The sequence below is a fragment of the Zingiber officinale genome, chromosome 2B, assembly GCF_018446385.1.
Source record: "Zingiber officinale cultivar Zhangliang chromosome 2B, Zo_v1.1, whole genome shotgun sequence".
NCBI lineage: Eukaryota > Viridiplantae > Streptophyta > Magnoliopsida > Zingiberales > Zingiberaceae > Zingiber > Zingiber officinale.
This window is the reverse complement of record NC_055989.1, coordinates 97,202,329-97,346,507: the sequence shown is the minus strand read 5'-3', so window position 1 is coordinate 97,346,507 and position 144,179 is coordinate 97,202,329. Positions and strand designations below refer to the sequence as shown.

The 144,179-nt window shown below is 38.6% G+C and overlaps 2 protein-coding genes and 1 pseudogene across 2 annotated transcripts; all 3 read left to right on the top strand.

Annotated features, from left to right (window-relative positions):
• Positions 1-43,516: 43,516 nt before the first annotated feature.
• On the top strand, positions 43,517-45,303 carry LOC122046460 (probable cytokinin riboside 5'-monophosphate phosphoribohydrolase LOG6). The gene is made up of 7 exons (XM_042607173.1): positions 43,517-43,755; positions 43,801-43,938; positions 44,032-44,129; positions 44,223-44,253; positions 44,331-44,430; positions 44,508-44,578; positions 44,683-45,303. The coding sequence occupies exons 1-7, from the start codon at positions 43,687-43,689 to the stop codon at positions 44,887-44,889; spliced, it is 714 nt and encodes a 237-aa protein (XP_042463107.1). The 5' UTR covers positions 43,517-43,686; the 3' UTR covers positions 44,890-45,303.
• A 7,138-nt stretch (positions 45,304-52,441) lies between these two features.
• On the top strand, positions 52,442-108,651 carry LOC122048478 (annotated as a pseudogene).
• A 24,294-nt stretch (positions 108,652-132,945) lies between these two features.
• LOC122048477 (pentatricopeptide repeat-containing protein At1g50270-like) lies at positions 132,946-133,320 on the top strand. The gene has a single exon (XM_042610042.1). The coding sequence runs from the start codon at positions 132,946-132,948 to the stop codon at positions 133,318-133,320; it is 375 nt and encodes a 124-aa protein (XP_042465976.1).
• The last annotated feature ends 10,859 nt before the right edge of the window (positions 133,321-144,179 follow it).

Here is a 144,179-nt window from a genome sequence, read left to right as displayed (position 1 = left end):
TGTTTTGGTCATTCTTTTTGATGAGGGTAGAAAAAGTAATCAAGAATCAAGACAAATGAACTTCTATTAATGAGTGATCATGGTTGGTGATCTCTTAATAATATTCAGTATTGTTATGCATCCTGTATTAGAAATAGATGCTACTTAGTAGTTTGATATGTGTTGTGCTTCTTTTTCATTTTATATCTTTTGATGATGAAAGATAGGTATATATCCTTCCAATTGTTGTATATTGAAAAAAAAATATAAAAACAGTATTATCTAGTATCATAGTTTTGATTACTTAAGATTGATTGATGACTACTTTTGGCTATTGGAACTCACATCTTTAACTAACTTATTTTTTTCTTGTTTTGTACCATATTGTAGATGAAATTATCTTGATTTGTAATATTTGTTTGTTTGAACTTAGATCACGTACTATGGCCTTTAGCTTTGATAGAATCAATTTAGAATTTACAAAGATTTCTCCGGGGAAGTTCACTTCCATTCATTATTCTATGATTCTCTTATGGTTGATTGAAAATTATAGATGACCTCTTAATTGATTTGTTCCAAGAGTATAGTTTTAAGTTGGTCTATTATGTTTCATATAGCAATTGGGTTGTGAGACTTTTTGTTGTCACTTTGATAAGATATTTTGGTGTCAAAAATTTAGCTTGCTAACTAGTTACTTGGACTGAATCGATTTTCTTAACATATGCAAAAGTCTCATTAATAATATGTCAATTGTGTTGGTGCAATATTCCCTAGGTCAAGGTTGACCTGGTTGACTGAGCTTGAATTGGTTCAAGCTCGAGTCTTGATGTTTAGGTTTCAATGTTTGACAATACATGTAGACAACACATGGAGATTGCAGGTGTGATTGTTCATGTGGGGAGATTGTGAAGGAGAGTCAAGTAGGTCAAGGTTGACTGGATACTTGACTGGAAAGTCCTAGTGAGTAAAGCTAGGCAGAAGGAAAGTTCTGGTGAGTGAATCCAGGCAGATGGGAAATCCTAGTGAGTGAAGCTAGGTGAAAGTCCCGGTGAGTAAAGCCGGCCAGTTGGAAAATCCTAGTGGTTGAAGCTAGGTGAAAGACCTAGTGAGTGAAGCTAGACAGTATGGAAAGTCCTGGTGAGTGAAGCTAGGCAAATTAGAAGTCCTAGTGAGTGAAGCTAGGCAGAAGGAAAATCCTAGTGAGTGAAGCTAGGTGAAAGTCATGGTGAGTGAAGCCAGACACAGGAAATTTAGATGGATCAAATTTGATCAGACATCTAGTGTTGGGAAGTCCAAGTAGGTTAAAGGGATTAACTGGATACTTGGCACGGGAAATCTAGGTGGATCAAAGTTAATCGGACACCTGGTGGAGATAAGTCCAAGTGGGTCAAGTATGACCGGACACTTGGCACTAGGAGAAAAGTCCAAGGGAGTCCTAGCAGGTCAAGGGTGACCGGATGCTAAGCATGATGTACCAACAGGTCATGGTTGGCCAGATGTTGATGTCGGGAACTTTGGACTTGTTTTTGGGCAAAAACAGGAGCTGAATCGATCAGCCGATCGATTGACTCATGCACAATCGATCGGCTAATCGATTGGGTGAGTCCCCGCGACAAGCCTCCTCTCAATCGATCAATGGATCGATTGGGGAGAAGTGTCGCGCGAATAGAAAGCCTCCCAATCGATCAGCCGATCGATCCAGACAATTCCCCAGAGCACAGAGGCGCTCTGGATTGATCGGCCGATCGATCCAAAGTCTCCCCAATTGATTGGGAGCAATCCGATCGATTGGGATTCAACCGTTGGCATTCAGCTCCGATCTTCACAGCCATTCTAGATCTTCTCCACAGAGTTCTCACCGCCAGATCTTGAAGGTTCTTGGAGGCATTTCCAAGTCAAGAGGCGGATCTACAGCAAGAGGAAGAAGCTAGGGTTAGGGTTTCTTGTGTAAACCGTGTAAGCTTTCCCTTGTATTTGCTTCACTTTGTTTCTTGTTGTATTGAGAGTATTGTAGGACTTCTCCGCCTTTGGTAGTTACCGAAAAGGAGCGTTTTCATAGTGGAGGGTGCGTGAGTGTGTGAATCCTTGGATTAGTCACCTCTTCTTGAGGTGGATACCAAGTAAATCCCTAGTGTTAGCGTTGTGTATTTGTTTCTTTGTATTTTCCGCTGCATTTTATCGCAAGAAGCAAGCAACAACGAGCACGAGATCGCGCGGAGCTATTCACCCCCCTTTAGCTACATTTCGATCCCAACAAATTGTTCAACTATAATTTTTTATCCTTATATTTTATTGTTGCTATTCAAATATTATACCTTCTAAAAACAATGTGGAGAATGACACAGTCATGAAATAAATTATGTTATGAAACATCGTAATCTTGTACTATATTTGAATAATAATACTAAGAGATTATTTTTATGTATAATTATAATAGAATTAAGTTTGCCCTATTCCTTTTTTTTCTAAACAACAGGAATCTCTTTAATTGTTATTTAAAGAATATTTATCTCTTCTTGCAAAAGACTAAAGATAATGAAATAATCTGAAGCAAGAGGCATACAAAGGAGGATCACTTGAGCTATCTTACTATAGGAAATCATCTAGGATACTTGAAAAAACTAGAGAACTTAACTTTTTGTTGGATGATATGAAGAACATTACTCTTCTTAGCCAATATAATCACAAACTTGAATGGTTTGTTGTGGTTCTTGAAGAGAAAGATTCATAATATTAATTTATTGTTGTTGTAGTGGTTTACATAATTGTTTTCTTAGATATTGCCAATTGTTACTTTGTCAAAATTATTATGCTCTTTTAGTGTATTATTGTTATAAAACTCAATAACACTGTTGTTGTTGTTATTGTAATCTAATAATATGACAACTATAATTTGATGCTTTTTACAGTACAAGAGTTGTTTTTCATTAGATTATTATTGTTGTTGAAATATTATAGTTTGTATATTATAAATTGATATCTGTATGTTATAAAAAGATCTTGTACTTGTATTTGGAAATATTATTATAAGATTTTATCAGACGATTTTTTCTATAAAATGGTAATGAATTTGACATATTAAGAAATGAAATTGTGTTGCTTGCTTTGAAAAAAAACGTTGTTCTCAATATAGTGTATCACATCGATGGTTAAGGCATGGAATAGTCGAGAGAACTAGATGAGTCTATATGTCATGATTTTATATTATTTTGAGTTATCTAGGTTCATCAACCAATTTTGGGATAAAATCGACTAATGGACCTAGGGCATTCTATAAATCATAAATTTAATTTTGTCCGACATAAGGGAGTCCCATGAATTCATTTATGGTATCAAATAGTGACTATACCATTTAAGCACCTATCACCAAAACATGTAAAATGAAAAAGAAATACAACACATATATGACTACTAAGTGGAATCTGTTTCTAATACAAGATGCATAACAATACTGAAAATTATTAAGAGATCATCAACCATGGTCGAACATTTATAGAAGTTCATCTGCCTTGATTCTTGAATACTTTTTCTGCTCTCATTAGAAGGAATGATCTAAAAATAACTAAAATAAGATAACTCTCAACAATCCTCATGAAATCCAAAATTTAATTAGACAGAACACCGAAGCATTTTTTAACTCATTAAATTTAATGCAACTATCTCAAACATAAATTACTAGTATCACTTATCTAAGCATAGGATTAGACCACAACCATCTCATTTCTTTTCTCACTTGGATGACACGATGGTGGTGTAGAGGGGCATCAGGGTGGTGTGTGCACCGAGGAGGGTCGATTACTGCATCTCCAACATGCCAGCTGTTGTTCACGATCCATCTCGATGATAAGGGGAACTACGAGGATGAGAAAGATGGTGTCAACGATCCATAAGGTCTTTCCGGTGCTACGAAAGATCTTCTTGGTCGTGGTGGCAGCCTTGGTAGCAGTCCTACCTCATACGACGATCGCAGACTCCGAGACAGAGCTTGACAAGTGGGAAAGCAAGTCATTAGTCTGCCTCGAAAGTGAACACTTCGATAGAGACAAAGGAGATCAAGTTTTTTTGTTGGAAAAAATAAAGCGGTTCGAAGTTTTTTTGGATGAATAGAAAAAAGGAAGAGGGGTATTATGGGAAAGAAAATGGGAAGCGATACGTGATTTGGTCAATCCAAAAATTGGGGTACACATTTTGGGTAATATGCAAAACCAAGTGCGCAGTTTGGGAAATCGTCGAATTTTAAATATAATGTGTTTATTAATTTTTATTTCATAATCAAGGTATCCAATTCTTACGATTCGACTAATCTTGGAGGTGACCAGCTTGATCCCATAGAAATTTTTTACCAACCACTAGTGTATATTGGAAGGCACATATGGGTCTTGACAGATGGTCCAACGCCATGATTTTTTTTTACTAATTTCTCAAAGGGCACACTTAAAGGTTTTGAATGCACAAAAGGTGGACCAAGATTTTATTCTTCCCAAAAGGCACACTTAATTCTTATTTTACCCCTCCTGCCAACAATTGATTATTCTCTTTCCTCTCTTCTATTTTGTTTTATTCTTTTGTGATGTTAATTTTTAAACACCAGCACGGCTGTGGTGTTGATTTTTAAAAATTAGTATCATAACTTAACACAACAACACCATAATTTAAACACTAGTACAATCAATAAGATTTTTTTAAAAAATAGTAAAAAAAAAAAGATATATTTGGACTCCATAGTACTGTAGAAACTCATAGAAATTGAAATGAGTCTAATTGAAGCTTTCTAGATCCAACAACGGGCTTTGACTGAAATTCATTGATGGAACTAGAATATTTATATTTCTGAAAAGTTGACATGTAATGGAAAGGGCAATGTAGTCAAGGTATTTATAGCGTTCATTTCAGGTTCTGATATCTTTATGATAAATTATATATATGTGTCAATTGTCTTAAAATAATAAACTTTAAAAATTTTCTATCAAAATCTATTAATAGACCTAGAGAGTTCTGATAGAACTTATTCTAAATGCTATAGGTTTTTAAAGTGTCTCATAGTCTATATATCTTTAGAAATATCAGTTTGAAGTCATTAACAACAATGATCATAAATAAAAAAGAAATAGAAGAAAGAAAGATGTTACATATAGAAGGGAGAGAAAAGAGAAAAGAGGGTAATACATGCAAAGAAGAGAAGAAAAATAAAAGTCAATTGTCGGCAGGATGGGCAAAATGGGAATTCGGTGCACCTTTAGGAAGAATGAAACTTTGGTTTGCCTTCTAGGCATTTAGAAACCTTAGTGCGCTCATTATAAATTTTTGAAATTCCTCAAGTGTAATCTACCATAGATGAAATTTGAATTCTTATTGTCTAGGAAGCCCGTGTCTCATCTCTTACCACCCCAAGAGTGTGTTCATTAAAATTTTTTGATCAAAGTGATTGATGTTATAGTTAAAATTGTCACGTGAATATTTTTTTAAAAAAAATTAAAAGTTTATATTATAATTCTAACTCAAAATATTATATAACCTAAAAGCAACCTTCTTTAGAATTTTACTTCTCTTGTGTCAATGGAAAATGAAGACGTGGAGAGCTGAAACATGTCGGGATTTTGGTGGACGCATACTATTTTTGATGTAAAAAAATTGAATCTCACATGAATTGATGACTTAGAGTTCATCCTATTATGTATCTCTTATCTGAATTCATCTTCCTTTATATTTATGGAACCGATTCTAAGAAATTGATGAGGAGGTGAATCAACTTTTATGGAGAGGCTGAAACACGCTTTCTAGATAATATAGTCTATTTTTGGAACTATCGTCTTTGACAGGCAATATAATTAATAATGATGATGGCTGCAAGGACGTAATTGAGTTGTGTTCGTATCTTTGTGTAATTAATTGTGTGTCGGGTGACAAAACGGATTGGTGCCGCGTAATCCAGTGTCTGTCATCATCCGAATCTAAATTTTCAATAGAAGCTGATTTAACCGTAAAAAGTAAGTAGACAGTGACCAAACAGCTCACTTTTACAAAATTTTAATAACTACCAACGGCCACATCCACAAAATTAAAATAATTAATTGGAATCGATAAAGATGAAAGGAAAAGTGGAAACCAAACGACATGATTAGTGTGACTTGACCTTTGCTTTCATAAAGTAACCCCTCTGTATTTTTGTATGTGACTTCACCGTCCAATCTATAATTTCATATTTATAATATTCTTTTATGTTTTGTTTTAAAACAGTTTATTTAGGATTTAACCTTTTAATGTTTTTTCATTTTCATCCTTTTTCATACTTGAGATCGCATTGACAGGTATATATTTTTTTAATTTTAAAAATAAAAATTCTCTCTCTCTCTCTCAATAAATATATATATATATATATATATATATATATATATATATATATATATATATATATATATATATATATAATTTAGTTTTTGAATTTTTTTGAATGCAAAGTTATTAATTAAATTTTAATATTTAACAGCGTAAATAAGATTTTATTAAATAACAAGTTAAAAAGTTTCCAAGCTTCAACAAAAATTTCTTTTAAAATATCATTCTCAAGGAATTTTAATCTGTATGTTGTATAAAAATTAAAATTATTTTGAGGGGTCCGATAATTTTTTTTTTTTTGTATTCATATAAAAAATTATAAAATCGATGATATAAAAATAATTTTATTAACATATATAACACATAAATTAAATTTATATTTAAAAATTTTAAAATTTAGAGAGATAGACATAGGAGAGGGCCAGCTCTATGCATATTTTTTTTATTACACTTTAAAAAAATTCATAATATTTTAAAATTTATATTTATATACTTTTTAATTTAATTTTTTTTCAATCACATACATTACTTTAAATATATATATATATATAAATTACAAAAAATAATTTAATTTTTTTATTGAACATGTTTTTATTAACATTTACTTAAAAAATATTTAAAAATCTAAAAAAAAAGGGCGTGGGGCCTTGTTCGTCGGTCCCATTTTTATCACCCTAGGACCGACTCTGATTAAAATAAAAGAATAATAAAATCTAATTTATGTGGTATACATTTAATTTAATTATATTTAATGTTCGACTATCACCTATCCAAATTTAATAAACGAATAAATAAATATTAATGTTGATTAATTAGAATGAAGATGAGTCCAAATTAAAAAAAAAAAGCTATATAAGAAATTATCCTCAGACATTAAAAAATAATATCTAAGTATCATATTTTATTAAGAATCATGCTAAGTTAAATACTATTATTAATAAAAATAATCTATCAAAACTAATTCTAAACCCTAAATTTTCCATTAAAAAATATTTTAACAAAAGATAATTATATTCACTGAGACACTTCATTCATTTTAAATCCTACGAAGGAAGGTAAAATATAAGATGTCGACTGTCAAATTTACTATAAGAGGAAGATTTTCTTTTCCCGAAAACATACACCTATTAGTAATTGATCTCTTCCCTAGTATAGTAAGAAGGTATTTGGTTGAGCTTATAAGCTCTCTAAAAGAGCTTATAAGCTGTTTTGGAGCTTATAAGCTGTTTTTAAAAAAGTATAGAAGACCCTACTTTTTAAAAAAAGATCTTATTTTAATAATTTTTTCTCTAAAATATCATTATATAATTTCATAAATCCGCATCTTATCCTCCATAACTTTTTATAAGCCTAATATCTTTTTATCTCCGCCGACTTCTCTTCCAGCGCTATGTCATCTTCTCCGCAAACGTCTCTTTCCAATTTTCTCTCCCTCGGTACAAAAATTCTCAAAACCCTCTATTAATAAAAAGCTCAAAACCCTCTATTAATAGTATTATACATTTTTTGGTAATTTTATTAATAAAAAGATCTTATAATATCAAACACATCAATACCTTTAAGTTGATTGTAATAAGTTTACCCAAACACTTTAACAACTTATTTTTAAAATAAAATCTAACAACTTATAAGCTCCTAAAATAATGTACGAGCTTATAAGCTGTTTTTAATAAATTTAGTCAAACACCCTAGTGTATCATACTTTAATTAATTGGGTAAATTATTCATTAAAAAAAATACGAAGAATATGAATGTCGTAATTTTTTTATTTATTCATTTAAAAAAAATAAAAAAATCTATTTGATATTTAAAAGATTAGCACGTCCAATGGATAAAGAGCTTCTATTTCCCGTTCTTATTAAGGAAAAAAAAAAGTAAAAAGAGTGAAAGTATCACCAGCGAAGGAGGATAAATATACGAAATCACTAACTATAAAGGATACGAAATCACCCATGCCTGCGAGGGATCATGTTTTTTAGAGACCAATGCGGAAAAGTAAAATGATGATTATGTTTTAAAAAATAAGGTATATACTTTTAAAAAATTACAACAAATAAAATTAACATAATTTAAAATTAAAATGAATATTTTCTTTAATAAATAAATAAAAATAAGATTAAAAAATTAAAAATCATGGGCTCCAATTTTATTAGGCCCTAGACATAGGGCATGCCTTATGTCTAGGGCCTAATTTTATTAGCCGACTCTGGTTTTAACCAAAGCCATTCTATAATCAAATAATTCTATAATAGAATGTAAAAAAGTATTTTTGAGTTTAAATTATAAATAGAGTGATATTTTAATGATTATTTTTTAAAAAAAATCTTTTTACAAGAGTGTCTTTTGGTAAACTTATCTAAATTGAACTTTTAAAGAGATGTGAGTAGCAAGACATAGATATGCATGAAATATTTGAGAGCTTTGAAAGAAATACTATGCCTCCATGCAACCAATCGTCTAAGAATAATGTGGCTTTTATAATAAATGGTTTCGAGTAGAGGTGCAAACGAATTGAATTGATTTGTGAGTTTTTCAAATCGGTTCAATAAATATTCGATTTGTATTCGTAATTATCAAATTCGAGTTGAACTTGAAGTTGTTTGAATATTTTTTCGAGTCGAATTCGAATCTATACGATTTTGTTCGATTGTTCATGAGACACTCGTGAGTCGAACTCGAATCGAATTTTAATTATTTTTACATAATTTTAACTTCAATAATCTCAAATCAAGGTTCGAACAATTCGAATCGAACTCGAGCTCAAATTTTATTTCAAATTAAGTTCGAGCCAAAACTATTTATATTTTTGAGTTTCGAATATCATATATATTTTTGAGTTCGAGTTCAAATATTAATATTTTCATATTATTCGTTTCATTTGTACCCTAGTCTCGAGGTAGTGTAATACATGAAGCACCTCAATTATGACCTTGATTGCCACGAAGAGATGGCAAATTAAAAAGATGAATATATATAAAAGAAAATTGGAAAGGTTAAGATAAGGAATGATAAGAAAATTGTCTTTGAATTGCCTGGTGGGATGAATGCAGAGGATGAATATTTCTTTTTGAATTAATAAGTGATAATTAATTTTTCATTATATAGGTTGGTGGAATCGACATTTAAGATTTTAATGTTTAATAATATATTTAATGAAGCTTAGTTAAGATTGACATAATCAAGTGAGAAGTTTAATTAAGTCAAGATTAATTAGATAACTAGCAAGTGGTGAGTAATCTACTGAGTGACTGTAAATGATGAGTAGCCTACCGAGTATCTACAATGATGAATAGTCTACCTAGTGACTAGCAAGTCTAAGCAGGTTAAGGTAACCTGATGCTTGGCAAAAGAAAAGCCCTAGGGGGAGGCAACCCTAAGTCTTGGAGGGGTGAACTCTAAGTAAAAGTCCTAATGAGTGAAGATAGATTCTAATGAGTGAAGTTAGGTGGTGAAAATCCTGATAAGTGAAGTTAGGCTCTAGTTAGTGAAGCTAGGTGGTAAAAGTCTTGATAAGTGAAGTCAGTCAATGGAAAATCCTATAGGGAAGTAACCCTAGGTAATAAGAAGCCTTAGAGGAGTGAATTTCAAGCACGTGTGACTGAATGGTTTCCGGTCGACCACACGCGGTAGACCGAACTAGCCGATTTTGATAAACCTAAGTATAGTTTTACCAATACTACTTTACACTACTATTATTTACTGTTGTGGTAATTTAGTATTGCAGGAAAAGTCTTAGTGGATCAGACGATCAAACACTGAGCAGAGAAAGTCCAAACATGTCTGAAGAACCAGATATTTGATAAGTGAGTGAGGTAAGTTTATGGAGAGAGTGCAGTAAGGTCGTGTCTTAGTAGGGACAAACCTTAAAAGTTGATACAACTAAAGAAATCGATGGAGGTTTCTAAGTTGAGATCATGATAATTAGTACTATCTATATCTATTCTAACTTTGTTTTATAGGGTAAATATTATTTTTGTTTACTAACACTATTTTACAGAAAATGATGTTCCATCAACTGATAAAGGTATTTAGTCGACGAATCCATGGAATATCGAAACGGTGAGATTTGATCCAGAATAGAAAAGGAATTTCCAGTTTAGTCAACGAATAAAGGTGATCAGTTTATTTCCAGAATTAAAACAAGATTTGAATTAGAGTACAAATGGAAAAAAGATGGTTAGTCAACGGAAAGATCTTGATTCGTCGACAGAATAATAAGATTTCCATGATCGAATGGATCAGATTACCACAAACAAGGAAGGAATAGAGGATTCATCGATGGATAGAAAGATCAGTCGACGGATAGGTTCAGTCGACAGAACCTTTTATCAGTTGACGGAACGAGACTTATAAAAAAAGCCTCGAGCTTCAAGCCAGGAACAATTTTCATCTTCTAATTTTCTACTACGCTCATTCAGTGTTTCTACAAGATATGACTACTACAATGTCGTGAGGCTTACGCTTCATCTTGTATTCATTTGTTTTCGGTATACTTTATTTAATTTACATATTGTATTCATTGTAATATCATTTGATCATTTAATAGATTGCCTAATGAAAGCAATTGATGATTACAAGTCTTGAAGCAGGAATCGCCGAAAGCTCTGAACCAAGTAAAAATAAGCTTGTCTCCTATCTTTCTATTTACTTTATTCCATTGCACACTTGAGTTTTTAATGAAAGAAAAGAAGAGTTTTAAAAATGTCGAGATTCACCCTCTCTCTCTCGATCTCTTATGATCCAACAATATATACGTCAATTGTCCACTTTGTTACAATTAAAGTTTTACATTGAAAATATATAAAAAAATATCATGAAGTTATAAAATAGAAGATATCTCTATTGTTATGGGTTCAAAGTGAACAACAATATATACGTCAATTGTCCACTTTGAACCCAGATCCAAGTGAGTGAAGCTAAGTGGAGGAAGTCCTGGTGAGTGAAGATAGACCCTAGTGAGTGAAGCTAGGTGAAGAAAGTGCTGTTGAGTGAAGCCAGACAATGGAAGTCCTAGTGAGTGAAGCTAGACAACCCTAGGGAGGAAACCTTAAGTTTAATTATACTGTTTCATTTATTGTGCTAACTTAGTGTTGCAGGAGAAGCCCAGACTGGTCAACGGGCTGATCGGATGTCTGACACGAAGTCCAGTTAGGTCGACGGGCTAACCTGATAGCTGACACAAAGTCCAGACAGGTCGACGGGCTGACTGGACGTCTGGCAGGTAAGTTAAGATAAGTCACTGGAGGGGAGTGATTGTGAGGACACACTCCCGGGAAGGGAACTTAGGCGCCGATCTAACTTAGAATCATTTCAGAACTCTAAGTTGAGATCTTGATTATATTACGATCTCAGTGAGACGGAATCTAATTAATACTCTGTTTGATTATTATAATTGTGCTAACATTTTGTTTTATAGGATAATATAATTTTCATTGTGCTTCGGACTAACGTTTTCTTACAGGGAGTTGAAGCTGCTGGAAAATAGGGTCTGAGCGCCCAGAATGCAAATTCTATCACTTCGTTGCTTCGCCACATGGAGCTCTCTGGTTGGTTGGGCTACGTAAGAGTCCAGGCACCCGGAGCCTCTATATAAGGAGGGTGAGCCCTGGAGCAAAATACAACCCACAACTACGTCTTTCAACGCTTGCGATACAACGCTGCTCCTACAACACTGCGAAGCTTCTCCGACAACGTGCTGCTTTCTTTTTCCTTAATTGTTGTCGGTATTTTATTTATTTAGCATTCCTGTACTCTAATTTTGTAATTACTTTTTCGAACTGCTAGTGGATTGTCCAACGAAAGCACTCGACGAGTGCGAGCTTTAGAGTAGGAGTCGACCAAGGTTCCGAACCAAGTAAATTGGTTCTTGTTAGCATTGCTTTAATTCTTTTCCGCTGCGTACTCTCTACAAACGTTTTTCGATCGATATTCACCTCCCCCCCCTTCTATCGACTTTCACGATCCAACATTTACTTGGTTACAACAGGGGAGGTTGTTAATCCAAGGAAGTAAAGCATACTAATTTCTCCTTCAGGCAGAGAAGCCTCTTTACAACAATGACAGCACAGAACCAGAGACCAAACAGAAAACTAAAAGCGTACAAGTGTTGTTTCACAGTTTCTTATTGTTTCTTAACTTCTGAGAGTAGGGCTGTTTATATAACCTTGCTCGGGGCGACTGGAAGTGTTCTAGGCACCTGAATGAGATAAATTATTTCCCTGACGCAACGTTCAAACGTTATGTTAAAATGGCTAAGAATCGGTTTCCAGGCACCCCAGACTGGTTCGGGAGCCCCGTCCTAGTCTAGGAGCCCCGAAGGTTGAAAGTCAACATTTTGTTGACTTTCTCTCTGGGCCTTCAGCTTCGGCTCCGCTTGCTTCGGTCCGAGTCTTCTGCTCCGGCTCCGCTCGCTTGGGTGATTTCAGCCATCCAGAATGGGGCTCACCCGAACCGAACTTCCGACCTTCTCGAGCAAACTTTTGCTTCGACTTCTCATACCTCGGAATCACTGCTTGCTTCCTTCTCGTCCGCCAACGTACTCTTCCACAACTTTTCATCCCTCGGGCAGCTGCGTCTTTTGCTTCTCAAGCAATCTTCCACTCCAGTTTTTCGTCCCTCAGAAACACCGCATACTCCCTTCTCGTCCACCGGTGTACTCTTCCGCATTATCTCGTTCCTTAGAAGCACCGAGCTCGTCGGCTCTCTCTCGTGCTGTCCTTTTCGCTAGTTGCGTCTTTCACTCGACTTCCTGTACTCCTAAGTTCTTGCACACTTAGACATAGGGTTAAACACAACATGACCTAACTTAATTTGTTTGATCACATCAAAACTATATTGGGGTACCTCGAAGCACAGCGGGAGGCGGGCCGAATTTGTTTCAAGGAAACTGCGACTATCGCAGGCCTTAGTCCATTCGCTCACTCGGCCTCTCTACCTGGTTGGCCGCTCGCTCACTCGGTTGCCCGCTCGACTTCTTTGCCCAACCGACCACTTGCTTGCTTCGATCATGTTGCTGCACGCTCACTTGGTCGCTCAGTTTTTTCTTAGCCGGCTGAATACTCACTTGGCAGCTCTCCGGCTCAGCCGCTCACTCGCTCAGCTGCTTGCCTATTCGGCCGAATACTCGCTCTGCTGCTCTCCCGCTCGACCGCTCGCCTGCTTGACCGCTCGCCCGCTCGCTCGCTCGCTCGACTGCTCGGTCGCTCGGTTGCTCGGCCACTCGGTCGCTCGGTCGCTCGACCGCTCGCTCGCTCGCTCGCTCGGTTGCTCGGCCGCTCGGTTGCTCGGCCGCTCGGTTGCTCGGCCGCTCGGTCGCTCGATCGCTCGACCGCTCGCTCGCTCGGTAACTCGGCCACACATTCGCTCGGCCTCTCGGACTGCTTAGCTTCTCAACCCGCTCGGCTGAACCACCACGTCAACTACTCTACTTTACCTGATCGACCGCTTTGTTCGGTCGGACTCTCTATTCGACCGCTCTGCCCGCTCAATCTCTCTGTCTGCTCGACCAGTCTACACTATGCACTTGACAGAAACCAACCCCTATTGATAACCTGAGATTATCAGGTCATGTCATTTCAACAGATAAGTTGAATTAATTTTATGTATTTAAATTCGACTAATTTTCTAGAATTTCCAACAGATTGTTTGTCTAACCATTTAGATTCATGTCTGTACGTTAGTTAGATCATACCGTAGGATAGTGTATAAAGTGTTCTATTTGATAAGATTTGTTATTGTTTTATTTGTTTCTCGTTACATTATTTGTGTACCCTGACGCCCATAAGGCATGTTATGGTAGTGTGGTTCATCCTCATTCAATAATTTATTTGTATATCTTGATTGCCCACAAGACAGGTCATGGTAGCGTAGTTAGCCCGTAATTAGTAGCTAGATAATTGCTTACACATTTTGACTGCCTACGAGACAGGTCATGGTAGTATACATAGTTCACCCACAATCAGTAATTTATCTGTGTATATTGACTTCCCACAAGATGGGTCATGGTAGCATGATTCATCCGTAATAAATAGCTAGATAGCTATTTACATATCCTCACTATCTATAAGACAGGTCGTCATAGCTTAGTTCGCTCACAGTTAGTAGTTTTATCTATTTGTCTTAAGTTCTCATGAGACAAAATGTGATGGCGTGGTTCACTTATGGATAGTGTCAGCCTACGTGATTTGATTTAACCCATTTATACCTTTATGGTTTCATGTTGAGTCATACTTGTAATCGACGTTATCGAGCTGGATTAAAATTGGACTATATGAATGCTTTTAAATTTTCTTACTTGATCCCCATGTACATTAAGTATGTGTTGAGGTAATTAATTGTGAGATTTATCTATTGATATTTTCTGTTTGTTTTATCTTTATACTTTATTAATATTATGCACTTTGTTTCTTTTATCTTTATACTTTATTAATATTATGCACTTTCTTTCTTATGCCCACGGAATAATTTGTACTCACTGCTTACTTCCTTTGAATTCCAAGTTAATTAGTAGAGGACATGTTATAATGATTACCCTTGTGTCGCTCATAGATACGGTCCCACTTGATGTTCAATTTATTGGGTTTCCCTTTTCCGTTGTTACGGAGCTTTTCTCTATTGTTTCTCATTAACTGAAATCAAATAGACAAGTGCTTGATACACTTTAGAAAGATCTTCTCGTTCGTGCAGAAGGCAGTTTTTTAGGCAGTGCAACGATATTTTGGTAACATGGTTCATTTATTTAATTGTTCTTATAGTATACTTTATTTATATTTGGTTAGTGTACCTTACTTATTATTCATAATTCTACCAGATTTATAATTGTACAAAGGTCGTGCTTTAGAAATTAAAGAAGAAAAAACAGTATGTCAATAGACCATGGAGTAGGAATTTGGGTTCTGAACCATGTTAAACACTTGCGTCACTTAATTTTTTATTTTCATCACTTGTATCCTTTATTTCCACTACGTATTTAATTTAACTCTGATACGATATATTTAAAAAATTATTATTCACTTCCCCCTAACAATTTCAACGATCTTACAATTGATAAGACCTTAAACTCTCTAAATAGGCTTAACTACCTTTCAAGGCTAAAAGTTCTATGATACCCACAACTGAAATTAGAGAGGGTTACAAGATACTCAGTTAAAAGGGTTTAAACTTGCTCATGTGCAGGAAAGGCTCTAAGGATTATGGCTACTTTGATTCTCTACATCCTGAAAACTTTCTTGGTTCCTTGTTTGGGAAACTTAAAATAAGTTACTTTAACCTAATTTGAAACCAATTTTAGAAAAAGGTTTAGCTAAAGTTTAGTTAAAGAAGTCTTGGCTTGATCACTTTAGGAAATATTCTATCTAAAGATTGTGGCTACTTTAAAAAACTCTAATTATGACTAATCACAACTTGAGAATTTCATTAGTACACTTTCTTGGGCAACTGCAACTAAGCAACTAGACTCTAATCTAAGCAAAGATCTAATTACCTTAGTCACACGTTAGAAAGTCAGGTATAAATTGACAAATTTTAGTTCTTATCCTTCAATTAAAATTAACCTCATTTCTTCACACATATACTATTTGTTTTCTATTAGCTACATAACTTACACTTTTCAAATTTTGTGGTCCTACAAGAAGGTTAAATTATTGCTCATCCTCCTCTTTTCGATGATAATGACTTTACCTATATTGGAAGGGAAAGATGAAGTATTATCTGATGAATGATATAGATAATTGATTCCTTATCAAAAAGAGATTTACAGTAGATAAGATATTAAAAAAAAAAGTTGCAAATGTCAATGCCACAATAACAATCCAAAGTGGTCTAACCAAGAACAGCTTAGCAAGGTCAGACTATTTAATCCAAATGAGTTGTGGTAAAAGTTGATCTAATTTTACGAGAGAGCTAGTGATGCTTGAATAGCAAAGAAGCACCGTCTTCTAAGTCAACTTCAAAATCTCCAAATGAAGGCAGGAGAGATCGTGAGTGAACTGCATAGAAAATTCAAAGACATCTTAAATGGAGTCCACTCAATAGGTCTACAGATTGAAAACTGCAACCTAATCAGTTATGTACTTAGATTTTTTTTCCAAAAAACTTTATGGGGGCTTATGGTGGATGCTTATAAAGTGTCTAAAGATCTATCTTTAATTAAAATTGATGAATTATTTTGTAAATTTAAGTTTCATGAAGTCTAATCTTGATTTTCATGAGAAAGGTGTACCTTTGATGGTAAGACAAACTGAAGTTATCAAGTCAAAATCTAAGTGAAAGTCAAAGTTAAGGGTCAAATCTGAGTCTGAGCTAGAGTTCAAATTAGAAACGACGGAGTGAACATCAACTTGAAAATTACTAACACCATGAGAAGGATGAAGAGGGAGAAGAATCTCACTAGAAAGGCAGTGAAAAGAGAATTATAAAAGAAAGACCAACAACAATGAACCAAAATAATCATTAGATGCTATGTGTGTAACCAAAAGGGACATTTCAAGTTTCGTCTCTTAAACAAAAACAAAGAGGAAGAACAACCTAAAAGGAACAAGAAAAAAAAGACCTTAAAGGTTACTTGAGATGCATTATTATAAGAGGAAGAAGAGTTGAATAACTTTCCAAGTTAATGACTTCATGAAGAAACATGAAGTTGTTGGGTTTGAGTACTAGTCAGAATCAGACTCAAGAGTGAGACTCAGATCAAGAACAAGATGAAATCAACGACTTAGATGAGTTAGTTGATGAGGTAAACCTTGAAACTAAAAAAATTATACTTTACTATTACATATTTAACTAAGACACTAGCTTAGTCAAAGTCCAGGGTTAAGTCACTTCTTAAAAAGGTAAAAGACTGATAATCACTTTACTTCTTCAATTAGTGAAGTTTAGGAAGGAATTTCAACAAGTCAACATACTTAGGAAGAAAATTTCTTTTTGAAAACTCAAGTTGAAGACTTGAAAAAGACCTTAAAAAATTTCACATTGGGCTCGAACTATATAGATATGATACTTGGATCTGAAAATGCAGTCTATAATAAATTGGACTTGGATTTAACTTAGGTTCAAAACATTTATCATACATGTATTTAGTAAATAGAAAATCCCATAATAATATTAGATGTAATAAGATTTGATCACTAGTCATGTCTTGTTAACAAAGTAAAACTTAATAATTTTTGGATACCTAAATAACAAATATAGTATGTGAACTATGTGAACACACATAGATATAGAAACATAGATATTTAAAGAAAAATCTTATAGTGACAATATAGGGGGAGCCAAGAACAACTTAGGTACAAAACTATATTTAGACCTAGAACTAATATGTCCAACTTAGTCAATACTTGTATAATACCTAGAAAAATAAATTTAGGAGAGGTAAGAACAAATAAAAATTTAATTTAATGATGAAATTAATTATAGAGTAGGATTACTACTTAACTTTATTTATATATACCACTTATTTTTGCTTCTATTTTTGAAAATGAAACTTGCCTAGGATCTACTATAAACTATACGGACCTATATATCTAGCGGTCTTCGCATCCCGTAAATACTTAGGACTATCTATTTGTATATTAATCACATAGATGAGTGTGAGATGCTAGAAATCCTCTCTTGATTTCAAATGTTGATTACAGTGCATCAACATTAATCAAGATTTGTAACAACATTGATCACTTCAATGACCAACAACTATGTTGAAGGCTTATGCTTGATAAGCATTGAGTCCGAAACTCTTAGTTAAACATTTCAAAATAGTTTCAAAAACTAATGATATTCATAGATTTTTTTTTTGGATAATTAGACTTTTTAATTATATGACTGATTGACTTTGACTTTTGATTACTTTATGCATGTTTTATTTACATTTCAGTTGTGTTACTTATTTACGCTTAAATGAATTAAAGTTTCATACCTACTGAGTTCATTTATCATATTCATAATTTATAGTCATATCTTTAATTTTTTATTTATCTTACTTCACATTTCTTATGCATTCGAATTAAATTTATGAAATATGAAGTCAACATGTCTTAATTTTAACTACGGGAGTGCATATATACAATGTTTAAGGGAGAGCCTTAAATGTTATAGAAGTAAGAATAATTTCATTCAAAAAGGAGTTCATTTTCTAATGTTGATTTTCTTTAATCCTAAAAAAATCAATTTTTTAAAATTAATTTCAACATTTTTCTTTGAAAAATGTTTTCAAAATTAATTCCAATATTATTTGGGAAAAAAACTTTGGAAAATATTTTAAAATTGACAATAAAATTATTTTAGAATTTTTTGAAATTTTTTTTTGAAAATACTTTTATTTTTTGAAAATTAATTTTGAAAATAATCTTTAAAAAATTCGAAAAATAATTTTGAAAAGCCTTTGAATTTTTTTGAATAATAATTTTAAAAATAATTTGAAAATTTTCAAAAATGCTTGAAAAAATCTACTTTGAATTTTTCTAAAATGGTTTGAAAAGTCTACTTTAAAATTTTTTAAAACTGCTTTAAAAAAAATCTACTTTAAAAATTTGGAAAATGCTTTAAAAAATCTACTTTAAAAATTTTCAAAAATGCTATGAAAAATCTACTTTAATTTTTTTTTTAAAAATTCTTTTAAAAATTGATTTTTTTAAATGCTTCGACAATACTTATTTTGAAATTTCCAAAACTATTTTTTAAAATGCCTTTGAAAGTGTAAAAAATTGATTTTTAAAGTTGAAATATGTATCAAAAGGGAGTTGCAAGTAAGTTTTTTTTTCTTTATTATTACTTTTTCCCCATTTTAATGTGGGTTGAAGGGGGAGAAGTTATGAATGTAAAGTTAAAGTCTAAAGTTATATAATACATTTTGAAAATAAAAGTTATATTTGGATAAGAAAAGGAGAGAATTATAAATTATTTTGAAAGTAGATGAGTCAATGAACCAAGTATCATAGAGAAAGTTTTGATGGGTCAAAGATCAGACAAGCAAAATAAGAAGTCTTAGATAACTAGGGAAGATAAATCTAAAAGAGGATCTTTTGGCAAAAAAAACTACGAGGGAGAGTCTCTATGCATGGGACGAGGGTAGCTCGGTATAGCTAGGTGCTAACCCAACCTAAAAGCAAACAGGAATTTCAAAGTGAAGGTCTAAAGATAGTTAACTAAAGTTCTTTTTTGGTTAACTGGTATGTAAATGAAGTTATTAACCAAACTTGTCTTGGAGGATTAGTGTTGGTTACTCACTCATACTTGTCTTTTTATATATATATATAAACTTTGCGATGAGCATGAATACACTTACTTGTGCCATCACCTACATGATATACTCTTGAAGGTGGGTTCAATTTAGCTTGTGTAAGTACTCTCACTCTGCGGGGCTGACCACGAATCTATGCAAAGCTTGAAAAAAGGGGTATGCCTGCTATAGCGAGAGGAAGTAGGACGCGACCCAAGGCTCGGGCTACGTATCATAATGGAGACATTTAGGGGTTCCTTGGAAGGAGGAGGTGCTAAATTCTCTACGTTCCGACCAAGAGAGGTGGTAAGAGGAGTATCCAAGACTGCATGAACAGAAGGATAATGACACTCTTCATCGCCAGAAGCCGAATGGACTATTCCTTCATACCACACTTGGTTAACTGGGTGGGGCCTCATCATCAAATGTTTATTCAAACTTATTCATTTAATTTAATAAATTATTTAAACTTATTTATTTAATTACAAAATTTGCTCCAACATTTAATGTATTTACTTGCCCAAAAATAGTAAATCAAAAAATGGAGTAGGTATTGTTGTACATAGTTTGTTAAAGAATAAAGTTATAGAAGTAGTTAGAAAAGAGGATTAAATTATATTCCTGAAGATAATAGTGGTGAAAGAAATTATAAACATAATTAGCGTATATACACAATAGGATTAGATGAAACTATCAAATCAATATTTTGGAATAACTTAGATGAAGTATCATAAAATATTCCGTCAAATGAAATAATTTTAATAGGCGGTGATCTAAATGGACATATCAGAATAAAAAATGAGAAATATGAGAGGAAACATGGAAGTTATGGATTTGGAATGAGAAGTGAAGAAGCAAAAGTATTAGATTTTGCGATAGCATATGACCTTATATTAGCTAATATATTTTTTAAGAAAAGAGAAGAACACTTAGTTACATTCAAAAGTGGGAATAATAAATCACAAATTGACTTTCTTATGGTTATGAAGAAGGATAAAAATATTTGTAAAGATTACAAGGTCATCCCTAGAGAAAGCTTAACTACCCAACATAGATTAATAGTGTTGGATATATTAGTGCAGCAGGGCTGACAAGAGGGGGTGAATTACCTACAAGAAAAGATAACTTCTTCTCGTTCTTTTAATTTAATTAGTAGCACAATAAAAATAACAATAATAAAAGAAATAATAACTTAAAAAGAGTAGGTAAAATGCCAGAGTTTTACTTGGTGACAACCTACATGGTTGTTAATCTAAAGCGTTGAAAAACACTAGAAAATCTTCTTCGTTGGAGGCGGAGAAGCCTTTTACACATGTTGACAGCTCAAGAATGACTAGGAAAGTTAATACAGAAGTTATTGAATATTTCCTAGCTCCAGGGACTTTCTTATAGCTCCTGGAAATCCTATCCGTGGGTGGAAGACACCTTCAAAAGGGTTCAAGGTGCCTTCAAGTGGATAAAATTTTATTCACAACTTAATGGAAACAAATGGTTATTTGAGGCTGGTATTGTTCATTGAAGGCGTCTTCGTACTATTTATAGAAGGCGTCTTCCAAGCCTTTGAAGGTGCCTTCATATTGCTAATGGAAGACGCCTTTCAAGCCTTTAAAGGTGCCTTCCAAGCCTTTGAAGGCGCCTTCATACCGTTCATCCGAAAATGGTTAACTTCCCTTGTTAACTATTTTTTGCTCCGCTCGCTTGGGTGATGCTCCAGTCGTCCGAAATTGAGCTCACCCGAACCCAACTTTGGCCTTCTTCTCGAGCAGCCTTCCTCCTCGGCTTCTCGTCCCTCGGACCGCCGTACACGTCCTTCTCGTTCTCCGATGTACTCTTTCATAGCATCTAGTACTCCTTTGGATACACTGAGTCCATCGACTTTCTTCTCGTATCATCCTTCTCGCTAGCTACGTCTTCTGCTCGACTTCTTGTGTTTCTAAGCTCTTGCACACTTAGACACAAGGATAGACACAACATGACCTAATTGAACTTGGTTGACCACATCAAAACTATCCCGGAGTACTTACAATCTACCCTTTTTGATGTGCATCAACCCAAGTTCAAGTTTGGGTTAAAAATATAATAACATAACTAAAGTAGATAACAAATTGTTTGCAAAAAAAATTCTAAATCCAAAAAAAATCTTAACTCCCCCTGAACTTGTATGTAATTTATCCCCCTTTGATCACATAAAAGAATAGGGAAATGTACAATAAAGTGTTAAATAAATATTTTTAGAGGTACATTACAAACATTACTAGTAGGCTAATATTTTTTAGAAATAATTTTTAAACATATTCTATTTTTAATAATTAAGCTTCCATTTTGACACAAATAATATAAAATTACTTTTCTATTTTGAAAATCTTGAAAATATTTGTCAAATCTAAACGAATAAGCTAGATTAGTGGAAAAATTTACATGAAGAAATACTTTGTATTTGAAAAAAATAAATTATTTCAGTATAGAAACTAATTTTTAAAAATAAATCTTTAAAAATATTTTTTCAACTCTAAAAATTCTATTATTTTCCCAGGATGCATGAGAAATATTGTTTAATGAGAGAAAAATAAAATTTTTAAAATTTCTATTTTCTTAAATTTTTAATACTAATAATTATTTTTTCAAAAAATAATTTGTAATAAATCAGACATTATTTGAAAAAAATTCAAAAATATTTTTAATGATAGAGAATATTATGTTTTAGCATAGAAAAATAAGATTTTTAAAATTTAAGTATGCGAAATAAATTTAAATTTTAAAGTATTATTTTTTTTAATAATTTTTTTTAAAAATAACTCAACAGTAAATAAAATTTGAAAAAAAATCTATTTGTAAATTAAATCATCAGATAGTATAGAAAAAATTTCAACTCGAAATACAAAAAGAAAAAATTTTAAAAAAATTCCAATTGAGACAATTTCTATCCTAATAATTAAAAAAATTGGAGTTTAATAAAAAAAAAATTGGAATCCAATATAAGTTCCTGTGTACTGGATTTACTAAAAATTTGAGAGGTACATAATTTTTTAAAAAAATTTTAATTTGTCCCTAGTGTTTTCTAATATACTAGTTAATTCTACCATTATTTTTTAATTTTAATTTTGAAAGGTCTTCAAATTTAAGCATGCATAGTCATTTTTAAGTGTTTCTATTTGTGCTTTCAATTTTTCATTTTTTATTTTTAGATTATCAAACATGTGTAAGGGGCATGACTTTGCTAAGTTTAATTTTAACCTAGCATTATTTTTTTTTTGTAATTATACTATGTTCTTTGAACGCATTTTAATAAATTCAAAAGATTGCTTAGGCGATAGTGCACGTACCTCACTTATCTCGTATTCTGATGCTCCTCCTTTGTTGTTGCTTTCTTCAGAGGATCCTCCCTCTTCGTCGATGCTCATCTCTGAAGAACTTTCAAGGTCCCTCTGGTGATTTGCCATCAGGTCTAGTCTAGTGTAGGCTTCGATCTCGAACTCAGAGGATGACGATTCATCCCATGTTGCCTTCAGATTTTTGTGCTTCAATCTTGCTGGTCTTTTACCCTTGTCCTTGTTCTTTAGTTCAGAGCAGTCATCCTTGATGTGCCCTTCTCCTTGGCAGTTGTAACATTGTATCTTCCTTTTTTTTTTTTCTTCTGAAAATGCTTTTTCGCTGCGACTTATTAAATTTATTAGATTTAATAAACTTACTAAATTTTCTTACTAATAACGCTGCTTCATCTTCATCGATTGATGCTTCAGAGTCTGGATCATTTATTCTTGCCTTTAGGGTAATTGCCTGACTTGACTCCTTTGATTCTGCACACCTAGATTTGTGAATTTCTAAAGTAGAAAATAAACTTTCTAATGTGCTTACCTCTAGATCTTTAGGAATATAATAGGAGTCGACAATTGAGGACCATTCGAATATCCTTGGAAAAGCATTTAATGCGTACCATAGAGAATCTTGGTTTATTACCTTTTCTCTGAGATTTGTGAGTCTGGTGATCAGCTCCTTTAATTTAGCATGTAGTTATGCTACTGATTCTCCTTTTAGCTAGAGGTTCATCAGTTGATTTTAGAGAAGATCCCGTCTAAAGAGTTTTGCTTTAAACGCTCCTTCATGTAGCTCCAAGAACTTTTCCCAAAGTTCCTTTACTGATGCGTAGGCTCCGATCCTACTGATTTCTTGAGGTGGCAGTATGATTAGTAGGTAGAATTCAGCTCATCCATTCGCCATAAAGTTTGCTTGCTCTTTTTTTTATATCCACAGGTACTCTTCTTTTTGTTTATCTTTTTGATCTTTTGGAGTTTCAAAATCATATTTAATTATTAATAAAACTTCAAAGTCAGTTTTAAAAAATACCTCTATGCGTGTTTTCTATAACGCAAATTCTCCCTCGAACTTCGGCGGGTAGATACTCGGTCCGACCATCATCTCAGTGCTTCAGTCGGTGGTTAGTCCTTCTGAGACGTTGACTCTGATACCACTTGTTAGTGTAGTGGGACCGACAAGAGGGGGTAAATTGTCTATAAGAAAAAAAATAACTCCTTCTCATTCTTTTCATTTGATTAGTAGCACAATAAAAATAACAATAATAAAAAAAATAACAACTTAAAAAGAGTAGGTAAAAGGCCAGAGTTTTACTTGGTTATAACCTAGGTAGTTGTTAATCCAATGTGTTGAAAAACACTAGAAAATCTCCTTCATTGAAGGCAGAGAAGCCTTTTACACACGTTGACAGCTCAAGAATGGCTAGGAAAGTTAATACAGAAGTTGTTGAATATTTCCTAACTCCAGGGACCTTCGGATAGCTCCTAGAAAATATTATTCGTGGATGGAAGGCACCTTCAAAAGGGTTCAAGGCGCCTTCAAGTGGATAAAATTTTATCCACAACTCAATGGCAACAAATGGTCATTTGAGCTGGTACTGTTCACTAAAGGTGCATTCAAGCCTTTGAAGGCGCCTTTGTACTATTCATAGAAGGTGCATTCCAAGCCTTTGAAGGCGCCTTTGTACTGTTCATGGAAGGCGCCTTCCAAGCCTTTGAAGGCACATTCATACTGTTCATCCAAAAATGATTAACTTCCCTTGTTAACCATTTTTTTCTCTGCTCGCTTGGGTGATGCTCTAACTTTCTCCTAGAGCAGCCTTCCTCCCCGACTTCTCATCTCTCAGATCACCGCGCACATCCTTCTCATCTGTCGGTGTACTCTTTCGCAGCATCTTGTCCTTTGAATACACCGAGCTTGTTAACTCCCTTCCGTGCCATCCTTCTCTCTAGTTGCGTCTTCCGCTTGACTTCTTATGTTCCTAAGCTCCTGTTTACTTAGACAAAAGGATCAAACACAACATGACCTAACTAAACTTGGTTAACCACATCAAAATTACCCCGAGGCACTTACAGGATATACACCTCAGGCATAATATTAATAGAAAATAAATATATACGACTTCTAGAATTAAGTGGTGGAAATTAAATGAAGAGAAGCAAAATATATTTAAGGAGAAGGTAGAAGTACAAGTATTAGGTGAAATATATGGTGACTCTAATACAACATGGGATAAGATGATATCAAAGTTGAAAATAGTAGCTAAGAATGTACACAGTGAGTCAAAGGGACATGCACCACTAAATAAGGAATCTTGGTAGTGGAATGAGAAAGTACAATAGGAAGTGAAGGAAAAACAAATAACCTATAAGGAATTATATATTTGTAAGAACAAATAAAATTTGAAAAAATATATAATAACCAATAAAGAGGCTAAGAAAGTAGTGAATGAAGCAAAGAATGAAACTTTTTAACAATTATATCAAAAAATTAGATACAAAAGAAGGGGAAAGAGATATTTATAGAATAGCTAAAGTGAGAGAAAGGAAGACAAGAAATTTTATCCAAATAAAATGTAATTAAGATTAATGTAATAGAGTACTAGTAAATGATGGAGAAATAAAAGAGTAGTAGAAAAGGTATTTTCATCAATTTTTTAATGAAGGTTTAGGTGACCAAAGGTAATTTAAGCAGGTCAAATGAATATAGAAATTAAATTTTTTTTTGTAAAATTTAAACTTCAGAAGTAGAATAAGTTTTAAATGGAATTTACAATGGAAAAGTTGTTGGATCAGATGATATTTCGATAGAGCTATGGAAGCACCTAGAGATAGAGTCGACCCTAGGCCAGGGCTACTAGGGCTCCTGCCTAGGGTCCATAAATACCAGGGGCCTATTTTTATATATATATATATAGCTGACTCCTTGTCATCGATCCCTGCTAGCATCCTCCTTGACCTTGGAGACAAGATGTACAAGAAGAAAAAGAACGTTGCTCGTGAGGTAAGCCTATCCTGATCCATTTCCCCACTTAGCCGGGAAGAGGATTGTTGATTGTTCGTGAATAATGAATGGATTTGGTTATATTGACATGATTCAAGACCGTAGATCGAAGGTATCATCCCGCAGATCGAATGTATCATCAAACAACTGGCACTTTATGAGAAACATGATAAGATTTTGGCTGTGATCAACCTACTGACTTTGAAATTTTCTTGCCTACCACAGGTGAACCTTAGGAAGGTCAGTTCACTATTATTTAGGCAATCATGACATTCTATTTCTATGGAATCAGAAATGCATTCCTTCGGACTTGAAAAGTTTACTAATTGATGCTGCGTGAACACACTGTTGGTGCGGTTAGCACTAACGGTCTAACTCAGGTTTTGATGAATGACAAATTAGGTTAAGTTAGGTTTGTCATTGTTTAATACTCTGATCGAGTGTGCAAGAAAAGTCCAGACAGGTCGACAGGTTGACCGGATGTCTGGCACGAAGCCCAGCTAGGTCAACGGGCCGATCGGAGAGCTGACAAGAAGTCCAAGCGGGTCGACGAGTTGACCAGATGCTTGGCACGAAGTCCAGCTAGGTCGACGGGCTGACCGGATAGCTGGCGAGAAGTCCAGACGGGTCGAAGGGCTGACCGGACGTCTGGCAGGTGAGTAAAGGTAAGTCACTGGAAGGGAGTGACTGTGAGGACGCATTCCCGGGAAGGGAACCTAGGCGCCGATCCGACTTAGAACCATTTTAGAACTCTAAGTCGAGATCTTAACTAGATTCTGGTCTTAGAAAGACGGAATCTAAGTCATACTCTAAACTGTGCTAATACTTTGTTTTGCAGGATATACATTGCCTCAGACTAACCTTGTCTTGCAGGAAAAGGAGCTTCTGGAGAAAGGGGGTCCGGGCGCCCGGAGGCAAGTTTTATCCAAGACGCGGCATCGACACGTGGAGCTCGCTGGTTGGGACTGCTACGTCACACTAGGGCGCCCGGAAGGGATCTAGGTGCCCCGAGCATCCTATAAAAGGAGGGTCAGAGGTGGAGCTCAACACAACTTAGAAAAAAAAAACAACCTGCTCACTTGTGCTCTTGCGACGCTGCGAAGATACTCCGACCACGCGCTACTTTTGTTGTTCCTCTTTTGTTGTCGGTATTATTTTTAATTTACTTAGCATTCTTGTACTCAATTTGTATTCAGACCTTCGAATTGCTAGTGAATTGCCCACCGAAAGCACCATTGCGTGCGGGCCTTGGAGTAGGAGTCGCCAAAGGCTCCGAACCAAGTAAAATTGGTGTGTTAGCGTTGCATTTACTTTTCCGCTGTGCTCACTCTTTTCGAAATTTTTAAATCGATATTCACCCCCTCTATCGAAATTCACGATCCAACAAGTGGTATCAGAGCAGGTACCGCTCTGATTTGGTATAACCACCAATCAGACAAAGGGGGGATCTGTTTTAAATTTTCATTTCTTTTTCGTATTTGGTTTTAAGTTTTTCGTATAATTCCAAACTGGTATTATTACCTTTTTGGAAAATTTTCTGTTGCAATTAAACCTAAATTGGTGCAACACCAATTTAGTTCTTTTTTCATTATATCTTAATTCTTCCCGCACTACTAATCCAAGACCAAGTCTTGGGATATTTTGTCTAGTTGTTTACTTGTGTGCAGGATGTCTCAGATCGAAGGTTTTAGTACGGTGCGTCCTCCTCTATTCAACGGGGACGATTTTTCGTACTAGAAGAAAGGATGGAAGTCTATCTAAAGACAGACTTTGATCAATGGCTTAGCGTCACAAAAGTCTACAAACCGCCAGTTGACAACTCCGAAAATTTGCTTGATCTAGAACAATGGACAGCAGACATAAAAAAGAAGGTGTCAACGGAGAACAAGGCGATCAATACATTACAATGCGGATTAACAAGAGAAGAACTGAACCGGGTCGGACCGCATCAGAACGCTAAAGAGCTATGGGATAAATTGATCGAGCTGCACGAAGGAACTAGCGACGCTAAGGTAACAAAAAGAGATTTATTATTAAATAAAATATTTAATATAAAAATTCAGGAAGGAGAAATAACGAGTTAGCTGCATGCGAGGATCAAGGATATCCTCAACGAGCTCCACACGATAGGCCACCAGATGGACAACACAGACCTAATCAGGTACGCGTTAAACGTATTTCCACGCAATAGTTTGTGGGCATCCATCGTGGATGCCTACAAAATTTCTAAGAATTTAACTAAACTTAAATTAGATGAATTATTTTGTGAATTGGAGTTACATGAGCAAACTAACGCCGGAGCCGAGAAATGTGTTGCTTTATATGCAGGTTCCTCCAAGAAGAACAAGCCTGAACCTGAAGAAGACTCTTACCAGAGCTCTGAAGATGAAGAGCACTTGGTGAACCTAGTAAGGAAGATGTTCACCAGGAGGAAGAGAAGCTTCAGCAAGAAGGATCTACAAAAGATCAGTTCTCCAGCCGATTCGAGGAACGTAACATGCTTCGGATGCAACAAAAAGGGGCACTACAAGAACGAGTGTCCAAGACTAAAGATCGACAAAACAAAGTCGACCAAAAAGAAGGCCCTTAAAGCGAAGTGGGACGACTCCTCCTTAGACGAATCGGAGGCTGAAGATCAAAAGCACCAGAGCCACCTCGCGCTGATGGCCCGCGAAGCAGAGTCGGAAGACGAATCGGAAGACAGGTCCGAACCCGAATCAAGCCACGAGTCTATACTCGTTTCCGAAGGTTCCAAAGAGGTATACCTAACCTTAAATCAGAAATTTTTTAAAATTATTTCTTGCTTGAATAGTAAATTAATTAAATTAGAAAGTGAAAACAAAATACTCCTTGAGGAAAATCAAATCCTCAAGGAACAAACTGTAAATAATAATCCAACTCAAGATCTAACACTTGAGGAGGAAAATTTATCACTAAAATTAGAAATTAATAACTTAAAAGAAATGTTAGAAAAATTTACAACAAGATCTAAAAACTTAGATCTAATTTTAAATAATCAAAAAGCATGCTATAATAAAACCGGACTCGGATATAAGTCAAACTCAAATAAAACTTTTAAATCATTAACAACCCAACACAAACCAACGAGTAAAGCCTGGGTTCCGAAAGCGTGTTTGATCATGCAAGTAGGACTTAACCAATATTACATACCTAAAGATAAAATATATTATCTAAAGTCAAATAAACCAAATAAAAAACCAGTATACAAACCTAAACAAAAAAAATTCAAAATCTAAATATTTTAAAACTCACCAAAACTTGGACTATCACCAAGTAAATTATAACTATAAAAGAAATAGACATAAACCTAGAACTAAAAATTAAATTAACGACCAATAATTCAGGGGAGGCTCCAGAATAGCTGGCACCTCCAAAACTAACCTACCCGACAGGGTAACCCTAACCAACCTACCCGACAGGGTAACTAGGACTAGTAAAAAAGGGTTTAAGTTTAACTTGAAAAAAATAGTACTGGTGAAGTTTTGGATGATAGTACGTTAGGGAAGCTTAGTTTAGGAAGATATGGCTTCGACCTGGTGCATTTGACTAAGTGAAACTGACCGAAGCTATCCTTTATGGATCCTAACCAGTTAGACTAAGGTTTTGTACTAAGTCCAGTGGATAGGACTATTTGGAAAACCTCAAAGGCATGGTTACTTTAATGATGTCCAAGTGACTCACCATAGCCCAGAAGTTTATCCAGAGAATGCCTATTTGTTGAACCCAAAGCTAAATCTGAATCTAACACAAGTTAAAAACAAACCCCAAAATTGAACCTAATTCATCTCACAAAATTATAGGATTCCCTGATTGAAAATATAGATCGGGTGAGATGACTAAGAACCTAAATGAAATTAATTAAATTCAAGTAAATTAAATTAAATTAATTAAAATTAAATTAAATTAATTTAATTTAAATTAAAATTAAATTAAAATTAATCAATTAAATTAAATTAACATTTTAAAATTAAAATTATTTTTTTTTAAAAATATTACTTTAAAATTAAATTCTTTCTAACTTAAAAATTTTTACTTTAAAATTAATTTTTTTAACTTAAAATTTTATCTTAAAAATTAAACTTAAAATTTTTAAAAAATTAAGCTTAAATTTTTTAAAAATTAAGCTTAAATTTTTTAACTTAAAAATTTATTTTTAAAATTAAACTTAAATTTTTTTACTTAAAAATTTATTTTAAAACTTAAATTTTTTTAACTTAAAAATTTATTTTAAAAATTAAGCTTAAATTTTTTAACTTAAAAATTTATTTTAAAAATTAAACTTAATTTTTTTTAACTTAAAATTTTATTTTAAAAATTAAACTTAAATTTTTTAAACTTATTAAAAATTAAGCTTAAATTTTTAACTTAAAAATTCATTTTAAAAATTAAACTTAAATTTTTTTAACTTACAAATTTATTTTAAAAATTAAACTTAATTTTTTTTTAACTTAAAAATTCATTTAAAAAAATTAAACTTAAATTTTTAAAAAAATTTATTTTAAAAATTAAGCTTAAATTTTTTAACTTAAAAAATTATTTTAACTTAAAAATTTATTTTAAAAACTTAAAATTTTTTAACTTAAAAATTTATTTTAAAAACTTAAAATTTTTAACTTAAAAATTTATTTTAAAAATTAAACTTAATTTTTTTTTTTAACTTAAAAATTTATTTTAAAAATTAAACTTAAAATTTTTTTATCTTAAAAATTTATTTTAAAAATTAAACTTAAATTTTTTTTTAACTTAAAATTTTATTTTAAAAATTAAACTTAAATTTTTTTTTTAACTTAAAAATTTATTTACCTTAAACTTAAAAAAAAAAAAAAATTCTTATTCAACTTGCTCTTATCAAATCTAAAGAATGACTATAAGTCCAAAATTTAGACTTACTCCAAAATTCCTACCTATTGTAGGAAACTAAGTGAATCTTGGATAGTGGATGCTCCAAACATATGGCTGAAGATCACACCAAATTCACTCAACTTACCTACAAAAGCCTAGAAATTGTTGCCTTTGGAAACAACGACAAACTCAAGGTAATTGGTATATGTAATATTGAACTAAAAATTAACTTTATTATCACAAATGTTTTACTTGTTGAAAATTTCAAGTATAATCTCCTAAGCATTAGTCAATTGTGTGATACTAGATATAAGGTTAGGTTTTTATCTATAGAATGTCTAATCAAACACCTAGACAACCCTAACATAAGCCTAAAAGAGTTTAGAAAAGACAACATCTATGCAATCAATCTAACCACTTCTTCAATTAAGTGTTACTTAACACAAAAAGAAGAAATCTGGTTATGACATAGAAGAATGTCACACACGAATTTCAGAAACATAAGCAGACTAAATGTATTAGTTAGAGGACTACAAAAATTACCTAACTTAGATTCAATGATATGTAATGCTTGTCAATAAGGTAAACAAACAAAATCTACCCACAAATCAACTAATCAATCACAAACCAATTCAATATTAGAACTTTTACACTTAGACCTATTTGACTCCCACGGAGTCAAATCAATAAATGGAAACTTATATTGTTTAGTAATAATAGATGACTATTCTAGGTTCACTTGGGTCAAATTCTTAAAAAATAAAAATAAAACCTTTGAAATATTTACAAATTTTTGTAAACAAATTGAGAATGAAAAAGATATTAAAATTAAAAGGATTAGAAGTGACAATGGGGGAGAATTTAAAAACCACAATTTTAGTAAATTTTGTCTTGAAAACGGATATCATCACGAATTTTCATGTCCGAAAACCCCCCAACAAAATGGAATTGTAGAAAGAAAAAATAGAACCCTACTTGAAGCTTCCAGAACAATGCTAAATGAGAATAATCTACCTAAGTATTTTTGGGCAGAAGCTGTTAGTACAACTTGCTATGTGTAAAATAGAACAACACTAAATAAAACTCACAATAAAACCCCTTTTGAAATTTACTATAATAAACAACCCAATATAAAATATTTTAGAGTATTTGGGTGCCTAGTCTTCATCCTAAACACAAGAGAACATTTAGGAAAATTCACTTCTAAAGTAGAAAATGGAATCTTTGTAGGCTACTCCCTAAATAGTAGGGGCTACAGAGTTTATAATAAGGTTACCTTAAGAATTGAAGAGACTACCAATGTGAAATTTAAAGAATCCAATCAAAACCTAGAACAAACTCAACCATAACCAATTGAATTTATTCAAGAAAACAATTCTGAAGGAACCAACCAACCTCGAAATCATGAAGAAGAAGATCAACCTCAAGAGATTCAACACCCTAGAACTATAAGAGTCAACCCTAATCATCCAACTGATCAAATAATTAGTGACCCAGACCTAAGGGTTCAAACTAGATCATCCTTTATAAATCTAAGCCAAATATCTTTAATCTCAAAAATTGAACCCAAACCATAACGGAATCCCTACTTGACCTAGACTGGGTCATAGCCATGCAAGAAGAGCTAGCTCAATTTGAAGGAAATGAAGTTTGGGATTTAGTGCCACCACCCAAAGATAAAAAGATCTAATAGAAAAAAATGGGTATTTAGAAATAAATTAAGTGAAAATGGGGAAATCACAAGAAATAAAGCTAGATTAGTGGCTAAAGGGTTCAGTCAAGTAGAGGGACTTAACTACGATGAAACTTATGCCCCAGTGGCTAGACTAGAGTCCATTAGAATGCTACTTAGTTATGCAACCCACAAAGGATTCAGACTCTACCAAATGGGCATTAAGTCAGTCTTCCTAAATGGACTAATAAAAGAAGAAGTCTACGTAGGACAACCACCTGGGTTTGAAAATCTAGAACACCTTGACCATGTCTATAAATTAAAAAAGGCCTTATATGGACTTAAGCAAACACCTAGGGTATGGTATGAAAGACTTACATCGTACCTAATTTCTAAAGGGTTCAACCAAGGTCAAATTGACCCAACCTTATTTGTTAAGTCGATACAAAAAGATATTTTCATAACCCAAATCTACGTAGATGACATAATTTTTGGGTCAACAAATTCAAAATTTTTAAATGAATTTACAAGCCTAATGGAACACGAGTTTGAAATGAGTCTAGTAGGTAAATTAACCTATTTTTTAGGATTACAAATCAAACAAAGGAATGAGGGAAATTACATTTATCAACAAAAATATACTAAAGAATTACTCAAGAGATTTGGAATGGAAAATACTAAAGAAATAAAAACACCCATGGTAGTAAACACAATCTTAGATGATGATCCCAATGGAAAGTCAGTTGATTTAAAATACTATAGGAGTGTCATAGGTAGCCTACTATACCTAACTGCAAGTCGACCAGATATCTTATTTGCAGTTAGTATGAGTGCTAGATACCAAACCTGTGCTAAAGAATCTCATTTGACTCAAGTCAAAATACTCTTTAGATACCTTAAAGGAACAACAAATGTAGGAATTTGGTATCCTAGAACCAATAATTTTAAACTCATAGGGTATTCTGACTCAGACTATGCCGGATGTAAATTGGACCGCAAAAGCACAAGTGGTGGATGTCAACTATTGGGTTCATCACTTGTCAGCTGGTTCAGTAGAAAGCAACACTGTGTTACCTTATCTACAACTGAGTCAGAATACATAGCCATAGGAGAATGTGTTGCACAATTATTGTGGATGATGCACACTTTAAAAGATTTTATTTTGAACCTTACAAATGTAAAAGTGTTAATTGATAATATCAGTTCAATTAATTTAACAAAAAATCCAGTGCATCATTCCAGAACCAAACATATTGAAATTAGGCATCACTTTATCAGGGATCATGTTACTAAAGAAGACATTATATTGAACTCAAATATATTGAGTCCAAGTCTAATTTAGCTAACATATTCACAAAACCACTCCCTGAAAGTAAATTTAGCAACCTGCGTAGAAAATTAGGGATGCGTTTAATAGGCTAGGATTTTCAAAACTGTTTTAAAAAATGATTGTTTTAAATTCTAGGTCAAAATTGTTTTACTTTTCAAAACTTTCCTACTTTTAGAATTTCAAAACAATTTTAGTCTTAGATTAGAAAAACTCCCTTAGAAATCATGTTCTCCTAGGACTAGTACTTGAGCATCTCACCAACACCCTGTTGGATTTTTCGGGCCGCAAAAACCGCATTTTCGCGTCGCGGAAACCCCGAATCACCCTAGCCATTGGATCTCGTGCGAAGAAAACTTTCCGAAAACACGAGTACAAGTTTTAAATTATGATCTACAGTAGATCTACAAAGGAAAAATATTTTACCTTCGAAGCGTGCCCTCGCAAATCCCGCTCGTCCAATGGTACGCCGGATCTCGAAGTTGTCAACGTAGACAACTCTCTAGTGATATCCACACGAACAAGGTGTGTTCTCTAACACACAAGGATGGAGAAGAGAGCACCCAAGTGTGCTAGCACTTTCTAGGGCTCTCGGGTAGGATTTAAAAAGGGGAGAAAGGAGAGAAAGAAAAGGGATCTCACATAATCCACTAGGTACCCTCCTTTGTGACCTTCACTTCACCCTTTTTTCATGGAACACAACTCACACACCTTCTCACTTTCTTGAAACCCACGGCAACATCAAGAGAAAGGAGGAAGAGAGCTAGGAGGAAGGAGAAGCATTCAACACCACTTGAATGACACAAAATGAAACCTCCTACACCATTAGTGTGGCCGGCCACACACATGTAACCTCCCCATTTAATGTGGCCGGCCACATTAAATGGAATGGGAGGTGTAACCTCCATGAGGTGGCACACCTCATGAGGTGGAGATGATGTGGCTGCCATGTAGGATGAGTCATCCTCCATGAAGTGGCAATTCATTAAGTCAAACTTGATGTTTCAACTTCCCATTTTGGTCAAGTCAAAATTGACCAAATCTCTTCCATGTTGAGTTGAATTCATTCTTTGATTCAAGCCAATTTCAATATAATGAATCTCAATTCATTAATATAAATTGACTTAATGAATCAAATTTAAATTAGACTCATTCAACAATTGAATCTAATTGAGTCTAACTCAATAAGTCTAATTTGAATTAATCCGAATCCAATCTTTGGTGCATCATATGAACCTAATCCAATTGGTTCATCCTATGAACCTAATCTCCATCCACTTGTTCTTTGTGTGTGACCCAATAGGTTCTTGTAACGTTGGCAATGTTTCTAAACTCCTTTAAAAACATAAGCAATGAGCGGCATCTAGCAATACATCATTACTACCCAAGTTACAAGAAATGTTGAGATCCAACATCACCTTGTGACTGTAACGACCCAATTTTCCTTATTTTAAGTTCTAAAAGTTCATAAAAATATTTGGAAATACTTTTAAAATATTCTAGAGATTTTTAGGAATTTTTAGAGCATTTTTATGTAAATTTTGGAGGTCGTTTAGTAGGGTCACAAAAAGAAAGAAGTTTTGAAAAAAAAAAACGTTGAAGGGGAGACTCGAACCCAAGACCTTGACCCGAACCGAATCTCAGCCGAACCCAGCCCAACCAGCTGAGCTACAAGGTTTTTGTTAACCTTATAAGGAAAGAATTAAGTTTATAGCATAGTTAAGCGATATTTTAGAAACCGAAAATAAACTTTGAAAATAAAAAGGTGCGCGGATAAGGATTCGAAGCCTAGACCCTTGGTTTGGTTGAGAGCCGACTAACCAACTGGGCTGCACGTGTTTTATTAACCTAGTATGGAGAGAAATAGATTTAAGCATAGTTGGAATCGAATTAAAACTAAGTTATAAAGGGTTAAGTGATTTTTCCGTGACCTAAACCTAAGCTTTTCCTCTCTTTTTCTCTCCCGACGGCGCGATTCTTCTCTCAGGCGAAAACCGCAGCCAAGGCTAGGGTTTCCTCCTCTCGACGTCGGCGAGGCGTTTTCCGGCCGGTCTCCACGCGTGGGTGACCATTCCGGCAAGGGGAGCTCGGGAAACACAAGAAAAAGGGAGAAATCGGAGCTCCACCGAAACCCTAGAGCGTTTCCTTCGGATTGTAAGTCCAAGAACCGGAGGTAAGTGCTTCTCACCTGCGGTAGGAGTAGCTTTCGGGGTGTTTATTTGCATTTTCTTGTTGATGTGTAATGAACAAGAGCAGCCCTTCACCCTAGCCTATTGTCCAGATTCCAACCTTTGCTAGCATTTCGGTTTGAGTTTTGATTCAAGTCCTTTTCGTTGTTTTTTTTTGTGCACGGACAGAATTTTGGTGTCTTCCTTGATTGTTACAGCATGCTTAATTAGATGTATTTACCTTACATTTCAAGCATGTCTAAGTAGCTATGCTTCTTTCCAGTCACGGCATGATTAAAGAATGGTTAAGATTCAAAAATAATTAGTTTCACAAGCTTGTCATTTGGAACCTGTTACTGCCGTGAGCCTGATCTAACTTATTTCCTAAGACCATGTAGGCTTTAAATTTCTGATTTAGTTTGTTTTGAATATATCCAGATATATATATTAGTGGCATATGGTTTTAGAATCACTTGCATAATGTATATATGTGAGAAGTACAAGCGAAGTAAGACTAAGGTCACAAATTGATCTTGAATTCCAGAATTTGGAATCAAAGCACACTAAGTGCTTAAATAAATGCCAAGGCATTTTATTACAAGAAGTATTTAAGAAGGATATAAAGAAAAGTATTTTACTTTAAAAGGGCATGTACCGGACACAAGGTCCAAGGGATGGGCTCCAAGTTGCCCCTAGACATAAGGTCTAGAAGTGTCTTAATGGTTTTGGGATTAGCTACCTCAATTCTCATTAAGAAAGGCGCGCAAAGTGGTACAATGCCGGACCCAAGTAAAGTTGAATATTATTTTAAAGTATAAAAGTATTAATTTGGAAACAAACAGAACAAGTTCTTTTATCTAAGTTGCAAATTCTAGCAAGTTAAATTGTTGTTTCCTTTAGAGATGCATGATGTAGTTCTATTTGCTATTTTCATGTTGAGCATGTACTCCCTGTTTCCAGTTATGTTTATGCATTCCTTATCGGATTTTGTGAGTAGAAAGCACTTACTAAGCTTTTGGCTTATAGATACTATTTTTTTTTCCTCCTACCGCAGATATAGATAAAAATAAAGGAAAAGCTAAAGTGGTGTAGAAGAAGGCGGCAAGGAGACGTTGATGATATGTGTGTGTGTGGCTGTTTATGGAAGCTTGGGATCTTGCTAGAAGAGTTTGGAAATGTTACTTGCTAGTGCTCTTTTGATTTCTGCCATAATAAAATTACATTGCCATGCTAAGAATTTTGTTAGATGCTCAGTATGTTTTGGGTGCATGCTAGCATTCTGTGAGAGTCTTGTTTTATGAAAGGAGTTGCATATGAAGTTCGGATTTGTTTAAAATGCTCAGTAGTCTTATGTGAATGCTAATATTCTATATGAGTTTGCTTTGATGGAAACTGTCACATGAATTAACTTCTGCTGTAGTGAGATCATTTAAATTGCAGTGAGTAGATATATGAACAGCTAGTAATTTTCTATGCTCAGTATTCTTTTGTTACTGCTGGAATTTTAATCTGCCATGAGTTCAGTTAAGGTTTCACTGTTGTTGAGTTAATGTTTCCTTGTTAATGCCTGTGGTTACTATGCTCAGTATTCTTCGTTTCCTATTATTGACCTGTGCTCAGTATCAGTATTCTTCGTTTCACTGTTATTGGCAGTTAATGTTCCCATGAGTTCTTTTGTTTCCTTGTTAATGTTTCCTATGCTCAGTATTCTTCGTTTGTGACACCTGTGGTGATGAATGCAGCATGACAAGGGTCTTGCTGATTTTGGGAATTTTTCTTGGTAACTGCTTTGCATGCTAGTATTGTTATATGAGTTTTTGTCTTATTGAAGCATTGCATGTGATGTTCGGTTGTATGAAACTGATGAACAGTAGTTTTAATTTGTAGAATGAATAACTATATTCTGTTAATGAATGCAAGGAAAAAAAAAAGGAAAATATATATATATATATATATATATATGTATCAAGAAAATTTTATGCTGCTATTTAGAGACATATTCTGATATGTGATATGTTTCCATTAGTTTAAAGTATCTCTGGTCTTAAAGTAAGTAGTATCAGTTATGTGTAGTTAGTAGAATCCGTAGCGGTCACCCTCAGAGTAGTAGTAAGGAGGGTGGTTGTTACAGTGACTACTAATTGTGACTCCTCACAAAATATGACAAGTGTCCTTCTATCCTAGACATCTAGATTGATTAATGTGAGGCATAGACCGTATCATCCTCTAATCAATCTAAATCTTGAACTCCAAGTAGACTCACTAAATCAAATGATCTCAATATCCTATATTGACTCATTTGGGCATGGCCATGCACTTCGTGGTCTCACTCTATCAAGAATACCGATGTCTCTCCCGTCATATAGGAGGGATAGATCCCATCTACATCACTCACATCCCTCCGCATAACTTGTTACATACCAGTAGTCGTCTTTATAGTCCACCCAGTTACGGATGACGTTTGACGAAACCAAAGTACATAACTCCTTATGTAGGGAACCATGGTGACTTCAGGTCTAAGGACTAGTAGTCATACTAATAGCCACATGAGAAAGTATATGACACTCATATAATGATCCATGATACTTTCTCATGGCGGGTCATTCAGTATACATTCTCTAATGTATACCCATGTGTCAACTTGATATCTCTATATCCATGACTTGTGAGATCAAGTCATCGAGTTGACCTACATGCTAGTCTTATTGCATTAACATTGTCCCTGAATGTTAATACTCGACTAGGAATGATTTAGAATAGTGTTCCCTATATCATCTCATTATCGATTCAACCAATCGATTGATATAGGTAAGAACCTTCTACTCAAGGACGTTATTATACTTATTTTATTTGGCACCAATACAAGTAAGTATAATAAACAAACAAATGCCTTTATTTATATAGAATATGATACAACAAGTCCAAAATATAATCATCAAATGATTGGCTCTAGGGCTCTAGCTAACACACCCTAGGTTCACCTTGCTTGTGATTGACAAACATAGAAAGGAGTGAGATGCATAGGCCAGTTGCCTGGACTTAAGATGCTTGTGTCAGTGCATCGATATAAGTCTGGACATTAAATACAAAACAAACATTGATCAAGTTAAGTTATTCAGTTTAGTCAAACACTAACTGATTACAATGCACTTAACTTGACTAACTAAGTGAAAGCTACTATCTTCTAATAGTTACCAAGTACATAATTGGTTAGATAGCTATTTTGAATGTCAGGTTTAGGGGGAGGATTAAATCATCTATTTTTAACACCAAAAATTTCAGTTTTTGAAAATTGAATCTTTTGCAAACTTAGTTTTAATTAGTTTTGAAAAGTAGATTTTTCAAACCTTGATCTTGAAATTTTGGTTTTGAAAACTCATTTTTGAAAATTGTTTCAAAGTTGAAACTTATTTTAAAAATTTAAATCTTGGTCTTGAAATTTTGGTTTTGAAAACTCATGTTTGAAAATTGTTTCAAAATTGAAACTTATTTTGAAAATTTAAACCTTGATTTTGAAACTGTGGCCTTGAAAACTCTTGTGAGTAAAGTGTTCCAAGTTGAAACTTACTTTGAAAATTAAATTTCTTGAAACTTAAACACTTATGTTTGAAAATTATACTATCTAAACTTAACTTCCCGAAACTCATACTTGAAAATTAGCTTTAAAATACTTTCTCTTTGAGTTTGCAAATTCATTTAATTTTGAAAAAATTATCTTTAAAATATTACTCAAAATATACTAAGTTAGTTATTTTTCAAAACTCAGTTAGGTTACAAAAGTTAAATTACTATGTGTTAAAATTTAAAACTCCCCCAAGTTACCTTGACACCATCTCTTACAACTTTTACTCTGTCTGAATTCTATATTGGTTACTTGACTTATGTCCTTATTTGATGAATTCAAAAGGGGAGGGATAGGTGGTTAAGTTAGAGCAAACAAAATGCCAAATTTAAAAACTAACTTAAACCTTAAAAATCATGCTGGTTTTGTTACTTGCATTTTTTTTTACTAACTTAACCAAGTTGTCATTCCATCAAAAAGGGAGAGATTGTTGGTGCGGTTAACACTAACGGTGTAACTCAGGTTTTGATGAATGACAAATTAGGTTAAGTTAGGTTTGTTGTTGTCTAACACTCTGATCGAGTGTGCAGGAAAAGTCCAGACAGGTCAACGGGCTGACCGGATGTCTGGCACGAAGCCCAGCTAGATTAACGGGCCGACCGGATAGCTGGCGAGAAGTCCAAGCGGGTTGACGGGTTGACCAAATGCTTGGCACGAAGTCCAGCTAGGTCGACGGGCTGACCGGATAGCTGGTGAGAAGTCCAGACTGGTCGAAGGGCTGACCGGGCGTCTAGCAGGTGAGTAAAGGTAAGTCACTAGAAGGGAGTGACTGTGAGGACGCATTCCCGGGAAGGGAACTTAGGCGCCGATCTGACTTAGAGCCATTTTGGAACTCTAAGTCGAGATCTTGACTAGATTCCGGTCTCGGAAAGACGGAATCTAAGTCATACTCTAAACTGTGCTAACACTTTGTTTTGTAGGATATACATTGCCTCGGACTAACCTTGTCTTGCAAGAAAAGGAGCTTCTGGAGAAAGGGGGTCCGGGCGCCCGGAGGGGATTCGGGCGCCCGGAGGCAAGTTTTATCGAAGACGCGACGTCGACACGTGGAGCTCGCTGGTTGGGACTTCTACGTCACACCAGGGCGCCTGGAAGGGATCCAGACGCCCCGAGCATCCTATAAAAGGAGGGTCAGAGGCAGAGCTCAACACAACTCAGAAAAAAAACAACCTGCTCACTTGTGCTCTTGCGACGCTGCGAAGATACTCCGACCACGCGCTACTTTTGTTGTCGGTATTATTTTTAATTTACTTAGCATTATTGTACCCAATTTGTATTCAGACCTTCGAATTGCTAGTGAATTGCCCACTGAAAGCACCCTTGCGTGCGGGCCTTAGAGTAGGAGTCGCCAAAGGCTTCGAACCAAGTAAAATTGGTGTGTGTTAGCGTTGCATTTACTTTTCCGCTGTGCTCACTCTTTTCGAAATTTTTAAATCGATATTCACCACCCCCTCTATCGAAATCCACGATCCAACACACACATTCTAGTTTTTACTTGTAGGATGGGTTAATAGGACTTGCAACAACTACTGTTGGTTTGGGAACAGATGGTGCTCGACATCTGAGAGTAAGACTTGCATGTTATATTTTCAAAGTTAAAGTTTCTTAACTGGTGTATTTTATACAAATTTGTTGCTAACATATTTTTTTATAATATCAAAGCAAATTGTACTACTAGTACTTAAATGTTCTACTAACCAAAATAATAGAGTTTAATATTAGAGTATCCACATCTGTTTTTCTATCTAAAAATTCTATCCTAAATTTTGGATAGGGTAGCTAAAAAACCTTTGCATCAGCTATCCTATCCATTCCCTAAATTTTACATTTATAAATTGTACTTCTCTAAATTTAGGAAATAGATTTCATTCCCTAAATATTATAAAAGAGAGAGAAAAAATAAGGAAGCTGGTATATGGTGTAGTAAAAAGTGGATATCTAAATTTAATAAAGTAATTTTTTATCCTAAATTATACATTTTGGATAAGGAAGCTGGTGTGGATGCTCTTGTGCTTATGAAACATTGTTTCTATTGCAAAGGTGATTAATTATGAATATATTTGTCTTGTTTACCTCACATAATTTTTTTGGTCTTCTCCATTAATGATTTGTAGCAATAATTACTTTATTATATCATCGTGCAGGTTTTCAGAGAAGATTTTATCATATTCTTCAAAGGGATATTTGATAAAGTTTGTAGGGGTTTTCGTAAGTTCTGATCCTAGTGTGAAATTTATATCCATAGTTTTAAAATTGATATTTCATCTTATTTCTATATTAAAATTGTAGAAATTTATGCGTAAATTAAAAAAAAAGAATAACCGTCCTAAGATAAAATTTCTTGTTTCCTTATCCCATTTATAGAAATAAAATTTTATAGATTAAAATAATTATTACTTAGGTTGATGGTAGAATAAAATTGGGGTATAATTAATAGTTTCGCTCAGGGCCTTTAAATAACAAGAACCGGTTCTGCTTAGAGAAACAAGGTAGTAAATGACTTACAAAATTATTTAACATGATATAGAAAATGAAAAAAATATCTGTTCAATGGAGGGTAAGTACTTTAGTTCCTTTATATAAAAATAAGAGAGACATATAAAATTATACAAACTATAGAAGTATTAAATTAATGAGTCATATAATAGAACTTTGGAAAAAAGTAATAGAAAAAAGATTAAGGAATGAGATCACAGTGACAGAAAATTAATTTGGGTTCATGCTTGAAAGATCGACAATAGAAGCTATACATTTTCTTAGACAACTAATTGAAAAATATTAGGAGCAAAATAGATCTACACGTGGTATTCATTGATTTAAAAAAGTTTATGATAGAGTCCTAATAGAAATTATATGAAGAATTTTAGAAAAGAGAAGTGTTAGTGTAATATATATTGAACTAATTAAGGATATGTACGAGGATATAATGATCAGAGTAAAGACTTCAGGCGGAGTAACTGAAGTATTTCTAATAAAGATAGGGTTACTTCAAGGATCATCTCTATCTTTTTATACTAATTATAGATGAACTCATTGCACATATTTAAGACACAATACCGTGGTATATGTTGTTTGCAGATGATATTATTTTAGTAGATGAAATACGTGAATAAGTAAATGCTAAACTAGAATCTTGATGGAAAACACTAGAAGGGAAAAGTTTTAGACTTAGTGGAATAAAGTCAGAATATATAGAATTTAAGTTTAGTAATATTATATGTAATGAGATAATTTTTAAGATAGGAAATGATGAGTTGTCCCGAACCGAGATATTTAAATATTTATGATCATTTTTATAAAATGATGGAGGATTGTGAGAGATGTATTACATAGAATATAAACAAAATGGTCGAAATGGAGGAGAGTGTCGAGTATTTTATGTGACCGTAAAATATCTCTAAAATTTAAAGGAAAGTTTTACAAAATCGTAGTTAGACCTGTTATATTATATGGAATTGAATATTAGGCTATGACTCGAGCACATGAGCAGAAGATGAGAGTTGTAGAGATGAGGATGTTAATGTGGATGTATGGACATACGAAGATAGATAAAATAAAAAATGATAATATTAGAAAGAAAGTCATAGTTATATCAATTGAGAAAAAATTTCGAAAAATAAGTTTAAGATAGTACGGACATGTATTTAGATAGATAATAAATACTTTGGTTAGACGATGTAAACATATGATAAACATGGATATTAAAAAAAAGAAAAATAAAAGAATTTAGTTGGTAATAATAAAATAAAATAAATTTTATTTAACTATAGATAATAATATAATAAAAAATAAAATTAATGATATAAAAAAAATTCATAGTCGACCCTAGAACCTGTGCTTCCCTAAACAGAAAATTGTTTCATGGTTGCTCCAAAAATCCATCGCTACCCAGCCAGATAACACTCCTGTCCTCCATCAACATAGCAGCCCCATCAATGTACTGTAAGCAAACCACTGCTGTTGTGGTCCTATCATCAACAAGTCAACTTTTTTTTACGGCATCACAGCGAAAGAAAAAAAAAAAGAGAGAGAGAGTGAGAGAGAGGCAGAGTGCAGTCACAAAAATTGTACTCTCTGGATTAGGACCGATGAAAATAGACTCTCACAATGATGCCTTCATTCAGCCCTGATGAGCAAGCCAGATAAACAGCAAGGGATAAAAGGGGGGGATGAAGGACCGAAGGAGAAGAGTTCATGCTGCAATCATCTCTAACACAAGCTGCGGGTTGGTCGAGCAGACAACAACAGATCGAAATAGGGGAGGTATAAGACTCAACTTCTTCTCTACTCTCTGTTCGTCAATTTAAGGCGATGGAAGCATGCCAAGAGAATGCACCCGGAACAGAAAGCGTAAGGAGGTTTCAGAGGATTTGTGTTTTCTGCGGGAGCAGGTCAGGAAACAGGACTTGTTTCAGCGAAGCAGCTCTCGATCTTGGCAAGAAAATGGTGAGGAACCGCCTGAAATGCGTGTGATATTCTTTCTAGTTCGCAGTTCTTCCTCCTCCAAGTCTGAACTACTCGAACGCCTTGTCCTTTCAGGTAGAGCGGAAGATAGACCTCGTGTATGGCGGTGGAAGCGTCGGCCTTATGGGTTTGATATCCAAAACTGTCTCTGACGGTGGCCGCAACGTTCTTGGGTACGTAACACTATGAAAGCTTTTCATTCATCATGCCCCTTAATTTTTTTCTCGGTTCTACTTCTACCCTACTGAAAGTTTGTCAATTCCCAGAGTCATTCCTCCGGCCATCTTCCCAAACGAGGTGCGAGCTCCAAACCATCTAATTCCTTTCGTCTTTTGAGTTCTGAACAAGCCAAAGTAAGTAGGAAATTTCTGTAGCTGTTAGGAGAAACCATCGGCGAGGTGAGAACCGTCGAGGACATGCACGAGAGGAAATCAGAAATGGCAAAAAATGCCGACGCATTCATCGCCCTCCCAGGTGAATCCATTTCAGCGATTTCTTCAAAGTTGTAACCAAAAAAGTTTTAACTTTAAACACGGACAACATCCCTATAGGAGGGTACGGAACCATGGAGGAACTCCTCGAGGTCATTGCTTGGTTTCAGCTCGGATTCCATGACAAACCAGTGAGAGCTCGCCACACTTTTTTTCTTTATTCATGTTAATTCTGAAACAATGTTCCTCGTCCTGCGCACCACCATCATGAGATCGATATGATGCTCGTGAACAGGTGGGGATCCTGAACGTGGACGGGTACTACGACAGCTTGCTCTCACTGTTCGAGAACGCAGTGGCGCATGGGTTCATAGAGGAGTCAGCCAGGCGCATTGTGGTGTCAGCAGAGAGCGCAGAAGAGCTGATCAGGAAGATGGAGGCGGATATGGGTGAAAGGGTGAGGGTGAAGGACGCAAGCAAGAAGAGGAAAAGGAACAATTAACTTAACTCAAATGCATTCGTTGGAAGTGCCTTTTGCTTGCATTATTGAGTGGGAGACAATGAGTAACTGTCAGAATGGAAGAACAAATTAGAATGGCATGATGTTTCCACTTTGATGAGAGAGGGAGGATTGCAGTGCACAATGGCAAAGCAAAGCAACGCAATGAGGTGGACCAGTACAGTAGAGAAGAGTGTGCTGCCGCAAGTGCCCATCTTAATTTAACAACTTTCTGTGCTCATATCATCATGTTGTCTGTCTTTCTTGTGAGAATTAATAAGAAATTCGTATGCGTTGTGTGATCCTTAAATGAGGATACCTGCCCAAACGCTGCCTTATCTGCTTATTATCTACCTGTCGCTATCTCCAACAATGGTGGTTGTGAGCAATTTGGAGGTCCAGCTGATCTAATCATGAAAATGAAGGTTACGACTTTATAGACTCTTTTTGATTCTCTGTTTTTTTTTTCTTTTTATATTTTCTTATGTTCAAAATGTTAGACCATCTTTGTGGCGGAGATATTGGGAAAGTTACTAAATTGAAATTGAAATTTAATTTCAACTTATTTCTCGAGAGGCTTGAGTGGATAATTTCAAGTTGCTAGGTAAATTCCTAGTTCAGCCTAGCTGCTCTGAGCACTTTTGGGTCCATCTGAGTAAAGGTTGTTGTGTTACAAAGTTGCCCGACCACCAACTAGGCCAAGTAGTAAGGGGCTTGAGGAACGATGAAGATTGCTCGGGGAACGATGAACATTATGAAGAATTAAGTCCACATGAATGAGCTTAATCAGATTAAGTCCATATGGATGGTGATACAGAGAGGGAGGGTTATTTTCGATTAATCTGATTAAGTACACTGTGTAAGGTTTTAAGGGGGAAGGGAACATTGTTGAGAGGGGTGGAGCTTCGTTGGCTTCTGCCCGTTGCTACCGCGAACACAGTCCGTTGCTCACTAGATCGACCTCGCCACCTCCGAGCGCCTCTTTCCACTGGTCGCCACCTCCTCCCTTCTCCTCGCCGACACAGACCGCTCCCTTTCTCTTCTCTTCTCTCCCTCTCCTCCGAGCCTTCTCTCCAACGCCTCACGCATAGGAGGTCTCCTTCGTTGGCTTCGCTGCCACCACGTCCAAGGATCGAGAAGGAGGGGACAACTTCTTCTTGGCTTCGTACACCTCCACCCTGAGGACCAGTGACGTCGGTCTCTACACACTCGTCGTCACTCGTGTTGCTGCCAACGTCCAGGCCGAAGCTATCCTTCCTCTGTTCTCCCTCTCTCTCTCCTCTCCTCCTCTCGCTGGAGCCGCCTTCGAGCCATCCCTCTTCTTCCGACGACCACGCTACTGCGAACGTCGCCGACTCCTTGTCGTTATCTCCTGGACCGAAAATGTAGCTAGAGGGGGGGTGAATAGCTCGGCGCGATCTCGTGCTCTTCGTTGCTTGTTTCTTCGATGATGTGCATCGGAAATATAAGAAAACAAACACAACGCTAACACAAGGGATTTACTTGGTATCTACCTCAAGAAGAGGTGACTAATCCAAGGATCTACACACTCACACAACCTCCACTATGAAATCACTCCTTTACGGTAACTACCGAAGGCGGAGAAGCCTTACAACACTCGCAATACAACAAGAAATAAAGAGAAGCAAATACAAGGGAAAAACTTACAAAATTTACACAAGAAACCCTAACCCTAGCTTCTTCTTCTTGTTGTAACTCGCCTCTTGACTTGGACGTGCCTCCAAGATCCTTCAAGAACTGGCGTGAGAGTGGAGAAGAAAGCTATGGAGAAATCGCCTGTGTCGCTCGTGGAGTGGATTCAAAGAAGTGCTGAGAAAAACGCTCTCCAACGTCTTTATCTGCGCCAACGGTCGAATCCCAATCAATTGGGCTGCTCCCAATCGATTGGGGAGACTTTGGATCGATCAATCGATCGATTCAGAGCGCCTCTGTGTTCTTGGGAAATGCCTGGATCGATCGGTCGATCGATCCAGGGCTTATTGCGTAAAATCGCATCTCCCAATCGATCAGCCGATCGATTGGAGGCTCCCAATCGATCAGCTGATTGATTGGGAGACGTTCTGTGCGAACGACGATTTCCCCCAATCGATCCATTGATCGATTGGGAGGATTTCCTTCCGCGAGACTCACCCAATCGATCAACCGATCGATTGGGCATGAGCCAATCGATCGGTTGATTTATCCAACCCATGTGAGACTTGCCAAATCAAGTCCAAACGTCCCTTAAACCAACATACGGTCAACCATAACCTGTTGGTACATCATGCCTAGCAGCCGGCCACCTTTGACCTGCTAGGACTCTCTCACCAAGTGTCCGGTCAATCCCTTTGACTCACTTGGACTTTCTCCTCATGCCAAGTGTCTAGTCAACCTTGACCCTCTTGGACTTACCAATACCAGGTGTCTGATCAAACTTGATCCACCTGGATTTTCCTATGCCTAGATTCACTCACTAGGACTTCCCATCTGCCTGGCTTCACTCACCAGGACTTTCACCTAGCTTCACTCACTAGGATTTCCCAACTGCCTGGCTTCACTCATCAGGACTTTCACAACTGCCTGGCTCCACTCACTAGGACTTTCACCTAGCTTCACTCACTAGGATTTTCCTGACTGCCTGGCTTCACTCACCAGGACTTTCACCTAACTTCACTTACTAGAATTTTCCTGACTGCCTGTCTTCACTCACCAGGACTTTCACAATCTCTCCATATGAACAATTGCACCTGCAATCTTCATGTATTGTTTCAATGTATTGTCAAACATCGAAACCCAAACATCAAGACTCGAGCTCGAACTAATTCAAGCTCAGTCAATCAGGTCAACCTTGACCTAGGGAATATTAATGCACCAACAATCTCCCCCTTTTTGATGTTTGACAATACCTTCTTTAAGTTAGGCTAATCCCATAGCCTCAAACTTCTTCATGCCAATATAAGAATGATGATTTCCTTCATTCTCCCCTTTCCTAGAGGGCAAACTCCCTTTTTAGGTAATGAAGGCCTAACTTAACCACAATTCTCCCCCTATTGGCACACATCAAAAACTCTCTCCCTGAAGAGTTCCCCAACGTTGTGTACAACTTCACTCATTGTTCACAACCCAATAACGAAGGTCCCATACCCTTCAATATTCTCAACGCTCATCCTTGAGCATATACCACCTGGTATACTCATTTACGATGCAAATGAAGGTCTCATACCCTTCATTTTCATCACATGCTCATCTTTGAGCATATACCACTTGAACAATGAAGATATCCACTCTCCCTTGTATTCAAATGCCCAACCTTGAGCATTTACGCGAAAGAAGGTTAAGCACCTTCCAAGGTGTATGAAAATATAGATTTTCATTTCCTTAAAGAGTAACTCTCCCTAAAGACATGCACGTAACTTCTGTCATTGCACCAACAATGACTTGGAATCCCTAAACATATAGGAAACCCAAATTTAGAAGTTTTGAGAATCAAAAATTCAATATTGAAACCAAACTTCAACCTAAACCTCTACTTAGTTTTCCTTAACCAATCTGATCCTGTCTGAGAAGCTGGACAAGACAGAGATCCGGAAGAAAGAAACCACCGTACGTACTGATGAAGAATAATGTCGTGTCGATGGAGAATAACTTCTGCAGAATACCGATCCGAGAAATCCAAAGCGGATCGGGAAAGAATAAAGTCGCCGGATATTTTCCTCGTATGAGGACCCGATGACGAAGAAGAACGCCTACTCTGAATAGAAGGAACTCTGATCCGAAGCTTCCAAGATTTCCTGCGCACAAGAGACCAGCCAACACTATCGTCAGTGACCTAAGACCGGGGTGGGAATCCCTGGCTAGGCCCTCCGACGCTCAAGTCAGTGATCTCTCTCGGTGTGGAAGAAGGAGGAAGAAGATGGTGAACAATAGCTAGAAAAATTAGGGTTATGAATGTGCGCAATAATGTGAACTTACCTGGCCAACGGAGAGGATTCCCCTTTTTATACCACTTCATATAACCTCCGTAGTCATGAAGTGAACCCCAGTTTGTTAGAGTTCGTTATGAGATGATGTCAGCGGCGTACTTGCGGTAGATGACTTTTAAGAAATCTTTTTTGTACCCCAGATGTACCTTCTTTGTCGTTTAGTACCTACAAAATAATCTGGAAGCATATTTCCAGCCAAAATATATTACACCTGTCATACATTTACATATTACAGATATCCTCATTAATTATCTTCTTTGAAATATTCATTTATGATCCTTTCTCATGCAGCTTCTATTTGCACCCTTTTTATGTTAATAAGCTGCATTTTATCCAGTATCTTTCCAAGGTATTGATTGACCGGCCTGTACTGGCTCTCCCCTTTAAAGGATATCCCCGACCGATATTAGCCTACCTTCGTCCTGAAGTTATGTCCCGGCCAATATTAGCCTACCTCCTTTACAGCATATATATCTTCCTCCTGGGAAGCATATTTCGGTCAATACAGGCTTACCTACTATCGGGGTATGTCCCGACCGATATTAGCCTACCTTCATCCTGAAGGTATGTCCCGGCCAATATTAGCCTACCTCCTTTACAGCATATATATCTTCCTCCTGGGAAGCGTATTTCGGTCGATATAGGCTTACCTCCTATCGGGGTATGTCCCGACCGATATTAGCCTACCTTCATCCTGAAGGTATGTCCCGGCCGATATTAGCCTACTCCCTTTAAAGTATATATATTTTCCTCCTGGGAGACGTATTTTGGTCGATATAGGCTTACCTCCTATCGAGGTATGTCCCGACCGATATTAGCCTACCTTCATCCTGAAAGTATGTCCCGGCCGATATTAGCCTACTCCCTTTAAAGTATATATATCTTCCTCCTGGTTGACGTATTTCGGTCGATATAGGCTTACCTCCTATCGGGGTATGTCCCGACCGATATTAGCCTATCTTCATCTTGAAGGTATGTCCCGACCGATATTTGCCTACCTTCATCCTGAAGGTATATCCAGACCGATATTAGCCTATCTCTTTTGCTTTTCCTTCCTCCTTTTCTTTCCTCATCGGGAGACCCACAAAACCTAACCCATATCACTAGCCTTCCCTTCAAGTCTAGTCGAAGGAGATGTAGACGACTGACTAGACATAAGTATGGTCTTGTCTTTTCCTACCCGTGACTCTGCTCCAGATATTGAAATGACCTCACAGATTTTGTGTACCACTGTTTCTCTAAACTAAGTATAGTGATCCTGTGAGCCTTTTGCTTCTTTAAATAGGCTTACAACCTTCTCTTCATCCACCACCCATTTCAGTTCTTTTCCTTCCTTGTCATCTCTTATTGCTAAGGTTATGGTCTTGGATCCTCCCCTTTGGGGGCGACTTTTGTTGGACCAGGTGAGATCTATATATGAGTTTATTGGAATTTTTGCTCCAACTACCTCTAAGGTTCGAGGGATTGTCTTAAGAGATGAAGCCTCACCATTCATATTTTTCATCCAAAGATGCCGATGCTCTGAAGGGCTCAAGAAACTTCAGAGAGATTTTTGTTACTCATAGAGGGGCAGCCAAATGACCCAAGGGTGCTGTGTGAAGGGCACATCACATGTTACCCTTGGGCTATACCTGGTTGCTTCACTTGCCGAGCTCAGACGGCTTGAGAGGAGAAGTGGTTTTAACATTTACTTTTCCATGATGGAATGAATAAATGTTTCCCTGTCTCGTTACCTCTGAGCCTTTATGCTTTTGTTGCTTTCTTCATCCTAGGCAGCATATTGCCACTTATGAGCCTTGACAAGCTTGGACGAAGTGAGCTATCTCCATCTCCGCTCCGTGGCAAGTTTGAATCCAGTGGGATTGAAATTTTCTGAACATTCTAAGAGTTTATGTTTGTAATATTTGTTATCTAGCTGAGGTTTTACTTTTCTGAGGGAAAATGTAATGTTGTGTATCCTGATCAGATTCTAAGTGTAAAAATAAACTTTTGTATCGAATTAAGTAGTTCTATTGAATCCTTCTGTAATTTACCAGATTAATTGTGATGTGGCATTCATCGTTCCTTGGTGTATCTTGTGTGCCATTTCTTATAGCTAAGGCTATCTTAACTGTTGGAACATCTTCACATTATAACTAATGTTATACCAGCCAATATTGTCTTATTGATCACAGTCAACACTATACTTATCTAGCATAATCATAGTTATATCAGTATAAAATTACTTTGATAAATATTAGTTTGTATCTTATAAGGATATTAATTTAAAATTGGTTATTCCCCTAAATCTCTAACCTTAAATGTTTTTGTCTTTAGCCTGGGTTTAGTCAAAAGTTCAAACCTTTTTATTTTATTATACCTAGTTATTCACGTCTTCTTTCGAAGCTTCCTAGCTAGTGATTGGGTTCTTCTTCGGGTGAGAGAGTGTTAGAAACGTACCCCGAGACGCTACCAACCCCAACGTGATCCGACCTATCACATCCGATATGAATGTTTTTATGATGGTATGACACATACTTTTTCTGACCGCCACGTCACGTAGGTCTTTTGCCTTTCTATTGCGATCCTCAGCGTTTGCTGAGATACCAGTGTCTTGATCTGATGACAATTGTGTGCCTTTCAAACCCTAAACCCTTCGTCTCCTTTTAAACCTTGTCATTTCTTTTTTCTTCTCTAGAGTTCTTTTCTTGTTGCTGCCTTCAACCATATCTCGGGCTCACCGTTTCTCGACGATCTCTTTTCTTGTCTTCAGTAAGTAATCTGTTGCTTCACTAGCCTATACTTTTGTCCATGGCTGCGGAAGCAATTGCTCCTTGGTATGTCCATATGTCTTCTTCCTTTGATAAGAATGCTAGATTATTCATCCGTCGCCAATATGAAATTCCTAGGGAATATAACATCATAATCCCAGCACCGACTGATCGACCTCATCGTCCCCCTGATAACTGCGTGACTTTTTTCAGGGACCAGTTGATAGGGGGATTAAGGTTCCCCATTCCTTCTTTCTTGATTGAAATAAGTCGGTACTTTGATATTCCTTTGCAGCAGTTCGCCCCTAATGTATTTCGTTATCTATGCGGTACTTACATGTTGTTTCGTCTATGGGATATTCCTCCTACTCCTCAAAATTTCTTCATGTTTTCTTATCCCAAGTGCTCGGAACCTGGTGTCTTCTTATTCCATTCGCGAACTAAAATGATCCTTTTTGGAGATATGCCGTCGTCTCTCAAAGCCTGGAAATCTCGTTTTTTCTTTTTAAGGTTTCTAGGACCTATTCCTTGGTCTCATGCTTGGAAATCTTTCTTGCCCCCCTTGCCCGACGTCAAGGAGTTTCATCTTCATCCTTCTTTCCCTATTTATTGTGAGAAATTGCTAAATCATCGACTTTCTATTCTTAAGTGGCTACGAATTGATCTCCTGTACTTGTTTGGCTTAAGCCCTGTCCGACCTGATACTCGAGTTCCTTTAGGTAACACCTTATTTCTTTCTTCTTGTTTTTAACTAACTAAACTATTTCCCTTCTCTATGTAGTGGATAACTTCTATGACGCTTTGATCGACGACGAACTACGCATGGAAGAGGACATACTTCGCGCCAAGGAAGCCGAACTTCTAGCTGCTATTGTTCTTCCACCCCCAATTGAAGAACCAGCTCCTTTAGTTGAAGTACCCAGTTCTTCGGGCGCTCTTAAAACTCTTGAAGCTCCTGGAGATCCCTCTGCAGAGATACTTCCCAATCCTGTACCCACTGTTACTTCCCCAGCAGCTGCTGCTGTTTCTTCATCGGCTACTCTCCCTGTTATCGAACTCACATCTACTGATAGCCCCAGTAAATTGATAACAGAAATTTCCACGGGCAAGCGTCCAGGGCGTAAACTAACCAGGGCTCCTCCTTCAAAAAGGAGGCTCATTCTTCCTGCTGATGAGTTGGTTTCAGAAGGCTTTGCTTCGGCTGACCTTCCTTCTGATGAGCCGACGCTGGCGGAGCTTTATCCTTCTCTTAATTTTCTTGCCTCGCCTTTCTCCAGTGCCAGCGCCTCTGGGGATGTTTCCTTTACTTTTCCTCTATCTATACCAACTTCTGGATCTTTACCTTCCTCGTCTTCTTTTTACCTAGTCTTTGCTCCCCCCTCCATTCCTACCTCTTCCTTCTCGGCTGGTTCCTCTGTCATTCCTGTTCTCCCCATATTATTAGGGGGTTCTTTTGCCAGCTCTTGGGATGAAGTTCGTCCCCTTTTTGAAGAGCTCTCTATTCCTGAGGCAATTGATCGCTTCTCTCATAAGAAGAATCAGGTAGATGCTTGTTAACGCCCATTTTCTATTTCTTAACTATTATCTTATGATTTTTTATTATACTTCCAGCGATGGATAGAAAATATGAGTTTTTCTCGACTATTGCACAACCTATACACTGAGAATAAGAGGCTGAGATCTGAAAATGATAAGCTAAAACAAGAGGTTGCTGAGTTATCTTCTGCTACGTTTTCTGCTGCCGCTAAGAAACAGCTTGAGGCTCAGATTGAAAGTCTTGAAGCACAATTTAAACTGGCTACGGACCTCAACTAAGAACTGACTTCAAAACTTGGCGAGCTAAAAGATAATTATGAAGCAGAATTGACTGAGAAGCTCAAAGCTCTGCAACTGAAAGAGGATGAGGTAGCATCTCTGACCACCTTCCTTGATTCAGCTAAAGCTGAGGTTTCTGCTAAAGAAGATGAATTAAAGACCTCTCAGATGGCGTTGGTAGTCTACAAGGGGAACGAGGATGTTCGTTACAAGGAACGGGCCATTGCCATGATTGAGTTTCCTGAATTCAACAGACCGATCGTGAGGTCCATCCTATCTGCCTTTATTGCAGGAGCTCAAGGGGCAATTCAGCAATTAAGAGAAGAGAGTTACTTATCTCGTGACCCTCCTCCCAATTTCTTAAATCGACGCAGATTGATTGAGAACAAACCCCCTGATCTATACCCTAAGTTGACTCTGACTTGAATTCAAACTCTTGTAAAGAAGCGGGCTAAAACTTTGTAATGACGATTTCACATAATGCTGCTTATTCTCCTTTTGTTATCAACTTCACTCTTTCTCATGATAGTTATCTATTTTATATAAGTGTGTCCAATGTTGCTCGGCTTGCCACCATATGATCTCTCCCAACAGATTATCATGTCTTAGATCATTTCCTTATGCCCGGACGATATATATCAAGATTGATAAATATCGCCCGATATTCCATAACGCAGTTATGTCTCGCCCGATTTGACACAGCTCTATCATGGTGTCCTTAATATTGGTCGATTTATTTTATTCGACCGATTTACCCCTACGTCTTCATATGTCCTTTCCACGTATTAATCTAGTCTCATAGGGTTTTATTATAGTGTATATTATTTGACTCATTATGATAAGCTTTTGGTCAATACATTTGGGTGACCTTTGTCTCGGCCGATTTATCAGAACCGCCCGATTCATATCTATGAATCTTACTTAGTAGTTTTCGACCAGGTTCTATCTGCTAACAAATACCTTACGCTTAATTTTTTCCTCCTTTTATTATGCCAATAATCTGAACTTTAATGTAGAGTTTCTCAAAAATTATTTTCGGGGAATCTCTACACACTTTTCGAGGAAGATCATTCAACTTTACTTCTTTCTTTTGTTTTTATCCTTTTAAGGTTATTCCTTATTTATGACGATTGGGGTTCTGAATACCTTTTCCTCTTCTTCTTTCCTTCCACTATCTCTTTTGGGGGTTTTAGCACAGGGTCAAAAGAAACATAAGGGTTTTATGAAGTTTTCTTCCGCTTTTCTCGTCTCTGTTCTTCTTCCCTGATTCCTCTTCCTTTGATCGTTTCTTCATATGGCGGCTTCTCCTCCTGCATGGTTTCTCTCATGTTCTTCCGATCTCATAGATACAGAAGAAGTGGACTTACTAGCAACCTATGGTTTTCCTTCTTATATCGTCCGTCCCGCTCCTCATGAGGGTCCACATCTCCCTCCCTTAGGATGTATCTCTATCTTCAGAGATCAAGTCCTACAAGGTTTTCGATTTCCTCTTCATTCTTTCTTCTGTGATGTTAGTCTTTATTTCAATATTCCACTAAACCAATTTGTCCCTCAATCCTTTTCTATTCTTGTTAGTTTTATCGGGGTATCTAAACTGTTAGATTTTCCCCTATCTCCCCGTCTCTTTCATCATTTCTTTATTCCCCGACGGGTAGATGTTGGTGTTTTCAAGTTCCAGTCTCGTCCCGAGGCCATTTTGTTCAACCGCATTCCTCCTCAGGGGGAATGGTATCGTAAATTTTTCTATATGCGTCTCCCTTCTCCTCCTCCATTTCCCATTCACTGGATATATGACTTATCTCCGCCTCCTAGCACTCATAATCTCCTAAACGATCCTTCCATTACTCTTGCTTTATCTAAATTGAGGGGAGCAAAATTTAGTCTGCCGCATCTAATTGAGGAGGGTTTGATGTTTCCCTTTGGGATAGGCAATATTGACACTCCTTTGGATAGCTCTTTCGGTAGGTATAATCATTTCCTTTCGCCTTTGCTGATTAGCATATCTTTTTGATAATGGTGTTTATCCTTTGTATTTCAGCTGATGCTCTTCTTCCAGCTTTTATGTACAAGAATCCTGCTATGACTAAGTCTTTTGTAAATAATCTTAGAGAAGAATGGTTGCGCGCTCGCCGATCCAATCCTAATTCCTCCATGTTGGGTTTACTATCTGAGGAAGAACAACGGGCAGAAGTTGTTGCAACCATGGAAGAGGAAGAAGAAGAACCTTTTGTTACCTTAGTTAAAAAGCCAAATCTCACTAAGGACTCTCCCTTCGGTGGTTTCTTTGGTACTTTTATGCAATCTCCCCTTATCCCGGCGCCCATTTCTCTCGAGAGAGGTAAAGCACCGATAACTCCTACCCATATTATCTTTAATCCTGCTCTTAGGATGATGAGACCCGGCCTACTTATCCCTTCTTCTTCTATTATTTCAGCTCCTCCTGCTTCTGCTTCTGAGATGACCATTATTCCTCCTATGTCCTCTGCATCTTTGGCATTGGCCTTGCCTCCCTTGGCTTCTAGGCCTCGAGCCAAACGGACACCTTGCCGGAGATCCTCTCCAAGTGTTAGTCCTTCAGCCGTTAGTGTTCCCACAACTGCCACAGCACCTCCTACACTATTACCTTCTATTCCATCTAGTTCTTCCCCTGTTTCTCTTGTTTCTACTATCCCTTTCCCTTCTATTGCATCCTCTTCTTCTTCGCCTCCTGCTTCTTCCGTTCCCAGTCCTTTATTTAGATAGGCTGCGGGTTTACCTTCTCAATTGGGCCAACCCTCTAGTCCGTCTAGCTATGGTTCTCTGCAACTACAAGGTTTATTAGCCGAATCTTGGATGCAGGGTTGTGAACAACTGAGAGGCCTTAGTCTCCCACACCTAGCTGATCGCCATAGTCGTTAGACAGTGGCTGTAAGTATTTCTAGTTATAGGTTATTAACTTTGTACCCTCATTCCTAACTATATTATCCTTTTGTTTAGTTCCTTGACTCAAGTTTACACATCGACCAGCTACTTACAACTAAGGATCAGGAGAACCAAAAATTAAAAGCTCAATTGGAAACGTTGAGGGCTACTTCTCCTGCTTCTAATATCGGCTAGGGTCAATTGCAAGAGAAAGTGGCCCTACAAGATCGACAGTTGGGGACCTTGAAGCAAGAATTGGAGGAATGTCAGCAATTATTGAAAGATAAAGAGCTTGCCAGAAGAACTTTAGAGTTACAGGTGGATCGGCTACATTCTGGTCTTCGACTAGAGATTGCTTTAAAAGAGAAAGCTCTCTCAGATGCTTCTCAAAAAAGTCTTATTTTAGAGAAAGTAGAGAAGCTTCATAATGCCTGTCTTTCTGACCAAGTTCAGGACTTAGCCTCTCATGATTTCATTCTCCTACAGGAACAAGAGCAGAGGAGAGCTCAAGATGTTAAATTATCACTGCTCCAGAAGGAATTGGAACAGCTTAAATTAGAGAAGGATGTTTTAAAAGAACAAAACACAAAACTGTAAGATGATTTCCAAAATTATAAGGAGCAAGAAAAGAGTCGGTGGGAAGAGTGGCGGCAGGCTTATTTAAAGTCTTCAGCATTTGCTCAAGAATTTATCCGTAGGATAGTGGGTGCTCCGAATCATTCCGTATTGGGAGTTCTTCAACAACTAAGAGAGGGTGGTTATCTACCCAAGGAACCTCCCCTTTCTTTCATAAATCGTCGCATGCTTAACGAAGAACTGTCCGCAGATTTGAAAGGTCCTTTTCCAAATGTTTAAGGAAATTACTCATAAAAGGCATGTAATATAAGAACTGATAATGAAAAGTAGTATAATTAAAACTTGGTAATCAAGTACTTGTAGTATATAAGAAATTCTTGATACTTACTTGCTTCTTTATTATGCTGGTTTGAGAATACCCCTTCTGAAATGCTGGTGAGTATTAAATATAAACCTTATTCGGGAATTCCTTGCTCCTCTCGTGAAGTTAAGCCTTGTCCTGATGAATCCTTCTGCAGACAACATCTGGTGTACTTCATAATTCCAAAAGAATGTGTACTTTCAATTGATTTCTAGATAAAGAATTGTATAAAATTCCTGAGTTCTGAGCTGAATATATTACTCCAGGCAAATTTCAAATAAAGACCTCTAGATGGATAGGCTTCCAAACGAATAATGTATCATATGCATAGCATCCCTTTTTGAATCCTGTCTTCATGTCTGTATGACCCCAATCGATTTAGGCTTTGAAATTATAAGGCTTTTCTCTTGATTGTGTTCTGTGATGGTTTATAGTATCTGGTCCTTCCTATGAACACCCGTCCGAGTTATTTCATGGGATTTCCCGATCGACTCATGTTTTCTGATGGTTTAGAGTCTCCGGTTCCTCTTATGAAGACCCGTCCGAGTTACTTCATAAGGTTTCCCGATCGACTTATGTTCTCTGATGGTTTAGAGTCTCCGGTTCTTCTTATGAAGACCCGTCCGAGTTACTTCATAAGATTTCCTGATCGACTTGTGTTCTCTGATGGTTTAGAGTCTCCGGTTCCTCTTATGAAGACCCGTCCGAGTTACTTCATAAGATTTACCGATCGACTTATGCTCTATGATGGTTTAGAGTCTCCGGTTCCTCTTATGAAGACCCGTCCGAGTTACTTCATAAGATTTCCCGATCGACTTATGATCTTTAATGGTTTAGAGTCTCCGGTTCCTCTTATGAAGACCCGTCCGAGTTACTTCATAGGATTTCCCGATCGACTTATGCTCTCTGATGGTTTAGAGTCTCCGGTTCCTCTTATGAAGACCCATCCGAGTTACTTCATAAGATTTCCCGATCGACTTATGATCTTTGATGGTTTAGAGTCTCCGGTTCCTCTTATGAAGACCCGTCCGAGTTACTTCATAGGATTTCCCGATCGACTTGTGTTCTCTGATGGTTTAGAGTCTCCGGTTCCTCTTATGAAGACCCGTCCGAGTTACTTCATAAGATTTCCCGATCGACTTATGATCTCTGATGGTTTAGAGTCTCCGGTTCCTCTTATGAAGACCCGTCCGAGTTACTTCATAGGATTTCCCGATCGACTTGTGTTCTCTGATGGTCTAGAGTCTCCGGTTCCTCTTATGAAGACCCGTCCGAGTTACTTCATAGGATTTCCCGATCGACTTGTGTTCTCTGATGGTCTAGAGTCTCCGGTTCCTCTTATGAAGACCCGTCCGAGTTACTTCATAGGATTTCCCGATCGACTTGTGTTCTCTGATGGTTTAGAGTCTCCGGTTCCTCTTATGAAGACCCGTCCGAGTTACTTCATAGGATTTCCCGATCGACTTGTGTTCTCTGATGGTTTAGAGTCTCCGGTTCCTCTTATGAAGACCCGTCCGAGTTACTTCATAGGATTTCCCGATCGACTTGTGTTCTCTGATGGTTTAGAGTCTCCGGTTCCTCTTATGAAGACCCGTCCGAGTTAATTCATAGGATTTCCCGATCGACTTGTGTTCTCTGATGGTTTAGAGTCTCCGGTTCCTCTTATGAAGACCCTTCTGAGTTACTTCATAAGATTTTCAGATCGACTTATGATCTTTGATGGTTTAGAGTCTCCGGTTCCTCTTATTAAGACCCTTCCGAGTTACTTCATAAGATTTCTCGATCGACTTATGATCTTTGATGGTTTAGAGTCTCCGGTTCCTCTTATAAAGACCCGTCCGAGTTACTTCATAAAATTTCCCGATCGACTTATGCTCTCTGATGGTTTAGAGTCTCCGGTTCCTCTTATGAAGACCCGTCCGAGTTACTTCATAAGATTTCCCGATCGACTTGTGTTCTCTGATGGTTTAGAGTCTCCGGTTCCTCTTATGAAGACCCGTTCGAGTCACTTCATAAGATTTCCCGGTCGACTTATGCTCTCTGATGGTTTAGAGTCTCCGGTTCCTCTTATGAAGACCCGTCCGAGTTACTTCATAAGATTTCCCGATCGACTTGTGTTCTCTGATGGTTTAGAGTCTCTGGTTCCTCTTATGAAGACCCGTTCGAGTCACTTCATAAGATTTCCCGATCGACTTAATTCTATGTAAAAATATGATATTTGTACTAACCTTGTGATGACTTTTAAAGTTTCTTGGCTTTTCTTGAGGGGAGCTGAGTAGGCTTTTAGGATTTTCCCCTATTGACTGCTTGTCATAGGAAATGAAGGTTCTCTCGATATTTATCAATCTGTATGAACCATTTTTATTTCCTACGATGATTTTTTGTCTTACCTGGCTTTTATTGAAAAGGAGTAAAGTACATAAACTGCAGGTATACTTGTCCTCAGGTCACCAGGGACTTCAAATAATTGTGATTTGTTTCTTCACACACATCCTTAAATAATATGATCTATTCAGGTCCGATAAGGTTGTAAATGGTTAGCACTCCGGGGGCGCTCCAAAATTCTCCCTTCAGCATCCTGGAGATAATGTGAGCATGATGCGAGCTTTTCTACCACTTTGTAAGGTCCTCCCCATTGTGGCGCCAACTTACTGACATCTCCGACAGGTTTAATTCGCTTCCACACCAAATCCCCTACTTGGAAAAATCTGGGGATGACTCTTTTGTTATAGTTCTATCTCATCCGCTGTCGATATGATACAAGACGAGTAGCAGCTTTATCTCTAACTTCTTCTATCAAGTCTAGCTCCATGAGTCATCGACCCTCATTGTCTCCATCATATAATTGTCTTCTGTCGGATTCTACTCCCACCTCGATGGGAATTACTGCTTCTCCTCCGTAAACTAATTGAAAAGGAGTGATGCCTGTAGCTTCTCGAGGCGTTGTACGTATGCCCAAAGAACACTCGGTAATTCATCTACCCAGCTGCCTCCGACATGATCCAATTTGGTCTTTAAACCTCTTATGATTTCCCTATTGGTTACTTCTGCTTGACCATTACTTTATGGGTAAGCCACAGAGGTGAAGGCCTGAGTAATGCCGTAGCTATTGCACCAGTCTAAAATCCTATCCCCTTGGAATTGCCTTTCATTATCAGAGACCAATTTATGAGGAATGCCAAATCTGCAGATTATATTTTTCCATAAAAATTTAATAACTGCATCTTCAGTAATTCGAGCAAGTGGTTCTGCCTCCACCCATTTAGAAAAATAATCCACCGCTACCAACAAGAACCTTCTTTGCGCAGCTGCCATAGGAAACGGACCTACTATGTCCATGCCCCACTGATCAAAGGGACATGCGACTATAGAGGTTCTCAATAACTGCGTAGGATGATGTGAGATATTCTGATGTTTTTGACAAGAAATACAAGTTCTTACCAACTTGTTAGCATCTTCATGTAGAGTAGGCCAGAAATATCCTACTAATAGAATTTTGCGAGCCAAAGATCTCCCTCCTATATGACTACCACATGAACCTTGATGGACTTCTTGTAGAATAAACTGTATATCTTCTGTGCCAATACACTTGAGCAAAGGTCTAGAAAAAACTCTTTTATATAACTGCTCTCCTACCATAGTGTATTGAGCAGCTCTTTTCTTGAATACCCTTGCCTGTTCTATATCACAGGGGAGAATGCCTTGCTGCAAATACAATATGATTTAAGCTCTCCAATCACCTCGAATTTCGGCTTCAGTCTGTCTTTCAATACAAGATATTAACAGGGTCTGTTCCACGGGCCGATCTAAACTCCATGGCACTATAGCAAAGGTCAGCTTAGCTAATTCATCAGCTACCTGATTCTCAGTTCGAGGAATTTTTTGTATACTCACCTCTTGAAATTGAGACTTCAACTTATCGAATGCTTCAGCATATAACTTAAGCCTGTCATTATTGATTTTGAAATTACCTGATAATTGTTGAGATGTTAATTGAGAATCAGAATAGATAAGGACTCGAGCTGCCCCTATATGCCGAGCGGCTTGTAAGCCGGCTATTAGAGCTTCATATTCTGCCTCATTGTTGGTAGCTCTATAATTCAACCTGATAGAGAGTTGAAGTTTGTCTTCCCTGGGAGATATAAGAAGAACACCAATTCCACTGCCTTGTCTAGTTGAAGAGCCATCTACATAAACTTTCCAGGTGTCTTCTTCCTCGGGACCTTGAACTTCTATGATGAAGTCTGCTAGAGCTTGCGCCTTGATGGCCGAGCGAGATTTATATTGGATGTCATATTCCCCAAGTTCAGTTGTCCATTTGATTAGCCGTCCTGATGCTTCCGGGTTGAGTAACACTCGTCCAAGAGTACTGTTAGTTAATATAATAATCTCATGTGCTAAGAAATATGGGCGTAACCTCCGAGCAGTCAATACTAGGGCATAAGCTAATTTTTCTAGTGTAGTGTATCTACACTCAGCTCCTTTTAATAAATGGCTAGAAAAATATACAGGTTGTTGCTCCTTTCCTTCTTGTCTGACTAGTACAGAGCCTACGACGTTTTCATTAGCCGACAAGTATACCCACAGAGTCTCTCCTACTATAGGTTTAGCCAACACAGGGAGAGTGGCCAAATAATCTTTCAATTCTTGGAAATCCTTATCACAATCCTCATTCCACTGAAATTTATTGGCCTTTCTGAGTGTTTTAAAGAAATGAAAACTACGATCAGCCGATCTAGAAATAAATCTAGACAAGGCTGTGATTCGGCCTGTCAGTCTTTGAGCTTCCCTCATGTTGCACGGTGGCTCCATGTTCTGCAGTGCCTTGACCTTGCTCGGGTTGGCCTTTATCCCCTGTTCAGACACCATATATCCCAGGAATTTTCCTCCCTTCGTGCCGAACAAGCATTTGCTCAAATTTAACTTGAGCCCATATTGTCTTAAGGTCTCGCAAGTTTCCTCTACAGCCCTACACAGATCAGCAGCTTGAAGAGACTTAATTAAGATGTCATCAACATATACTTCCATATTTCTACCAATCTTCTTCTGGAAAACCTTATTCATAAGCCTTTGATAAGTTGCTCCTGCATTTTTTAGTCCGAAGGGCATAACATTATAACAATAAGTACCTTCAGATGTTATAAAACTGACCTTTTCCTGATCCTCTTTAGCCAAGGGAACTTGATGGTAGCCTTGATAAGTGTCCAACATAGAAATATATTCGCATCCAGCGGTGGAGTCGACAAGCTGATCAATCCTGGGTAATGGATAATAGTCTTTCGGGCAAGTTTTGTTGAGATCCCGAAAGTCAATGCACACTCGCCATTTATTTCCTGGTTTAGAGACTAACACTACATTGGCCAACCAGCTTGGAAATTGTACTTCCCTAATGTATCCTGCCTCCATAAGCTTGGTTATTTCTTCTTTGATGATCTGATTTTGTTCCGCTCTAAAACTTCTTTTTCTTTGCATGACCGGGTGGGCATCTGGGAAGATATGCAAGGAATGTTCCATGACGGTAGGAGAAACGCCCGAGACTTCTTTGGGAGTCCAGGCAAATACATCATTATTCTTCTTCAGGCATTGTACTAATTCGGCCTTCAGAGTAGGATCAAGATTAGCCGCAATATACGTAGTAGCTTCAGGCCGACCGGCCTGGATCTGAACTTCTTCCCTCTCTTCATAAACCAGGACGGGCTGCTTTTCCCGAATGGCGTTAACCTCCATTCTTTGAATCTTTCGGGCGGTGTTAGCTTCAGCTCGAATTATCTCTATGTAACATTTTTGAGCTGTCTTCTGATCGCCCCGTACCTCTCCAACTTGATCATCCACAGGAAATTTGATCTTCTAACAAAAAGTAGAAACGACCGCCCTAAACTCGTTTAAGGCAGGTCGACCCAATATCACATTAGAAGAGGATGGAGCGTCTACAACCATAAAATAAGATCTCCTGGTTCTCATCAGAGGCTCTTCTCCCAGCGAAATGGCCAACTTTATTTGACCTAAAGGTTGTACTTCATTGCCTGTGAATCCATACAGAGGAGTAACGATTTGTTGAAGTTCACTTGGATCAATTTGTAGTTGATCGAAAGCCTTCTTGAATATAATATTAACGGAACTGCCCGTGTCTATGAAGGTACGAGCAATGGCGTAGTTGGCTATCACAGCTTTGATGATCAGGGCATCATCATGAGATATTTTTACCCCCTTAAGATCTCTGGGTCTGAAACTTATTTCAGGACCGGCTGCTCGTTCCATGCTGCACCCTACTGCATGAATCTCCAATCTTCGGGCATGTGCTTTTCTATCTCTATTAGAATCCCCATCAGTGGGTCTGCCTGCAATCATGTTGATATTGCCTCGAGCAGCATTGCTTCTGTTTTCTTCCTGCCGAGTCGTCGCAGCTTCAGCAGGTGCTTTTTCTGATACTTGGCCGGTACCGACCGAGATTGGTATTGCCTCTTGCCGAGGTTTGACCGGGCGATATTCCAGTTTGAGTGGGCTTTGCTACCTGGGGTACTGCCGTCGATAATAATTCTGCCTCTGATAACGCTCCCGATCAGCTCGTTTATTTCTCAAAACAAAACAGTCTTCAGTATGATGACTGCTAGTTTTATGATAAGTGCACCATCTCCTCGGTGCTTCTGGTTGTATCTCCACGTGTTGTACAGCTTGTGGATGATACTCTGGTTGTCGATGGGGTGGATGAGTTACTCTAGGCCCTCTTGGTGGAGGCATGGGGGCCGGAGCTTTCTCCTTGACCTGGGTAGGGGAAGAGGTAGTATCTTCCTTCCTACGAGCAGCTTGAGCTTCTTCTACATTAATAAACTCAATAGCCCGCTCAATCAAGGAATCAAAATTAACAGGGGGATTTCTTACCAAATCTTTAAAGAAATCATTATCATTTAAACCTTGAGAGAAAGCGCTTACTAATATTTCGGTAGTAGCATTAGGTACATCAATAGCTACCTGATTGAACCTTTTGATGTAGGCTCGGATAGACTCTTTAGATGCCTGTTTAATTGAAAACAAACTCCAAGGGGTCTTATGATACCTCCTGTTGCTGGAGAAATGGTGTAGAAAGACTTTCTTGAAGTCCTTAAATTTTCGAATAGACTTCTCTGGCAACCTTTTGAACCAACGTTGTGCCGCTCCTCCGAGGGTAGTGAGAAACATCCTACACTTCACCCCGTCAGAAAATTGTTGTAATAATGCCACGTTTTCAAATTTCAACAGATGATCTTCTGGATCTGTTGTTCCAATATATTCCCCGATCTGAAGATTTTGATACCGCTTAGGAAGCGGATCCTCTAGTACACTTTGAGAGAATAGGGATATGACTTTCTCTAGTGAGCTATCACTAGTTATCATTTTGATCTTATGTTTTTCTTTATCGGGTGCTTCACCAGAGGATTCTTGGAACACAGGCCTTCTACCTCCCTGCTCTATAGGTGTGCGAAGAAAGGCTCGCGGACGTCTCGTCGGAGAAACAGCAGCTGGAGGAAAATACGCATGTTCCTCTTCTTCTAGCTCCTTTCCTTTCCGATGCTCGGTAGTTGATATTGCCGGATTATGAGCTGTCGGCAGAGTAGCTCCATTGTGGGCTTGAAGTTGTTGTTGCAAGGCTTTCTGTACATGAGAGTTGATGAGAGAATCCAAATCCTCACGACTGATAGTAAGTAGGTTTGATTTCTCGGTCTCTTCCATCATGTAGCCTCAGATTCAGGTGAATTTCCCACAGACGGTGCCAAATTTGATCCTGTCTGAGAAGCTGGACAAGACGGAGATCCGGAAGAAAGAAACCCACCGTACGTACTGATGAAGAATAATGTCGTGTCGATGGAGAATAACTTCTGCAGAATACCGATCCGAGAAATCCAAAGCGGATCGGGAAAGAATAAAGTTGCTGGATATTTTCCTCGTATGAGGACCCGATGACGAAGAAGAACGCCTACTCTGAATAGAAGGAACTCTGATCCGAAGCTTCCAAGATTTCCTGCGCACAAGAGACCAACCAACACTATCGTCACTGACCTAAGACCGGGGTGGGAATCCCTGGCTAGGCCCTCCGACGCTCAAGTCAGTGATCTCTCTCGGTGTGGAAGAAGGAGGAAGAAGATGGTGAACAGTAGCTGGAAAAATTAGGGTTATGAATGTGCGCAATAATGTGAACTTACCTGGCCAACGGAGAGGATTCCCCTTTTTATACCACTTCATATAACCTCCGTAGTCATGAAGTGGACCTCGGTTTGTTAGAGTTCGTTATGAGATGACGTCAGCGGCGTACTTGCGGTAGATGACTTTTAAGGAATCTTTTTTGTACCCCAGATGTACCTTCTTTATCGTTTAGTACCTGCAAAATAATCTGGAAGCATATTTCCCGCCAAAATATATAACACCTGTCATGCATTTACATATTACAGATATCCTCATTAATTATCTTCTTTGAAATATTCATTTATGATCCTTTCTCATGCAACTTCTATTTGCACCCTTTTTATGTTAATAAGCTGCATTTTATCCAGTATCTTTCCAAGGTATTGATCGACCGGCCCGTACTGGCTCTCCCCTTGAAAGGATATCCCCGACCGATATTAGCCTACCTTCATCCTGAAGTTATGTCCTGGCCAATATTAGCCTACCTCCTTTACAACATATATATCTTCCTCCTGGGAAGCGTATTTCGGTCGATACATGCTTACCTACTATCGGGGTATGTCCCGACCGATATTAGACTACCTTCATCCTGAAGGTATGTCCCGGCCGATATTAGCCTACTCCCTTTAAAGTATATATATCTTCCTCCTGGGAGACGTATTTCGGTCGATATAGGCTTACCTCCTATCGGGGTATGTCCCGACCGATATTAGCCTACCTTCATCCTGAAGGTATGTCCCGACCAATATTGGCGTACCTCCTTTACAGCATATATATCTTCCTCCTGGGAAGCGTATTTTGGTCGATATAGGCTTACCTCCTATCGGGGTATGTCTCGACCGATATTAGCATACATTCATCCTGAAAATATGTCCCGGCCGATATTACCCTACTCCCTTTAAAGTATATATATCTTCCTCCTGGGAGACGTATTTCGGTCGATATAGGCTTACCTCCTATCGGGGTATGTCCCGACCGATATTAGCCTATCTTCATCCTGAAGGTATGTCCCGGCCGATATTTACCTTCCTTCATCCTGAAGGTATATCTCGACCGATATTAGCCTATCTCTTTTGCTTTTCCTTCCTCCTTTTCTTTCCTCATCGGGAGACCCACAAAACCTAACCCATATCACAATCCATCCTTGTTTTCATCATGAAAACTCCCCTTAATTGTATACAAATGTGTTTTGAGGGGTAAGGAAAGGTTACTTAGACTAAAAAATGCTGAAATCTAGCTTGCCCAGCCAAACTCAGCGGCCTCAATCAATTGGGAAGGGATCCCAATCGATTGAACCAAGTTCAATCGATCCATTGATCGATTCACTCAGTGTGGATCGATTGATGGATCGATCCAATGAGCTTCTGTTCGCGAGAAGCTCACTCCCAATCAATCGCCCGATCGATTGAGACCCTTCAATTGATCGGGTGATCGATTGAAGGTCTGAAGTTGCTGAAATTTCATTTCAGTCAACTTCAGAAACCCCTAAACAAGTCTACAAAATTCTAAAAATCATGAAAATTCATGTAGACACTACTTAGGGGATATATTATCAAGGAAAAATAGTTTTCTATGAAAATACTTTCTATTTTCCAAGATTGACACAAATTTAAAAACTTTAGTGTTTTCTTCTATTTTGTGTCTAACTTTTCAATGATGATTACTATCAAAAAAATAGTTTTCATCAAGGTTTTCTAAAAACATTTTAAAAGGATTTTCAAAATCAATATCCAACTATGTTCTTTGGGCTCAATGCATATGACTTGTACATTAGCTTTCCCAATGATTGGAAAACACATAACTATGTGTTTTGATGAACCTAAAACTCAAAAGAATGTACTAAATCAACATATTGAGTTTTGTTCATCATCCTAACATCTCACTTGTATCTAATGTGCATTAAAACACATACAAGTCACCTTATAGTTCTTTTGTGAGATGTAAAGTTTGGTTTTGTCCTAAACTAGGAATCATGCATATCTATCTAGGCATTTTGAGGTTAGGAACATCCACCAAGGATGTTACTTGTTAATGAATGCCATTTGTCCTTAGTTTGCAAGGAATTAAAATAATGCATGATGTGTTATGGCATACATCAAAGATAAATAATTTTCAAAAGAAAATTTCCTATGATTACATGATGTATGTATGACATGACATGATATTTTTGTGTTTTTCATAATAAGGCATGAGTGCAAGAATAAATATGATGTCATGACATATGATGAGAAAACAAAGCATGACAACTTAGCATAAATAAAATACCTAGAATGACTATCTAAGTATCCTTAAACCTTAGCTAACTTAAAGTTTAAACCTAGATTTCCCAATATTTTCCAAAAAAAATGGCAAAGCCCAATTTTGACATTTCCTTTGCTTTTCTTACATCGTGCCAATTTAACTCAAGTATATTCCTCAAATTTTGGCACAATTTACTCTTTTAAGAGTAACCAAATAACACAAGGCTTAGATTTGCCTATTACTTCCCCAAAAAATGCCAAAATCCCAACTTGACATTTCTTTACCCTTGATTTCTTGTGCTAATTAAAATTATATCCAAATACTCAAATTATGGCACATTTTATTCCATTTAGGAAGTAAATAATAATCCTTTTAATTTTCAAAGGTTAATAATAACCTTGAAAATGCTCTCCGAGTATCAACTTCATTAAGGTTGGGTTAACTACCCTTCTAATCGGAGTTGACACTCTCTATCCCATCTAAAGGGTAGAGAAAATGCTTCTAGGAACCCAAAACCTATTGGAGCTCCTTGGATGCTCTAGGTACTCACTAGGAATAACTTCCTTAGATACCTTCTTAGTAACCTTGTTAGACTTCTTAGAAGCCTTGGTCACTTTTTCTAGATCAATTCTAGGGATTTCTTCCCTTGTGACCTTTCTAGTGACTTTCTTAGACTTCTTAGAAGTCTTAGTCACGTTTGTTTTTGCAAAAATACTTCTAGGGATAACTTCCCTTGTATTTTTGACTTGACCACTAGGCCTAGGGTTAGTTCCATAGCTATATGGAATCCTATGGTAAGAAATTGTATCCTTCTTAGCCTTAGGTTTGTATCCCAAACCTTTATGACCGTAGGATGACCCTTGTTTCTCTAAACCTAGGTTTTGACTCTTGAACCCTTGTGTATCATTTTTGATTTTTCTAAGAGTCCTCTCCAATTTATCAAGTTTTGACCTTAAGACTTGATTTCCTCTCCATAACTCCTCAACCTTAGATTTTTCATTTACACTTTGATTTTTCTTTTTCTTAGGCAAATACCTAGAATCCTTAGAGTTATTTCCTAAATTATTTTCTATCTTTCTAACCTTAAGTTTGGTAGTTTTAGCATGAAGAGCCATATGTTTTTCTTTAATGCTATCATGCTTCCTATTTTTATGGTAAATAGCATTAAAATGATAAAAATTGGAATTAGCATGCTTTTTATCATTATTTAAAGGGGTAGACTCAATAAATGATTCCTTTAGTTTTACCTTGGAGGCTTCCCCTTTACTCATGCTTCCTCCCTTAGGCTTGACTGCCTTCTTCCCCTTAGGACATTAACTTCTATAATGCCCCTTTTGGTTGCACAAGAAGCACACAATGTGCTCCTTGTTCTTCTTTGTTGTGGGGGGCAGTCTCCTTGGGCTTCTCCTTGCCCTTTGGTGCTACTTGACCCTTCTTCTTGGCCAATTTAGGGCACTTGCTCTTGTAGTGCCCATGTTCCCTACATTCAAAACATATGATGTGTTTTTTATTTTTAATGGAAATATTTTACTTTTACATGTAGGGATGACACTTGATCCTCCATTTGATGTTTCTTGATCTTTGGAGGATGCAATGTCTTCTTCTCTGTTTGACCCGGATATATAAACTTCTCCTTCTTCTTGATCCGATGTCAACAAAGGTCGCTCCCCCTTAATCCTAGAGGTGGAGGCTTCTTCATCTTCCTCTTGTACATGAAACAAAGAATATGCTCCCTCTTTGTCCTTTTCATTGTATTCCTTTGAAGATGAAACTTCTTGGACCTCTTCTTCGGAAGTTGAGCATCTCTCAACTTCGGAATCCTCTTCCTTTTGATCTTGCTCCATTGAGTCGCCCTCTTTGGATTTTTCTTGGATTGGTACAATGGAGGGTTCTTCATGAAGCTTGGCCAACTTGCTCCATAGCTCTTTGACATCTTCAAATTCTCCAATTTTCTCCAAGATATTGCTCAGCAATAGATTGACCAAAAGCTTGGTCACTTTGTCATGAGCCTCGCTCCTTTGAATTTGTTCTTGACTCCATTTGCTCTTCTTGAGGATTTTGCCCTTTGAACTTGTTGGAGCTTTGAAGCTTTCCATTAAAGCAAACCATTGCTCTATCTCCACCATTAAGAAATTTTCGATCCTTGATTTCCAAAGATCGAAACTCATCATTGTGAACGGTGGAGGCACCATTGTATCAAATCCAAGTCCATCTTGGAATTCCATTTGAAGTTGAGCTTCTTGAATGAAGTCTTCGACTTGTAGAATTGCTCCAACTTCTTCACCCTCTAACTTTTTGCCCCTTCCGGTGATGATTCCGGTGAAGAGCAACATTGCTCTGATACCACTTGTTGGGATCGAAAATGTAGCTAGATGGGGGGGAGGTGAATATCTCGGCGCGATCTCGTCCTCGTTGTTGCTTGTTTCTTCGATGATGTGCAGCGGAAATACAAGAAAATAAACACACAACGCTAACACAAGGGATTTACTTGGTATCCATCTCAAGAAGAGGTGACTAATCCAAGGATTCACACACTCACACACCCTCCACTATGAAATCACTCTTTTACGGTAACTACCGAAGGCAGAGAAGCCTTACAACACTCTCAATACAATAAGAAATAAAGAGAAGCAAATACAAGGGAAAAACTTACAAGATTTACACAAGAAACCCTAACCCTAGCTTCTTCTTCTTGTTGTAACTCGCCTCTTGACTTGGACGTGCCTCCAAGATCCTTCAAGAATTGGCGTGAGAGTGGAGAAGAAAGCTGTGGAGAAATCACCTGTGTCGCTCGTGGAGTGGAATCGAAGAAGTGCTGAGAAAAACGCTCGCCAACGTCTTTATCTGCGCCAACGGTCGAAATCCAATCGATTGGATTGCTCCCAATCGATTGGGGAGGCTTTGGATCGATCGACCGATCGATCCAGAGCACCTCTGTGCTCTTGGGAAATGCCTGGATCGATCGGTCGATCGATCGAGGGCTTATCGCGCGAAATCGTACCTCCCAATTGATCAACCGATTGATTGGAGGCTCCTAATCGATCGGCCGATTGATTGGGAGACGTTCTGTGCGAACGACGATTTCCCCCAATCGATCCATTGATCGATTGGGAGGATTTCCTTCCGTGAGACTCACCCAATCGATCAACCGATCGATTGGGCATGAGCCAATTGATCGGTTGATCGATCCAACCCATGTGAGACTTGCTAAATCAAGTCCAAACGTCCCTTAAACCAACATACGGTCAACCATGACCTGTTGGTACATGATGCCTAGAATCCGGCCACCCTTGACCTGCTAGGACTCTCTCACCAAGTGTCCGGTCAATCCCTTTGACCCACTTGGACTTTCTCCTCGTGCCAAGTGTCCGGTCAACCTTGACCCACTTGGACTTACCAATACCAGGAGTCTGATCAAACTTGATCCACCTGGATTTTCCTATGCCTAGCTTCACTCACTAGGACTTCCCATATGTCTGGCTTCACTCAATAGGACTTTCACCTAGCTTCACTCACTAGTATTTCCCAACTGCCTAGCTTCACTCACCAGGACTTTCACCTAGCTTCACTCACTAGGATTTTCTTGACTGTCTGGCTTCACTCACCAGGACTTTCACACCTGCCTGGCTTCACTAACCAGGACTTTCACCTAGCTTCACTTACTAGGATTTTCCTGACTACCTGGCTTCACTCACCAGGACTTTCACAATCTCCCCATATGAACAATTGCACCTGCAATCTTCATGTATTGTTTTAATGTATTGTCAAACATCGAAACCCGAACATCAAGACTCAAGCTTGAATTAATTCAAGCTCAGTCAACCAGGTCAACCTTGACCTAGGGAATATTGCACCAACATCCTTGTCGTCATCTCCTCTCCACGCCATCAACCCCCTCTTTCCTCACCTGAGACGCGACGTAGCCCGGGTGCCGCGCGCCTCTACTGCCTCAGCTGCCATTGCAGCCTCGTCGACCAGCAGCCTAGCCGGCCAGCAACCCTTTCCTACCATCCGCACTGCCTTTCCCTCTACCTGGCAACGCCGGAGACAGCCAAGGAGGCACCGTCTCCCCTTACACCGATAGCCTGGACTTACACCCTCGTTGCCGGCTTCGCCAGAACCCTCTCTCTTGCCGCTGATCCCAAGCATCGATTCGACTACTATCACTGTAGGCCCTATAGTGGCCCATCTGATGGTGTTACACTTCCGTTGTGCTCCGGCCTTCATGCCAATTTATGTGTATGCTATGTCCCGATCTTCGTATTGATCTGATTTGCATGCTGCTATTATCTCTCGGTCCGTGTGCCATTATTATCTCCCGACCTACGTGCCGCTATTATCTCTCGGTCTACATGCCACTATTGTCTCCTGACCTGTAGCTCATCTTTTGGCTCCGTGTCGCACCCGGCTCCTCGTCGTTAGGTTCATCTCTCCATCCTGATCGGGAGTTGTCTACTCTTCTGGATCATGACAACTCGAGCAGCGTCCCATCCGAGGGTGCCCCCTGGGCCAGGGTACGTTCTCCGTTCATATTTTATACGTATTTCATTATTTTATGTCTTAGCCTATTACTTATATACTCGTTGGATCTGCCTCGAGCATCGGTGTACCAGAGACCAGGGCGACCCGGTCGTTAGCTGCAGGTAGAGTTGACCAGAGGACTTTTGACGACTTGGTCAACATAGAAGTCATCTCAGCATACCCCCCTCCGGGACATCGCGACTCGGTCAACATTCCATCCACCTCACCCGATGGTCCATCTGACTCAGATTCCGGACAGGATTAATTTGGCGTCATCTGTGGGAATCTTCTCCACCTGTTCTGGAACGTGAAGATGGACGATGTCAGGAGGTTCTCTGCCATTATCATAATCCCGGAGGATTTCTATGAACTTATTATTTTCTCTCCTCGCTCCACGAGTATTCGGGAGCCGAGGGATTAAGTTGGAGCTTCAGCTGGCTAATAGGTTAGTTTTTCCATTATATTTTTTCCCTGACTCCACTGGTATTCGGGAGTCAAGGGACCGAGACAACCCCTCAGTCGGTTGGCACGACGTCTCAATCAAGTACGTTACGAGCTCTGCTCCCTTTTTACAGTTATAGGATCTGCTATAGTTCCCTGATAAAAGAGTAAGATCCTAGTTCCTTGATAAAACTAGGGTCCTAGATCTTTGATCGGATACTAGGGGCGCAGCTCCCCGATCAGATATTAGGGGCACAGCTCCCCAATCAGACACTAGGGATACAACCTCCTGATCAGTAACTCGTAGTACAGTTTCCCAATCAAGATCTAGGGATCTTGCTCTTTGATTACAAGCTAGGGGCCTTACTCTCCGATCAGGGACTAGGGGCTCAGCTTCCCGATCAGGTGTGTTACAGGCTCTGTACCCTTTACCAATGGGATTTCAACCTTTACCATGGGGCTCTGCATCCTCTTACTGCTATAAGTGCTGCATTCTATTACTACTATATGTTCTGCATCCTATACCTGTTTTGCATTCTCTTACGTCTACATGCCCTTCTCCCTTTACCCACGGTGCTATGCTTCCTTCTATTGATACGGACTTTGTTCCCTTATATTGTCATGGGCTTCGTTTCCTTAGAGCTCATATGATTATCTTCTCCCCTCGCTCCATGGGTATTCGGGAGTTGAGGAACCGAGACAGATCCTCGGTCGGTCGACACCACTTTGCGATCATGTATGACAAAGGTTTTGCTCCCTCATATTGCTATAGGTTTCGCTTCTATGGACTTCAGGGCTTAACCTCCCCCGTTCGGGGTTGAGCTATCGCCACCAGTCTCAGACCGGAATATTGGTACCAGTCTCGGACCAGAATATCGCCACTGGTCTCAGACTAGAGTATCGCCACCGGTCTCAGATGAGAATATCGGCACTGGTTCGGACCAGAGTATTGCCACCGATTTTGGACCAGAATATCGCCACTGGTCTCGGACCAGAGTATCGCCATCGGTCTCAGACCGGAGTATTTTCAACGATCTCTTGGTCGGGCTCCAGACTCTTGCCCCAGCGCGAGTTATAAGTGAGAGTGCTCTCGTGACCAACAACCTCCCAGTCGGGCTCCAGACTCTCGCCCCAGTGCGAGTTATAAGTGAGCATGCTCTCACGCCTCTAGACTCTCGCCCTAGTGCAAGTTATAAGTGAGCATGCTCTCACGCCTCCAACTCTCACCCTAATGCGAGTTATAAGTGAGCATGCTCTCATGCCTCCAGACTCTCACCCCAGTGCGGAGTTATAAGTGAGCATGCTTTCATGCCTCCAGACTCTCGCCCTAGCGCGAGTTATAAGTGAGCATGCTCTCATGACCAACGGCCTCCCGGTAAGGCTCTCATGCTCAACTACTAGTCGGTCGGGTTACTCCCTAGTCAGGGGCTCGCTTCACTCCCCGCTTTGCCTGACACTCATCACACTTGCCTTGCTCGCCGCTTTGCCCGACACTCTCCATTCGCGTTTTAGCTCACCGCTGTTGCTCGGTCGGCACTCACTACTCACTCGCCGCTCTGCCCGACACTCACCATACTTGCCTCACTCGCTGCTTTGCCCGGCACTCATCACACTCGCTCCATTCGCCGCTCTGCCCCGCACTCATCGTTCGTGACTTACTTGCCACTCTGCCCGACACCCACCATTCACATCTCAATCACCGCTATGCTCGACAGTCACCGCTCTTGCCTCCATTTCCGCTTTGCCATGAACTCGCCCCTCGCATCTCACTCATCACTTTGCCTGGCATTTGCTGCTTGGTCGATACCCGCTTTCCTCCTAGATTGACATTCGCATAACCGCCCGATTGTTCTGCTCCCGTTCGCGCTCCATCCACAGGCTCTGATCACGTTCGTGCCTGATCCACAGGATTTGCTCTCAGTCACTTTTAGTCTCTCGGGATCCGTGTTCGACTCGGCTCACAGAGCCTTTGCTCCCATTCGTGCTCGATCCACGGGCTCTGCTCCCATCCTCATTTAGTCTTAGGTTCTGTGTCTATCTGACGCACTGGCTTCGCACCCACTTGGCATTCTTTCGATCACCCAGTTAGCCTTCTCTTAGTCGACCGATCAGTATTGCTTGGCTATCTGCTCGATCGCCCGCTTTGTATCGGTCAACACTTTTCTCGGTCATGCTCACGGCTTTGCTTGTTCATCATTCTCTCTATTACCCGGTCGCGATTTACTATCATTCGGTCAGTATTTTTCTCGGTTGCGCTTATAGCTTCGCTCATCCATCTGTCTCTCTATTGCCAGGTCGCGATTTACTGTCGCTCGGTTGACATTTTTCTCAGTCACGCACACGGCTTTGTTCGTCCATTATTCTCTCTATTACCTGGTCGTGATTTACTGTTGCTCAGTCGACATTTTTCTTGGTCACACTCATAGCTTTGCTCGTCCATCATTCTCTCTATTGCCCGGTCATGATTTACTGTCACTCGGTCGATATTTTTCTCGATCGCGCTTACGACTTTATTCGTCCCTCATTCTCTCTATGGCCCGGTTGCGATTTATTGCCGCTGGGTCGGCATTTTCTCGATCATGCACTCGACTTCGCCCGCTAGTCTCATTCCGTCTGAACGACATATCTCTGTTGCCTGGTCGACATTTTCTCGGTTGTGCGCTCGACATCACTCAACCATTCTCATTCCATCCGAACGACATTATATCTGTTTCTCGGTCGACATTTTCTCGGTCGCGCATTTGACACCGGTCGCCTTTCGTCTTTCCACCCGCTCTGCATTTTCCCTATTGCTTGGTCAGTATTTTTTGATTTCCTGATCGTGTTTTATTGTCACCCGATCGACATTTTGTATTTGCCCAACCACGGTTTGTTATTGCTCGATCGACATTTCCTCGGTCACACGCTCGACACTGCCTGCCTATCGTCTTTCCACCCGTTCGGCACGCCCCCTATCACCCGCTCAGCATTCGCTCTATCGCTCGACTTAGCATCGCATGACCGTCTGCTTGATATCGCTTGATCTCCCGCTCAACATTCGCTCTATCACTCGGCTTAGCATCGCATGACCATCTGCTCGATATCGCTCGATCTCCCACTCAGTATTCGCTCTATCGCCCGGCTTAGCATCGCATGGCTGTCTACTCGATGTCACTCGATCTCCCGCTTGGCATCTGATCTATCGCTGGCTTGGTAATGCTCGATTTCTCACTTGGCATTCAACCGATTGCTTGCTTGACACGATGATTTGACTCTGCATTCAGGAGGGATTTCGTTGTTTGTTTAGTTGGGTTTAGTCAGTCGGACTTGCGCCTCCTTCGACTAGACTTGAAGGGGATGCTTGTGATACAGATATAGGGTAAAGGGGGAATTAAGAGGAGAGGGAGGGGTATTTTCATCATTACACTGTGTAGGGCTTTAAGGGGGAAGGGAGCACTGTTGAGAGGGGTGGAGCTTCGTTGGCTTCTGCCCGCCGCCACCGCGAACACAGTCCGTTGCTCACTGGATCGACCTTGCCACCTCCGAGCGCCTCTTGCCACCGGTCGCCACCTCCTCCCTTCTCCTAGCCGACGTCGGTCGCTCCCCTTCTCTTCTCTTCTCTCCCTCTCCTCCAGGTCTTCTCTCCGCCGCCTCACGCATAGGAGGTCTCCTTCGTTGGCTTCGCCGGCACCACATCCAAGGATCGAGAAGGAGGGGGCAACTACTTCTTGGCGTCACACACCTCTACCCCGAGGACCTGCGACGCCAGTCTCTGCACACTCGCCGTCACTTGTGCTACCACCAACGTCCATGCAAGAGTTATCCTTCCTCTGTTCTCCCTCTCTCTCTCCTCTCTTCCTCTCGTTGGAACTGCCTCTGAGCCATCCCTCTTCTTCCAACGACCACTCTACCATGAACGTTGCCGACTCCTTGCTGTCGTCTCCTCTCCACGCCATCAGCCCCCTCTTTCCTCACATGAGACGCGCCGCAGCCGGGGTGTCGTGTGCCTCTACTGCCTCAGCTGCCGTTGTAGCCTTGTCGACCAGCAGCCTAATCGGCCAGCAACCCTTTCCTACCACGCGCACTGTCTTTCCCTCTATCGGGCAGCGTCGGAGACAGGCAAGGAGGCACCATCTCCCCTTACACTGATAGCCTGGACTTACTCTGTCGGCTTCAGCAGAACCCCCTCTCTTGCCGCTGCTCCCAAGCATCAATTCGGCTACTATCATCGTAGGCCCATCTGATGGTGTTACACTTCCGTTGTACTACGACCCATCTGATGGCATTACACTTCCGTTGTTCTTTGACCCTCTTGCCAATTTATGTGTATGCTATGTCCCGATCTTCATATTGATCTGATTTGCATGTCGCTATTATCTCTCGGCCTGCATGCCGCTATTATCTCCCGGCCTACGTGCCGCTATTATCTCTCAGCCTACGTGCCACTATTATCTCCCGGTCTGTGTGCCGCTATTGTCTCCCGACCTGCAGCTCATCTTTCAGCTCCGTGCCATGCCCGACTCCGCGTCATTAGGTTCGTCTCTCCATCTTGATTGGGAGTCGTCTACTCTTCCGGGTCACGATAACTTGAGCAACGTCTCATCCAAGGGCGCCCCCTGGGCCAAGGTACGTTCTCCGTTCATATTTTATACGTATTTCATTATTTTATGTTTTAGCCTGTTATTTATATACTCGTTGGATCTGCCTCGAGTATCGGAGTACCATAGACCAGGGCGACCCGGTCGCTGGCGGCAGGTAGCGTTGACCAGAGGGCTTCTGACGACTTGGTCAACATAGAAGCTATCTCAGCATACCCCCCTCCGGGACATTACGACTCGATCAACATTCCATCCACCTCACCCGGCAGCCCATCTGACTCAGATTTCGGACAAGATCAGAGGGGTTTAATCTCTATAAGGTAGACTTACACTTGACACACACAGAATTAATTATCATTAGGAAAACAAACCTCAATTAAGTAATCAAATATTATATAAAGGGGATTAAATGGACATAGATTCAATGTATAAATTCAACAACCCAATTCATTAACATTGATAAGTTGTTAATGAGGTATGAGCTTTAAGGTGAATAGTCCTCACAAGTTGAGCCGGGTATATAAAGGAAGAGATTTTATTCAATTAGGGCATGCTTAATTGTGTTCTATTCTTCTCCCCTATTGAGAAGTGCATTGGGTTGCCAACTCAATCCTGTGGAAGACTTCTGCTATGCTTATAGTATCTCCGGTGACAAGTAAGCGATACAATGACATTAGCAATGATTCAGGTTAGCCCATTGATAGTCATTGTATCAATTTCAATTTTAATTTTGTATTTGCCTTAAAGCTTGATGATAGCTAGATTATGTTGTAGATACATCCTTTAGTTCTTTATTGATGTATTACAATCTTTTCAATTGGTATCAGAGTTAAAGATTATATTATTGTCAGTTTTAAGGCGTAAGGATTATTTCTTATGTTCAAAATGTAAGATAATCTTGGCGGCAGAGATAGAGAGGAAAGTTGCTGAATCGAATTGAAATTCAATTTCAATTTATTTATTTCTTGAGAGACTTGAGCAGATAATCTCAAGCTGTTAGATAAATTCCTGGTTCAACCTAGCGGCTTTGAGCACTTCCGGGTTTGTCCGAATAAAGGTTGTTGTGTTGCAGAGTCACTCGACCACCAATTGGGCCGAGTTGCAAGGTGCATAGGGAACAATGAAGATTGCTCGGAAGCAAAGTAGATTGCTCGGGGAGTAAGCATATTGCTTAGGGAAGTAGTCCCGAGTTAGAAAAGAACGCCGAGGTCAGTGTTAAAGCAGTTTCTTAAAATATACTCGCCCTACCTCTGGTGGTACTTCAAGGTTGTTGTGGCGAATTGAATTAGTGCCTGAATGCAAACACGGGAAATCTGTCGAGTGAAAAATTACATGGCAGAGGAGAAAGAATTGAGGGGGAACACATATGGACAGAGTTTTTACTATTACTTTTCGATTATTTTTTTACTAAGATCTCACCTCCTTATATAGGAGCACCTCCCCTTTAGTTACGTTAAATGACCGATTAAAGACTATTTAATAACGTCAGACATTTCATCTAAGAGGTGTGAGAGAGAGTCTCTCCCAATATATTTATACATAACTACATTACTTGTAATACAATATAAACTAATAAATTTTTAATGTAAAACTAAAGTTTCATTCACCTCTGAATAAAGTATCTTTCTTCCTTTTCATCTCTTTTCAATTCACATCTCTAACTCAAAATTTTTAAAAAATATTTTCATTTTTTTCTTTATCATCAAAATCATACTCAATTTAAAAATAATAAAAGCACCCTATTATATTCTTATATAAAATACACATATTTTAGTATTTTTATATCAAAATTATTAAAATAAATTGAATTAATTTTAATCAAGTTAAAAAATATTTTAACATAATAATACTTTATATATATTATTTTAATCATAATTTTTCTCTACGTTATAATTTTTAATCAAAACTACTATAATATTATTAGAATAAGAATATTTTTATTATAAAAGTAGGATGAAAGTTGTTTTGATATTTTTTTAATATAAGATAACGAAAATAAGGGACTGATATGGTATGTTGTGTGATTTCAGAGGATGAGGGACCATTTTTAATCTTTGAATATTTCTATATTTTCACATAATTAACCATTAAAAAGAATGCAATAAGTGTTGTAGATAAACCATCTCTAGATATGCTACCTCGGAGGAAGGAATTCTAAGAAAAGAAGAACTTTATTCTTTACCTGTATCATTTGTCTGAGAAAAGATTTATGTCCATGAAATTTAGTGTTTGATTTGATAAAAGTTATTTAAGTTTGTTCAATAATAAAAGAATATATAAAATAAATAAGCCTCAATGCCATAGTAAGTTTGATTAACGTTTATGAAAAATATTTATAAATAAATTTATTTTAACTTGTATAAAATTCAATTATATTTTTTATATAAATTTTTATTCAAATATATAAAAAATACAGTGACAACCAAAAATTAGTATTATGTTGAATGCCAAAAATATATCTTGTGAGGGATATATGATGATTATCATTGTAGCAAAGGTGACAATCCCATTCAATATAGAAGAGAGGTAAACCATGAAGACTTTATTCAGTACATGGGTCTCAAGTGACTAATGAAGCATTATGTACATGTTTGTATTGATCCTATGACCTATTGCAACAATTCCAATTGTGCCAAGCACAGGATGATGCCCACCATGCAAACATAAACACATGTTAGAGGTACCTTAGTGATTTGACAACTTTCTTTGGATGTTTAAATCATGATAGTATTGTGGAGTCCAAGTAATGGAGCAATAACAGAGAAGAAAATGTAGAATTAGGTTAAGATTATAATTCATTACGTACACCGCCGCTAGCTTTAATATTTATAAGGCCGGGTCAACATGCAAACCCTAAATCCTAAGATCGTCGAACCTATGAGTCAAAGGTTGTAGAAATGTGGATCGTGGAGGGTCATGTCTGATGTCGACTTGTAAGTGCCAAGAACAACATAACTGAATAATGAATAGAGTGGGGAGCTCGAGAAGTTAGGCTTAGCATAGGGAAGTTAGTGAGCTCAAAGCATTAAAGAAGGGAACTCGGGGAGCCCAAAGAGAAAGATCAAGGAGGTCAGAGTGGAGAATTGAGGAGCTTGAAAGGGAGAGCACAAGGAGTTGGAGTGCTAACCTAGCAAAAGACATCACTTATTCTTTCTACCTTAATGGAGAGATCGGTCTTATGACCCCAAATTTATGCGTTGATAGTGTTGAACTTTATAGACCGTGTCAGCATGGACTAATAAGTTGGGGTAGGATCAATATCCTAGGTATCATTAGTCCCCTTTTTAAATTGAATTGAGGAATACAAGACTAGATTAGAGAGTTCGGGTTAGTAAAGCAGATAACTTCCTTATCCTCGAGGCTGAAAAAGAAAGGGCCGAGATGCGAGGTCGGTCACTAAAGACTCATTGGATGAGTGGTTGGGGAAGAAAACTTGGTTGAATTGTTGGTTGGGCTATGAGCCTAGTAGTCTTAAATAGGTTATGAGTGCAAATGCTCATAATTTCAAATTCATTGCATATATCTTATTTGAAATTTGACATAGGAATTTGAAATTTGACTATGGTGTCTCGCCAAATTTGCACATGCTCTTTGATAACTGTCATCAATTATGAGCAAGGATCCTCTGGGGTTTTTTTTTTTTTTGAATTAAGGGATAGTTCATAATATAATTGTGATTGGATCATGATTGTAATTCAGTCGTAATTAGTTGTAAGTCTTTTTTGGATTTACTTTCCCATCCAGGTTATAGTTTAGGTCGGGATGAGCGGTCGGAGGCTACTCGGAGGCCATCCTCCACTTGGCGTCCGGCAGTCAAGCCATTCGCCCACCATCGGCGGCCTCCAATCGGCCACCCCGACCCAAACCATAATTTGGATGGAAATGTGAACCCACGGAGGGATCGTAAGCAATTGCGGCCGAATCATGGGTATGATCTAACCACAATTGCATTATGGATCATGTCCTGGTCCACAAAAAGTGGACTAGAGGATCCAGTCTCAATCAATTATGACATTTTTTTTTCCCAATGCTCTTCCACACTGTTGGATGGCTAGGTATATAAGAAATGTGCCCTTCCTTTTTGAACACTTTTAGCATCTTCCTTCCATTAAGCGTCTGCCTCTTCTCTTTGCAGAGCACCTCCTCATTTGCCTTTTCTTTCTATAAGTCCTTGTTTTCTCCCTTCTTCGTTATATCTTCTAGGATAAGATCTTCTGTTCTACTAGAAGGGTCAGAGGTAAGTCATTGGGAACCTCTAGGGCTATTCCCAAGGGGTCTCTAGGATCCCTAGTTTGAAACCCTAAGATCCGGATGATGCATAAGGATTCATGCATCAACACCATGAGTAAGATATTGTTGGTGCAATCATCCCATGGTTAGATTAAGAAAGATTATTGGTATAATTAGCTCATGGTCAAATTGACCAAGTGTTGTATTTTGATATTTAAGTAATATGTATATTCATTATGTTATGTAGGTCAAATTTGATGAGATACTTGATTGTCAAAGAAGTCAAGTTGGTCAAGGTCAACCAAACACTTGACAATAAAAAAAAGTTCAACAAGTAAATTGATAGAAGTGAAACACTAGTAGGTGTTGGTAGTGATAAAAGTTCAAAAAGGAGTTGACAGATGGAAGATCCAAGTATGCTAAGCGTGACCAAACACTTGTTTGATGGGAAGTTCAGCTGAATCAGTGAAGACTAAACACTTGACATTGGCAAAAGTTCAATAAGTGCTGGTAGTGAAAGTCCAAATAACTTAAGGTAGGCATATGTCTAGTAAATGAGAAGTTCAACAAGTATTGGTAGAGGAAGTCTAAATAGGTTAAGGAAGATTAGATTATTAGGACTGTTGGCGTCACTAGAAGGGGGGGGTAAATAACAATTTATGATTTCATCGATCGTTTTTGTTAGGACCCTTGGCGGACGACATGAGGGAGGTGAATAACCCTGCAAAGACAAATGAAAAACCTTCCTCGAGCTTTTATAACTTTAACAAAATTAACACTTGCATAAAAGAAAAATTAAGAAACTAAAAAGAAGAGGCACACGGATTTACTTGGTTACAACCTGAGAGGTTATTAATCCAAGTAAGTGGAAAGCACACTAATTTCTCCTTCAGATGGAGAAGTCTATTTACAACAGTTGAAGTATTAAAAAATATAAATCTAGACAAAAGAAATCGTTTATAAGTGTTTTGTCTAGGCTTCTGGGATCAGGACTATATTTATAGCCCTAATCGGGGTGCCTAGAAGGGTTCCAGGCGCTTGGAGGGGGATAAAACTTTATCCCTGTCGGATAAAAATCCTGGTCCGGGCACTCGGAAGGGTTTCGGGCGCCTGGAGTCTGGTGAGTCTGGGCGCCCGGACTGGGTTGGGGCACCCGAACCAAGAAAGTCAACCTCATGTTGACTTTTGGTCTCGGTCTTCTCCTCTGGTTCAGCTTGCCTTGGTCCGGTTGTTCAGTTCCGACTCTGCTCATTTGAGTGATCTCGGCCATCCGGAATAGGGCTCATCTGAACCCAACTTTCGGCCTTCGAGCAATCTTTCACTCCGCTTCTCGTCCCTCAGAAACGCTGCACGCCTCCTTCTCGTCCGCCCGCGTACTCTTCCGCAACACCTCATCTCTCGGACACATCGGGGCCGTCAGCTCTCTCCCGTGCTGTCCTTCTCGTTAGCTACGTCTTTCGCTCGACTTCCTATGCTCCTAAGTTTCTGCACATTTAGACACAGGGTTAAAAACCAACAGGACCTAACCTGACTTGGTTGATCACATCAAAACTACCTTGGGTACCAACAATCTCACCCTTTTTGATGTGATCAAACCCAAGTTAAGTTAGGGTAAACCATAAACAAATAACAATTATGATTTTTGCAAAATAAAATAAAGTACAAAATTAAAATTGTTGTACTACCCTCTCCCTAAACTTAATCTGTACTACTCCCCCTTTTGATCACATTAAAGGTGGGGCACGTTAAACATATAACTTGGAAGGTCTAAAAATGTCTAAGGGAAAAAATTTGAAAAATTTAAAAATTTGCATTTTGAGCACTTTTTTTTAAAAAAAAACTTAAACAAATTTTAATGACTGGACATTTTTAAATAAATTTTTCTAACAAAAATTTGAAGCATTAGTTGAATGCTTCACAGTAAGTCAATTAAACATTCAATTCAGTAATTAACTTTCAGGCTGTGGTGAGGCACTATGTCTTCTTGGTTATTGGATCATTAACCACTTCTAGACAAAACCTCTTAAAGAATTTGAACATTTAATCTTCTTTATGAAAAGCCCTAAGTCCAGAAAAATAGTTAACCTAAATATGGTTTTGAAACCCATTATAGGTTCCTATCTACTGGATTCATTAAAAATTTGGGAAGTACATAACTTCTGGGACTTTTCTAATTTATCCCTAGTGTTTTCTAATGTACCAGTTTAGCCTTCCATACTTTCTAAAATTTGTTTTTTGAAAGTTATTCATTTTTAAACATGCATGTTCATTTTTCAAACATTCATTTGTATTTTTAATTTATCATTTTCTAATTTTAAATTATCAAACAAATCTAAGGGACATATACATTAGCTAATTCTCTTTTGAAGTCTATATATTTTTTTTTTCTAATTTTACTAAATCCTTAGAAAGAATCTTAATAAATTTAAACAACTTTTTAGGAAATAAGGCACGTACCTGACTTACCTCGTCTTCTAATGCCCCCCTTCATCGTAGCTTTCCTCTGATGATCCTCCCCCTTCGTCGATGCTCATCTCTGAGTTGGTTTCATCTTCCTTTCGAAGGTCTGCCATTAGGGCTAGTCCGGCATAGGCTTCGATTTCAGATTCGGAGGACGATAATTCATCCCATGTGGCTTTTAGATTATGCTTGGGCCGAGCTAGCTTCTTGTTCTTCAATTTTGGGCAGTCATCCTATGCCCTTCTTCGTTGCAGTTGTAGCATCGGACCTTCCTTTTGTTCCGATAATGCTTTCTCGACTGTGATTTAAGTTTATTAGTTTTAATAAATATATTAAATTTTCTTACTAGTAGCGCCACTTTATATTCGTCGATCGACGCTTTAGAATTAGGATCTTCCTTCTTGGCTTTCAAGGCAAGATTGTTGTTTGACTTTTTGATTTTTTTAGAATTTGCACATCGAGTTTCATGAAGTTCAAACGTAGAAAACAAATTCTCTAGTATACTTATCTTGAAGTCCTTAGAGATGTAGTATGCATCTACTAAGGATGACCATTCTGGAGTCCTTGGGAACGCGTTGAGGGCATACCAGATTAAATCTAGATTCATTACCGATTCTCCAAGATTGTTAAGCTGAGTGATGAGTTCTTTGATCCGTGCTTGGAGTTGCGCTACTTGTCCTCCATTGTTCATCCGCAGGTTTGTTAGCTGGATTCGGAGGATGTCTCATCTTGCTAACTTTGCTTCCGAAGTACTTTCGTGGAGCTCCATGAACTTCTGCCAGAGCTCTTTGGCGGAGTCATAGCTGCTGATTCAATTGACCTCCTGGGATGGAAGGACGCTTAATAGATGGAACTCTGCTTTACCATTCACCATGAAATCAGCTTGTTCTTTCTTCATCCATAAGTACTCTTCCTTTCCAGCTCCATGTTGGTCCTTGGAGGATACAAAATCATATTTCATGATTAGCAGAATCTCAAAATCCATTTTAAAAAATACCTCCACCCGACGTTTCCATTACGTGAAGCCTCCCCTGAATTTTGGTGATGAATGCTTGCACCGACTATCGCCATGTTGCTTCAATCAGCGGTTAGTCCTTCTGAGGCATCCTGGCTCTGATACCACTTGTTAGGACTCTTGGAGGCTAGCTAGAGGGAGGTAAATAGACCTGCAAAGACAAATGAAAAATCTTCCTCGAGGTTTTATAACTTTAACAAAATTAACACTTGCATAAAAGAAAAATTAAGAAACTAAAAAGAAGAGGCACACGGATTTACTTGGTTACAACTGGGGAGGTTATTAATCCAAGGAAGTGGAAAGCGCATTAATTTCTCCTTCGGGCGGAGAAGCCTCTTTACAGCAGTTGAAGTACCAAAAATACGAAGTTAGATAAAAGAAATAATTTACAAGTGTTTTGTCTAGGCTTCTGGGACCAGGGCTGTATTTATAGTCCTGGCCGAGATGCTTGGAAGAGTTCTAGACACCTAGAGGGCTTAAAACTTTATCTTCATCATAACAGATCACGTTTGACATGATCCAGATAAAAATCCTGGTCCGGGCGCCCAGAGTCCGGCGAGTCCAGGTGCCCGGACCAAGAAAGTCAACCTCCTATTGACTTTCAGTCCCGGTCTTCCACTTCGGTTCCGCTCACCTTGGTCATGGTCTTCCGCTCCAGCTCCTCTTGCTTGGGTTATCTCAGCCATCCGAAATAGGGCTCACCTGAACCCAACTTCCGGCCTTCGAGCAATCTTCCACTCTGGCTTCTCATCCATTGGAAACGTCGCGCGCCTCCTTCTCGTGTGCCCACATACTTTTCCGCAGCACCTCGTCCTTTGGATGCACTGAACCCATCTTCTCTCTCCCATGCCGTCCTTCTCGTTAGTATTGGTTGCTACTCGGAATATCATACTGGTTCCCCTGTACAAAAATTTTGTACAAGTTCCGAACCTTTCCTAACAACCTATTGTGTTCTTTAGAAATTAAATTTGGAATTACAAATAGAACTTAACATTATTGATTCCAAATTCAACTTATCTGTTCTTAGAGGTTTAGACTTGGATCACAAACGATGCTTAACATTATTAATCCAAATCCACCCATGTTACAAATTTGATTAAATATTTATTTCAGAGATCTGCTTCCAGGTTAAACATGGCGAGGCTCTAGGCCTTCTTGGGTATGAGATCATCCACCACTTCCTAGACAAAGCCTTTCAACGAAATTCAATATTTAATCTCCTTATAGTAACCCTAGGTTTAACCACTAAGAACAATCGAATCATAAGATCGAAAAACAAAAGAAACGTAAATTTGAAACATAAATTTGATAGTCTAGAATCGTTAGCCTCTTGTGTAAAGAATAAACTAATTATGATGCGAAAACTAATAACTAGTTATACCTTTTGTAGCTTATAGACCTCACGATCTTCTATCGTATTCCTCTTCTTATCTCGGATGTCGTGTGGGCGACAATCTACCGAGACGAGAATCCACCCAAGCCTCCTTCTCCTTGCAAGTTTTGGCCACCAACAATCTCCTTGAGATGAAGAACTTCGGCCACCAACCAAGCTCCAAGGGATGCTAAGAAACAAATCCTCCTTTCTCTACTTCTTCTCCAAGCTAAATCCGACCACCAAAATCTCCCCAAGAGTTGATGCTGCCGGCCACCAAAGAAGAAGAAAAGGAGGAGAGGAAGGATGAGGGCCGACCACCACCAAGGAAGAGAGGAGAGGAATAATAGATGTGTTGTCAGGTGAGACACCTCTACCCTCTCTTTTATATTCCTTGGTCTTGGCAAATAAGGAAAGTTTTAAACATAATTAAAACTTCCTTATTTTCCTTGCCAATGGCTAATAAAGAAAATTTAATTAAAATTTCCTCTTAATTCATCTTATGGCCGACCCCTACAAGTCCTCCAAATAAGGAAAGTTTTAAACACAAAATTAAAACATCCTAATTTGTTTCCGAAAATTTTTAAAATAAAAATTTCTCTTTTAAAATTCCCTTCATGGTTGGTTATAAAAGGACACTTTTATAAATTAAAATCTCTCTATTAAAACATGTGGATGATTACAAAAATGAAAGTTTTCTTCAAAATTAAAATCTTCCTTTTAACTACAAATAAGGAAAGATATTAAACCTTTCTCTTAATCCTTTGTAGAAACTATAAAAGGAAAATTTTAATTTTAAAACTCTTTTTTAAATCATGGCTTCCACATAAGGAAAGATTTTAAAATTAAAATCCCTTTTATTTTTATTGTAGCCGGTCACCTACTTGGGCTCCAAGCTAGGGCCGACCACCACTTGAACCCATCTCTCCTTGGTTTGGCCGGCCCTAGCTTGGGCTCCAAGCTAGGCTTGGCCGACCACCTTAAGGTGGGTAAGAAGTTGGGTTTAGGTGGGTACAAGACTTTATAAATAAGAGGCTACGACAAGAACTGAGAGTAGGAATTGATTTTGGTCTCCCGATGAACTTGAGCTTCCCGTGCTCACCTCGAACACCCAACTCGAGTTCATCAATAATAACTCATACTACTAAAGAGTTATTATTGAACTACCGCACCAATTCCAAATTACATTTTGGGCTCCTTCTTATCATGAGTGTGTTAGTCTCCCTGTGTTTAAGATATCGAATGTCCATTAATTAAATGAGTTACTAACACTCACATATTAACGTCTAACTCCAAGAGTAGTACCACTCAACTTTATTGTCATGTAGGACTAAGTCCACCTGCAGGGTTTACATGACAATCCTTATGAGCTCCTCTTGGGGAGATCATCAACCTAGATCACTAGGACATATTTTCCTTCTATAATTAACAACACACACTATAAATAATATCATTTCCCAACTTATCGGTCCTATTGATTTATCGAGCTAAATCTCACCCACTGATAAATTAAAGAAATAAATACTAAATATATGTGCTTGTTATTATATCGGGATTAAGAGCACACACTTCCATAATAACAGAGGTCTTGTTCTTTTATGCAGTCAGTATAAAAAGAAATTACCTCAAATAGTCCTGCTCAATACACTCAGAGTGTACTAGTGTAATTTTATAGTAAAGATAAACTAATATTAAATTACACTACGACTATTCCAATGGTTTGTTCTTATCCATCTTAGTCGTGAGCTACTATTTATAACTTATAAGGAACTAATAACATGATCTTCTGTGTGTGACACCACACACAATGTTATCTACAATATAAATTAATTGAACAACTACACTTAGCATATAAATGTAGATATTTAACCAATGTGATTCTTTATTTTAAAATAAATGTTTACAAAAAGCTATGCTTTTAGTATACACTCTAACAATTAGCTGCGGCTTTCGCTCAACTTCATGTGCTCCTAAGTTCCTATACACTTAGACACAAGGTTAAAAACCAACAAGACCTAACCTGACTTGGTTGATCATATCAAAACTACCTTGGGGTACCAACAAGTTTTATTGTTCATTGTGCTTGTCTACAAAAAGTTAATCGTATAGTGAAAAATATAAATACAAGAATCAAAACACAAGCATAACACTTGGATTTTACGTGGTTCAGAACTCCCAGGTTCCTACTCCATCGCATGGTACTAGTGATACTCCACTATCTTTCTCCTTGTTGAAGACCTTTCAAAGACCGAGAAACATCTTACAAACCTGTTCTTTACAAACAAATACAAAGCAAAAAAAAATGTACAAATGGTGTCAAACAAAACCGAAATGAAATAATTTATACTAAGAAGCTTTGCTTTGATCGTTGTTTGTAGCTCTTGGATTACATTTTGAGGTTTGGAAATACAACAACACTCTTCTCTAAAACCCCCAAGAATCAATATCAAAATCCTCTATGAAACCCTTTTTTATAAACTTTATGTTGGGATTGATTTCCTCCTAATAGTAGACTGCATGCACCCATCAATTGATTACTCTATTGAATTCGATCCTTTCACCTATAAAACAACTCTTTTAGCTTAACTTTGACCACAATACTTGACTATTATTGTTCAACAATTAGTTGATGGATAATTAATCAAATGCCACAATTGAGTTTAGAACATTATGTGTTGGGACAATTTGGGAGCTAGGGGAGGGGGGTAAATAGCTCGCTTAGCTTGACCGATAAGTTGTTGCAGCGGGAAACACTCAAGCAAACACTAATGTCTAAGATTTACTTAGTATCCACACAAATGAGGTGACTAATCCAAGGATTTGACCGTCTCTCACACATCCACTATGTAAACCCTCATTCTCGGAAACAATCTAGAGGATGAGAAGTCTCATGCAAACTCACATAAAGAAATACAAGAAGGAAACCAGAGAAGCTAATACAATATGAAATCGTACAAGATTTACAACAAATGAAACCATAGATTCTTACTTCTTCCTTGTAGACACCTCTTGATCAACTTAGAAGTGCAGCGACACTTCTCTCTAAATATCCAAGAATTTGGTGTTAAGTTGTGTGAGCTCGGTGAAGAGAGTCAGGGAAAGCTTATTGATCCGGTGGTAAGGACGGGAGACCCTCATGGGCGGAGGGTCAAAGACACGTGGAGGTCAACCCCAAGTTCGCGCTGAACGGAAGCATGCCGGGCCGAACGGAAGCATGCAGGGCCGAACGGAAGGATGCTAGGCCGAACGGAAGGATGCCGCGTAGAACGGAAGCATGCCGGGCCGAACGGAAGCATGCCGTGCCGAACGGAAGCATGCCGGGCCGAACGGAAAGGTTCTGGGCCGAACGAAAGGATGCCGGGCCGAACGGAAACATGCCGGGCCGAACGGAAGCATGCCGGGCCGAACAGAAGGATGCCGGGCCGACCTGACATTCGGCTAGGAGCTTCCCGGGCCGGACAGAAGGCAACCTGACCATGGTCGGGTTTCCGACGCTCATAGAGAAAAGGGTCACCGGGCCGAGCGGATATCCTGCTCGGCCGAAGCATAAAGCATCGTTGCTGTGGAACACTCTCAGCTGAGCACCCGGTCAGACCGATACTTACGCCCGGTCGGACCTATGCCTGCTGAGCGGATGAATGCTTGGCGTCAGGAAAAAGGAGACAAAGGCAAGGGGACATTAGGGAACATCATTTTCTGACAGCAGGCATGTTCGACGACCAGGCCATACATAGAATCGTACGACGGAAGGACCTGCTGTCCCATCAAAGAGGTGATCAGACTGTATAGTATGGTGTCAGAAATGTTCCTCTGACAAGCCCATGCTAAGGTATGGTACCAGGACACGTGTACGCCTCAGTAGGTGTGCCCGAGCCTCCCCACAGCTCTATATAAGAGTCTTCATACTTCGTCGGAGGTATGCATTCCGGCATATTCAGAGCCATTTTCTCGTCTTCCTCATGCCTGACTTGAGCGACGGAGGGTCGTCGCCGGGAACCCCCTCCCGGCCCGGCTTCCTTGCAGGTTCGCCGGAGCGCCGTTCGACCGGCCGAAGATCTACGTTAGCGACAAGGAGAGCGCCATGTGCCCAGCGTCTGTTGATTCAGCGTTCGGATAGGATCAATTTGGCGCCGTCTGTGGGAACACACCTGCATCCGACCGGAAGCAATGGACGAAGCTGGACGACCGCACACCGTGATGCTCTCTCAGGAGGGGCCCGACGCTCTAATCGAGGCAAGAGCAGCTAAGCTCATGGAGAAACAGAAATAGAAGGCGCAAGCCGAGCGTTCCGAGTAATAAGCGACGTCAATGTCAAGAGGTCGAGCGGCATCAGAGTTCCGACCGGAGAGTATCTCAACATGGGGCCGAGATAAAGATCCGGTCGGCATTCAAGAGGAAAGAGGATGGCCGAGCGAACCACCTCCAGCCGTACCGAGCTGGGTGAAAGGTGCGTCAATGTAATTCATTTTATGTATGTCTTGGTCGCCTGTGTCCTTTTAATGCAGGAGGCAAAGTGATAAAACGCATTTTGGAATTATTGGCCGAACGACCGACTACACGAAGACCACGTGCCGCTCGGACCGTGTTGAAATTAGCCTTGAAGGCCGTCGAGCTCTGACGTTAAAAATTGAGAGTCGAGCCGGCCACTATAAACCCTCCGAGCGGAAGACCGTCGAGCTCCGACGTTAAAAATCGAGAGTCGAGCCGGCGACTATAAACCCTCCGAGCGGAAGACCGTCGAGCTCTGACGTTAAAAATCGAGAGTCGAGCCGGCGACTATAAACCCTCAGAGCGAAAGACCGTCGAGCTCCGACGTTAAAAATCGAGAGACGAACCGGCGTCTATAAACCCTCCGGCCGGAAGACCGTCGAGCTCCGACGTTAAAAATCGAGAGACGAGCCGGCGTCTATAAATACTACGAGCGGAAGACCGTCGAGCTTCGACGTTAAAAATCGAGAGACGAACCGGCGTCTATAAAGCCTCCGGCCGGAAGACCGTCGAGCTCCGACGTTAAAAATCGAGAGACGAGCCGGCGTCTATAAACCCTTCGAGCGGAAGACCGTCGAGCTTCGACGTTAAAAATTGAGAGACGAGCCGGTGTCTATAAACCCTCCGAGCGGAAGACCGTCGAGCTCTGACGTTAAAAATCGAGAGACGAGCCGGCGTCTATAAACCCTCCGAGCGGAAGACCGTCGAGCTCCGACGTTAAAAATCGAGAGACGAGCCGGCGTCTATAAACCCTCCAGTCGGAAGACCGTCGAGCTCCGACGTTAAAAATCGAGAGACGTTCTGGTATCTATAAGCCCTCCAAGCGGAAGACCGTCAAGCTCCGACGTTAAAAATCGAGAGACGAGCCGGCGTCTATAAATCCTCCGAGCGGAAGACCGTCGAGTTCCGATGTTAAAAATCCAGAGTCGAGCCGGCAACTATAAACCCTCCGAGCGGAAGACCGTCGAGCTCCGACGTTAAAAATCGAGAGACGAGCCGGCGTCTATAAACCCTCCGAGCGGAAGACCGTCGAGCTCCGACGTTAAAAATCGAGAGACGAACCGGCGTCTATAAACCCTCCGGCCGGAAGACCGTCGAGCTCCGACGTTAAAAATCGAGAGATGAGCCAGTGTCTATAAACCCTCCGAGCGGAAGACCGTCGAGCTCCGACATTAAAAATCGAGAGACGAGCTGGCGTCTATAAAACCTCCGAGCGGAAGATCGTCGAGCTCCGACGTTAAAAATCGAGAGTCGAGCCGGCGACTATAAACCCTCCGAGCGGAAGGCCGTCGAGCTCCGACGTTAAAAATCGAGAGACGAGCCGGCGTCTATAAACCCTCCTAGTGGAAGACCATCGAGCTCCGACGTTAAAAATCGAGAGACGAGCCGGCGTCTATAAACCCTCCGAGCGGAAGACCGTCGAGCTCCGACGTTAAAAATCGAGAGTCGAGCCGGCGACTATAAACCCTCCGAGCAGAAGGCCGTCGAGCTCCGACATTAAAAATCGAGAGTCAAGCCGGCGACTATAAACCCTCTAAGCGGAAGGCCGTCGAGCTCCGACGTTAAAAATCGAGTCGAGCCGGCGTCTATAAACCCTCCGAGACGAAGACCGTCGAGCTCCGACATTAAAAATCGAGAGACGAGCCGGCGTCTATAAATCATCCGAGCGGAAGGCCGTCGAGCTCCGACGTTAAAAATCGAGAGTCGAGCCGGGAACTATAAACCCTCCGAGCGGAAGGCCGTCGAGCTCCGACGTTAAAAATTGAGTCGAGCCGGCGACTATAAAACCTCCGAGCGGAAGGCCGTCGAGCTCCGACGTTAAAAATTGAGTCGAGCCGGCGACTATAAACCCTCCGAGCGGAAGGCCGTTGAGCTCCGACGTTAAATATCGAGAGTCGGGCCGGCGACTATAAACCCTCCGGCCGGAAGTAATGCTGTTTAGCGGTAATTCCAGTTAAAGTCATGCATGTATTCAACTAAGCGAGTCCGGCGGACCAAGTGTGCAAGCAGGCGGGTTACCGAGAGTACCCCGTAAACATCTAACGAAAATCCCATTTGCGAAACGAGATATATTCAGCCGAGCGGACTAGCTATACAAAATACTTCGTGAGAAATCCCTTGCAAAATGCAAGAGAGGTGGGATGAGAGGCGATTAACGGGGAGAAGCGGAGGATGGTTTCTTGGATGCGCCGCTCGGCACTACGGGCATCCAGTCAGTCGGACTATGCGCCTCCTTCGATGAGACTTGAAGGGGAGGCATGTGATCTGGTGGTAAGGACGGGGGACCATCATGGGCGGAGGGTCAAAGACACGTGGAGGTCAACCCCAAGTTCGCGCCGAATGGAAGCATGCCGGGCCGAACGGAAGTATGCAGGGCCGAACGGAAGGATGCTGGGCCGAACGGAAGGATTCCGCGTCGAACGGAAGCATGCCGGGCCGAACGGAAGCATGCCGTGCCGAACGGAAGCATGCCGGGCCGAACAGAAGGGTTCTGGGCCGAACGGAAGGATGCCGGGCTAAACGGAAACATGTCGGGCTGAACCGAAGCATGTTGGGCAGAACGGAAGGATGCCGGGCCGACCTGACATTCGGCCAGGAGCTTCCCGGGCCGGACAGAAGGCAACCCGACCATGGGCGGGTTTCCGACGCTCATAGAGAAAAGGGTCACCTGGCCGAGCAGATATCCCGCTCGGCCGAAGCATAAAGCATCGTTGCTGTGGAACACTCTCAGCTGAGTACCTGGTCAGACCGATACTTACACCCGGTCGGACCTATGCCTACCGAGCGGATGAATGCTTGGCGTCAGGAAAAAGGAGACAAAGGCAAGGGGACATTAGGGAACATCATTTTCTGACAGCAGGCATGTTCGACGACCAGGCCATACATAGAATTGTACTACGGAAGGACCTGCTGGCCCATCAAAGAGGTGATCAGACTGTATAGTATGGTGTCAGGCATGTTCCTCTGACAAGCCCATGCTAAGGTATGGTACCAGGACACGTGTACGCCTCGGTAGGTGTGCCTGAGCCTCCCCACAGCTCTATATAAGAGCCTTCATACTTCGCCGGAGGTATGCATTCCGGCATATTCAGAGCCATTTTCTCATCTTCCTCTTGCCTGACTTGAGCGTCGGAGGGTCGTCGCCGGGAACCCCCTCCCGGCCCGACTTCCTTGCAGGTTCGCCGGAGCGCCGTCCGACCGGCCGAAGATCTACGTCAGCGACAAGGAGAGCGCCACGTGCCCAACGTCCGTTGATTCAGCGTTCGGACAGGATCACTTATCTTAAACAACGTGCGAGAACCCTTTTATCGGGCTCACAACGGCTAGTTTTTTAAATATAATTGATTACCCTAATCAATCACACATGCCTAATCAACTAGCCTAATCGATTAGGCATGTTTCTATTTGCACGAGAATAACCCATAAGCAATTAAGTTTCAAAGCTTAATCACTTACCAAACATTCTTTTTCTCACAGAAGGAAGCTTAATCGATTACACTAATCGATTAAGCCCTCTCCCTTCTGTTTCTCAAGTCAAACACCTTAATCAATTGTCGTAATAGATTAAGAATGTTGTAGTCAATTACCTTAATCGATTACAACCCTTTCTGTTTCAAACAGAGAGTTCCTTAAGCGATTAAGCAAACTGCTTGCTCGCTTAACATACTGTGTAATTGATTAACCTAATCGATTACCAAACCCTAACTTCCAAACCTAAGCCTAGGGTTCCTTACACAACATTTGGTCAACCGTGACCTATTGGGACTTCACATTGCCTAGCATCCAGTCACTCTTGACCTGCTGGGACTTCTTCACCAAGTGTCGGTCAATCATTTGACCTACTTAGACTTTTCTTCTCATGCCAAGTGAGAGTTAATCCTTTGATTCACTTGGAATTCCAAACACTAGGTGTCTGGTCAACCTTGACCCACTTAGATTTTCACATGCTTAGCTTCACTCACTAAGATTTCTTCACTACCTAGGTTCACTCACTAGATATTTTCACCTGGCTTCACTCACTAGGATTTTCATCAGCCTAGCTTCGCTCATTAGGGTTTTCACCTGGCCTCACTCACGAGGATTTTCCAACTGCCTAACTTCACTCACTAGGACTTTTCACACAAAGTATCTGGTCAACACCGACCCACTTAGATTTTCTTCTTTTGCCAACCTTCCCGTTGGTCTTTCCCTTGCCTAACCTCTAGTTAGGACTTCCAAGTAAGCATCCAGTCAACCTTGACCTACTTGTCTCTTCTTTACATCAAACTAGTCAAACCTTGACCAGTAGAGAATTGCACCAACAATCTCTACAAATGGATAGTTGTACCTACAATCTCCATATATTGTCAAACATCAAAACTTAAACATCACGACTTAAGCTTGAGCTAACTCAACCTTAGTCAAATTGGTCATCCTTGACTTAGGAAAATTGCACCAATAATCTCCTCCTTTTTGATATTTGACAATACGTTTAAGTTAGGATAATTCCATAGCCACAACTTCTTTTTTATGCCAAACCATGAATGAGGGTTTCCTTCATTCTCCCCCTTAACCCAAGAGTTTCACAGTTTCCCCCTATGAATATGAAGAATTTCCTAACTTCCTAACTTAAACTATATATTCTCCTCCTTTGACACACATAAAAAACTATTCTCCTTAAGAGTTATCTCCACGTTGTACACAACCTCACAATGAAGGTCCCACACCTTTCATTGTGTCCAAATGCTCAACCTAGAGTATATATAACAATGAAGGTTTACAACCTTCCATTGTTTTAAAAAATAAATCTAAGCCATGTCTTTAAGGAGCAGCTCACCCTCAAAACATGCTTTAAATTTCTGTCATTGTACCAACAATGACTTGGAGTTCCTAAAAATTTTAGGAAATCCAAAATTTGAAGTTTTGAGGTTCAAAATTCAACTTTAAAACTAAACCTTATTCTAAACTCCAACTTAGTTTTCTTTAACCAATCCTTTCTTGTTTTAATAAGAAAACTGCCCTTAAATATTCAAAAGTAAATTTCTTAGGATTAAGGATGATTAACATGACTAAATATGGCTTGATCAACTTAAATAAACTTATTTAAGTTGAAATCAGGGGCTTAAGCACTTAAACAAAGCTCTTAATCGCTTAAAACCAGCCGTAATCGATTAAAGTTGGTATTTAATCGATTACCGAGTTGAAATCGATTGATGTAATCGATTAAGATCCTTAATCAATTGCATTAATCGATTCCATGAGCCACTGTGCTCACGGGAATTCACCAAATCGATTCAGATGGGATAATCGATTGCTCTAATCGATTACTATTTCTGATTTCTGAAAGTCAATTCTCTCCGAATTTTAGAAATGCCCTAAAAATTCTATAAAACTTTAAAAATCATGAAAATTCATGTATATATTATATAAGGCATAATTTATTAGGAAAAAAATAATTTTCTAAGAAAATATATCACATTTTCAAAGATTGACATAAAGTTGGAAACTCTTGAAAACTTCAATATTTTTTCCAAGTTTGTGCCTAACTATACAATGGTGATCCCTATCAAAAGATTGCCTTCACCAAAGTTTTCAAAAGTATTTTAAAATAATTTTTAAAAGCAAATTTCCAACCATGATTTTTGTGCTAAATGCACATGACTTTTATATTTACTTTTCCCGTGATTGGATAACACATAACTATATGTTTTAATGAAACTAAAACTCATATAGATACACTAAGTCAACATTTTGAGTTTTATTCATTCTCTTAACATTTCACTTATATCTAATGTGCACTAAAAGACATACAAGTCAACTTATGGTCTTTGTAAGATGTAGATTTTACTTTTTTCCTAAACTAAGAGGTCATGCATATTTATTTAGGCATTTTAAATTGATCATCCATCTAGGATGTCACTTGGTGATTAATGTCATTGTCCTTAATTACAAGGAATTAAAATAATGTATGAAAATGATCTTGACATATATCACATGCATGTATTCCAAAATAAACTCTAAATCTATATCATGGATAATATGATACATGTATGAATATATCATGATATCATGGCAACATGCATGTGTGAAATGATGACATGACATATGATGGACAAAAAATCATGGCAATTTAACATAAGCAATATACCTAGATTATCTATCTATCTCTAATTATTTGCTAAATTAAAAATAATCCTATATTTCCCTCATCTCCTTGAGAAAATGTCAAAATCCCAACTTGACATTTTCTTTGACTCTTCCTATTTGTGAAAATTTTAATTAAGCCCAATTCCTTAAGTTTTAGCACATTGTACTCTTCCAAAAAGAGTAACCATTTAGACCTTTTCATTTTTAAGGAATACAACTACTTTGAAAATACCCTTCAAGTGTCAACTTCACTAAGGTTGGATTAACTATCCTTCCAATTAGAGTTGACACTCTTTAAACCTATTTAGGGTGTAGAGAACACACTCTTAGAAACTTAAAATCTATTGGTGCTCCTTGGATGTACTAGGTACTCACTAGGAATAACTTCCCTAGTAACCTTCCTAATGACCTTCTTAGGATTCTTAGAAGCTTTGGTTATACTTGACTCCTCCATGTCAACTCTAGGGATATCTTCCCTTGTGACTTATTAGTGACTTTCTTGAACTTCTTAGAAGTCTTAGCCACATTGGTCTTTTCAAAGTTTTTTCTAGGAATAGCTTCTCTTGAAATCTTGACTTGACTCCTAGACCTAGGGTTAGTTCCATAGCTATATGAAACTCTATGATAAGAAGGTACATCCTTCTTGGCTTTAGGTTTATACCCTAACCTCTCATACCATTGGATGATTCTTACCTATTTTGACCTAGGTTTTGTCCATTTAACCCTTTTAAGACATTCTCCATTCTTTTTAGGGTCTTTTCTAATTTATCAAGTCTTGACCTCAAGACTTGATTTTCTTTCCATAAGTCCTCAAATTTTGATTTTTTCTTAAACCCTTGAGTTTTATTTTTTAGGCATATATCTAAAGTCCTTAGAGTTATTACCTAATTTATCATCTACCTTCCTAGTCTTAGGTACGGTAGTTTTAGCATGATACACTACATGTTTTTCTTTAACTCTATTATGCTTCCTATTTTCATGATAAATAGCATTAAGATGATATAAATTTGAACTAGCATACTTTTTATCATGAGTTAAAGGAATTGCTTCAATAAATGATACCTTGGATTTGCTCTTGAGAGCTCCCCTTTGATTTGAGCTTCCTCCTTTAAGCTTGGTTAGTTTCTTTCCTTTTAGGCATTGACTCCGGTAATATCCTCTTTGATTGCAAGAGAAGTACATAATGTGCTCCTTGCCTTTATGTACCACTTGACTAACCTCCTTTGGCTTCTCCTTAGCCTCGTGTGATACTTGACCCTTTCTCTTGGTCAACTTACGGCACTTTCTCTTGTAATACCCATGCTCCCTACGCTCAAAGCAAATGATATGATTTTTATTATTACTAATTGAATTTGTTATACCTTTGCTTATAGGGGTGGCATATGATTCTTTATTTGATTTTTCTTGATTTTTGGATGTGACATCATCTTCCTCTTCATTTGACCCGGAGGTAGAAGCCTCTTCTTGCTCTGATGTCAACAAATGGCTCTCCTCCTCAATCCTAGAGGTGGAGATCTCTTCATCCTCATTCACATGAAACAAATAGTATACTCTCTCTTTGCCTTTATCGTTGCACTCCATTGAGGATGGACCTTCTTCTTCTTCTTCTTCCGATGTTGAGCACCTTTCAGCTTCGGAGTCCTCTTCTTTTGATCCAATGCGTTGCCCTCTTTGGATTATTCTTGATTTGGTATAGTGGAGGATTCTTCATAAATCTTTGTCAATTTGTTCTAAAGCTCCTTGACATCTTTGTAATCCCCAATCTTGCATATAATTTTGTTTGACAATAAAATTAACCAAAAATTCGATTACCTTATCATTTGCTTCACACCTTTACATTTGCTCCTTGCTCCAATTACTTTTCTTGAGAATTTTACCTTTGCTATCCTTTGGAGCTTCAAAGCCCTCCATCAGAGCAAACCATTGCGATATCTCCATCATGAAGAAATTCTCGATCCTTGATTTCCAAAGATTGAAGCTTGTCATTGTGAATGGTGGAGGCATCCTTATGTCAAATTTAAGCCCATCTCAGAAATCCATCTTGAAATTGAGCTCCCTTTTGATGATAGCCTTTATCTTGTTGAAATTAGGGCTTCAACTAATTCTTCTTTCTCTAGATCGTTGCCCTTTCCCGCAATGAGTCTTATGAAGAGCGGTCTCACTCTGATACCAATTGTTGGAACACTTCAGGAGTTAGATAGGGGGTGAATAGCTTGCTTCGCTTGATCGATCAGTTGTTGCAGTGGAAAACACTTAAGCAAATGCTAATGCCAAAGATTTACTTGGTATCCACCTCAAATGAGGTGACTAATCCAAGGATCCGACCCTCTCTCACACATCCACTATGTAAACCCTCCTTCTCTAAAATAATACAGAGGTAGAGAAGTCTCGTATAAACTCACACAAAGAAATACAAGAAGAAGAACCAGAAGAAGTTAATACAATATGAAATCGTATAAGATTTACAACAAATGAAATCCTAGCTTCTTACTTCTTCCTTGTAGACACCTCTTAATCAACTTGAAAGTGCAACAACACTTCTCTCCAAGTCTCTGAGAATTTGGTGTGAAGTTGTGTGAGCTCGGTGAAGAGAGTCAGGGAAGACCTATCTGAAACAGCATGCGAGAACCCTTTTATCGGGCTCACAATGACTAGTTTTTCAAATGTAATCAATTACCCTAATTGATTACACATGCCGACTAGCCTAATCAATTAGGCATGTTCCTATTTGTGCGAGAATGACCCATAAGCGATTAAGCTTCAGAGCTTAATTGCTTACCAAACATTTTGTTTCTCATAGAATGAAACTTAATTGATTACACAAATCGATTAAGCCCTACTGAATTGCTTATGGTAAGCGATTCAACTTCTTTCTATTTCTTGCGTCAACCGCCTTAATCGATTGCCATAATCAATTAAGAATATCATAATCAATTACCTTAATCATTTATGACCTTTTCTGCTTCAAACAAAGAGTTCCTTAAGTGATTCAGTAAACTACTTGATCACTTAACATACTGTCTAATCGATTAACCTAATCAATTACCAAACCCTAACTTCCAAACCTAAGTTTAGGGTTCTTTTCTCAACATCTGGCCAACCGTGACTTGTTGGAACTTACCATTGCCTAGCATCCAGTCACCCTTGACTTGCTGGGACATCTTCACCAAGTGTCCGGTCAATCCTTTGACCCACTTGGACTTTTCTTCTCATGCCAAGTGTCTGGTCAATCCTTTGATCCACTTGAACTTCCAAACACTAAGTGTTCGATGAACCTTGACCCACCAATTTTCACCTGCCTGGCTTCACTCACCAAGACTTTCACTGCCTAGCTTCACTCATTAGAGCTTTTTACCTGACTTTACTCACCAAGACTTTCCAATTGCTTGACTTCACTAACCAGTACTTTCCGCACCAAGTGTCTAGTTAACACTGACCCACTTGGATTTTCTTCTTTTACCAACCTTTCCATTGGTCTTGCTCTTACCTAACCTCTAGTTAGAACTTCCTAGTTAAGCATCCAGTCAACCTTGACCTACTTGTCTCTTCTTCATATTAAACTAGTCAAACCTTGGCCAGTGGAGAATTGCACCAACAATTTTTATAAATGGACAATTGCACCTGCAATCTCCATATATTATTAAACATCAAAACTTAAACATCAAGACTCAAGCTTGAGCCAACTCAAGTTTAATCAAACTAGTCAACCTTAACCTAAAAAAATTGCACCAACATTCTGTTTATTACAAGAGTGGCAACAGTCAACTATTATTGTTCATCAATCAACTGATCTCAATTAGTCCAGTGTAATAGTTGCATTTCAAATATTTTGTTTGTTGCAACAATATCATTAGTCAATTGCTCAACCCTAACAGTTAACTGATCTACAATAAACCTCTCAAGCTTCTAATTTAAGGTTTAGGGTTCATCAATTGATTATTACTATCTATCAATTGACTAATACCTCTATTTCAGCCTTATCAAGGTTTAATTCTTGTTATGTCTAGTATCTGATTGATTTTTAACCTACCATGACTTCCTTTTCCCAGCATCTGATCAACCTTTACCTATCTAAACTTCTTGTTACCTAACATCTAATCAATTTTGACTTGTCAAGACTTCACCACTAAGTAACATCTGGTCAATCATGATCTGTTAGGACTTTGCTACTATAAAAATTTTTGTCCTCCTTAACTTATTTAGATTTTCTTTCTCGTGCCTAATATCTAGTCCTTCATGATTTGTTAGGACTTCACTTCTTGTATCTACCATTAGGTCCTTTATAACCTATTAGGACTTTCCTACTACTAAATATCTGCTCCTCCTCGACCTCTTTAGACTTACCTCATTGTCAAGTATCCTATCAACTTTGACTTACTTGGACTTCATGTCTCATGCCAAATGTTCGGTCCTCCATGACCTACTTGGACTTCACCTCTTATGTTAACTCTCTATCGAGCTTCCTTCCATCAAGTGTTATGTCAACCGTGATCCACTTAGACTTCACGCCTCATGCCAAGTGTCTGATCCTTTATGACCCACTTGGACTTCGCCTCTCATGTCAACTCCTTATTAGATTTCCAACTGTCAAATGTTTTATCAATTATCACTACAACAAAAACTGCAAACGACAACACCCCTACAACAACGGTTTTAAGAGAAAGTGTCGTGTATTTGCTCAAAGACAACGATTTTTGCCAAAACCGTTGTCTTTGAGCTCCCCATTAAATATAAAAGACAACGATTTTGGCAAAACTATTGTCATTGAGCGTTTTTTTTAAAATGACAACACTTTTTACAACGGTTTTATAAACCGTTGTCTTTATCCGCGTTTTTAGTGGCTACGACAACAGTTTTGAAAAAACCGTTGTAATTGGATTTGGTCATTCCCCCCCCCCCCCCCTCGCTGTTTTCCTTTCCCTCACTGTTTTCTTTTCGGCGCCGTGTTTTTCCTTCGCGCTCCCGAACCTAAGGCAATTTTTTTTCCCTCTCCTCATACAATATCTTCAAGTCTCCGCAGGATCTTCCTCCACGACGATGTGCTCCTCTCGTTTCTTGGTGAGCGGGTTTTTGAGTTCGACGAGGCCCTTTGACCTTCCACTGCTGCTTCTTTCACTCGTGGAACCTTTTGATCGGACGAGGTGTATTTCTTCGCCAAAGGTGGCACTCCTACTTCGTCGATTCATAACTTAGGTCTTGTCTTCTTTGGATTTGTGCTAGAGCCATAGTCAAGGTAGATTTATAATCTAGGTCTTGTCTTCGTTCATAAATTTTGTCTCAAAAAACGAAACCTACTTTTGATTCCACTATGCTTATATTTGCAAGCGCAACATTCTCTTTTCTTCTTCTTTTTAGCTTTTGATTTGTTTCATCATGCCCTTTACTTGCTCATATGTCAAAGTTTGTGGTGTTTGATCTCTGAAGGTGTCGGTTTTAAGCATCGATTTCTGTTTATTATTCACTTTTATTGGTCGAAATAGTGTGTTCGGATAGGTTTTCTAGGTCTTGCACGGCTCGCCACTTTTATTGGAATAGTGGACACAGTCGTATCTGTGCTAACTGAGAGGTTGACTTATTGTTGTATTCTTGCAACTCCAGTGATGGCAAGCTAGAGATAGTGGTACCATCATTTGTCCATTACCTCGAAGTATTGGAGGGTTCTGATGGTGATAAAATGCCAGGTATCTCTTTAATGTTATTTCTATTATCTAGTCATTTATCTATAAATTTCAATATCTTGTTGGTAGCTCCTTTGCATGCTTTTTGTAGTTACTCAACACATAATAGCATATAGTTTCCATTGATGTGAAAATTCCAAATTCATCAGGATGGCCTGCTTTTCACCAATTGACAGTCCATTCCAGCCCTCTCTTATATGATATAGACAAGGATGGTACAAGAGAAATAGCGTTAGCTACCTATGATGGAGTTGTAAATTTTTTCAGGTAAGTAGCTTCAACAATTGTTTGGTGGATTGTTGCACGTTGACATAAATCTGGTGGCTATAATAGGGTCTCTGGCTATCTGATGATGGATAAACTAGAAGTACCTCGTAGAAAGGTTCATAAAAACTGGTATGCTGGCTTGGATCCAGATCCAGTGGATCGTTCACATCCAGATGTCCATGATGATTCAATTTCCAAGGAGGCTTCTGCTAAGAACTCAATATCTCGTATGTGATCACAACCCAACTGCAATCACCTTTGCTTTTATTTCTATTTCCTGAGGACGTTGGCCAATTAGCCATATTATAATTGTGCTGATTGTTGTTGTTCGTGAACTTTTTGCATTTGCATTTTTATACATATTTAAATGTGAAACACTGTGTTTTGCAACTCCTGTAACATATTTAAGATGTCTTAAATAGCTTTGCTATGGTAAATATATTAGGATTAACATGCCAAATTTTGTAAGTATGTTATACGATGATTGAGAAATTAGCATATGGGTTTATAAACTAATATTCCAAGTATCACATATTCCTTTTTGAAATTCTGATTATGAATCAAATTAGGAAAATTCTGTTGCTTTTTATCCAGATATAAATGGGAGCATGAATGGGTCAAATAATTATGATTCTACAAACATTGTGAACAACCTCTCAATGAATACATCTAAGCTTGAGGACAGAAGAAAACTTGATGTTGCCTAAACTAGTCAATACAATGGAGTGTCAAGCAATCTTAATGACACAATCAAAAGGGACGCTTCATTGGAAAATGATACAGAGGAAAATCAAACACAAACGCAAAGAAGTCTTCTTGAAGAAATTGATAATCAAGGGGCCCACGATGGACATTCGAAAGACCATAACACTGGTGATGGAGTGCAAGGAGCAACTGTGGAAAATGACCAAGAACTGGAAGAAGCTGATTCATCTTTTGATTTGTTTAGAGATACAGATGAGTTAGCTGATGAGTATAATTATGACTATGATGATTATATTGATGAATCAATGTGGGGGGATGAAAATTGGACAGAAGAGAGCCATGAGACAGCAGAAGATTATGTTAGCATAGATTCACACATACTTTGCACTCCAGTAAGTTCCATTGGAGTTGATCATACAAAAAAAGGAAAAAATCAGGGAATTTAATTCCTAAAAGCTTGACCCACATTTTTAAACATTTAGGATGTATACTAAAAGCCTAGCTTTTGGTATAAACATTTATCTAGAAATAAGAATCACATTGGTCAAATATCTACATTTATGATAAATGTAATTATTCAATTAATTTATATTTTAGATAACATGGTGTGTGGTGTCACACACAGAAGATCATGTTATCAGTTCCTTATAAATTATAAACAGTAGCTCACGACCAAGATGGAAAGGAACAAACCATTGGAAGGTCGTAGTGTAATTAGGTATTAGTTTATCTTAACTATATAATTACACTAGTACACTTAGAGTGTATTGAGTAAGACCATTTGAGGTCGTTTATTTTATACTGACTTTATAAAGGAACAAAGACCTCAGTTATTATGGAAGTGTGTGCTCTTAATCCTAATATAATAACAAGCACATATATTTGATATTTATTTCTTTAATTTATCAATGGGTGAGATTTAGTTCGATAAATCAATAAGCCTGATAAGTTGGGAAATGATATCACTTATAGTGTGTGTTGTTGATTATAGAAGGAAACTGTGTTCTAGTGATCTAGGTTGAGAATGTCCCCAAGAGGAGCTCATAAGGATTGTCATGTTAAACCCTGCAGGTGGACTTGGTCCGACATGACGATGAAGTTGAGTGGTACTACTCTTGGAGCTAGATATTAATTAAGTGAGTTGTCAGTAACTTACTTAATTAGTGGACATTCGATATCTTAAACACAGGGAGACTAACACACTCATAATAAGAAGCAGCCCAAAATGTAATTTGGGATTGGTGCGGTAGTTCAATAATAGTTCTCTAGTGGAATGAATTATTATTGATAAAATTAAGTTGTGTGTTCGGGGCGAACACGGGATGCTTAAGTTTATCGGGAGACCAAAACCAATTCCTCCTCTCGGTTCCTATCGTAGCCTCTTAAATATAGAGTACTATACCCACCTATACCCACCTTCTTACCCATCCCATAGAGGCCGGCCAAGCTAGCTTGGAGACCAAGCTAGGGCAGGCCAAAGTGTGGTTCATGGGTGCTTCAAGGTGGCCGGCCCTAGCTTGGGTTCAAGCTTGGTGTGGCTGGCTCAAATTAAAATAAAAGGATTTTTATTTTAAAATTTTTCTTATGTGGATAATGTGATTTAAAAGAGAGTTTAAAAATTTAAATCTTTCCTTTTATAAGATTCTATAAAAGATTAAGAGAACAGCTAAATCTCTTTCCTTATTTGTAGATTTAAAGGTTGATTTTAATTTTGGTAAAAACTTTCCTTTTTAATCATGTTCATGATTTAAAAGAAAGTTTAAAAATTAAAAATTCTCTTTTATTAGTTTCTACAAAAGATTAAGAAAAGATTTAATATCTTTCCTTATTTGTAGATTGAAAAGAGATTTTAATTTTTAGAGATAACTTTCCTTTTTGGAAATTATCCACATGTTTAAAAGAAAGATTTTAATTTATAAAATTTATTTTTATTAACCAATCATGAAGGGATTAAAATTATTGGAGAAATTTTTATAAATTTCTAGAAACAAATTAGGAAGTTTTAATTTTTGTTTTAATTAAAACTCTCCTTGTTTTGGGGAAAGAGGTGGCCGACCAAATAAATTGGAGAAGAGAAAATTATTTTTAATTAAATAAATTTTTCTTTTCATGGCAAAAGAATTAAGGAAGTTTTTATTTAAATTTCCTTATTTGCCAAGACCAAGGATTATAAAAGAGGGGGTAGAGGAGGCGTCATGGTGAACAACTTTATTCTTTTTCTTCCTCTCTTTTCTTCCTTGGTGTGGCCGGCCCCTAGAGGTTCCCCTTCTCCTTCTTTCTTCTCCTTCTTGTGGCCGAGACTTCATCATCTCTTGGAGGCATAGAAGTGGCCGGATCTAGCTTGGAGAAAAGGAGAGAAAGGAGTCTTGTTTCATGCATCCCTTGGAGCTTGGTTGGTGGAAAAAGATCTTCATCTTTTGGAAGCATTGTGCTTGGCCGAAACTTGAAGAAAGGAGAAGAAGGTGTTTTGGTGGTTTCTCATCTCGGAAGATCGTTGCCCACACAACGTCCGAGGTTAGAAGAGGAATACGGTAGAAGATCAAGAGGTCTTTCTAAAAGGTATAACTAGTGTTTTTCCTTTCCGCATCATACTAGTTATTTTTGGAAATAATACCAAATACAAGAGGCATACGATTCTAGTATTTCGAATTTGTTTTCGATGTTGTGTTCTTTTTGTTTTTTCTTTTCCTTGTGATTTGATTGTTCTTTTCGGTTGACCTAAAGTTATTTAAGGAAATTAAATATTAACTTTCCTTAAAAGGCTTTGTCTAGTCGGTGGTGGTTGTTCCCATATCCAAGAAGGCCATGTGCCTCGCCACGTCAGTACTGGGAGCCAATTTTGGAAACTAATATTTAATGAAATTAATAACCTAGGTGATTTGGATCGAACGTGTTAAGTTCCGCAGGAGATCCGAGTCTAAACCTAAAAGAACAAATAGATTAAACTTTGGATCAAACGTGTTAAGTTCCGCAGACGATCCAAGTTTAATTTAAAAGAACACATGGTAGCTAGGAAAAGGTTCAGACCTTTGTACAAAATTTTTGTACAATGGAACCATTAGGTTTTCCGAGTAGCAACCAACAAGATTCACACATACTTTGCACTCCAGTAAGTTCCATTGGAGTTGATCATACAAAAAAAGGAAAAAATCAGGGAATTTAATTCCTAAAAGCTTGACCCACATTTTTAATATTCTATGAAGGTAATTGCTGACATAGATAATGATGGTACTAAAGAAATGGTTGTGGATGTTTCATACTTCTTTGACCACGAGTAAGAATTTTTACTTTATACATTTGTGGTATTTTTACATGAAAAATTGCCCATAATGATACGAAAACTATTTCTGGTACTTTCTTTTGGATGTAATTATTCTGTGGAAAAGTTTGTGGTAAGCAACTTCTCTGCTCTTTGTTTAAAAAGTTTTCTTGTACAATGATATCATCTTCCTAGACATTCTATTTCTTGAAATGAAAATTGGTGCCAAAGTCATAGACTAATTTGATACTTTCTACATCTGACATATGATATATTAATCTTATGTAGGTTACAATGTTACAATAACAACTCAATATTGATGGAAGTTTATTACAGGAAGAATCAGCATACTTTTTTACACTGCTTTTCATGCAATTTTCAAAAATTTAATGGTTGTATGTGAATCGTGTGTAATTATTCTTACTAGTCTTAGTCTTAGGTCATGATTCTCACAATGTTGGCTTGTCTAATTGATTCTTCATCTGCCCAAACTATGGTTGTATTCAACTGAGATATTACTATCATTTTGTTCTTGTATATTTAATGCATTTGTACTGGTTTTTTTGGTGAATGCCATATATATCTATGGTTGTTTGTGCATTCAATTCTTTCTTATTATAGTTGATAAGTTGGCAGGTATTATGATAATCTAGAGCATTCTACTGAGTTAGGGGGTATCAACATTGAAAAATATGTAGCAAGTGGGATTGTAGTTTTCAACCTTGATACAAAGCAAGTCAAATGGATTCAAGATCTTGATTTAAGTGTCGATTCGGGGAATTTCCGTGCATATGTTTATTCTTCTCCTACTGTGGTTGACTTGGATGGTGATGGAAAATTGGACATTCTTGTTGGCACGTCCTATGGCTTGTTTTATATTTTGGATCATCATGGTAATTTTTTTTTGTTTCATTTTATAGTTGTAATTATTATCTTTGGTAAGTCAATGTGTTCTTTGTAATGTTATTAACTGCAACATCTTCATGTTTATATACTGCAATTTACCCAATATATATTGGAGGAATTGCATCTTTACTATTGTGGTAAATTTTGTAGTTTGAGTAGGATTTTCTGTTAGAACTTGTAGAAATTTAAAATACAAACTAAAACCTCTCTGAATAGAAGCCAATGAATTATTTAGCAGAAATAGGAATTTGACATGAGATCAAATTTTGTGGTTGTGTATCCTAAGGGTGGATTTAGTTTAGTTGCTGACATTAGAGGTTGTGGTATATGTTTGGGAATTAGGGTCCTCACCAAGTTTCACTAATCTTGAACTGAAATGGACTAGGTCTAATGGCAAACTCGTGCCTTTATTTACTTAAGACTTTCCTATATGTGACACTTATGTGACATTAATATCTCTTGTATTTCATTTTCAAAAAGAGAAGACAATGTAAATTTAAAGGATATTATTAACATGTCTCTTGCTCTTTCTCTATCTCAAATATGCAATTATGTAATCTTAAATTATCAGAACCGAGCACAAAGCTTCGATTTCTTGATTTTATTTTTGAAAGCAATTTCGTGTAGGCCAAGTGAGAAACAAATTTTCTCTTGAGATGGCTGAGATTCAAGCACCAGCTGTGGCAGCTGATATTAATGATGATGGCAAAATTGAAATAGTGACAGTTGACACTCATGGAAATGTTGCAGCATGGACTGCACAAGGAGAAGAAATTTGGGAAGTGCATCTTAAGAGTCTAATACCACAGGTAAGTTTATTTCATTTTTATCTGGATGCCATTTAAACTTGATTCATTTCTTCTTAAGGTGATCTTACCTGTACTTGTGCATATTTATGCTCGATTTGATTGTATATACTCCATGTAGGATAAATAGTATTTTTTTAAAAAATATTTTGATTTGAACAAAGAATTTCAAATCCGATGGAACTTATATAGAGAATCATAGTGTTATAATACTAAATGCCATTTTGTTCATGTGGCATGAATATGACTTGGATTGCCATTTTTCTCTCTCCACTAATACTGAGATCTGCATTTCACAGTGTTCTGTATGATAATATTAAAATATTATTGTTCATAGAGATTTATAGCAAGCATGTTTTACCAAATGAAATACCTTTCACTAAACAAGCATGTTCTGAGGCAGATGTGAAACCTTGATTTACCCTATGAGCTTGCCCTATGCATGTTAGTGATTGCTTGAGAATGAAATGAAGAGCTTGTAAAGGCATTTCGTGTATGATCCATAGTATATTGATATAGAAAACATCTATATACTGCAGTTTGATTTCTTAATAGTTCGCTCTATATACTGCATGTTAGTTTCGTCAAACGAGTGACAAGGAGGTATAATTCTCAAGGAAGAAAAGATCATTCCTTCTTTTGTGTTGAGTATAATGGAATTTTGTCCCGCGTGAATGGATGTTGCCGATTGTTTCTTGATACACACTGATTTGTATCGTTTTGTTTGACTTGTGTAGCATGAAACAACACCTAATATCTGTTCTATCTTGTATTGCTTGTTTTCCAGAAATTCTGAAATTTGATATGGAATTCCAGAAATTCTAGAAATTCGTGTTGTCATGTAGACTATAATATGGAATTCTGAAATTTGATAAGTTTTGTTAAATTTTTCTCTTGCAGGTCAGGCAATTCGTGAGGCTTGAGTTTTTTTTTTTATGCAAGAAGTGAGCTTTGTTAGGATGTAGCTTGCCTTGCTAATTTGTAAATTAAAAGCCATATGGAGAACAACAAATGGAAAACATGTGATTTAATGTATATGGAGAACAGTAATGGAAAACATGTGTATTTTGATGAGTAACAACTCAATTTTGTATATTTTTGTATATGTGTGGCTACAAGATGAATTATATATGGATGTTTATTTTGGATTTAATGTAGTAAATATTTAGTTTTGTATTGGTGGTTTGCTTATATTAAAAAAAGAAAAACGAGTAAATATTATCTACCACAACGATTTATATCTGTTGTAAAAAAAAGTCTACCACAATGGTTTATTTCTGATGTTGAAATTATCTACCACAACGGTTTTAAAACGTTGTCGTATCCTTCGTAAACACATTTTGAGCATATAAACAACAACGGATAAAAATCATTGTCAAATGTCTACAAAGACAACAGATTCAAAATCGTTGTCGTAGGGCAATACATTCTACAACACCCTCAGTTACAACAGTTTTTTGACCCTACGACAACGGATAATATCCGTTGTCATTTGCAGTTTTTGTTGTAGTGTATGACCGACTTGGACTTCTCTCTTGTCAAATTCTTGTTGAACTTCTGACTATCAAGTGTCCAGTCAACCATGACCCACTTGTATTTTTCTAATGTCAAGAATTTGATCAACTTTGATCTACTTGAATTTTCTCTTGACTACCCACATCTAAATCAATCTTGGTCAACTTGATGCAAGATTCACTAATAATCTCCCTCTCTAAGAAAATCTACTTTTACTTGATGTCTCACTCTCATCAACTAACATATTATCAAACATTGAAACTCAACTCGAGCCAACTCGAGCTTGGTCACTCTGGTCAAGCTTGACTAGAGATCGATTACACCAAGACATGTTTGTCAGCTGAAAAAATCAATATATGGTCTTTGACAAGCCCCTCATGTATGACTCCTTTGTCTATCTACTTGGCTGCACACTCAAGGGTTCTCTGACTCAAATACCGATTCCTCTTTATTTTATAAGTGCAATGCTAGCTCTATGGTATTTATCCTTATTTATATGGATGATATTCTTCAACCAATAATGTTCAAGAAGGCATTACTACTCTACTTCATCTTCTTAATACAAAATTTCCTATTAGACATCTTAGCATAGCTCATTTCTTTTCTAAAATTTTACAGGTTGTCTCCTTTCACAAAGCAAATACATTATTGGAATTCTCCAACAGGCTAAAATAGATGGTGCACATCCTATTTCTATATTGATTGTTGTAGATAACTTTTTTACACCTTCATCCAATTTTGCTATAATTGATCCTCAAATGTATCAGAGCATTGTTGGAGCCTTATAATATGTCACTATCATATGATTTGACATCACTTTTGTTATCAGTCGTGCTTGCCAATTTATGCATGCTCCTACTGAATAATATTAGGAAGGTGTTAAGAGGATCCTTCATTGTCTCAAAGGCACTATTGTTCATGGTATCTTTTTATATTGTCATTTCTTATGGAAATTGAATACATATAGTGATGTAGATTAGGGTAGCTCTCTTGAAGACAAACGTTCTACTGATAGATATGTATTATTTCTAGAATGAAATAATATCTCATGACATTTTAAAAAGAAACCTATTGTATCTGGATCAAGCACCAAAGATGAATACAAAGTTATTTCCAATTAAGTCTAAAATTATTTAGTTACAATCGCTTCTTTTAGAATTACATCTTTCTACTAGTGCTATATACAAAATATGATGTGAAAACATTGGAGCAATATATCTTGCTACAAATTCAATTTTTCATACTCACACAAAATATGTGGAGATAGATTTTTACTTTGTATAAGAAAATGTAGCAGCTCAATAACTATTAGTCTCCTAGATCTCCAAAGATGATCAAATTGTTGACATCATCATCAAGTCATTATCTAGACAATAATTTAATAGATTAATAACCAAACTCAATGTTCTACACATCTCGTTGACTTTGTTGGGGGTAATAATAATAAAAATAGTAGTCCAAGATAATGATCACAAGTTGATTTCAATTGCTGAAGACTTACCATAACTATATTCGAAGTTGCAATCACAACATAATTATTATTATTTCTATAATTATTAAAATTATATAGCATATTCTTTTATTACTATTTTTTTCCATAATACTTTTTATATATTGTAAAATACGGCACCCAAATAATAAAAAAATAATAAGGTTAATTGAGGAATAACCTTAAGGGAATTTTTAGAAATTTTTAAAAATTTTCTGGGATTTAATTGAAGCTCGTATAATATATTTAGAGGGGATGCACTAATGGACCCAATAAAAGTTTGTTTAGAATACAAGTGGGAATTGATTGAGAGGTTTATCTAGGGTTTAATTTTAAAAGCCCTAAGTTATATAACTTTGATTTCCCGATTTTTCTTGAACCCACTCGATCGAAGAAGAGCTTCTCCCCTAAGCTCTCGGCGCCGAACCCCTTGCCCTTGCCCTTGCCCTTGCCCTTGCCCGTGCCCTAGCTCCCCACACGGCGCCAAGCTTCTTCTTCCCCGTCAATCTCTCCCTCTCGTGAGCTACACAGTCGACAATCTCCTCTTCTCCGTCGAGCCATGGTCCCCGAGCCCTCACCCCCGCGTGCCTTCCTTCCCTCTCGCAAGTTCCGGCACCCACCCGCGACTCCCTCTCCTCGCGCGCAAGCACCACAACAGCCGGTGATCCTCCTCACGCAGGCACCAGCCGCCGAGCCAAGGCAGCCGACCCCTCTTCCTCACGTGGAGGTATGCCCTAACTGATCCGGCAAGTAGTTCCTTCATAGATAGGTATGGATGGGTAGGCTAGCAGTGACGTTTGGGCGCTGATTTTGTATCCATGCAAGGTTTTCGCTTGATTTCCAAATGGGTTTTGAAGGATTTTGCTTGGGTTTAGTGGACATCTTTGCTCATTTGTTTGGTTTTGATTCTTTGAAAGGGTTTAGTGTTGGCAGACTCGGTTGTCGATTCCTCATGTTGCCTCTCAAGGGATTTTAATTGCTGTTCGGTTTTGATGGTTGGAGAACTTCTTGTAGATTTGCAAAATGAACCCAAGGATGTTTTGTTCCAGCACAACGTTCTTGATATGTTGCTCCGTAATAGAGAGATCTTGTTTGGTTCTTGGTGCCTGGTGTTGTCTCATAATAGTTTTGATTCATCGGATGGGTTAAGTTGTGGTGGTTTTTGAAGAATGTTGGAAATTTCGTGAATGGATTTGGGATATTTTGGGTTGGGTTTGAAGCTGTGATGGGTCTCCAGTGTTGCTGGAATTTTGTATCTGAGTTAGAATTTCGGGCCAGATTTGGAATTTCTAGTTTGATTTGTATTTGAAGTCGAGATGGATTAATTAGGGTTAAACCAATCTAATTCTGATTTATGTGGTTAATCGAGGATCGTATTCGATTTGTAGTTACCTTAAATATATCTGGAGATTTGATTTAGCTATTTAATTTATATGTAATTAGCTAAATTTGTACGTCACAGATTTGCAGGACTTTGATTCGGGATGAGCATCTCGATGTGGGATTAATTAGCACGATCTACACATAAGGAGGGTACTTCTTACTTTGTCTCTTTTGTTCTTTGAACTTGGTGCATGAGCTATTTTTGGATAAGGATCGTTTTACCTTGACTCCACTCTTATTTTCTTGCGCTTGATACTTCCACTCAAACCTTTGAGTTATTCGTTTCTACATCCATACAGTCTCTTGTTGTCATCTATGATATTTAGCAGATACTGGATACCATGTTTGCATGTTTTGGTTGTTGTTTAGTTCTATTCTGTGTTGAGCATGCTGGCTTTATGTAGTATACCTGATTCTTATTTATATATATATATATATATATATATATATATATGATGACTGTTACATTTGGTGCATCATATCATGGCAGACATGTCAACGACCAGTTCTCCCTTGCGGTCGAGAGAGTCGTTGACCAGGGCCGCATCCTCGGCCACTCGACAGAGTGGTAGCTGGAGTTGATGTCGCTTGTCCTGTCGTGCCACACTCGGCCACTTGCAGTTGGTGGTAGCTGGAGTTGCGAGCAGCAGGGACCCCCTTCGCTGTGTAGCTAGTTAGCTACTCAGCACCTGTCCATCCGGTCACTCGAGAGAGTGGCGGCCTTTGGGTGGTACAATTGTCATCGATCTGGCCTCTCGACCATATAGGGGTCGTGGTGCAGAGAGGTGGGCGGGGTGACCATCCGTGCATACGCCGTTATTATGCCTGCTTTGACTGCTGCTGTTTACATATGCTGTTATTGCTTACTTATGTTGCTGTGGTATATTTAGGCTGTCGTTGCTTCTTGCTGTTGCTGACTTATGCTGATATGCTTATATATGTTGAGATATATATATGTCTGTTGTGGGTGTTTAGACTGACTTACCTATTGGAAGTTTGTATATACTTTACATATTTTCTCTGTAATTATGAGCAGTACTGTAGCAGATTAGTTCTACTCCTGACCTTCTATTACCTAGCCTAGGATATGGTTTCAGGTATGAGCATTGATTATGGTTTTATTTTGTATTTGCTATTTCCCTTATGAGACTGTATTCCTTTTGGCATTCTCTATTTGTTTATATATGTTCATGCACTATCTTTCCTTACCCGCTGAGTTCCAATACTCACCACCTCGCAAACCGGTTTTCTTTCGCCATGTAGCAGTAGATGATTCATGGATGCTTGGAGAAATGTCGGCTGCCAGTCCTGGGTCCTGCGTTATATCGATTTTACTTCCGCTTTACTTGTATTTTTAGTATATTGGTATGTGTTTGGGGTTTGATTCGTAGTGTTTTGTTTTCGTGATCTTGTGGTTGTATAAGCCTAATTGGCTAGTAAACTTTAGTTGTGGATTGTGGGTTTTCTCTTCATTTTTCTGTCGCGTTTTTAATACAGCAGTGTGGGCTAAATAATAACTGCGTGGTTGTTTTATTCATTTATGTCCAGCCGGGTAGGCTACGTATATTAACTGCATGGTTATGTTATTTTTATTGTGTATATATTCGAGCCGAATGTGGCTGATGTATATTTTGTATGTAGAAATGTTTCAGATTGTCACTCGTTAAGGGGAGATGTTGTTGGATTTTTGTCTGGCAAGGTTTCCTCTGGGCCGTGACATATATCATCTAAATAAATTGTATAAATAAAATTGTTAGCTATAATAACAAATTAATCAAGTGGAATTATTTTCTCTTTACTTTCCCCTACTTGTTTGTATCTATACTTTCGTGTTTCAACAGGTACAAAGTGTTGGAAATGTGAATGAAAAATAGATGAAAATGAACTCTAATGTGTATGCTAGTTTAGTCCTATATTGGGAGTTGAGTTGCATAAAGGTTGATTTATATTGAATCATAATTGTGGACATTATAAACATGTCACGCCTACAAGAGAGGGTGAGAATTTAGGATTCAGATTGCACTAACCCCAAATGACTATTGTGCAAGTGCAACCTACATGCGTTAAAGTTAGATTAGTCAGATCATTTAATGTTTTTGCCACAAGATTCATTTTTTATGTTGTTTAAATCATCTAATAAACACATTGACAGTGAATTTGTAACTAGCCAAGTAGTAACAATGCCAACTGCTAACGTTATGACCAGGGCAGACGGAGGTACTAAATGGCCATTACTTTAGTCATTCAATGAGCCAAGGATCAAAGCCCCTATATAAGGAGGCTACAAACTCGGGCAACAGAGTAGAGAAAAATAGAGCTCTCTATCCTTTATCGTTCCCCACTTCCTCCTCCTCTTCCTACTAATAATCACTACAACAAAAATCCTCATAGATATCGATTTTCCACCAGTGTCTATTACATTTTCGAACGATGTCTATGAAGGCGATGTAAAAAGTGTGCCATTTTAGACATCGGTTTAAAACCGGTGTAGTATCACTTAACGACACCGGTGTTCGAATCGGTTATTAACCGGTGTAGTATCACATAACGACACTGTTTCATCAACGGTGTAAAACCGATGTAATATTATATATTAATAACACCAGTTTTGGCAGCGGTATACGACCGATGTAATTGTAACGACCCAAATTTCCTCATTTTGAGCCCCAAAAATAATTCAAAAATATTTAGAAATGTTATAGAAAAATTCTAGAGATTTTTAGAAATTTTTAGAGTATTTTTATGCTATTTTTGGAGTTCGTTTGGTATTTTTACCAAGAAGAAGAAGTTTAAAAAAATAATAATAAATATATATGTTGAAGCCAGGTTTTGAACCCAGGACCTTGGACCCGAACCAGGTTTTTATCGAGCTCAGCCAACCAACTGGTCTACGACGTGTCTGTGAACATATATGGAGCGAGATATATATAAGTAGTAGTTAGGAACAGTAAAATAAATAGGAAATAAAAGTGCGCGGCTAAGGAATCGAAGCCGCGACCTGGGATTGGGTTAAAGCCGGGCTGACCAAGTGTGCTAGCGATCGTTTGTTATTAAAAAAGGAGAAAAATTCCATTTAAGCTATAGTTGGAAATGAAAATAACCTTGAGTATAAGATTTAAATCCTTTTTCCTAAAACCTAAAATTTCTCCCGAAATTCCCTTTCTCCTCTCTCGCGGCGCGGTGGCGATTTCTTCTCGAGCGGAAACGAAGCCGAGCTTAGGGCTCAACTCCAGCGGCCGGCCAAGGCAAGGTTCTGTGGATTCTTCACACCGCCGAGCTCCTCTCGACGAGGAGAAGTTTGGAGCAGGAGGAGGAGCCGCGATTTCGAGTCTTTCGATCAGAGCTCCGAGACCTAGAAGTTCTCCTTGCGTCCGGTTGTAAGTCCTAAAAGCAAGGGTGAGTTGCTACTCACTTGCAGTAGGAGTTGTTCCGAGCTTTGTTTTCTCCTTCTTTGCTTTGAAACATGCTGTACAGAGATTTGAGTTTGCTAAGAGTTTTTGATTCCTTTCTTTGTTTCCGGAAGGCTGTATAAATCGGGATTCCTAGAGCAATAAGGGTAGTTCTTGAATCTTTAGTTCAACCTTTATTTCCTGTAAAATGTGAGGCTTTTGAAGTTCTGCCGCAGCATGTTTTGCCCTAAAAGTTCTCTGTTGCTTTATGAAAGTCTCGGTGGTGAACATGTTTACATGGAATTCTAGTTTCAGTAGGTTTCAAATTTATTGTAGTTAGATTTCTCTTGTTAAAACATGCTGTTCGGAATTTAGTGTTGTAGTTTAGTTAATTTTGGCTTTCTCTTGTCATTGTTGCCGTAGCCAGCTTAAGAGAATTCAGATGTGGATCCAAATCCTTTTGTTCATGAATTCTTGTGGGCATGATCAGTAAATTAGAAGGGTTACAGATTTCAGATTCCTGTTGTTGGGCAAGGAACAAGAAAGAGTTTAGTTTTCTTTTAAAGCATATAGTTTGATTTTGTAGTCTACTGCAGAATGGTATGTTATGTTACAATACATGAAGAACAGTTATGTTTTCCTAGGTTTTCAGTAGCAAATCTTTGTTTAGTTGCAAGGTGTGTACAATGTCACAATGTGGGTGAAGATGCCGTGGGATACTTGATTGTAGTTTAGTTCTTAAAGTATGTAATTAAAGGTACTGCAGATTTTTGGTTAGTAATATAGCACAGTTTTTGTTAAGCATGATAGGGCAGAATGTTATGTGGAATTTAGTAACATAGTATGCAGATTTTGTTAAGTTTATAGTATGCAGAATTTAGTAGTATAGTGCAGAATTTTAGTATAGTTAGATCTTTGTATGCTTAAGTTGTTCTAGTTTCCTATTTGCTATTGGAATAACATGAGCAGTTCTATTTTTATAGCATGCAGATTTTTATAAGTAAAGTATGCAGATTTTTAATAAGCAGATTTTCATAAGTATTACATGCAGATTTTAGATAAGCTTAGTATGCAGATTTTGATAAACTTAGTATGCAGATTTTTATTAAGCTTTACATGCAGATTTATGTTAAGCTTTGTATACAGATTTTCAGTACGTAGAGTGTGTTCTAGTGCACCCCAAGTGCTTGATAAAATGCTTAGCTCAATATAATGCTACAATAGGCATTTTAATAGCTCAGTTAATGCAGTAGAAGCATTTAAAATAACTTATTTAGTCTTGCTTCAGCTTATATGGGACTACGGTCCAATGGGTGGGCTCCCACAGTCGCCTCTAGGTTCAGATAACCTAGTAAAAGCAAGATAAGAAAATTAGCTATGAAATCAGTATTTTATTTTCAGCAGTGGCACTGTACTGGATTAGATATCCATTGGGTTGGGCTCCCACAGTCGTCCCTAGGTTTAGATAACCTAGTAAACCCTACTAGATTCGGAACTTGCAATCCCGGGTTTAGTTAGGGATGCGCGCACAGTAAGTACAGTTGCCGGGCCCATCAGCAACATGATTATTATTTTAATCTATTATGTAAATAGTTTTTCAAAACTTCACAAATTAGTTATGTGAATACAAGATTGACTCAGTTTAGCATTAATTAGTTTAGCTTAGGTAGCAATTCAGTTTCTTATTGATACACATGATAGTTCTATGATTAGCTATACATGTTTAGTATTTCAGTTAGTATGATTCCTTTATTGTTATTTATGAGCCTGATTAGCTATACATGTTTAGTATTTCAGTTAGTATGATTCCTTTATTGCTATTTATAAGCATGATTAGCTATACATGTTTAGTATTTCAGTTAGTATGATTCCTTTATTGGTTTATGAGCATGATTAGCTATACATGTTTAGTATTTCAGTTAGTATGATTCCTTTATTGGTTTATGAGCATGATTAGCTATACATGTTTAGTATTTCAGTTAGTTGATTTCTTTGCTATTTATGAGCATGAGTAGCTTTACATGTTAGCATTCAGTTTTAGCATGTTTTTATTTATATACATGCATATCGAGTTTTTGTGAGTAGGATAGCGCTCACTAAGCTTTTAGCTGATAGATACTATTTTCCTCCTACTGCAGATAAAGGAAAAGCTAAAGTATAAGGAAGAAGGCGACAAGGAGATGCTGTGACGGTGTGTGATGTGTGGACTATGGAGATCCTTTGGACTTAGCTAAAGAACTCACTTAGTTTAAGAATTTGTTTAGTGTAATTTCTTATTAAGTTGATAAGAAAATTTTGTAGTAAGAAGTTATGTTTCCGCTTTTCATTACATGCATGTTTTGATTTATTAAACTGCGTGGTTGTGAAAATATATGTTCCAGCCGCCTGTGGCTAAGTATACTCTGTATGTATTTACGGATATGGTCACCGGTACAGGGGATACTCTGCCGAAATTTTTCGGTAGGGTTTCCATGTGATTTTTTTATTATACCGGTTAAGTAGAGTTAGTAGTCAAGTAACGGTCATCCTTAGAGTGTAGTAGTAGTAAGAAGGGTGGTCGTTATAGTTGGTATCAGAGCAGTTCCCATTCTCCAGCATCACACACATCAGCATCAATCTTGCCGTCTTCAAGTAAGAAAGTATTTAATTTTCTTTTATGCTTTCTTTATTATTTGCAGTATAGAGTATCTGCTTATATGTGCATAGGAAAGAAGAAAATTCATGTTTTAATTTTCTATATTTTGATACATATGCTTAGAAAGAATAGAGACAATTTTAGTTTTGTTTCTTGTATATTCATATATACATAAGTATGCTTAGAAAGGATAGAGAAGATATCAGGTATTATTCTTGGCATAACTAGATGTTAAGATAGAGGATAAGACAGTGGGGAGTCAGAAGCCCCAGTTAAGTAATTAGAACTAGAAGGACATTGATAACAAGAAAAGACCCAAGCAGGAAGACGTTCGGGTAATCTGCGAATACTCAAAGGTATTTCTAGAAGAGCTACCTGGACTATCTCCAAACAGAGAAGTAGAGTTTGAAATTGAGTTATTTCCTATCACCTGCCTAATTTCAAAAGCTCCGTATCGAATTTCTTTAGCAGAGCTAAAAGAGTTACAAGAACAATTTCAGGAGCTACTTGACAAAGGTTTCATCCGCCCTAGTCATTCATCCCAGGGAGCTCCAGAGTTGTTCATTAAGGAGAAAGACAGATCTATGCGGATGTACATAGATTTTAGAGTGCTGAGCAAAGTAGCAGTTAAGAACAAGTACCTTCTTCCCCAGAATAAATAATCTATCTGATCAGCTAAGAAGGGACAACAGAGTTCCCTAAAACAGACCTACGTTTTGGGGAACCATCAGTTGAAAGAGAAAGGAAGTGATGCACCCAGAACAGTTTTCAGGACCAGAAATGGACACTACGAATTTGTAGTCATGCTATTTGGTGTGACTAATGCACCTATGGTCTTCAGAGACCATATAATAAGCCTTCCAAGGACCACTAATGAGTACGATTCGATATGAATGATAGATGACCGAGAAGTTAAGAGACTAAGGAACAAAGAGTATCATTAGTGAAAGTTATTTGGAACCAGAAGCACGAGGGAAGTTACTTAGAAGCGTGAGGACAGTATGAGATAAAGATATCTAGAATTATTCTAAGTTCGAGGACGAACTTTTTATAAGGTATGGGGAATTGTAACGACCCAAATTTCCTCATTTTGAGCCCCAAAAATAATTCAAAAATATTTAGAAATGTTATAGAAAAATTCTAGAGATTTTTAGAAATTTTTAGAGTATTTTTATGCTATTTTTGGAGTTCGTTTGGTATTTTTACCAAGAGGAAGAAGTTTAAAAAAATAATAATAAATATATATGTTGAAGCCGGGTTTTGAACCCAGGACCTTGGACCCGAACCAGGTTTTTATCGAGCTCAGCCAACCAACTGGTCTACGACCTGTCTGTGAACATATATGGAGCGAGATATATATAAGTAGTAGTTAGGAACAGTAAAATAAATAGGAAATAAAAGTGCGCGGCTGAGGAATCGAAGCCGCGACCAAGTGTGCTAGCGATCGTTTGTTATTAAAAAAGGAGAAAAATTCCATTTAAGCTATAGTTGGAAACGAAAATAACCTTGAGTATAAGATTTAAATCCTTTTTCCTAAAACCTAAAATTTCTCCCGAAATTCCCTTTCTCCTCTCTCGCGGCGCGGCGGCGATTTCTTCTCGAGCGGAAACGAAGCCGAGCTTAGGGCTCAACTCCAGCGGCCGGCCAAGGCAAGGTTCTATGGATTCTTCACACCGCCGAGCTCCTCTCGACGAGGAGAAGTTTGGAGCAGGAGGAGGAGCCGCGATTTCGAGTCTTCCGATCAGAGCTCCGAGACCTAGAAGTTCTCCTTGCGTCCGGTTGTAAGTCCTAAAAGCAAGGGTGAGTTGCTACTCACCTGCAGTAGGAGTTGTTCCGAGCTTTGTTTTCTCCTTCTTTGCTTTGAAACATGCTGTACAGAGATTTGAGTTTGCTAAGAGTTTTTGATTCCTTTCTTTGTTTCCGGAAGGCTGTATAAATCGGGATTCCTAGAGCAATAAGGGTAGTTCTTGAATCTTTAGTTCAACCTTTATTTCCTGTAAAATGTGAGGCTTTTGAAGTTCTGCCGCAGCATGTTTTGCCCTAAAAGTTCTCTGTTGCTTTATGAAAGTCTCGGTGGTGAACATGTTTACATGGAATTCTAGTTTCAGTAGGTTTCAAATTTATTGTAGTTAGATTTCTCTTGTTAAAACATGCTGTTCGGAATTTAGTGTTGTAGTTTAGTTAATTTTGGCTTTCTCTTGTCATTGCTGCCGTAGCTAGCTTAAGAGAATTCAGATGTGGATCCAAATCCTTTTGTTCATGAATTCTTGTGGGCATGATCAGTAAATTAGAAGGGTTACAGATTTCAGATTCCTGTTGTTGGGCAAGGAACAAGAAAGAGTTTAGTTTTCTTTTAAAGCATATAGTTTGATTTTGTAGTCTACTGCAGAATGGTATGTTATGTTACAATACATGAAGAACAATTATGTTTTCCTAGGTTTTCAGTAGCAAATCTTTGTTTAGTTGCAAGGTGTGTACAATGTCACAATGTGGGTGAAGATGCCGTGGGATACTTGATTGTAGTTTAGTTCTTAAAGTATGTAATTAAAGGTACTGCAGATTTTTGGTTAGTAATATAGCACAGTTTTTGTTAAGCATGATAGGGCAGAATGTTATGTGGAATTTAGTAACATAGTATGTAGATTTTGTTAAGCTTATAGTATGCAGAATTTAGTAGTATAGTGCAGAATTTTAGTATAGTTAGATCTTTGTATGCTTAAGTTGTTCTAGTTTCCTATTTGCTATTGGAATAACATGAGCAGTTCTATTTTTATAGCATGCAGATTTTTATAAGTAAAGTATGCAGATTTTTAATAAGCAGATTTTCATAAGTATTACATGCAGATTTTAGATAAGCTTAGTATGCAGATTTTGATAAACTTAGTATGCAGATTTTTATTAAGCTTTACATGCAGATTTATGTTATGCTTTGTATACAGATTTTCAGTACGTAGAGTGTGTTCTAGTGTACCCCAAGTGCTTGATAAAATGCTTAGCTCAATATAATGCTACAGTAGGCATTTTAATAGCTCAGTAAATGCAGTAGAAGCATTTAAAATAACTTATTTAGTCTTGCTTCAGCTTATATGGGACTACGGTCCAATGGGTGGGCTCCCGCAGTCGCCTCTAGGTTCAGATAACCTAGTAAAAGCAAGATAAGAAAATTAGCTATGAAATCAGTATTTTATTTTCAGCAGTGGCACTGTACTGGATTAGATATCCATTGGGTTGGGCTCCCACAGTCGTCCCTAGGTTTAGATAACCTAGTAAACCCTACTAGATTCGGAACTTGCAATCCCGGGTTTAGTTAGGGATGCGCGCACAGTAAGTACAGTTGCCGGGCCCATCAGCAGCATGATTATTATTTTAATCTATTATGTAAATAGTTTTTCAAAACTTCACAAATTAGTTATGTGAATACAAGATTGACTCAGTTTAGCATTAATTAGTTTAGCTTAGGTAGCAATTCAGTTTCTTATTGATACACATGATAGTTCTATGATTAGCTATACATGTTTAGTATTTCAGTTAGTATTATTTCTTTATTGTTATTTATGAGCATGATTAGCTATACATGTTTAGTATTTCAGTTAGTATGATTCCTTTATTGCTATTTATGAGCATGATTAGCTATACATGTTTAGTATTTCAGTTAGTATGATTCCTTTATTGGTTTATGAGCATGATTAGCTATACATGTTTAGTATTTCAGTTAGTTGATTTCTTTGCTATTTATGAGCATGAGTAGCTTTACATGTTAGCATTCAGTTTTAGCATGTTTTTATTTATATACATGCATATCGAGTTTTTGTGAGTAGGATAGCGCTCACTAAGCTTTTAGCTGATAGATACTATTTTCCTCCTACTGCAGATAAAGGAAAAGCTAAAGTATAAGGAAGAAGGCGACAAGGAGATGCTGTGACGGTGTGTGATGTGTGGACTATGGAGATCCTTTGGACTTAGTTAAAGAACTCACTTAGTTTAAGAATTTGTTTAGTTTAATTTCTTATTAAGTTGATAAGAAAATTTTGTAGTAAGAAGTTATGTTTCCGCTTTTCATTACCTGCATGTTTTGATTTATTAAACTGCGTGGTTGTGAAAATATATGTTCCAGCCGCCTGTGGCTGAGTATACTCTGTATGTATTTACGGATATGGTCACCGGTACAGGGGATACTCTGCCGAAATTTTTCGGTAGGGTTTCCATGTGATTTTTTTATCATACTGGTTAAGTAGAGTTAGTAGTCAAGTAACGGTCATCCTTAGAGTGTAGTAGTAGTAAGAAGGGTGGTCGTTACAGTAATATTAGTTAATAACACCGGTTTTGCAACGGTGGAAAATCGATGTAATATTAGTATTTTTTAACAGTACAAATTTGATTTCCGAAACAGTAACAAAAAAAATACACAAATATTCTTCATTCAACATTATCCATAAATACACAAATATTCACAAATTACATAAATATTCTTCTTACAACAGTATCCATAAAATACACATACATTTTTTTTACATCAAAAGCTAATAGATATCATAATCAAGGTAGAACATTCTTTTAACAACACATGAAGGTAGAATCACACTTCAAATGTATTCTAGCATGCATTCAGCCCACTCGAACCACACTTCATCAATTTCAACTCTGGAGTACTTGAGATTTGTAAACGGTAAAAACACATAAATAATATATTAGTAAACCAAGACTAAAAATCATAGTTGAAAAAGCAGTAAGAGCACCAGGTAACAAGATGACTAATTGGAATGTTTAAAAAGAGAAACATTAATCAATTATCTCAACCACATCATATAGTGATAGATCTATCATTCCTGGGAACTGTTTATCACTAACAGTACATGGAAATTCAATTCATTAGTAGTCGACCCAAATGACATAACTGTTTATCACTAAGAGTACATGAAAAGTAAATAAATTCCTCAACAGTAATAAAGATGAGTAACATCAATTCATTTATGTGATTTCCAATGATACAATAACATCAAAACAAATTTTTATTTCAAGGGGAAAATAGCTAAAATGCTAACTAGTCAACATGAATTTCAACCATATATAGATGCAACCATATATATAAGTAAATAAATAAAATAAAATAAAAAAATGCATCATATAAGAAAGTATCATGTTACTTACATCGATGGATTCCCATATCATGTTAATTCCAATATCGCAGTCGTATTTTCCCATGTTTTATCATAGGAACATTCGTGCAAATGTCTTCTTCGAAATATATCAAACCAGCTGCACTTCATTAGTACTTAAATATTTTTTTTATTTACTCAAGAATTTAGTTTACTACATCATATATCCAGTATTAAGGGAAATTAAGAGTAGAACGTTTTTCTATAGAGAGAACACAACGCATGCTCTATATGCTCCTACTACATCTTATTCGAAATGTTAAGTTGCTCCAAGGTTCTTGTAGTGCTCCAAACATGGACTCTTAGTAAACTCTTCAATCACCTGATAATTGAAAAGAATCAAACAATTTGTTACCTTCGGTTAGTGATCATGTTGATAGTTTTTCAAGTAGCACAAGTAAACAAGGCATGCTTATTTCAATGCTTGCAATAAGGATCTTCAGTGGTTCACAAGGTATTCAACTTTCAAAAGATAACTAGGTCCATGCTCTTAGAGAGAACCATACAAAACAAAATGAAAGGTTTCGAACATAAAAATTTTTTAAAAAAATGTTAGCCATGCCAAGACTGAGATCACTCATCTGTCTATCATTTCAACCTAATAAATTAGTTACTTTAGTTTTGCAAAGTCTCCCAATTGTGTAGGAACCTCGGTAGCTTTTATCCCAAGTTCATTGAAGAAGAATATCAGAACGTTTGTTCAAGTTTGCAGACACACTAGCCTCATTAAATTTGCAAATGCACAACACTTGTACATACAGTGAGAAAAGAACTGCAAATTCTATGGGTACATGATTAGAGTGTTAGTCCTTCATTAGCAATAATAGATAAAAGCTCATACACTGATAACCGTTAGTGTGTGTTTGCAAAGAACTCACTGTAGCAATTCGCCTCTCACTGAAGCATTTGGACTTCTGTAGTTCCTTGTAGAGTTCACCTTTAGCTGCATATTCCAATATCAAGTAAACTCGAGTCTGTGATACAAAGGAGAATCTAGGTCAACTGAGTGGCATAAACAAAATTTAGGTTCAATATGCCTACAATCTTTATAAGTCAAGATAGAGCCGAACCTGATCATAGAAGTAACCATAAAAGATATTTCAAATTTAATCAATAATGTAATTCTCTTACCCAGTTTAATCAATAATTTAATCAATAATGTAATTTAATCAATAATCTTTGGACGAGTATGGCTTTGGGATTCAATTTTTACCGGTTGAACCTGACAATCTGGACAAATTTTACAAACACGGCCATATGATCATGTACACAAATGTGGCATTGTATTGACTAATTCTGCAGTGTTTCCTAAAATAGATTAATTATACTTGAAGCATGTCCCATTTCTAGATGAATTTATCATTCTAATACTCATCATCTAAAATAGAAGGGAAAAAAAGGTCACATGCAGAAAGTCCACATAAGGAAAAAAAACCTAGCTAGAAAATATCAGTACAACAGTTATAACTTTTCAATAGTTTAGAAACATTATAGACTAAACCCTATTATGTCTAATTGAAACAAGTTGATCGGGAAGGTTAAAATAAGTTAATTAGCTTTTCATATATGTTGGATTTACTATAGAAAACTTGCTGCATTATGCAGAAAAGACATTCAATTGCACTTTACAGTATCTTAAAGTTTTTCAAGAAGAACAAAATACTCTACAAAAGACTATTGTATACTTCATAGCTAACTCATATCATACACATACTAAGTGCATAATGAAAGTTGTTAAATTGTAGTTAGTCCAACAGAAATGGCTTCATAATTAGCATCAAGAAGTTCACCAAAACACAAATGATTAGGAAGACTAACATATGAGGAATAGATTTAAATCATGAAACTTCTGACGCAGAAGGTACATGCTGGTCCAACAAAGTTGTACACAATTTAGTTGTTAAAATAAGTGAGATGAAACGTAAAGCAAAAAAATAGTTATGTGCAGAAATACATGTAATAATAAAATCGCTGCATAATTGAACATGCCCAAGATACACAAGATGATGACTCACTAAAACGTTGATGTTGTTGCTCAAATGTTATAACACGAGGAGGAAGGAACCCAAAGCCATACATGATAAATATATAGAGCCGAACCTGATCATAGAAGTAACTCAAAGCCATACTATGCAATCTTAAACACTTAAAAGAGAAACATTTTATCACCTGTTTGAGACCAATAATGTAATTCTCTTCCATGACTTTATCCCAATCAAACCTCTCTGCCAAACCATTTAGCAAGTCTGCGATCTGCTCATAATTCATTGGGCGCAAAGTATCAACTTCAAAACCAAACTTTTCATGTTCAGTACCAATTCTGTTTCAGCAAAAAAAACATACAAGTCATCATAACAATATGACCAACGAGAGTGAAATGTCTCTTTAAACTTCAAAGATAAACAAAGAGGCATCCCTTCCATATGGAATAGAAAAAAATGAAACAATTCAATAAGTACAAGGAAATTAATTTTCATAAGAAACAACATCGATAAACTATTGATTCCTAGAGGCCAACTCCATGGATCTTTTCTCAACATTGACCTCTATGCAAGGAAATGAATGGAAAAAAAAACAAATTCATAAACAAGGAGCCTTAAATAAGGAAATAAAGCAGTTTATTCAGGGTACAATAAATGGACAAGATTAATTTGCAATATTAATACGAAGGAAAAAAATCTTCTTTGTTCCTGTACTTCACAAGGATACTAGGACAGTAACTAATACAACCAGCCAAGTCTTCCTCGACTTAGATAATTAACAGGATATGTATTTAGTTCCTACAGAATTCCATATACTAATCATTCAAAGAAAACTTAAAAAAAAAACATAATAATTGGAAAGGAGAAACAAAATCACATCAATAGAGATCCTGTATAAACTTCTGTACACCAAATGCATGATCAGAGGCAATCCATATTTATCCACCAACGATCCCAGGAAGGACTAGCAGGCATAGCAGAAAAGCCAGATGAAGAGTATATACCTCCATTTCTCCTTGGGCTTGCAACCCGAAGCGAGATACCTCACGAGATCGGTGTAGAAACCGACACCAAATTGACCAATCATGCTCACATCCATGCCGGCTTGGAATGACTCCATGAACTCCTTAGTGCCAGACCGTGCGATAGTGCCCAAATTATTCACCAGATCTCCTTGGTGCCAGACCGTGCGATAGTGTCCGGTTTTAGTATTGTTCTTGATGAACACTTTCCATGGGCGGGGTAGGGTGAGAGGAGGCCTACGTTTTTAGTCACGAAAAGGTAAGGTTTGACTTCATTGAAAGCACAGAGGCGGAGGAGACGTTGAGAGGAGATGGGTGTTCAGGTCGCTGGGACGTGGTCCGCCTCCACGACGCCGTCGCAGGCCGCCGTCTTCGCTGCCGTTGTCTCCACCGTTGGGTCCGGCAAGCGGAAGGGCATCGTGGGCTGCACATTCCTTGGGGCTGGCGAATTGGCCAGGCTACTGCAGACTCGGTCGATGGAGGTTGGGGGAGGCAGAGGAAGGCAGCCGCTTGGACATGGCTTTTTACGCCGCCGCGCCTTTGGCGTCAGGACCGAGTGCTTCCCTTCTGGCGGCGTCGATGATGGTCGGGCAGAGGAGGATAATGTGGAGGAGTTTGCTCAGAGGTTGGAGGAATCGATTCTCGAGCTTCAGCAGCAACAAGGAAATAGAGGAGACGCATCCCTGTTCTCTGCTTCCTTTTGCCTCAACACGAGCTCGCCGCCGTCGTTGAGCAAGCAAGAGCCATCAACGGAGCCCCCGTGGGTGCCGGTGAGGCCGGAGCCACCGGACTGGGCCGGCCAGATCGTGCTGGCGAGCGTGGAGAAGAACGCGAACAGCGTGGAGCTACCCCTATCGCTGCGGATCATAAAGTGGAAGAAGAGGTGGGAGGACGGCGGGTGGCTCCGGGAGGCGGGGGAGTCGGCCTACTGTTCTGTGAAGCGTGCGTTGTGATCTCGTCGGCCCCTACCTTAGCCGGGAAGAGCGAAGAGAGGAAGGAGGAGGAGGAAGAGAGGATTGGATGAGGAGGCAGAATGGAACGATTTATGCTGCGATTTTGCTTAGGAACGAAGCAAGTGGTTTTGATCCTAATCGGGAGAGGAAGGGGCGTCGATCCAAGAATGGGAAGAGATCCAGGAAGGGGAAGAGGGAGATGAGGCTGAGAGAGATGGTCAGGAGGTTTAGGTTTAGGTTTAGGTTGAGAGAAGGGGCGCGATATTGGTTTAGGTTTGGAGGGAACTTTGTGAAGTGTTGTAAATTTTGGCTGATGGAAAAATTAAATTATTATTTTTGGTTCATTAACACCGGGTTTTAAAAATCACTGTTAAAACCAGTGTCTATTAACAAAAAAAAAGGCGCTCATAGACATCGGCTAAAAAACCGATGTCTATGAGCGAAAATCTGCGCTCATAGACACCGGTTTTTGGAAAAACCGGTGTAAAATACTCAAAAACATCGGTTTTTGCTTAAAATTGTTGTTGTTCCACCGATGTCTATGAGGGTTTTTCTTGTAGTGAATCTTTAGCATATGTGATAGCATTCAAGTATAAACTTGGTTTTCCATAAAGAACTAATGTTTGGTTGTGATCATAGTTTTCCATTGTATCATAAGAAATAGATGTCCATCGTAACCATGAAGCGCTATTAGAGGCGATGAATCAGTTTTAAGGAAACTGTGTCGAACACAAGTCCCAATTGGAAAAATTCCCACTCAAACTCAGGAGTTTGGCTACTCGATAGTAGGGTGACTCACATTCCCAGTCAGACTCAGCAATTGACTACTTGCTGTTGGTACCCTGAGGTACTTTTAATGTGGTTAACCGAGTTAAGTTAGGTTCTGTGTTTGTTTGATACCTTGTGTCTAAGTGTGCAGGAACTTAGCGGCACAGGAAGTTGAGTGAAAGACTCAACTAGCAAGAAAGACGACACGAGAGAGAGTTGATGAGCTAAGTGCATACTAGGGATGAGGCGCCGCGGAAGAGTATGCTGGTGGATGAGAATGAGGCGTGCGGCGTGCGACGTGCGGCGTTTCTGAGGGACGAGAAGCTGGAGCGGAAGACTGCTCGAGAAGGCAGACAATGGGTTCGGGTGAGCCCTATTTCGGATGACCGAGATCACCCAAGCGAGCGGAGCCAGTGTGAGAGCCTGGATCGAAAAGACAACAAATTTATTGACTTTGGTTCGGGCGCTCAGACCCTAGGGGTCAGTCAGGGCGCCGCGAGCTCGCACCCTGGCTGAGGGCTAGTTCAGCTCGGTTTAGGTGCCCAGACTTGGTCCAGGTGCCTGGACCACAAAACTTATTGATCGCCGAGTTGTCACGATCCATTGCGATATGGATAAAATTTTATCTATGCCCAGATGCTTGGAACCCTTCTAGGCACTTAGATTAGGGCTATAAATACAACCCTGATCTCAGTAGTTCAGAATCACTAGTACACGAGTTTCTTTACTATTCTACTACTTTGATTGTGTGCTTCCAACGCTTGTAAGAGGCTCCTCTGCCTATCACGAAAGGAGAATTTGATTAGTACTTCAAAGTCTTGGATTAACAACATTCCTGATTGTAACCAAGTAAAATCGGTAGCCTCTTTCTTTTAATTAGTTTATCAAATCTGTTTATACAAGTACTTTAATATTTCAAAAGATCAAGAAAGGTTTCATTTTCTTTTTGAAGGGAAATTCACCCCCTCTTTCCAGCCGCATGGGTCCTAACAAGTGGTATTAGAGTCATGCTCGGTTCAGAAGGACTAAACACCATCTGAAGCAAAAGAAATGGCCGAATCTAGCATCTACCCACTGAAATTTGAGGAAGACTTCGTAACGTGGAAGGAGCGCATGGAGATATTCTTTAAAACTGATTTTGAAATTCTATTAATTATAAAATACAATTTTGCAGCACCTACAGATTAGCATGAATCCGAGAAAGAAGAGTACACATAGATGAAGAAGGAGCAAGCCGACTTTGTGGCTAATGGAAAAGCAGAGTTCTATCTACTTAGTGTTCTTCCACCCTAGGGGGTCAGCTGGATCAGAAGCTATGACTCCGCCAAAGATTTCTGGGAGAAATTTTTGGAGATTTATGAAGGTACTTTGGAAGCTAAACTAGCAAAGTGGGGCATCCTCTGAAGCCAACTGACAAACCTCCGGATGAACAAGACAGAGAAGGTAGCCCAACTCCATGCAAGGATCAAAGACCTGATCACCTAACTCAACAACAACAACAACAACAACAACAATAACAACCAAGCCTTTTCCCACTAGGTGGGGTCGGTTGTATGAATGATCACCTAACTCAACAATCTCCAAAAAAAGATAACAAATTGTGACTCCTTAAGGTACACACTTAACTCTTTTCCAAGAACTCAAGAGTGGTCTGCCGAAGTAGATGTTTACTACATCTCTAAGGACCTCGAGGTATGTACTCTTGGAAACTTATTTTCAACTTTAAACTTCACGAGTCTCGCTGTATAGATTTTTAGGAAGTAGAAAAATCAAACAATATTGCTCTAAAAGCCAAGAAGGATGACTTGGACGCTGATACCTCCTTCGACGATGATGAAACAACATATATGGTAAGAAAATAAGAAATTTTTTAGAACTAATAAGTTTAATCAAGTACATGCAAAGAAAAGAAGAGCAAAGAAGATAAGATGCTATAACTGTAATGAAGAAGGATACATCAAGGAGGGCTACCCAAAGATGAAGAACATGGACAACAAGAAAGTACCAAGTACAACAACAAAGCACAAAAACTTGAAGGTGACTTGGGATGAGTATTCATTAGAATCTAATTTGGAGGAGTATGCTAGACTTGCACTGATGGCAAGTTACCAGGAGGAGAGCATAGACGAAGGAGGAGGCTCCTCAGAAGAAAGTTGCAGCGAGGAGGAAGAAACAAACTTCAGAGCAGATCTGGTAAGTGAGATATGTTTACTACCCCTGACCAGTTATATTCAGGTATTAAATCTATGACCAGATCGTTGTGTAAGCTAAAAATGAAAAATAATAATTTTAAAAAGGAAGTTTTTGCAGTAAAAATAATCTTAGTAAATACATTCCCCTTAGAAATGTATGATAAATTAAAAGATAAAAATAAAAAATTGAAGGATCAAATTAAAAAAATGAAGAAACTTTGCATGTGATAATCAAAATACCTAGAAAATTATAGAAGCCTAAATTGATATCTTAAATATTATAAAGGTCAAACTAGAAAAATATCATAAAAATATGTACTAAAAATATTTCTTGTTAACCTAGCAGGTAAAAATTTATTTTGGATTCTCAAATCTTGTTTAGTCTAAATAAATGATTATGCATGTTTTATGCTTAGAAATATTAATTTCACTTTCAAAATCAAGTTCGTATGCTTATTGTTTATTTCTGATTTTTTTCTTCTATTTCTAGAATGAAAAATATCTTAGTATTAAAATTTTCAAAATTTTTCTTTGATTAAAAATTACTTTATGATTTTTTTTAAAAGGCATAATTTAAAATTTAAAATGTTTCAGATATGTATTTTGACAAATCTAATTTTTCAGAAAATTATCGTTATATTTTGAATAATGAAAAAAATCAGCATGATTTTTTAATAAAACTATTTTTAAATATTTATTTTAAAAAAGAATCATATCTGTTTTAAACATTGTTTGTGCAATCTTTCTTTTCGAAACTTTTATCCAATTTTTTTTATAGTGATAGATCCCTTAAAATTTTGTTTGAAAAATATTTTTTTATAAATTTTAAATAAACAGTGAATTGTCTATGGATTAAGTTTTTAAACCCAAAAAATCCTGAAATCTTATTTTTAAAAATTTTACTTTTTTATTTATTATACAATCTATTCTAATTATGTGGAAATATTTTGAAAACTTATTTGTATAAAAATATAATTTTACAATTTAACTTTAAAAAAAAATCTGCATATGTAAATACTTTTGTTGCATTCTAAGAAATTTTTGAAATGTTATATTATTTTTAACATTAAATTAGCAAATATGAGTCTTAAAACTTGAAAAATTCATACTTTATTTTTAGAAACAGTTTCAATTTTTTTAATTTTTTTTTTGACTTTATTTTTGTTGTGATCAAAGGGGGAGAATGAGAGACGAGAGCTTAAGTCTAAGGGGAGGCTAATTTTGTAAATTGAAAAATTATAATGTTAACTGTTTCTTTTATCTTTATGTTTTTCCCTAACTCTAACTCGGGTCTAACTCGGGTTGATGCATATCAAAAAAAGGAAGATTCTTGGTACGTACCCCAAGATAGTTTTGATGTGGTTAACTGATTTAAGTTAGATCCTATATTTGTTTGATGCCCTGTGTCTAAGTGTGCAGGAACTTAGAAGCACAAGAAATCTAGTAAAAGATGTAGCTAGCGAGAAGGACGACATTGGAAAGAGTCGACGGGTTCGGTGCGTCCGAGCAGTGGCGGAGGCGAGGGGGCGCGGGGGTGTGAGGAAGAACCCCCTACCTCCACGCCCAGCTCATCAACCCAACCTCTATGCCAACTTAGGACAACTCCATCATGCCCTTCTCATCTTCGTCAACGTCTGCTGCCACTCCAACATCGTCGCTTGGAAGTCTGTCATCGACCACATCTCCCGCTCCTGCCGGCTCCTCAACGCCCTCACCCTCTTCCCCCAGCTCCACACCTCTGCCGCCCCACTCCCAACTCCCACACCTTCTCCTCCATCCTTCCTGCTTGCACCAACACCGACGCAGATCGCTTCGACCGTCAAGTCCATGCCCTCATGCTTTAGAACAGCGTCGCGACTGCCGTCTACATCGCTAGCGCCTTGACCGACATGTATGCGAAGTGCGACCATGTCTGGGATTTCTGAAAGGTGTTCGACAAAATGGCTATGAGGAACCTCATCACTTGGAATGCGTTGATTGTGGGGCTTATCCGCAACAAGCTGTACTGTGACGCGATGGAAGCTTTTCGCTCGTTGTTGAACGATGATGGGCTCTTGACCCCTAATCAAGTGAACTTGTCCAGCGTGCTGAGTGCATGCTCAAATGTGTGTACCATCAGATTTGGGAGAGCGGTGCATGACTTGGTGGTTAAACTTGCAATGGAGTTGTCTTTGGCCTATGTGAGGAACTCGCTCATTGACATGTACTGTAAATGTGGGTGCTTGGAAGAAGTTGCAAAGGTGTTCGACAGATGTCCCGACAGAGATGTTGTGACTTGGAATGTTATGATGATGGGTTGGATTGAAAGTGATTGACCCGAAGATGCTTGTGGTTGTTTCCTACATATGGTGGGAGAGGGAGTTTTCCCAGATGAAACCTCCTTTTATACCTTACTCCAAGCTTTGGCCATGCTAGCTTCATGGGGGCCGGAGCTATCCTTCCTCTATTCTCCCTCTCTCTCTCCTCTCCTCCTCTCGCTGGAGCCACCTCCGAGCCATCCCTCTTCTTTCGACAACCACGCTACCGCGAACATCACCGACTCCTTGCCATCGTCTCCTCTCCACGCCATCAACCCCCTCTTTGCTCACCTGAGACGCGTCGCAGCCCGGGTGTCGCGCACCTCTACTGCTTTAGTTGCTGTTGTAGCCTCATCGACCAGCAGCCTAGCTGGCCAGCAACCCTTTCCTACCACGCGCACTGCCTTTCCCTCTACTTGGCAGCACCGGAGACAGCCAAGGAGGCACCGTCTCCCCTTACATCGATAGCCTGGACTTACACCCTCGCTGCCGGCTTCGCTAGAACCCCCTCTCTTGCCGCTGCTCCCAAGCATCGATTTGGCTACTATCACCGTAGGCCCTATGGTGTCCGACCCATCTGATGGTGCTATACTTCCATTGTGCTTCGACCTTCATGCCAATTTATGTGTATGCTATGTCTCGATCTTCGTATTGATCTGATTTGTATGCCGCTATTATCTCTCGGCCTGTGCGCCGCTATTATCTCCCGGTCTGTGTGCCGTTATTGTCTCCCGACCTCCAGCTCATCTTTTGGGTCCGTGCCATGCCCGGCTTCACGTCGTCAGTTTTAGCTCTCCATCTTGATCGGGAGTCGTCTACTCTTCCGGGTCACGATAACTCAAGCAGCGTCCCATCCGAGAGCGCCCCCTGGGCCAGGGTACGTTCTCCATTCATATTTTATACGTATTTCATTATTTTATGTCTTAGCATGTTACTTATATACTCGTTGGATCTGCCTTGAGCATCGGGGTACCAGAGACCGGGGCGACCCGGTCGTTGGCTGCAGGTAGCATTGACTAGAGGACTTCTGACGACTTGGTCAACATAGAAGGCATCTTAGCATACCCACCTCTAGGACATTGCGACTCGGTCAACATTCCATCCACCTCACCTGGCGGTCCATCTGACTCAGATTCCGGATAGGATCAATTTGGCACCGTCTATGGGAATCTTCTCCACCTATTCTGGAACATGAAGATGGACGACGTCAGGAGTTTCTCTACCATTATTATAGTCCCGGAGGATTTCTACAAACTTATTATCTTCTCTCCTCGCTCCACGGGTATTCAGGAGCCGAGGGATTAAGTTGGAGCTTCATCTGGATAATAGGTTAGTTTTTCCATTATATTTTTTCCCTGACTCCACTGGTATTCGGGAGTCAAGGGACTGAGACAAACCCTTAGTCGGGTGGCACGACTTCTTAATCAAGTACGTTACAAGCTCTGCTCCCTTTTTACAGTTATAAGATCTGCTATAGTTCTCTGATAAAAGAGTAAGATCCTAGTTCCTTGATAAAAAAACTAGGGCCCTAGATCCTTGATCGGACACTAGGGGCACAACTCCCCGATCAGACATTAGGGGTACAGCTCCCCAATCAGACACTAGGGACACAGCCTCCCAATCAGTGACTTGTAGTACAGTTTCCCGATCAAGATCTAGGGATCTCGCTCTTTGATTACAGGCTAGGGGCCTTACTCTCCGATCAGGGACTAGGGGCCCAGCTTCCCGATCAGGTGTGTTACTGATGTGCGTAAATAGTATGATCATTTATGCATGTTTTGACGCACATTCACTTGCTTTATACGTATATATTCCTTGCATGATCACCTCTTTTAGCATGTATTCACCATATATACTCTTTTGTTCAGATATCTGGTTTTTGTTTAGTTTTGTGTTGACAGGGATAACTTTTGGAGCGAAAACGGTGATTGTCGACGCACCAGGACAAAGCAGAGAGCACGACCGTGCAACCTTGCACTACCGTGTGGCCAATCCAGAGAGGGATCATAGCACAGTCGTGCAACCCTGCACGACCGTGCCTCACCACCAGCAGCCAAGCAAGGTATGGCCGTGCAATCATGCATGGCTGTGCCCCCATGACAGTGGCCAAGCAGCACACGGCCGTGCCCAATGGCATGGCCGTGCCAACATTCCAGTGGAGAGAAAGGTCACGGCCGTGTGAATCCACACGACCGTGTGACCTCGGCAGAGACGAAGAAGGCCACGACCGTGCAACCTCGCACAGACGTGCGACTCAACCTGAGAAGGAGCCGTGTGAGGCCGTGTGGATTCCACACGGCCGTGAGACGAAGACCACGGGCCGTGTCACGCCAAAATAGGGTTGTGTTGAATTCTGGGCAGATTGCAGACCGTTCGTAATTTGGCAATAACTTTGCGTTCCGTTGGAGTTTCGGGATGTTATTTATACCAAAACGTAGCTGACTTCAAGATCTACAACTTTTCTTCAGATCCAATAGAGAGAAAGAATTGTTTACCCATGCTAAATGGCACGTCCGTGCCTCCCAACTGCGGGTTCAACTGGACCTCCGCCCAGACCGCAGACCATACTTCGAACCGCCATAACTTTCGACTCGGTTGGAGCCATGGCTCGATCCAAGTATCAGATTGAAGATAATTTCAAGAGATACAACTTTGGTTCAGGGGAGATCACGAGAAAACCTGTTTTAATAGGTGGAAAACTCGGTTTACTGGACGCCCCGTAATCTTGGTTTTCCTGGGCGGCTTGGAAGAGGTATAAAAGGGTCAAGAACCCTATTCTTGTCATCTTGGGTTCGGGGACTTCGTCCCTCTCCTCGGGAAAGGGTTTTCTCCTTCGGGGGAAACCCTAGAGCTTGATCCACAGCCGTTCCTCGACGTTCCGTCCATCTCCGGAGCAAGGAGGCATCCCCAAGACATCGGAATCATCGGCAAGCATCTCTTCTTCCCTTTCTTCTCACACCTAGGGTTGTAAGTATGCTTTTCTTTATGTTCTGGGGTTGTTCTTCCCCCACAATGGAGTAGACGTCCTCTTCTAGGACTAGGGAGTATTTGTAATATGATGGAGATGTAGAACTATGTAGATTAACTTTGTTTCTATACGATGACTTGTTAATGTTTTGTTCATGCTTGTGTGAGATGTTTATATTTCTATTCTTTGATCGATTAATGTGGAGGATTGTTGATCCCACAAAGGGGATACCTTAGAGTGTATTGACCAAGGTACCCTAGTGACAGAGATAACCCTTTCCGGACGTCTAAGACGTTCCCTCAAAAGGAGAGACAATCCCTTAGGAACCGCTGCTCTCGTAAAGAGAGTGCTCTAGATCGTATACCCGAGGGGCCCTAGTGACAAGGGTAACCCGTTCACGGATGTCTAGGATATTCTCTTGAAAGGAGAGGCAATTCCTCCATAAGGAAGTAGGTAACCGTATCGAACCTCTACCCTTATCCTTATTGTTCTTTACTAGATATGTATCCCAGTGATCTACCGAGGCACCCTCGTGACAGAGGGGTTAACCGTTACAGGATTTCACAGGGATCATCTCTACGTGATACTTAGGGATACATGCCAATCTAACTTCCTGCAAGAGCATTGACATAGAGGATAGAAACTAAGCAATCTATGTAGTATCTCCTAGTATTACAATGAAACCGAAATCCTAGAATCCATCTCCCGAAGTTCATTCACTCTAGGATCGATTCTCTCTCTTCTCACTTTCCTCTTCTCTCTCTCTTATTCTCCTTTCTCACCAATCTTAGGTTTGTCTAGATAACTTACTTTGCGATATCTCTAGTGCTTAATCAACAGTCCTTATGGATTTGATATTTTTATTATTGACGATGAAACCGTACACTTGGGGTTGCGTAACAGTTACACGCTTTGCACCCTTTACCATGGGGCTCTGTATCCTCTTACTATTATAGGTGTTGCATTCTATTACTACTATATGTTCTGCATCCTACACCTATTTTGCATTCTCTTACGTCTACAGGCCCTGCTCCCTTTACCCACGGTGCTATGCTTCCTTCTACTGATATGGACTCTGCTCCCTTATATTGCTATGGGCTTCATTCCCTTTGACGGTCAGAGCTCATATTATTATCTTCTCCCCTTGCTCCATGGTATTCGGGAGTTGAGGAACCGAGACAGATCCTCGGCCGGTCGACACCACTTTGCGATCAGGTATGACAAAGGTTCTGCTCCCTCATATTGCTGTAGGTTTCACTTCTATGGACTTCAGGGCTTAACCTCCCCCATTCGGGGTTGAGCTATCGCCACCAGTCTCGGACCGGAATATCGCTATCAGTCTCAGACTGGAATATCGCCACTAGTCTCAGACCAGAATATCGCCACCGGTCTCGAATTGGAATATCTCCACTGGTCTCGGACTAGAGTATCGCCACCGATCTCGGACCAGAATATTGCCACTGGTATCGGACCAGAGTATCGCCATCGGTCTCGGACCGGAGTATTGCCAACGACCTCCCGGTCGGGCTTCAGACTCTTGCCCCAGTACAAGTTATAAGAGAGCATGCTCTCGTGACCAACGACCTCCCGGTCGGGCTCCAGACTCTCATCCTAGTGCGAGTTATAAGTGAGCATGCTCTCACACCTCTAGACTCTCGCCCCAGTGCGAGTTATAAGTGAGCATGCTCTCACACCTCTAGACTCTCGCCCCAGTGCGAGTTATAAGTGAGCATGCTCTCATGCCTCCAGACTCTCGCCCCAGTGAGAGTTATAAGTGAGCATGCTCTCATGCCTCCAGACTCTCGCCCCAGTGAGAGTTATAAGTGAGCATGCTCTCACGACCAACATCCTCCCGGTAAGGCTCTCACGCTTAACTACAAGTCGGTCGGGTTACTCCCTAGTCAGGGGCTCACTTCACTCGCCGCTTTGCCTGACACTCATCACACTTGCCTCACTCGCCGCTCTGCCCGACACTCTCCGTTCGCATTTTCGCTCACTGCTATTGCTCGGTCGGCACTCACTACTCACTCGCCGCTCTGCTCGACACTCACCATACTCGTCTCACTTGCCACTTTGTCCGACACTCATCACACTTGCTCCATTCGCCGCTCTGCCTGTCACTCATCGTTCGTGACTTATTTGACGCTCCGCTCGACACCCACCATTCGCACCTCAATCACCGCTATGCCCGGCACTCACCGCTCTTGCCTCCCTTTCCGCTTTGCCCGGAACTCATCCCTCGCATCTCACTCATCGCTTTGCCCGACATTTGCTACTCGGTCGATACCCGCTTTCCTCCTAGATTGACATTCGCATAACTGCCCGATTGTTCTACTCCTATTCGCGCTCCATCCATAGGCTCTGATCGCGTTCACGCCCGATCCACAGGCTTTGCTCTCGGTCGCTTTTAGTTTCTCGGGATTCGCACCCGACTCGGCTCACAGAGCCTTTGCTCCCATTCGTACTGGATCCAGGGGCTCTGCTCCCATCCTCATTTAGTCTTAGGTTCCGTGTCTATCCAGCACACAAGCTTCGCACCCACTTGACATTCTTTCGATCACCCGGTTTACCTTCTCTTAGTCGACCAATTAGTATTGCTTGGCTATCTGCTTGATTGTCCACTTTGTATCGGTCGGTACTTTTCTCGATCACGCTCACGGCTTTGCTCGCCCATCATTCTCTCTATTACCCGGTCACGATTTACTGTCGTTCGGTCAGTATTTTTCTCAGTCGCGCTCATTGTTACGCCACTGCAAGTGTACGATTATGTCGTCAGTAATACAAAAAATATCGAATTCACAGGGACTGGTAATAACCACTAAAGATGTCTCAAAGCGAATTAGCTAAACAATCGAACAAAATATTATATGACCTAAGAAACAATCAGAGAATAAAAGTAAAAGGTTAAATTCAAAAACTTAGTTTTGTGAAGGTTCTAGGAGATCTGCTTTCTTTGTGATACTCATTAATGTGAAACGATCTACTAATCCTATCCTCAATTGAATTGTATTTGTAAGAAGTCACCAGTTATTTCCTGCAGAAAACACCAGTCAAGGACTCTTATCTAAACCTTAAGTAATCAAATAGTTATGATCCCTATGAAGTTCATTTAATGGGGCAGCCCTGTCATGACGCCCCGCGGTCATACAATATAGAAACACATCACTAATCAATTCACATTAAGATATAGAATTCAGCACATCAATCCATCCTATTTCTTTGTAGATTCTTATTTCATCCTTCAAAGTTATCCCCTAAATGTTCGTTTAATGGGACAGCCCTATCACGATGCCCCGCGACAATACAATCTAGAGAATTCCTCTACAAGATTCCACAAAAATACAAATAACCAATCAAGAATGGTAATTAGGTTCAAATCACAATAATTCATACAAGATTGAATTGATACAAAACATTTCAACGTCATTAAATCAAGAAAATGGCAAATCCTTGAAATCCCACATCAATTACATCACAAATACTCCCTCCATCCTAGAACAATGAGATCTACTCCATAGAACACAAGAAAAGAACCAAAGACAAGAAGATCATAAACATTACGATCCCAATCAAGAAGATAGAAAGGAAATTCTTATCTAAAAGATGACGAGTGATCTTCAGAACCAATCCATGCTATCGGAGTCGAATCTTGGATGAAAATGCTTCTTGATCACTGGAGACACGCCAAGGATGTGGAAAGAAGTCTCAAGAATGGATCTACCCAAAGGGAGAGCCTCCCCTTTTCAAAGAGGAAGAAGCCCCTTTATATAGAAGAGGGCATTTGGGTGCCACACGGCCCGTGGCACGACCGTGTGAACCTCACACGGCCATGCACACTTTCCTCTCGGCCAAGGTCACATGACCGTGTGACCCTCACACGACCATTCCATGCTTTGTCCCTGGTTGGTTTGCACGGCCGTGTAGATCCACACGACCTAGCTAGTCTTCGTCTCTGGAAACATGACACGGTCGTGTGGCACACACGACCGTGCCATTCTTTGGCTTTGGAAAGGCTGCATGGTCGTGTAACCATACACGACCGTGTACTAGCTGGCTTCAAAAGTGACATGGCCGTGTCGCTCTCATACGACCATGTCATTCTCCTTTACTGCTGATGCTACACGACCTATCATCTCCACACGGCCAAGGCCATTTTCCCTTGGCACGATCATGTAGCCCTCATGGATGGTGTCAACTTCCTTCGTTTTATTACAGAATTGGCTACAAGTATCAATTCTTCTCCAAATTTGACTCTTGAAAGTAGAAAATGCACAAGAGCAGATCTCCGAACAAAGAAGAGTAAATATGCTAAAAGTAAAGCAATGATCATGAAAGTGCATAGATAAAACATGTATAAACTATAAGAATGTGTGTCAAAATATAATAAATGAGTGTATACAATCTATGCACATCACACTCCTAGACTTAAACCTTTGCTTGTCCTGAAGCAAAATGCCGCAATCTAAATTCATATGCTCAATAATGCATCATGATCCTTAATGCACTTTCCTAACTCTATCAAAAAGATTCATTGATAAGCATGATCATGGAAATAACTCAAGTATGGCTTAAGCATAAGTCTCTTATGCATAGTGCAAAAAGTGACCCAAACTCTTCAAGTTTTCAATCTATGTCCTAGTCAAGTCGTCATCCAATTGAGTTCCTAATATTTCCTATGATAGGCACTTAACTGCCACACACTTGGTTCATATTTCTCAATCAACCCAAGGTCTCAAAGGGGGTAACTTGCTAGTTTTCACTCACGACAACTATTTTTTATATCCCTTTTTCAACACTTTTTTTTTTCATTTCACTTTTTTTTCATTAATTTTTTTTTCATACTTTAAGTGATTGCATTGTGCAACACTTACACACATATGTTCATAAGCACAAAAGTTGGGATATTTTGATTTTTCCAAATGAGCTTACAAGATTCGAGCCTCATCCAGTAATCAAAATGAAGTTTGAGAAATCACCATGGAAACCAAGTACTAAACAAATAAGATGAATCATGACTATTTCAATGATATTAACTATTTAAGCTCAAGTTAAGTGAAGTGAAGGTAAGATCCTTAAGGTTAAGCCAAAACTCAAACTTATTTCCATACGATACTTAGCTCACATCACACTACTTAAGATAGCGAAAATAGGTACACTAAACATACTAACATCATTTACAACATCATGAATCAAGATAAAAACGTGCTAACAATTTACTTTAGGACAAGAAAACATAAAAGTGAGGATTGATGTTTTCAATAAGAATGCCACAAAACACTTCAAAAGATAGTAAAATGACCATCAAGAACAATCCAAACAAAACAAAACAAATGCAAACAAAATGCAAAAACTGAAAACTGAAAATGCAGAAATTTCAGGTTTCAAACCACCCCCCAGACTTAAACTTTTCATCGTCCCGATGAAATCAATATGGTGGTAGAGGTGGTAGTTCAGGAAACTCAGGAAGGGGAAACAGAAAAGCATTAATAAACCATTTTACTTCATCTCTAAAAAATTTATGATATTCAAACAATTTATCTAAATCATCTTGTAAAAATCTCATAAAACTTCGAAAATCTTCATTAAATTCCATTCGAGCTTTATAAGAATTCATGATTCGAGAAATCTTGTCACACAATTCTCTCTCACTTTTGAAACACTCTTGGAACTTTCTAAATTATTCCTCTTCCATGTATTCTTTACTTGTAAGAAATTTGCTAGTCGAATCTAAATCACTATGAATATTGTCCAAAACATAATGAAGTTCTTGAAAATTGAAATTATGAAAATCACGACTAACTGAAGGAAATTTCTTGAAACTGAAGTTGGCAATAATTTAGATTGTTGACTTGTTAATTTTAAACGCCAATTATCCTTAACACGAACAGTAGTGAGATCATGATTGAGCAATCTTAAAGGGAAATTATTTTTAATAAGAAGACTATATCCATGTTCTTCACGCCTTATCATCTTCATTGCTAAACATGAATTCAAGTCTAATCTACAAGATTCATCAAACATCTCTAATTCACTCAAATCACACCCTAACACTAAAGCTATTTGAGTTAACAATCCTCTTAAAACAATAGGTGTGGTAGAATATGATTTTCCTAATTTTACCAAATGCTTAAGAAAGAAATAACCAGAATTAATTGCAACATTCTCAACCATTGCCCATAAACAATACAAATCCATAAGTCTTACTAACCCCTCTTTATCCTCTCTTCCAAATATAGTGTTTTTCATGACTAAATGAACATATCTAAAAATGAGATGAATAATGTGAGGAGCACTAGAATTGTGAGGGTCAAAATGTGATTGTTCAGAAATTTGTTGCCAAAAGTGTGAATTTTCAAATTCAGGTAAGATTGTACACACATTATTTTTTGGCAAATCATAACAAGTATTAAAATCACTTAATGTCCATTCGTAATCTCCATTTAATAGGCGAAATTTTAACTTCCCCCCACCTTGAACATTGTCAACTATCATAGAACTTAAAATTTCAAAAACAATTCTATGATAAGTTGGGTATTTCATATTCATCAACCCACTCCAACTTATTCTTCCAAATAACCAATTTATATCATCCCCAAACCCTAATGTATCTAAAGTTGCATCATCCAAAAATTTGGTAATCAAAAGAGAATGTTTACACAAAGAAAAATATCTAAGTTGTTGTTCTTTGCTAGAAAAGATAATGCCAAAGTTGTTAGAGATACTTTTGAAGCAAAAGTTTCTCTCTTTTGTAGCAAGCATCTTTTCTTTCCCTTTCCTTGTGGATGAAGTACCTTTGATTTCATTTGACATGGTAGAAGAATGAGAGAGAGAAATTAGAAGAAGTAGTTTAGAAACCTAGGGAAGAAGAAGTGAGAAAGAAGAAGAAGAAGAAGTTGTGCGGTGGGGCACGATCGTGTGTCACACACACCCCCGTGCCCTAGATCCTTGAAACATGGGTTGGGCCGTGCTTCACTCCTCACACGGCCGTGCCTAAATTTTCAACACGGCTGTGTTAGTTTACATGGGCCTTACCCTTTCCTTCTCGGATATTCCTACACGACCGTGTTTGGCACCCGGCAAGTGCATTCTCCTTCTCGGCTTCTTTTGCACGGTCGTGTATAGTACACGACATGTTCCTTTTTCTTCCTGAGCTAACTTCACATGGCCGTGTGTGAGGCACAGCCTAATAGTTCTTCTTCTTGGGAATTCTTACACGGCTGTGCATGGGACACGACCAATGCATTCTCCTTCTCTGTAAGTCTCACACGGTCATGTATGACACACGACCGGGATCTTCTAAGTTCCAAAATACTATTCCTTCCTTTCCACCTTCTCTATTGCTCCCATGCCTATGAAATGATCATGGCCAGCTCATGGAAACAAATTTAAACTTGAAAGCCAAAAAAATGACAACGAAATAAAAATACTAACTAATGAGAAAGAAAACTAGAATTTAAACAAACTAAAGAGACCCTTGGGTTGCCTCCCAAGAAGCGCTTGTTTAAGGTCAGTAGCTCGACCGATTTTCTAAATCTGGAGGACGAGGTTCAGAGAAGTACAATTTTTGTTTCTCTTCCAAATTCATACCATGTACATATCCTTTAAGATGTTGACCATTAACCTTAATACTTCCTAGCTCTTTGTTCCAAATGTCCACTGCTCCAAAAGGATAAACCCTTTCAACTTTGAATGAACCCGTCCATCATGACTTAAGTTTTCCTGGAAAAAGTTTTAACCTTGAATTGAATAGTAAGACCAAATCTCCCTCTTTAAAATCTCTGCGTAAAATATGTTGATCATGCCATTTCTTTGTTCTTTCCTTATAAGATTGAGCATGCTCGTAAGCATCCATCCTTAATTCATCAAGCTCATTCAACTGAAGTTTTCTTTTTTCTCCTGCCATCCTGAT

What these genes read in the sequence shown, in the direction of transcription:
- LOC122046460 (XM_042607173.1), top strand. Translation starts at nt 43,687, where the DNA reads ATGCTGCAATCATCTCTAACACAAGCTGCGGGTTGGTCGAGCAGACAA. An exon ending in TCGATCTTGGCAAGAAAATG is followed by an intron (nt 43,939 to 44,031) that starts GTGAGGAACCGC and finishes TTGTCCTTTCAG; the next exon opens with GTAGAGCGGAAGATAGACCT. An exon ending in CGCATTCATCGCCCTCCCAG is followed by an intron (nt 44,431 to 44,507) that starts GTGAATCCATTT and finishes ACATCCCTATAG; the next exon opens with GAGGGTACGGAACCATGGAG.
- LOC122048477 (XM_042610042.1), top strand. Translation starts at nt 132,946, where the DNA reads ATGGCTATGAGGAACCTCATCACTTGGAATGCGTTGATTGTGGGGCTT.